The sequence below is a fragment of the Hesperophylax consimilis genome, chromosome 23 (assembly GCF_061612785.1).
Source record: "Hesperophylax consimilis isolate HC1 chromosome 23, BYU_Hcon_1.0, whole genome shotgun sequence".
In the NCBI taxonomy this organism is placed as follows: Eukaryota; Metazoa; Arthropoda; class Insecta; order Trichoptera; family Limnephilidae; genus Hesperophylax; species Hesperophylax consimilis.
In genome coordinates, this window is record NC_142858.1 from 25,488,299 (window position 1) to 25,632,477 (window position 144,179).

General features: G+C 34.4%; 1 protein-coding gene across 1 annotated transcript; it reads left to right on the forward strand.

Moving 5' to 3' along the window:
* Positions 1-490: 490 nt before the first annotated feature.
* Positions 491-79,836, forward strand: sowah (ankyrin repeat domain family member sosondowah). The gene is made up of 5 exons (XM_089645715.1): positions 491-627; positions 731-1,512; positions 64,872-64,898; positions 74,613-74,714; positions 79,828-79,836. The coding sequence occupies exons 1-5, from the start codon at positions 501-503 to the stop codon at positions 79,834-79,836; spliced, it is 1,047 nt and encodes a 348-aa protein (XP_089501841.1). The 5' UTR covers positions 491-500.
* Positions 79,837-144,179: the final 64,343 nt, after the last annotated feature.

Consider the following 144,179-nt stretch of genomic DNA (forward strand, 5'->3'; position numbering starts at 1 on the left):
TGCCTAACTCTAAATAGCTGAAGTGTGGTGGTTGATGAGGTAGTTTTAATATATTTAAAAAAAACCATAATAAAACTGACCTATCCAAATTGGCTAAATTAACCTGAATATTTTCACGTCTTTTAAAACGACAGAATCAAAAATTAATAAAACATGATTATAGTATTAGTTTATATTCCCATCAAAGAAATGACAGGAATTTCATTTTTTTTTAGTAGGATACTTGAAATATGAAATTTTCTAAAAAATTTTACAACACGATTGATTTTTTTGAACTTGATATAATATTAAATACATTAAATGTGATGTAAAATATACTTTAAGTTATGACCTCTACCTGTCATATGTAAATAATTATAATATTATGTATTATTATGAACCAATCATAAAATTATTATTAGTTTGCAACTAGCGGCGTGTGCGTGTCCAAGCAAAACCACCGCCCGATTAGAGTGAAGTTCGCGCGGTAGCTCTCCGCAGTTCACGTGTCAAAAACAGAAATGGCAGCGCCGACTGAGTTAAGTATCGATGAAATTCGTAATTTTATCGTTGCCCGCGGTGGAAAAGTAACAAATCATGACTTAGTTAAACATTTCAAACCATTTCTAACAAACCCTGAAACTCGAGGTACGTATATTCTCTTATTTCGCCCATTTTACAACACTGATCAACAAGTGTCCCACCTGTAAACAATCAAAATAATGTTTGTATTTCTGTTGTTTATTTGCAGACGAAGCTCGCGAGACTTTTAAAAAGTATGTCAACCAATTGGGCAGCATCAAGAATGAAAATGGAGAGAAGTACATCGTTTTGAAGCGGAAAAAAACAATAGTTGGCACTGACAACAATGTGTCAATCGATTCTGTCAGTGAGGACATGAACGCTTCGAAGAATTCGCTGATACCTGAGCCTATTGTGGAGCCACCACCTGTGAGGGAGCCACCACCATACAGGCAACCCCCAGTAATAACCTCTCCAACTTCTGAGAGTTATAGACGAATCGATTCATCTTCTCAATTGAGTTATACACCGCAGGAGCAAACTCCCCGGGTAGAAGCACCCGAAGAAGTAAGACCAGAGGTAGTGAGACCATTTCCAACTCCTGATCCAGAACCAGAAGAGCAAGTCCAACTCCGCAAGGACTTGACAGTAAACCAAGCCGAGCCCCCAGCTCTCCCAGAACGTCGCAAATCAAGTGTCAGTTCCGACCAGCAAGATTCAGTGTCTGACAATGTGTCAACGTCTTCTTATACAGGGGCTATTAAGAAGCAACGTAAAGTGCAGGAAAATATGGTCGACAACTTCAATACCAGCAGTGAAACCGAGCAAGACAACAAGGACAACAGGCTGTCCAGCCGTTCCGACAGTTCACGTTCGTTGAACATGGACAACGACCAACAAGGAGCAGTTAAGGTTCACGACAGAGTGAAAAAATTCAATAAGATTGCAAACACTGAGAAAGATGGTGTGAAGAGTCTGCCGCAGTCCAAAATCAAAAGGAAGAATGAAAATGTAAGTAGATGTTTTTGTTATATGAAATATTTCCCGTTGCTACTGAAGTTGTTGTTTTATTGATTTTATTTCAATAGAAACACCTTTTCGTTCAACGGTTAGGTTTCATTTATTTGATTTCATTCAAATAAGCCCACATTAGTATTCTACGATACCATCCCATTTCTTACTTTATTAATGTTTAATAAAACCTACATATTTTGATGTTACTATTTACCAGTATTGTTTTTTGGTTAGAATGCTGATATATTTATATACATATATATATATATATAGAAGTTCAATTGTGTTACCAACATGAGGATATTTCACAACGTTTGCTGCACATTTATACTTACATTGATGTTTTCATGGATTGATTTCAGCGGCAACTTATTATATCTATGATTTTAGTTGATTCTTATGAAATGTCTCCTTACAATGATAATTCAAGCTTTTCATATTCACTTTTCGATACAAACAATCTAATATGATGAGCGTTCATTACACAAATTGTGTTGACATTGTTGGAATTTGTTGAAAATCTTTAATTCGTTAAGAATGTTGATACAGAATAAAATGTATTTTATGTACATGTTGTAACATAATTCAATTTTCTCATGGGGAAAAGACAAGTATATTATATGTCCATTCTTATAAGTGTTAGCATTTCTTCTATTTCCATAGAAATAATAATAATACGATTCGCTTCATTTTGAAAAATAGAGTATTATTATAGCAATCTGTTGACGTACTGAGATCTAATTGCCCTGATTCGTTGCATGACTCACCTGTATAAATATTTTCTCATTATCTTTATCTTATCTGATATGTACCATGAACAAATTTCACTATGACGTTATCAAATTTATTTCACCATTCTAAGAATTTTTGTTAAAATGTTAATCTAATAGAAGTACTTATATGCATTTATTTTCTCTCTAGTCCAGGTATTTATTTGATCTTTGTTTATCTAAGATTATATATTAAAATAAAACTATAAATTTACAACCATATTTTTATTATTGTTTTAGTCTACTAGTTTTATTACAAATAATGTTGGAACGTTATCATTAACACTAAACTTATGGTAAAGAGTTTTCTTCAAATTATATTATGGTGCTTCCAAATTACAACTCTAAAGTATTGAATACAATATGTATATCCTAAAATCAATATCTTAATCTAATGATACAGGGTGTTTCTTATTAAGTGTTGCATTTTTTTAATTGTGATTTTTTGATAGATTCTACTCAAAGATTCCTTGTCTTATTTCATCAATGATGCTTTTTAGGTACATACAAATTAGGTTTTACAATTTATTAGTTATTTGACATTTGTTTGTGGATGGAAAAGGTGCAAAAATGTTGATAACAGCCTATAATAATAATATATACAAATATATAATACATTTCTACAAATGTACATATGTTGTTATTCTTATTTATTTATATTTTTTACAGACAGATAATATACAGTACTTGAGATTAACACTGTTTATTAGAGACATTTAGATGCGGTTCGAACCCACAGGACATAATTGGATTTTCCGGTATTTATTTTAATAATATGTATTTATTGAGTGTGTTTAGGAAAGGAAAATCAAATTTTATGCTTGGCGGTACTACAGTACAAGGTTTTGATCAGCATTCACCTTCCTACACGTGATTCGTTCCTCGGTATAAGACAGATTTCGAATAATGTAACTTCAATAAGAGAAGTGTGATTAGGATGAATGTACTTAGGTAATAATATTGTTGTATATCCATAATTATTTGAAGTAGTAAGTACATTACGGTATATAGGGTGTTGAGAGACATGCCTTACATTACGGTATATAGGGTGTTGAGAGACATGCCTTACTGACTTTAACCGATGATTCCTGAAATTATTTGGAGTAAAAAATTTAAATGATATAGCTAAGTAACCACCCAACCCTTTAAAAAAAAAATTATGACCCATGCCAAGGGTCAGAGGAGCCTATACAATGTTTTATCAAAGGGACGGGTTAGTGTTTTATGAACAAAAGAGTTGATGGTCAAAAAGAAAAACTACTGTTAGTTTATTGTTAAATTCGGTTTTATTATAATACAGGAGTTTTATACTAAGTAGCGTGTACTATATTTCTTCAATAATAATACTAATAATAGCTGGATGATTTGTATAGTGCTGTTGTGAAAAATCACCTCAAGGGCGCTGTATAAGTTTTTTTTTTAAATCCAAAGGTCTATTTTTCTACAACTATATAAAATTTATTACAACAACTTATAATTGGTAAAAGGCAAACAGATTGCATCCACCGACTCGTCAGTCAATAACATTAAAAAAACTGTATTTACAGTGTTGTCACGTCCTGGTAGATGATAACTATACAGCACCATACTTTCTTTCTGGTACTTTGTTTTGTATAACCATAAAAATTTCTCCCAATTCACCGGCGATAATAATCCCTCTCAATCTCGCCAACCCTTTCGTTTCTCTGCTCCCCTGATACTTTTGCTGCGTGGCGCACATCGCACACGCCCCCAGTCTCACCTATATTATACCGACATCGTGCTATGTCCCGAATAGAAGTTACTGTTCAAGTCAAAAATATATTTAAATTGCTAATTCAGAAGGCAACGTCACACTCCTCCAGGCCCGGGTAGCGCCGGGTACCCAGTACCTACATTCGGGACTTGTAAAAGCAGCGGTTGAGACCTGGAGACAGAAAACATTATACACTTAGATCTAGAATCCAGCCCAAGACATTATACATCGGAGCTAGAATCCGAGACGTTGTACAGTGAACTCAATGTACTCGAGCGTGTTTTAACCGCGATGAAATAACTGCAAATTTCGGATTCGAATGGAGTTATGCCTACTCCAAAGTTTCAAATTGTTTTTAAAATTAGTCGCTAAGTCTTGTCAAGACTTTCTATTAGTCTTCACTGCAGCTGTAGGCACCTAACATACGGTCACTTATGCCTATCGAACATAACTAGATACTTCAAAATACCTAGACTAGGCAGCCCTCACAATATATGTACACATTAAGAAAACGTGATATTTGGCGTTTTGCCGAATTCTAACCCTCAACCTGCACAATTGAACGTGCAGCCCACCATTAATGTTAGATATTATTAATGGTCCACGTTCGTTCGTGGTTCGTTTCAGCTTTTGATCAAATTATGATTATGACTTGATGATCATAAATGTGTTGTGTTCCAAACAACCCAACTTAATTGTAACTAAATTGGGCTTAGCGAAATAATCAACAGAATTTTCACTTTTGTAAATCCTGGTTGACAGTGTTCTTACTGTACCCCGCTAGACTCCGTCCCAGTATATACGTTTGTCACTCCTTCGCGTTTGGTTTTTGCCCAATTTCTTGCCGGATAATCAAGCGCCGTAAATCTCTAGCACTTAGGCCTGTCACCTCATTCGCTTGTTGGATTGGGACATCCACCGAGTCTGAGTACTGTACCCGGTACCTACCCTGTACCTACGTGCTCCAGCCAGGGTACCTAGCATCCGTGGGCCATACCCAGGGCTCTGGGGTATTAATTGTCTTGGTATATCTCTTCATACGCTGCAAATCTAAGCATTCCAAAATCTGAATCACCGCACAAGCGTAGATTCCTATGTACCTGTACTTACAAATCACAGAATTGAATTGTTTTAACTTGAAAACGTCCCGAACAAAACGAAGAGGTTCCCATACTAAGGTCGCGTCAGAGTTAGCGGTGAATCTCTTAATATTTGAATTTGTCACGTGGCCCAAGGGTTGTGGGGCTAAGTGGCATTTATATTCTGAATACAGGCCACTGTCCGTTGCTTGTTATGCGCGACGTTATTCTTTAATCAGTCATAACTCCGCAACGGAAATAATTACATGAGTTATTCGTGCGTCGTCGTGTACACCTTGAGGTCCTCTAAAATATAATCTAAGCAGAAAAACATAAATTATGCCCATCGACGAAAAAAAGACGTTTTCACGCAAAAAATAACAGTAGGGTAGAGATACATACTATCCATCCTTTTTTAGACTTATGCTAGACTTTAGAAAGGAAAGGAAGAATTAGGTTTTGAGTTTCACCCTGAATTATTTCGTGATTTTAATGGATACAATTCAGTAAGGAGCTTAATAATATTGAAAATTATTTTGTTTTTTCATTTAAACCCTTTTTAGGGGATTTATATGTACTATTGTTATACGGGTTACAAGCTCGGGGAATTGCACTCTTACTCTGCACTCAAAGTTGACTTCTGACGATGGCAAAACATCACAGTTTAATACATTTAATATTGATGATATTTCTAGTTAACCTAGTTAGCAGAAGTCGGGGACGCCCGAGGAAGACATGGCACAATCAAGTGAATCAGATACTTGAGTCGGGTCATATCAAGAGTCAGAATAATAGAGAAGTATGAATGAGACGACGTATGAATGTGAATGAGGCAAGAAGTGTGTGCCAAGACCGAGTTATTTGGCGGTCTGTCCTCTCCGCCTACCCCTGCGCAGAAACGTCGTGATGGTTAGTTAGTTAGTTAAGTACCACCATTTGTAAGCCCTTGTTAGAGATTTCAATTATGTGGTTAAAAAATGAAAGAATTGATTGACAAGTGATGCCTATGTCTTTCATTTATGTTAATGTCTCGAGAATTGTTATCAATGATGTAATTAAAGATCATTGGATTTTTCATTCGCAAAAATCTGACTATTTGACATTTTGATATATTTAAGTAAAGTCAGTAAGTTTTCATTGCACCAAAATAACAATTTGTTGAAGACTTGATGATAAATATTTGAATAATTCTTAAAATTTTGAGGTTATCATAAACTAAGATACATACATCGTGAAATATTTTTGTAATATCATTTAAATACACGATTGGACCAAGGTTTGAACCTTGTGGAACTCCACTTGTTGCATTAACTTTTTCTGGCAGGGACGTTTTTTTAACCGTTTGGGTGCCAATCGTCGATTTTCGTCGATTCGTGTTTTAACGAAGATTGCCGATCGTCGATTTCCGTCGATTGCGTCAGTCGTGTTCTGATTCGCGCGTACGTCTGTACGTAAAATTCTCATTTTTTCAAAACGCCTGGACTTCGGGATCCTCCTCCGTGTGATTCTAAACCAATATTCTTTAATAAAACACCGAAAAAATCATCGAAATCCTTGAAAATTTAAAGAATTTATGGGGTTTTAAAAAAATATATAGTTTCATAAAAAATAATTATTTTGGTGGCATTTTACAAGCAACTGTATGAATTTTTTTGGCACTCAAACGGTTAAAATAATTTCTATGACTCTTATACATATAACCAGGTTAATATATTGCCACACGCGCCAAGCTTTTGTAATTTCCAAATAAAAAAATTACGGGAAACTATATCAAAGGATTTTCTAAAATCAGTGTAAACGGAGTCTATCTACTTGATTTTTTTCTTTATCAGCATTGGTTATGAAATTTTCGCCGTTAATTAAGTTGGAAAGAGTACTTCTACCTGACATTTATGAATTTCTTGATAAATTGCTAATGATATCGACTGTTATCGATATGTCAATAGACAGAAGACATAACCATTATCAGACTAATCTAATAATAATGTTTTTAACCAATGAAGATTGCCCCATCTTAAAAAAATAAGCTAGGTAAACGGCTGCCAGTCTTCAACTTATTTTTTTATTCATTTGAAATTGCTGAGAATAATCACAATTGTGTTAGTCACAACATAAAAATTTGTTCATTTTTGTACCCAAGGGAATTTTCCGATTTTTCCCAGTTGAATTAATATTTTACTTAAAGTCTTACGTCTTAAGTCTTAGTCTTACTTGATAAAAAATTTCCCATTTTTAAAAATCTTTTCTCTAATATTTTTCAAATGATTGTGCTTTCCCACCTCCGTGTTGGATTGTACACTTGTTCAGCGAGATACTGTTATGTGGGCACTACCTACAGATATTTGGTTTTTAAAGAATGTTGACGCCGATGTTCAACGAATCGATTTTTGGTTTAACCCCTAATACTCCCGCTGTCCCACCGCGGGGGCCCACTCAACATCCTCACGGGCTGGCCGCTCTACGCTCCCAACGAGGTACCCTCAACTGGGTATAGGTACTGCGCCTTGCTCTATTTAACACGTTGAATGATGGTGCTCTGCTTTACATACCATGCGAGGCCGGGACGTGTCTTCGCCGTTCCTGGTTTAACAAATACGTGGATGGTTCCTGCGGATAGGCAGAGCATGGCAATATATTATATCGATACATATCCCGCTCTACTATTTCTCCGAGATTATTAAATTTATCAACTGCTATTCTACTCGGACTGCTTTATAAATTCCTGAAAGAGCTGTATTAGAGCTCGGTAAGAAACCAACGGCTTGCCTTAGCTGGGGTTCAGAGCTAAATGTTATGGCCATATTATTTGATAATATTTGCATTAGTTTTCATTTGATTTGCACAACGATAGACATTTAAATAAATAATTTATAATTGTCTTGTTTGGTACCATCATTTTTATTTCAATGCATGGTGCCAATAGCTAAATTTTATTATATCGAATTACACAGCAAAAATTGAGATTTTTGGGTTAAACTTTGGTTTTTAAAACTATATATTGTTATATTGGTTAGGGAATCAGGAGATGTTGATAAGGGGATTGGAATCATCGAATAAACTCGTGAAGTCAATTATTATTAAAACAGCTTTGATACATCCATTTAACTTTCAATAAATAAGACAAGACCAAATATTTTCATCCTTGCTTTTGAATTTACTTAATAATTAACACAATAAAACATTATTCATTCCGGATGTCTTGTTACTCTGATTCAATAACCATCGAGAATCCCGTTTGTTCAGCGTGTTCACGCCACACTAAAAGTCTGCAAATAAAATATCATGTTCAAATCTTCGACAAATCCTCGATCTAACATTTTATTTGTCAGTCTGCTGCCCTCCCCGCGCCGGCACGTGGTGTCCCGTGTTCCGGCAGCGTGTATCGTTTGATATCGCGATATATTAATATAATATTATCACTCGCGCTCCCCGCCCGCCCCGGCGCGAAGGGCTGCTAGGGCCAATATTGCTCGTCGCAATCGTGACACAGTCGGCGAATGCTCACAGGAAAACGACGTAAAAAGGCGGGTCTGTCGCCATCTCGGTGACGCTTGCGTTAGTAATGTTGGTGGGCTTGTTTGATCTTGTAGATTAAATATATGCAATAATTTCTCATTCTGTCTTCTTGTCACCGTGGCCAGGTAATATGGTCGATGAGGGGTGCGACGTCCAGCCTTTATTCGTATTTTGTTCTACCCTTTATGGTTGTGCATTTATATGGTATCTAAGCGAATGTTTTAAAAAAAATTTAAATGAAATTATCTAACCGAAGAATGCGGTATTATTTTTGTCGTTTCTTTGGTGAGTATTAAGTTAAATATCGCACGGACGGACAACAACAGTTGTTAATTTGAATGTAACGCGATGGAAAGTTAGTAAATTTATACTTAAATATTGTGTATTTTTTTATTTTTTATTTATTCACGAACAAGAATTCATTGTTAAAGGTAAATTATTCAGGAGTACAATACTAAGGACGGGTTGTTTCGGAGAATTTGAACAATTCATCAAATTTCAACGTTCATTTTCGGGTTCTGTGAAAGACTTATTCAAGTTCTGTTTTTATATCATTGTAGGCTAGTTGCTTGACAAAACTGAAATAAGTACAGAACTTGAAAAAATCTTTCACAGAACTTGAAAATGAACGTTGAAATTTGATGAATTGTTCAGATTCTCCGAAACAACCCGTCCTAAGTGTATACAACATATCATAATAAGCCAAGTATGAACAATATATGCAGATACAATACAAGCTCTCATATAGAGTTCTGTTTTACAAAGGAGTACAATAATTACATATAATAACAGGAGTACAAGATAAGTACTTTTGTACTATGAAAATAGTTACAGAGCAATATGTAGTAACTTTGTTGATATTAGTAAAAATAAATATGAAATGTTTGTTGTAAAACATGTTTGTACGTGTGGGATTGCACTAACCTCCACACATTCTACGCCAGATTAAGTGTTTGATGTAAATCACATTTTTGCGATATGACTAGAAGACTAGATGATCAGAAACTTGTCTCATAATTTCTTTGATCACTAAATACACTCCTGTAATCTTTTTACTAAATCTATCAGGGAGAAAGCTGGGTTAAATAAAACACTGAAAAAATTATCGCAAAATAAATGTTAACTGTGTGTGAATAATTGCATTCAAGCTAGTCTCAACTTTAAAGTTAAATTCTCTTTCTAATGATGGATCCATCAAAATAGCTGATGGGCCGTCTCAAGTCTCAGAGCTCTTGGCGGATTCTCCGCATATTGAGATCTTCCCGAATCCTTACCCTTTCGCACTCCCTCCCCTCCGAATGTTGCCGAATGAAATTGCCAAGTTTGTTTGCCACCCCCGGTAGCTATGTATATAGTACATAATACGTAGGCCCTAACAGTCTGTCACCCTTTCTCTAACCCTTGAGATCTTACCGAAGGTGTAACTACACCCTCTGTTGGCGATATTTGCATTACTGAAATCTTGAATATCATCAAAGCTCTCGGAATATTATTATTTGTCTCGAATTAGCTTCACCCACTTTTGGAAACAATATGAATGATTTTAAATACTTCTGCGGAGTTTTGTGTATTCACGACTTCGCACCGAAGATACTATCGACTTTTCTTTAGTTTGTTTGCTAACTTGATTTGGAAGGGTTCACATTTTAACTTAAGATTTCACGTAGTATACGAATATTTTATGTTAATTTAACATTTTGTGCACCTTAAGGCTCTGTCGTAAAAACATCCTTCTGTATTTCGTCCTTACCACCATAAGATATATAACTCAAATTATTTATATTACATTATAGTGATTTGTACTACCTATACAATTAGTACATAACTACATAACCGCGTTAGGTACTCAACCCATTGATATCCTGCTTAATTACGTAGTTGTGTATCTCACACCAAACTAATTATGTGTGCGTCCCTCCCCCACCCAAAAGGGGAGGGAGGTGTGCCAGTATGTGTGCTGCACAGTGCACACATAGGCAACAACAGTTGCAGTTGCCAAACTTGGAAGGCTCTCGTCTCTCACCGTCGACTGTGCGCCCCCCGCCCGGTTTGAGTAAAGCAGCCACTAATTTACACCCCCATATTACTGCCTCACATTTGAATATTCACGCGATTCCCATGCGATCCCCCCCCCTCCCCCCGCAACAATCCGCTCTCTAATGCTCCCAAGTTTTGTCTGGAATATTTTTGAATATTTGTCGAATATTGCTTTCGAAATTGCAAATTGTCCCGTCATGACGGAGCACGACTGACGTTCGATTCGAGCACTTAAACATTCTGCTTTAATTTTTTTTAACTACTCGTATGTTGGTGAGTTATACACACCGCTCTTAGGGGAAAGTGGCTCCTATCCTACATAGTTATTTGCATTTCATTACGTTGCTTATACGTACTTCATACCTATCTTTTTACACTAAAGTCTCTAGTATAAACAACCACAAATCATTATTACAATTTGTACGCTATACCCTCATAACAAAATTATTAAAAATCATCGTGGAAGAAGATAATACTAATAAACGAAACACGAAACAGAAAAAGACACAGAAAAAATGAGATTTGAACCCAAAATGTCTATCTTACTAATTATCTTATTTTCCCCATATTTTGGCTGCTCTCTTTTTAAATGATTACAAAGTTCTAACGAATTTATTTGTGACCTAGAAAGTGTCTCGGATAAACATATCCGATTTTTATTTATTTAGGACTTTTTCTAAAAGTCTAAATGTATATTCAATTTTATTTGAATATTTTATTAATCAACATTATATTAATCATTAAAGAGGAAAACAATACTGAGAAATCTAAACGAAACATGAAACAGAACAAGAAACATAAAAATAGTATCTTATTATTCAATTTTTTTTTTAAATAAGGTACAGTAGGTACTTATATTTTAATACATTATTTGACGATGTGCGCCTCACTGGGTGCTTTAACCGCGTTGAGGCCCCCATTTTACCATTTAAAAAATAATCAATAAAAGGATGACACGAAATGAAATAATAAATTATAAATAAAATAAAACAGACTTGACATAACACAAAATACAGACATTCAAGGCGGTAATGAACAAATTATCTGGTATCTTCTATGAAGTACGGTTGTACACAATGATGTGTGTATTGGAATGATTAATTAATAACTTTCAATAGTTATTAAAAAATGTTATTCCAATAAAATTAAATAAATTAAAGCTTTTTCTGCAAATGTCTTTGCGATTTCGTAGCTTCGTAAAAGGTGCAGAAAAACCAAACAAGGAAGCTGGAAGGGATCTCATTTTGCCGGGAGGGTCGTGCCATTTTCAGTCGTTACCTTGCTTAGGTCCGGGCAGCACCGGGGCTTTGCCTTCCGCAAGTTTGTTGAAAATGGCCGGTGTTTCAGTAGTGACGAGGTCCACTTACATCTTTGTTGAATAAACAAAATTTTCGGTACTGGGCTGAAAAAAACCCAAGGCAACTTCACGAGAGACTTCTTCACTTCCCAAAATTGGCCGTCATCTTCAGAACTTGATGCATAAAACGGCATGATGTACCGAATAACATCCCTAATTCTGTAAGGCCCTTTAAAATGGCACTGTCTGTTTTGCTGCACCCAGTACATAATAATTTCCCTGTTTTTCCTTCATTGCCTTTCTTCCGAGACACCCGTGACTGCATCAATTTGACACGGCAGAGAGCCCGAACCTGGCCGGTAGCCAGCTCCCTGAAATTAAAACAAAATATAATTATAATGTCTTAATAACGAGTTTATTGTGTTTCCACGATTGTGCGCACGCAGATAATCGTGAGCCCTTTTCCGAGCTGCGCCGTGCGGCACGCGACTGTTAGACGACCAAATGATCCCAGTTTCGGTCAGCCCGGTGGGCAAGTCATGATGGTCGTGACAAATAGATTTGGTAATGTATGCGGTAAACCATTGTCTGCCGCTGCAATCGTGCCTATTAGGCCAATTATTATTATTAGAGTTTCACACTTACGGAATCCTTAACGCGCAGAGTATATTTAATGTACCGACACATTTATTAATAGGTACACCACGTCATAGCTACGTTATTTCCTTTGATGTTTCTCGTATCCGGTATTGTTGATCGGGGTGTCCGTGAGGGATCTGATTTTCAACTTACCTTTGTATCGCCAGCACGTGTTTAAAGTATATTTTGAAGCAAATTTTGCGTTTTCTCGAACTGATCACATCATCGCGTGGGCAATCTTCGTTTCTTCTCGTTTATCAACAACCATTTCAAGGCATATAAAATAATAAAAAATGGATTGTGGTGGCCATCTTCATTCTATAGAAGGGTTTTTCACCAGCTACTCGATTTACGTAAATTGCAATACCTATATGATCCCGCCTACAGCCGCTGTTGAAAGGTTCTAACCTAACCTAACCTAACCTCTCATTCTATTACTTCTACTATTCTCATTCTATGAATCAGCGATGCTATCAGCGATATGCCTTAAATTGTCAAGAAGTATCTACTAGGTAAGAATTAATAATAGTGTGTGCCTGTATTGGTGCACACCCACAAAGGTGCACACCTCAAAAGAGTAGCATATTTTGATATTTTTTTACATTGTCTCCACACAGGAAACCCTAAGGACAAATATTTCCCCTTGGCCTATTTCATCTTTGGGTATGCTGTGTGTAGGGTCTTTTTGAGGAAAATAAGAAGGTCTAGAAGAGAACCAGTTTAGGGAGAAAACACGGAGGTAGGAGGGATCAAACACAAGAACGTATCGCAGAAAAGATCCGTTCCATGTCACAAATGTCAACTGTGTTTCCCCACCGCACCGGTGCGGAACCTGAACCTGTAAAGTCTTTCCAATAAATTTATTTAAGCCCTTTGAAATCTATATATTTACTATAGCCTTTTAATTTCTGCGTATGCTGTTCTTGTTAGCCGTCTCTTCATTATTATTATTTAGTATTTAGTGTGAAGTAGATAACTTGGTTTATTAACAGTTCTTCAATTATTGCACCCTAATATTAATGTCTTAAGGAGCAGGTGCTATTATTGCGAACTGGTATGTAACTTGGATGATGGTCTGGTATAGAAAGAGGCTAGGTGAGATCGCACTACTCTATATGAAGTCTAGCCTTTTATATTCGTCTCACTCTACACGACGTTAATCAACTTTGCGTCTTTCTATCCCTACAATTATGAATATATATATTACATGCAGTTATTCTTGATAATGGAATATCATTGCTACTATGAACCAAACCTTTCCTTTTTTTAAGTAGCCAAGGGATCCCAGCATCCTTTCAACTCCGTACAATATATTATGTATTGCAATTCTAAATAATTTGGGTGTCCCCAAAGCAGTTTACTGTCAACATGGGATCACTGCGGGCGGGGTGGTGTCGCCTAGGCCGGCCACGTGACCAACAACAAGGACATTGTTATTTTGTCGCCTCTCATTACTTACTTTGGAAAGGGGGAGGGTACTGGGTACTAACTGCGACTGTGCATTTTATTGCTTCGACGGGAGACCTCTGTAACCCTTCTTTAAACTTGATTATTGATTTAAAAAATAATATTAATATATATTAAGAAAGGGATGATATATGGTTTGGGGATGTAGAGCGAATGGATGAAAAATAGGTGTCACGTGATAATATTAATATTTTTAATTTTAATTTATTTTTTATTTAATATAGATATAAGTGTGTACGATGGTTTTATATAAATTTCATATCGGTACAAAATATATTTATAATCGCAATCTCACCGAAGAAGAAACTGGTTCTTGTGCTTGGCGAGCGAGTTACACTAATTATAAGGAAAACAGAATAACATTATACAATAGTTACCAATCTCCAGAATTTGGCTGAGTTTAAACGGGCTTTAAAAACAAAATTATTTTAAAAATCTTACCGTTCATAAATCTTAACTTCTTTTCGATATTTTATAATAACTCGTATTCTAAAACTTCCGGTAATTGTTTGGTTTCGGTTGCCTCCTTGTACCTTTTAAAATGTCTGCTCAGAAGATTCTCATTTCTGAGCACAAACTGCCTCCTGTTATAATGTTTTTAGTTTTAATATTCTTGTTTTGTCCTGTCCTACTGTTATTGTTATTCTAAGTTTTGTCATCGCTTTGCATAAACAGTATATTTAGTGTTATAATATTATATATGTATCGAGTAAGGCACACTGTAGGAATAATTTTAAAAACATGACCACTAATACTAAATTACCGTTTTTAAGTTTGTTGTAGTTAAGCGCACTTGAAGTAAAATGACACTAAACTGAGCTTTATAAATGCCATTATTGTAAGTATATATATATGCAATAATTACAATACCATATTATCTAAGGTTGATATGTTCAGTTGCGAACTTACCAAATACAAGATGTCCATAAAATAATATTTCTCTGATGGTTTGTGAATAATGTTTATGTCTATTGTTTACATCTCTATTATGATTTGATTTATATCTACAACCTCTCTCCATGGCTATAAATATATATTTTTTAAATTTTTCGTATTATACAATCTTTTTTTTTGTATACAGTTTTTAATTCATATTCCTTTCTCACAAATTGAAATAACTTATTCCATACTATGCTATCTCAGTTAAAGTCACAAGGAGGAAATCAATAATTGGTTTTATTTTACTAGATAATACTTATGTACAAACTGATTAAATGTAAACTGTCGATTTCCCGAAAATGAATAAATAAATAAATATTTAATAGGAACAATTGAAACATCTTAAAAAAAAAACTGAACGCGACTTAGACATGTTTTTCTATGCTAAAAACTAAATACGTCTTTTGCACAACATCATTATACTTACCAAGGAAGAACTTTTTTCAATCGTCTACCAGAAGAAATCAGAAGCATTAATGATAAAACCCGAATACTGCTCTCTATCAAGAGACACTAATATTAAATATTCTGAAAAAAAAACTACTGTCACTTAATTAATCTCACAAATATCCTTAGTTTTCCATAACTTCCTTTCTTTTAAAAAAAAAAAATATATTTATATATTATCCTTCACTACTATCAAAAAAATACTACAGCAAACATACATTTATGTACAATGAATTATTTAAATACTAACTAACAACAACATTTATGTACACTCCCCCTCCATACACAAGCAAATGCTTTCAATGGAAGAGTAGTAAAAAGACCCAAGATGTAAAATGAATTATGTACCATGTAAGCATATTATTAAAAATAAAAAATAATTACAAAAAAAAAAAAAAAATCTGCATCATCTATATGTGTATGTGTACATATGTAGGATTCTGTTATTATTATAATTATTTTCAATAAATATTCGTTCTTGGTAGCACCCAAACCTATTTTAAATTTTGTGTGATTTTTTTTTGTATATTTAGGAAACATACAGTTATTATGTTTGAATTAATATTGCATTTTAGATGTTGAGTATAAAACAAACCAGTTAAGTTCCATTTACAATATTTTGTCTTACAGTTATATAAAATAATAATGTTTGAATTGTGTGTAGGTTCTCGTTCCAAACCTGATGTATGATAGTATTGTATGACAACGTGAACTGCATGCACGGAGAAAAATGAGTATTGCTAATATATTTAAAATCTCTTCAAAGTCTTCTGTTAGTTAATTCCTCTTATATCGGTACTCGTACCTTCAAAGTTTTCTTTTAGTTAATTCCTCATATATCGGAACACGTATACATACACCCGCATTTGCCTCGATAATTTATAATGGCGAAATTTGAAAATATTATGATTTTTATGAACACGTGTTCCGACATCGTTTTAATACATTCCTCTTTTACTGAAAGTTTAATAGGAAACCTATCAATTCATTCGTTAAGTGCCTACAATCCCATTGTTAATCGGATTTCGAATAATTTCAAAAGATTCTTAATAAATTAGCAATTTAAATTTTTCACAGTGTTGCAAAGAGATTCGTTCTCTCAGGGGTGTGTATTGTAAAACCATGTACCTCCCTATGACTATACTACGATTGAGAAATTGAAATATATACCCAGGCTGATATAAGCGCAAGAAAAAGATTAAAAAAGGGAGGCTTAGATTATTTTTATAAGAATATCAAGAAAACATATAATTTATTACACTCATGTGAATGGAAGAAGAAATCAAGAACGAACAATGAACACTTGGAACGGTCAAGCGGAATGTAATTGAAGCTAGGAGACTAGGCCAAAGCAGTTCTGTGGCGTCTCTCCTTTGGAGAAATGAGTTAGTTCGTTACTAAAAAATGATACAAAAAATCATCCACTCGTCGCAACGCTGAAGAACTTTTGAATTTGAAACAGCCGTGTTGTGGAATTAAACAATCCGCCGCTAACAAGAACCCCCCACCTCTTACTCCCCCTCCCGGCGCACAGAAAAATGAGAGTTGAACAGGAAAACCGACAAAGAGCATTGGAAAAAGCGCCGCGCGTTTCCCATCAAAGCGCTCGCGGACGGCGACAGATCCGGTGAACAAACGCTCTCATATTAAAAATGATATGTTTACAGGATTACAAGAGTATGGCGTCGTGTCCACACATACAAGCAGGGGAGTATGCCGTGGATGGGACTTCCTCTGCATATGTCGGCGCTGTATGTGCATACGACAAATGACAAGGCTTGTCAAATCGTTAGCGAACGCCCCCGTCATGCACTTTGGCCGCACTTTTGTTGTGGGACTGCTTTTGTTTGTGACTTCTGCACATCTACACTGTCTTTAGGAGACTCGCCAGTCGCCACTGGGTAAAAATGTACCTTGGATAGGTAGAATCTTTAATTTTAAAACATATGTTTATAAGGTTAGTACGTAGAATATTTTCGCGCCTAAAGCTCATTTGTCGGTAGATGGGTGTTAAATTACGGAGTAAGCATTGGAAAAAAGGAGATGCTAATAATCAACGATTTCACGGTGGTAGGTACGTCACATATTACTGGGTGTCACTTCTTCGCAGCTCTAAGGAGAAATGTTCAAGTTAAGATATTTTTTAACTAATAAGTAAGATAAACAAATAAATTAATGGAAGGCCCGAATACCCCGTTAAAATTATATTTGATTTCATACACGTTAGTTTGCTCTTTCGATTGTTAATTATTTATTTGCTTGTTGGAAGCGGCTCATACGTGTCGAAATAGCTACACCATTTGATAAGTTAATAAATGAACATGTTTTGTTTCCGTCGTTCTTTTTGGTTTATTAAAATTTATGAAATTGTTTTTATTTCGTTAATTTCTACTGAAATATCACTATAATCCAATGATCCGGTAGATCACATTTTCCATTTCCCGTTTCGTTTCCGTGTATCTCATAATCATAATGATAGTTTTATAAAACACCCCTTTCAAAAGGGTATGACTCTCGACTACCAATCTAGAGATCGCGAGTTCAAATACCGCATGTAAATTTTATTTGTATTAATTTCAGTTATTTCACAAGTTATTGATTAAAAATAATAAATAGTATATTTGCAGCACATTCCAGAGTGGAAGATATTCTCAGTATCGCTCTGGCGTAAGACCACCATTTCGAATTAAAACGGCTTGAAATGGCTTAAGCCGTGTTTGTTAACCAGATCAGAATAGCCAGGTACTTCCCCACCTTACTCTCCCCAACTACTTCCCCTCCCCATTACCTTCAGTTTCATAACATGCCCCAATTGGGGATGCCATAGTCTCACTGGCTCCAGATGGTTGGGAACAGTTGACATTCTTGCGTGTAAAAATATAATCATAATAAAGATAAGTGTTTATTATCTTTTTTTTGTAACAAATATATATAATGATATCCTCACTGGGATCTTAATAAAATGGGAAAATTTAGCAGTATGGATAATATGAAGTAGTTATCAATAAATAATGATAAATGCTTACTTTTTTTTAAATGAAGCAAACATATTGTGACTTCACATTTTATATAAATTAAATGAAAATACTTGGAATTAAGTCGCTTTATTGATAAATTTTATTGTCTACCATAATTCATAAATCATAATTTCTATAACTGTCATGATGTTTGTAAAATTGTACTGTAACTGGAACGAATGTTCTGTTGTACAATAAAAAAAAAAAAAAAATGATGGTACGGGTACGGAGGTACCGTAACCGGTAGACAATAAAATTCAGCAATAAAGTGACTTAAAACCAAGTATTTTCATTTCATTTATTATAAATACTTACGCTTAACCATCATAAAATTCAGCACCCTATAATATGAAATCTCACCCTTGTATTTAAATATTTATTTTTTCCGACTTTATGTCCGGGTTAAATCTTCCCCACAGGAAAAACTAAACCCTTCCACACACTTTTCCACAAATCACATTATGCTAGTGCATTATATAAGCATAATAAATACAAAACAATACAAGAACAACACGTCAACTCACCAGAGATTAAATGGGAAAAAAATCACCGACTCCAAATATTTTCACATCGAGAGTGTTCGGCTCGGTAGAACTCCTAACTGGACCTATAAATCCTACCGATCCCTCAATATACATCTATATATTTTTTAAATATTTCTTCCGACTTTATGTCCGGGTTAAATCTTCCCCACAGCAAAAACTAAACCCTTCCACACACTTTTCCACAAATGATCATCTAATCAATCCAAATTATGCAAGTGCATTATGTAAACATAATAAATACTTTATTATTATTATTATCAAAGTATTAATCATTTTCCTTTTTTTATATTTCGTGGACACTATTGACGAAAATCAGTACTTTGCAGAAACTGACAAACTATTGGTCCCTTTTACACATGTTGTTTACACCCGTAATAATATACCTATGTAAAATAAAGTTTAAAAGTAGAATAATACAGTAGCATTGATGTTTTCCTGTGTAGATGATAATTGACAGCGTTCAATTGAAGTGTCCTCATTGCTCCGCGGGCGATATTAATCAGCCTCGCCAGTGGACAGGTTGCTAATTTGCTCTTTTGTCCACTTCCATAATTGGACATGAATATGCATGGCGGAATGGTGGAAATGGCGATTGTTGGTTATTTATTGATTTATTGACTAAATTTATCTGGGTGATACTGTTTCACTAGCTGAATAAATTCATTCATTTACAATATATTATTGAAAATTAATTTATAACTTTTGTTCTTTCTTTTGGCAAGACGGGACGACGGACATGCTTCATTCGGCCAGCCTATTGACTCCTCGGCTCTCTGACCGCCCGGCCGCCATAACTCTGTGCGCTATATTTGCTTCTATTCTCACTGAAAATGGAAACGAATCAATGTTGATGACTTTTTAATTTTTAATATATTTTAAGATTTTTTAAATTGAATATATAAACATATTAAAATAATTTACAAATGTAGATATTTCGAGGCCGATTGCGGAAAAACGATATTTTTTTTGAAAATGCCCAACTCAATTGAGAAATTATTTCTCGTGTTTGAATTGGAAGTGACGTTATTACGTTTTATAAGGTGTAAAATGTCGTTAATTTAGGTACATAATAGTTATAAACCTAGATTATAAATTTAAATAATATAATTAAGAAAATTATAAAGATAATTACAAATAAAAAAATATATATATATAACTCAAATAATATAATAGTTATTAAACTTAGATAACCTAAAAAAATAGGAATAAAAATACATTTTTTGTATTTCTTTGGCATTCACTATGTAACAATTTCTAGACATTTTTTTGTTTTTAATGAGTTTTTATTATTCACAATGTACATTTGTTACGTATAATTTTTTTTATATAAAATTAGCGACCGGTTTCGACACGTCCGTGTCATTAACTAGCTATTTAAAAAAAAAAAAAAATTATATTTATACGTAACAAATTTATACGTAACAAATGTACATTGTGAATAATAAAAACTCATTAAAAACAAAAAAAATAAAAATAAAAATACATGTTAATTTTTAGGTAGGTAATATTAGAAGGTTGTAAATTGTTTAAAGACGGAGCTGGCAATATTGTAAGAAAATGCGTAGTAAAATTCAACAACAATAAACTCATACTAATAAAATCAAGCATACCCCGGGACACAAAAGATATATTTAAATTATTGCTCGTTTCCTTACATTTTAACTTACTTTAATAAAAATAAAAACAATATATCTGCCAGGCGCCCCGTGCCATATATAGTTTTTTATTCTTAACGCTGCATTATTGGAACAATATGCAAACAATATGTATTAGAAAATATGCAGATGAGAAAGATTTCAGTTGGACCAAGCATAGAACTCTGATTCTCCCGATTCAAAAGAAACCTACCTAATCTCGTTTTTATCAACCACGTAATTATTGATGTTTTTGATTACATGGTGCTCGGAAAATAGTGGTACGAGACAGAAACTGGTTAATCTACTATCGTTTGTTTGTCATGTCATAACTTTTTGATTTGAGCTTTCGTGTTAGAGTAAATCGATTCCGAAAATGGAATTTTAAGGTCAAACTTGTAAAAAAAATATCTATGGGTTAATATCAGCTGTTGGATGTATTTAAAAATGCTTCAAAGCACTGACCCCGTTCCAAAAGTTTTTTTTTTAACCCTATTGTTGCCGAAAAAAAACCTTTTTGTGTTCTCTGTGTGATGTAGATTCAACAGTATCCCGTTTTACTACGAGTTAAACTAGTAGAGAATGCTATACGTTTCATGTTATTATTTTTAAAAAAAATCAACGATAGTTTTCATCTATTAAAAAATCGTCTTTTACAATATAAATATTTTCCAACGTTTAAACTTTACGATTGTTTTTTTTCCATCTATATTTATTTGTTTATTTATTTATTTTGTAAGAAACAAACAGCTTTTATATAATATAAGAGATAAATATACAAGTTAACTGAAGTCAAGCCACAGAAGTTTCTTATGTTAAAGTGCATTAGAAATGAAGTTTTATTATCTTAAAATTAATTTGGTGTTAAAGGAAGGGGAGAGGAAGAGGATAGGAGATGCTGCCGATACATTCCATACTCTCATATTAATAATCGATCGTACACATTACTTCATATCGATATTTCTTTAGGTAATTACCAAAAATGTCAATGCTGTAAAATTTTGTATTATATTGTGCACATATACGAGGAATTGGGGAATTTTTTCGAATGTTTGTTCTACACAAGGGTAGATAAAATAAATCAGATTGTCGGGTTGATCTAGACGGAATATGAAGATTTATTAAATTGATTTATTAAATTTAAAAGATGTCTCGAGTTTAATCCGACCCAACGCTAAAATTGGTCATGTTAAAGAAGTGGCACTCAATTCCAAAACTTTCGCACGCCAATATTCGAAACATCAAGGGTGCCTTATTAATTTCAGCGTCCACAAATAACGCGACTACCACCATCCCCCGTTGAAATTGAGGCAGTGTTTCGGATGAGGCATGAGCTCATTGTTGTTTTTTTACCCACCTACCTATCGGGCGTACCGTTGATAGTTCCATTGTGACCTCTCACTCTTTCTAATGAAAAACGCATGTAACAGAAAGGGACAGGACCATACCTATTTACATGCGTACTCCGTCGTAACATCTCCCTCTTTCTCATAAACGTTGCGCGTAATGTAGAGAGGGTTCAACGGAGCTCTCGGCGGTAGTATCATACCTACTCCTACCCCCTTGTCACGTGCTGTGGGCCCCCGCCGCTGATGGTGGGTGAACCACTCGAAGTTTGACATTGTTTTGGCTTTTTAATACCGAGCGGGACGGCGCGGCGCGGTCCGACCGCCGACAAAGCTCTCAAAAGTTCAAAGCCAAAGGGGTGGCGAAAGGGCGCATCAGCTTTGGTGGATCGTACATTGAGTAATAATCATGCTGGCAATATCTTATAACACAGTGTAATAATGTTCTTAATATAGGAGGTCGTACGTTGGATTTGGCACTGTCAAATGTGTCTGACATCTGTGTTGTGAGAAGTACCGAAATTCTATTACCTGTCGATGTTTACCATCCACCACTAGAAATATGCATGTCCAATCTTAAACCAATTCCTATCGTAAAAAAGGTAGTAGAAACTCGAAATTTCAAAAAAGCTGACTATGTTAAAATTTCAAATTTCCTTAAACAGACTGACTGGTCATTCTTTGATAGCGACGATGATATTAATGTACACCTTAAAAAATTTTACTTCATCGTTAATTCTGCAATTGAACAATTTGTTCCTTTAACGACTTACAGAGAAACTCTATACCCAAAATGGTTCTCAAAAGACCTGATAGACTTAATTTACCTCAAAAAATTATCTCATAAGAGATTCAAACAAAGTCGCCTGGCCATCGATTATACTGCGTTTCAAAAATTGAGGGCAGAGTGCAATAAGCTCTCCGCAAAATGTTACAAAAATTACATTAGTGATGTCGAAGGCTCTATCATGGACGACTCAAATTTCTTTTGGAAATATGTTAAATCCCAAAAAGAAAATGGTACTTACATACCTAGTAGTGTGTCATTCGATTCTAAATTATCCCAAAATCTTCAGGAAACTGTTAATCTTTTTGCTGATTTTTTTAGCGGCGTTTACATTAATGCAAGTGAAGACAGCAATATTTCGTGCTTTGATTTGGTTGAAACTCTTGATATATCTGACTGTAATGTAACCATAGACGATATTATATCTAAGCTGAAGAGTCTTGATTCCCGAAAATCCGCAGGACCTGATAATGTTCCGCCCAGGTTTTTAGTAAATTGTATGCATACATTGTCATATCCTATTCATAAGTTATTTACAAAGTCACTCTCATTAGGTGTATTCCCGGACCTTTGGAAGTTTAGTCTTTTAACGCCCATTTTCAAAAAAGGTAATAAGAGCGAAGTAACAAATTATAGGCCAATATGTATAATGTCTACTTTACCCAAACTTTTTGAAAGCCTAGTACTAGATAAGTTGATATCCCGAATCAATCGAACCATCTCTCCCCTTCAACATGGATTCATTAAAGGTAGATCTACTCTTACCAATTTGATATTGTACACGAATGATATTGTTAATGCCCTTAATGCATCACATCAAACTGATTCCATATATACTGACTTCAGTAAGGCATTTGATAAAGTAAACCACAAAATATTATTACGTAAACTAAAATTGTTGGGAATAAGAGGGAGCATGTTGGAATGGTTTAAGAGTTATCTATTAGGAAGGTACTTAGCAGTCAAGATAGATTCGTTTACTTCTTATACATTTGCTGCCTCGAGCGGAGTACCACAGGGATCTCACTTGGGCCCAATATTATTTTGTTTGTTTATCAATGATATTGTTAATATTTTTACTAATGTTAAAGTCCTGTTATTTGCCGACGATCTGAAGATATACAGAATAATCAAAGACGATGACGATCGCGCAATTTTGCAGTTGAACCTTAATAAACTATGTGCGTGGTGTTCTGTCAATGATTTGCAACTAAATTTAGGTAAATGCCAGATTATCAGTTTTTACAAAGGCAAAAATCCACTTAATTTTTCCTATTTTATGAATGGTGCTAATCTTCTTCGTGTATCACAGATTCGTGATCTTGGTGTTATATTCCACGAGAGTCTACAGTTTAACGAACACATCGATGAAATAACAAGCGATGCGATGAGAATACTAGGTTTTATTTTGAGAATGGGAGCAAATTTTAAAAGTATGTCAACATTAAAACATCTGTATTGCTCGTTAGTACGAAGCAAATTAGAATACAATTCCACCGTATGGTCACCGTACTACAAGGTCCATTCTCAATCATTAGAAAAGGTACAAAATAAATTCCTTCGGTACATTAATTTTAAAATGAAAATTCCAATCGAATTTATAAATTACAATAACTTGCTTGCTGAAACTAAACTTCTTAAATTATCTGATAGAAGAGTGTTAATTGATTTGCTATTTTTATTCAAAATTATTAAATCTTTAATTGACAGCCCTAATTTGTTGGAACTTATTTGCATTAATGTTCCTGCTAGGCAAACTCGCAGTAAAGATACTTTTAAATTTAACAAGAACCTCAACACTAATTATTCTATTTTTTCACCAATTCCTAGAATTCACAACCTTGCGAATAAATACTGTGAACTTATAGATATGTTTGGTTTTGACAATTTTGTGAGCTTTAAAAGGCAACTTATTTCGATTCTATCGGCTAATAATTAACTTTTATAGCTTTAATAATTTTATTACATCTTCTCCCATTCGAAACCTTTCAAGTAAATTATATCCATATTTGTTTGTTTTTTATTTGCTCTACTATACACTTATAATTGTATGCATATACCTACTAACTACTTTTTATACATAACACTATGTTCCATCTCAGATCTTATTATTTCTTATTCATGTCGATATTGCTAAATTCTATTAGTTTTTGCTTTTTACAGGTGCAACTCTTATTTTGTTATTTTTTTTTTTTTTTTTTTAAATCTCTGTTATAATGTTCTTTACCTCACGAGTAAGTTACACTCTAATTTATATTGGTTTATCGATTTGTTAAACTCACAATTAATACTGTGTTTAAACACACCCACTTACTTACTTTTTATGTTGAACTTTCTTTTACTTACTATTTCATGCTTGGGTATATTTTATATTGAATCCATCTTATTAGTGTTTTGCTAATTTGCACAAAATTTTATTATATGTGTTGCTTTCTTACAATTAACTCCATTTATCTTCTTATGTTCAATTATTGTAATCAATGTAAATGTATATTTTCATGTAAAAGCCCATTAGGGCGTAAATAAAAATAATAAATAAATAATAAATAATATTATTTCTCGAATCTTACCAATAACACAATAAGAATAACATACACATCTACAGTTTTATTCCAAGATTGATGAAATTTTGCTCACAAAACCAAAACGAATGTCGCTTTCTACACGAGAAAAACCACCCCACCCCTTAAATCAGATTTTTTTTGCTTCTTGATGAAAATTTGCATATTTAAAATCCAAAATTAGAGGAAAATGACTGTCTACGTCTGATTTCTAAAACTCTATATATAGCCAGTGCAACGACGGGGAGCTTGTTAATCATACAACAATAACACATAGATACGTCATTCTGACAGAAAAAAAACCTCAGTACGTACTCCTTCTCGCTGTGAGGGTTTCAAGAAACATGCCTACGTATTTCATCAATACCCGATTTCGGTAATTCATTCGCATGCTAATCTTATACTAAAAACCTCAGTACGTACTCCTTCTCGCTGTGAGGGTTTCAAGAAACATGACTACGTATTTCATCAATACTCGATTTCGGTAATTCATTCGCATGCTAACCTTATACTAAACACCACGGTAGGTACTCCTTCTCGCTGTGAGGGTTTCAAGAAACATGCCTACGTATTTCATCAATACCCGATTTCGGTAATTCATTCGCATGCTTACCTTATATTAATAACCCATCAATGATTTTTTCAAAACTTCAGGTTATAAAATTCATTTCTTCCTCAGTCGTATTAAATATTTTTTTAAATTCTTGTAAGTTTTTAAGTATATATCTCGCAAATGGATAAATGTGATTAGATTAGGGTTAGGTTGTGTCCTATCGGGCCGCCCCAGCTGACCGGGCGCCCAGTGCGCGCAATGAATGCACTTTCCACTCGAGGGTGCATGTGGCATGCAAAAATAATGGTCGCTCACTTAGCGCGCCCGGCGCACTCTCTGTCTTTTGATTTACGACTTTTTACAATGTTTTTACTGTTAAAATTTTGTATGCAATTCCAGTAATTATTTATCATGTGAAGTATCGGTATTGTTCGCGTTAAAAACTCTAATGGCGCGTTGAATTTTGATGAACCCTGTTAGTGAGGCGTGTGTTTTATGGCGGCGCGGGATTATACGGCGTATTATACACCGTGTATGCGCTTCATTGTACCGGCCGTAAGGGCTCACTTGGATGTCTTTTATTACTCGGAAAACATCCGGAATTTGTCGATTTAGACTGAGAATTAAACGGGAGAAAATTTCCCGAGAAGAAAGATCAAAACCGTTAATATCTTCACAACAATGCGACAACCTTTTTAAGATTTCCGTTTTTACTTAGAATCGTGTTTGCTTTTCGGGCTTTTCGCTACTTGGGGATCTGTGCTCCTGAATCCCTCCAGGCACTCTGCGATATTATTTGTCCTTAGGATTTCCCTCTAATTTTCCCTATCGTATTCCCTTCATTATAATGTAATAAATAATGAAGACGCTATGCGCCGGCAGAATCGTACAACTCCGTGAAGAATGTTTATAACCGACTACATAATTATACGTTATACACATTTAATGCAATAGGTTAGTACAGTAGAATTATTTTTAAAAGATTATTGCTTGTGTAGTGGTGTACTTTATCGTAGGATTGGTGCGGGGTAAGAGGGGCTGCGGGGGTTGCCAAATTATTTAGAACACTGAATAGATAGATTTATAACCAGCTTGATCCTCTATCGGTGTGCACAAATACATTAAAACGTGCGCTCTTTAAAATTATATATATTATAAATCACACTATCACGGTGTTTGGTGTAAATACAAATAATAGACAGTTATTTTTCATTGTTAGATCGATTTATACTTTTTATTTTGGTTTTAGGCTTGCATAAAATATCGGATCGTACCAATTAACCTTAGCTTTTCATCTCTGTTTTGTAGCTTCTTTTTTTTAATAATAATAATAATAAATTTATTTCACATTAAAATCATAAAATAAAACATGCGGAAACTTTGACTAGCCAACTAGGAATGGATCCTGTTTTAGGCCAGTCAAATTGACAAGTTTAGTTCATATCATAATTTAGCACTTAATATAAAACAAAACCGGTAAAGTAAATAACAGCCAGATAGTAGCAATAAAAAGACAGATCACCACAGGAGTTGTAAGGTAGAAAAAATGGGAAGGGTAGTTTATAAGTTTATAATATAGATGGGTGATTAGAAAATAATCGATGGCATTGATAAATAATGTATAGATTAATACAGAAAAGACAATTGTGTTCAGAGGTGATAAATATGTGTTTTTGTATTCTATGGACTTTAAAAAATAATGTATCAGTGTTTTGACAATAATGTACATTTTATTTTTTTATATTTTTTTATAATGAGATTATCTATTGATTAACATATCTTCACTTTTTTCTAAGTACATGAATTTATGTATGTTTATAAATGTCAGCGAAATCAGTCTAGTAGTTTTTGAGTCTATACGGGACGAACAAAGAACCATTCATTTATATATATAAATAAATGGTTCTTTGTTAGTCCCGTGTATAACGTCTTTGTTAGTTTATATATTTAAATGAATGGTTCTTTGTTAGTCCCGTATAGACTCAAAAACCATTGGACTGATTTCGCTGACACTTTCAAAGAGTGTTAGTATTAGTAGAAGAAGATATGATATCTTAATGATATATTAATACTAACAATATGCTTTACGATGGCGAATAGTAGAAAAAGTCGGCGACACCCGAGGAAGACTTAACGCATTATCTCTGCACTGGACTCATTCCGTATCATTCGTAGTCAATTTAAAATCGATATAATGTAGTTTTTATATGGTGAGAAACAATATGGTGTACAGTAGTGGACGTTAGAAAGAGTCGGGGACGCCCGAAGAATACATAAATTAAATATTTTTTGTGGTAAAATGAGACGTAAGTTATGCACGAAGAAAGATGTACAATACATTAATGTTATTTCCACATTAAAAATGCCCCCTGTTTTCAGATGCACTAGAATTCACAACCTCAAAATCAAATGTTCAGTTTTCATTTCCCACTGTTCACGGTTTTCACACGTCTATCATGAGTTCACATATTGCGCGCCATATTATGTTATGTATACAAACGCGAGCCGAACTGCCGAACTGAACCTCAACTTATGGAAAAGGAACGAAGCACTTGCAAATGGCGCGAAACGCCGCTTACAGTTGCTTCGTTGCTTTCTCGTAATTCGTGGCTCGGTTCGCGTTTCGGTTTGCAAATGTATAGTACCATTAACGATTTCGGGGCCTAATCCCTTGTAGCCAATACGAGTTTCCCCGTCAGGGAGCGACTGAAAACGCCGAAAGTAAATTAACCCGAAAAACACCCACCGAACGGGGCTCGTATGTAAATGCTCTCATTTAGCCAATTAGTTAGGTAGGCGCGTACCCACGTACCTTCCCCTCGAGGTGGGGTGGCCAATATTTATCCATCTATATCTTTCCGAGTTGAAAATATGACCGCGGGGACTAATGAAGTGCTTGTTTATTCCCCAATATTAATACGACCCCCGCACACACCGGCACCGGTTGTATTCATTACGGGCCGGGGTCCGCCTCCGCGCGGTTGCCCGACCCCGCGGTCGCAGTGGCGTATTGCGCCCTGCCCTGTGCCCCCCGGTTATTTACCTTGTTTCAATTCAATTCGTATCATTCTATGCGGCTTGCGTTTAGGGAATATTGGTATAATTTTCATTGTTATATGATCTGCCCGATACACCGATGCTTATCTTTTGTTACCTTCCACTTTATATCTTTTCCAGAAGGCTGGCAGAGTTACAACAAGAAAAATCTAGATTTACCTAGCGTATTTTTGTATTTGTTTGTTACACGTTTGAATTACTACATCTCTTTTTCAATTCCTATTATACTAGTAGGTATTTCAAATGCGGCTTTCTATTGTCAATGGACAACTTGGAATACTGTGTAACTGAGCGATACTAATTTATTTATTTTTATTAAACGCCCCGAATTCTTTTACATGTAATGCAGTACATGTTATTTGAAGAATTACAATAAAACATACAGGTAGCAAATTGTTTAACATAAACTATAAATGAGTGACATTAAATTAAATTACCTGATCTGTCAATTACCTCCAAACCAACGATATTAAATATAGGTGTGTACGGGGTGTCCGGGTTAACGTGCACTAACTTCGGAAGTGGCTTATTAGGTTTGCCGTGCATACTGCCGTGGTAAGTAAAAATACAGTGTCTTCTTTGAGGTTCTCCGATTAAACTTCAACCTCCTTCCAATCCTAAGAGCAATCCTTATTCCAAGTCCTAGCAAAACAGTACCCCTGTGTACCGGTCTCTCCGGGACAGGAGTGCTCCTGGTTTGTGTGGTATAATCTTATCGTATCGTTTGTGTGGTATAATAATAGATGTATATATTTCTAAATCTTCTTACTGACTATCTTAAATGCATTTTGCATAATTCCATTTCCTAATAATAATCATGTAATAATATTGTAAATTCCTAATATCTTCATTATATCGATAGCAACGCACTTCAGGTAGGTATTCGATTTCATTTTGTTAATAATTGTCTTGTATTTATATATATTATTCGCCGATATGGGCTTTTTCAAACACGTACATAATATTTCATTGGAAAAATAATCAAAATTAAAATTTTCTTTTATAATTATATACAACCCATGCAGAAAAAAAGTATTATGCTAACCGTAATTCTAATTATTGCTGAGGTATGTTATTATAGCCTTCTTCTAACTATATTCCATGCAGTTGAACACATCTACAATTTATGCGAAAGTGTTGAAAGTTTTATGAAATGTATCGCATTGCCTGCGTACCGTCTGTGATAATATAAATATATATATATATATATATAAATATATATATATATATATATATATATATATATAACCACAATTAGATTGCCTCCCCGCTGTGTGGCGGGCACGCCCCTTACGCCACTGCTACTCGCGGAAAAGTTTGCGGGGTTCGTGTGAGAGATGAAATTGTATTGCGCTAGGAGAGAATTGTGCATACGCGCGGTGTTTTTCCACGTTATTACAAGTAACAAGATGCGCTGTATTACACTTCCCCGGGAAAAGGCGCACTCAATGATGATAATTGTGAGAGGCGTAATCACAATGGCGATGTGGATGATGCTAGAAGTTGGAGGGGCCTTTTATTAATCGCCTTATTGCTCTTGCAGACCGAATTTAAGTGAAACTTTTCCTGGCGTCCATTTCCTGGCTTTTAATTGTGGCATAGGATTTGTAACTTTCTTATGGTCACATTTTTTCATTAGGTCATTATTTTACCCGTCAGTAGTTAAATTGCCGGTACAGAGTATACGGAGAAAAAGGAGTATTGCTAATTTATTAAGAATCCCTACAAATTATTGGTAATCAGGTTAAAAACAGGATTGCAGGCCATAAAAAGTAAAGATAATGTTTTATTATATTCCTAATATATCGAAACACGTGTTTATTCGTGAAACCTCGTGATAATACCAATGACTTAATTCGAAAATATTAAGATTTTTAAAGTTTATCAGGAATAACATCAATTCATTCGTTAAGGGCCTGCAATCCCGTTTTTAACCGGATTACGAATAATTCGATGAATTTTACCTGTAAGTCCCAACAACGTTACGGTGAAATTTCATGGAATTTCGGAACGCTCCCGAGGTATCATATTTTTGCCAATGAAAAACAATTTGTAATCATGATTTTTTTTTATTTCATCCTTTAAATCATGTATAAATATTTGAGACAAACTGAAAAGTATAATTATTTATCTTTCCAACGTCGAACAAATCAAATGAAGGATAAAAATACGAATCGGGGTATACTTAATGAAAAAAATTATATGTACTAAAAGGGAATGTAATATCTTAAATTGAGCCGCAATCAATAACAATCCTTACGTAGATGGCGATAAGGTTTAAATTCTCGCTTAACACCATCCGCCTGTTTTGATTTATGCATGAAAAAAACATGGCCAAAAAGTGCCTTTTATTTTATTTTGTGGATGTTCAGGCATAAATATTTTTTTTTCGATCATTTTATAAATAACTTAATTTTCCACATTATACAATAAAATCATAACCGAAAATGGGTTCGTAAGTAGGAGATTTTGAACTTTAAAGCAGTTTTCATAGGCATTATACATTATTTTTTTCTGGGCTTATAAAAAGACTTATCTAAAAAATACTGGATTATTTCAAAGGTCAAGATGTATTCTACTCGCTGTGTTGAATTAAAGCATCTGAAACATTTCTAGGCGACCAAATTTTAAAACCAAAAACACATGATTTTGCATTACTACGTATTGAATCGCCTTAACCTTCAGCTATATATTTAAAAATATAAACACAATATTTCAAGCACACGAAATTATTCACGTTAAGTTTTGGCATTTTTAATCAATCAATTTTAATCAACAATCCCTTAAGAAAGTTTACAATCTCTACTGTTATTTAAATTATAGACTTTATGTTCCAAAACACATGTTTAGTTGTAAAGTGAGCACCAAACCTTAGTTAGTGGTTAATATCTAATCTAGTCTAGTAGGAATACGCAGGCCAGTTTAATAAACCGCAAATTTATGTTTGTTTTTCTTGCGTTCTTAATTATGGTTGCCTCCGTTAAATATTTTGCTTGTTACCCGTTACGTTTATCTTTATTCTCCGAGGGTCGGGCTACTAGCGCTGTTAAAGAGGAGTATTATGGGATACAATGTACAATGTTTTGAAGTTCATAATGGCCACGTAAACGGTGCTACAGCCATCCTAACAATCATTATTCGAGAGGCACTTCTTGTTCTGGCTCTCCCTAACAACGTCAAAGAAAACTGAAAAATGGAATGGGCCATGATAGTTGGCGCTATTGTCAAGTGCTTACTTACTACTGTGTTTGGTTTATTGGAGTGCCGGCGCGTGACTATCCTAGAGCATTGTCTGGAAAAGGCACGTGTTCATACAATAAACTTATTATTATTTATTTATTATGGTTCATCAAGTTTTAATATTGATTTCAGTGTTAATTTTAACAAGGTGGGGGACCGTGTACATAATGTATCAAAGCTCCGACAGTGGTTTTTACATTTTTTTCTATTTTGATACAAAATTGTTATTTGCAAACATTTTATTTAAGGCGTTGCATTTATGTAGTAATACAAAATAGTGTGTTTTTGATTAGAAATATTTCTATTTCGCCTAGATATATTTTAGATGATTTAATTAAATACTGCGAGCAGAACACATCCTCGGCTTTTAAAATGTTCTGAAGTTTTTTTCACAAGTCTTTTTATAAGCCTAGTAAAAATAAAGTATCAGGCCTCTAAGAACTGCTTTAAAATTTAAAATCACAAACCAATTTTGGTTATGATTTTGCTGTATAATATGGCAAATTAAGTTCTTTAGAAAATGATCGTAAAACATTTAAATATTTCTGCTTGAAATTCGCAAAATAAAATAAAACACACTTTTTGTTTCTTGCATGAATCAAAACAGGAGGCTATTTTTAAGAGAAAGTTACAAGCCAAAATTGTGAATATTCTTGGTATACCTTATATTGTAGGTAATGGGCATTAAAAACGCTTGTCAAACGGAGTCTAGAAACGTTCGATTTCAAGCACAAAACTGGTTTTTATTTATTTTGTAAATAATTTTATAAGAAAGAAAAAAAGTTAATCAAGTGAAACTGTCACATATAATCTCAGCTATAATACTATATTTTTAAAAAGTTGTTTCCTTTAGGCGTTCATAAATTTTATTAAAAATATATTTTTTTAGTAGTTTACATTTATATTTTTTATTGAGTAGTTTATTTTTCTATTTGTATTCTACTCAAGCGAAACGATAGGAAGACCTTCAATTTATCTAAAGCATATTTTTTGGAATTCATAATGTACACCAATTCTTTATAAAGATTAATCAAAATAGTGATATGGCATTTAAACTCAAACGGGAATTTAAAGCTTATCGCCATCTGCATAAGGAATATTATTATTAGCGGACCGATTCCATACGAAATGCTATTTAAAAATAGATCATCAAGAGTTCTTGTTTTTAAAATTTCACTTCTTCTGTTTATTTTTCACCAACCTTCAACGGTAATTTTACAAAATAATGCAGGTTTTTAAAAGAGAAAATAAAATATAGTCTTCATATTCTGTTACTGGTAGCTATTTATAGGTAGTTTATTTGTAGTTTCACACATAAACATGAGTCAAGTCAATTTTATTTAGTTATAATTTTTAATATTTTAGTTATAGTGTATATCTATTCTACAACTACTATAAAATATTGTTAATAATAATATATTACCGATGCACAATAATTTGACCTTCACAAAATAGTGACACAACCCACAAAAATTGCAAAATTTTTAGTTTCCTTTACATTTAAGGAGTTCATTGAACATTTTCAAACGTTTAAAATTAACATTATTTTGTGCTCCCGAATAATTTGTCTGCTACGTATACATCCGCGAGCCGAACTGCCGAACTGAAACTCAACTTATGAGAAAGAAACGAAGCAACCGCAAATGATGCGAAACGCCGCTTGTAGTTGATTCGTTCATTTCCCTTAATTCGTGTCACGGTTCGCGTTTCGGTTCGCAAATGTATACGTACCCTTAGGAAGCCTTTAATCTTCGCAGCTTATCGTGGGTTGGCGTGGGAAGGGATGGGTGGGTGGGATTGGACAGCGCCCTTGAGGTGATTTTGCACAAAAAATGGCGCATTTCAAATCAATCAGATTATTATTATTATTACTGCCTATTATTGCTTCTCACCTATATATTATGCACCTCTCACCTCTTGTTTTGACGGTCAAGTGTGCCAAATTTCATCGGTCTCAGAATAAAAATGTATATTTGTATGCAAATCAAATCCACCCAATCCCACCGCTTACCGCCACATACACTCTTCTTCATATATATATATATATATATGAAGAATATGTATATATATTTGTATTTTTTTTATTTTTTCATTGGTATATTGTTATTTTATCTGTATAAACATTGTAATTTTTTATTTATTTATTTTTTTTTAAAAAGAAAGACAAACATTCCCAGGTTACGAATAACCTAACATTGTTTGAAAATCTCCTACTACCACCACAGAAAGCCGAAAATGTTGCTTGTGTTGTGATGGAGGACTTAGCCAGCCGAGGAATCTAACACGCGACGCTCGGGTGAGACCCAAGCGTTATGCCCACTCAACCACTGACCGGTCATAAAACAAATAATATTATATAAAATTGTAATTAAATAAATGTGGTTAGCTGGAAGAAATGGGGTCTACCCATAAGCTACACCTTTTGTAATTTTTATTTTACAATAAATAATTTTTGATTTGATTTGATATAAATATATTTATATACGTATTTTATTTACTCGTTTATGACGTCTCTGCTAATAACTTTTTTCTTCATTTTTCTTGTATTTCCATTAATTTATGGATACTAAAGTAAACATTTATTAAGTATAACCTAATTGTACATTTTCGGCGAAATTCCCAATATCCACCATGCGTTCAGTGATCCAGTATGCCAGTCAGCCAGTCTATCTCGCGGCCGCCCCCGCTTGGCCGTGTTCGCCGGCCGCCCGCGGGAATACACGCCACGTGAACAATGACTCCCGCCGCTAATTCACCCGCTGCATACTAAAGCGGAAGATATTATTAGCAAGTGAGGTAATGGGCTTTTACTCCAAAAATGGACGAGAGTACCCCACCACCCCCTAGTACCTAGTACCATGCGAAACATCTGATAATTAACTCCGGGCGGCTTAATCCGGCCTCGCGCGCCGTAGACTCTCCTTGTTTTATGTCTAGTACTTAAATATATGCATATACTATACATACAACTTGTGAAATTACAGGATATTGTAATGTAAGATTTCTGAAGCATTTAACTTTCAAAAACAAATATTGTCAATTTTGAATCATGTTTTTACCTTGCGAATGAACGCCTTTAGCAGACTTGAAATATGACTAAAAAAATACCCTTACGTATAAAATTATTTCTTTTAAAAATCTGTTTTTCATGAGTAACTAACTACTTTGACCAATCTGTACCAATGACACTTAAATACAAAACAAATTCGAGTTAATTGAAATTAAAATATAAATCACGCAGGAATACATATAAATAATAAATAGACTACTATAATACGGACATGTGTTTACCTTGCGAATGAACACCGTTAGCAGACTTGAAAAATGTCTAAAATAATACCCTTACGAATAAAATTATTTCTTTTAAAAATCTGTTTTTCATGGGTAACTAACTACTTTGACCAATTTGAACCAATGACATTTAAATACAAAACAAATTTGAGTTAATTGAAATTAAAATATAAATCACGCAGGAATACATATAAATAATAAATAGACTACTATAATACGGACATGTGTTTACCTTGCGAATGAACGCCGTTAGCAGACTTGAAAAATGTCTAAAATAATACCCTTACGAATAAAATTATTTCTTTTAAAACTCTGTTTTTCATGGGTAACTAACTACTTTGACCAATTTGAACCAATGACACTTAAATACCAAACAAATTTGAGTTAATTGAAATTAAAATATAAATCACGCAGGAATACATATATATAATAAATAGACTACCTTAATACGGACATGTAGTCGAAAAGCATGTAAAAAACTGTATTCAAATATATTTTATGAATAAAGAAAAAAAAAACTAACATTTCAAGCGCAGAATACCGGATTTATATTTTTGCGACTTGTTGCAGATGCAGGACTGTTTTATTTTTATTTTTTGAGTCTCGTCGAAGATTATTTAATTCTTTCCACAATCCTGCTTCCTTTCCAGCTTTTTCTTAGTAGTGTTTATGCGTAGGTCTCCTTATAAGTAGGTATAGTTTTCTCTCTATTATTTGCGGTCCTTACCGATTTGAAGCCTAACCTAACTTAACCTAACATTATCTACAAAAAGGTCTTCGTCTTCACAAAACTTTTGACGTCCAGAAAAAATAGTATTGCTAATTTATGCTCTTCAAATTATTGGTAATCCGGTTAAAAAGGGGATTGCCGGCTATTTTCTGATAAACTTTTAGTAAATTCCTAACGCGCCAGAACACGTGTTCACGTACCTGCATTTGCCTTGATAATATACAATAACGAAATGTTATGATTTTTATGAGCACTTGTTCCGACATCGTGATACGTTCGTGTTTTACTAAAAAAATATTAAGAAATACATTCCTTATGGGCCTGCGATCCCGTATTTAAATGGATTACGAAAAATTAGAAGAGATTCTTAATAAATTAGCAATAGTTTTTCCGCGTGCATCTTTGGTCATAGATATACATAATACTTCTAATATATTTTGTAATAAGATAGATGGTCGTATTATAAAGTGTGTGTAAAATGAATTTAGAACATGGAATTTATGGAATCAGTTTTTTTTAAATATTTTAAGTTTTGATTTTATAATTCTTTATTATGATTTCTATAATAAGAAAGCACGATGCACGTCACCGTGGTTATCGTCCACATTCGACGGAACACGGCCGGGAACAAGGCCTCCACCATTGTGATACGGCCGAATCATTTAAAAAACACACACAATATAAGAATATATATATCTTGATTATTAAATCAAACACATCACATTACGGACGCTTATCTTGTCAATATCAAATTCCCCGGCGAAAGGTCAGTATGCATGACAGGTTGTTGGAGCGCGCGGGGGGCGCCGCAGTACCAGGGGAGTGCCCGGCCAGGGCGCCATGAGCTTAGGAGAAATCTTTTAAAAATAACCAATATATTATTGTATTCTGGTAAGAATGGATGAAAAGCTATTTTTTATGGTACCTACCTATATTTTGTGATACCGTTCTCTTTCTGGTACCTTATACGTTATATAGTTAATTTTCTTCAAGAATACTTCCAGTTTTACGTTGGAAAATTTATGGAGTGCTTATTTTAGGGATTGTTGCGAAGTCCTGTTGTAAGTCGAGCGCTTTGAATTTCGTCTGTCGGAACACATAAAATTGTTTACGTGTTCCGTGTCCGATCAATTTTGTCAAGATGGTAGCCGTGTTGGATACTACCTTTTTACTCCGCCAGAGTTCGCATGAGCGTTACGAGCAGTCAAATCGAAATGTTAAATATTACGCGAGGTAAGATATATCTACTAGACATAAGACAGAATACAAGGGAAAAAATGAGCATAGCTAATTTATTAAAAATCTCTTAAAATTTTTGGAAATACGGGATTGCAGGGCAATTCCTGATATATTTTTAGTAAATTACTAATATATCGGAACAAGTGTTCAAGCACCTGCATTTGACTTGATAATATACAACGAAAAAACGCTAAAATATTAAAAAATTTATGTTTTAATAACATTTATGGATATATAATTTTTTTAAGGGATTATTAATAAATTATTAAATATTAGTAATTTTTCTACATTTAATGAGAGGGTTGTAGGAAAAAAAATAAAAGATGTAGGTTGCTTTTGAAACATAGTCTTAATTCTGAAAGGTTATCTCTCACCAAGGTGATATCCTCTTCGAAATGAGGTGAAATAATTTGCAAAATTTTTCGTGCAAATTTGGCATACGAAAACCTCTGAAATGTCTTTCCGGCTTTATTGTTTCTATCTTACTAAAACGTTGTTTCATATACGATCCAGGTTCACTTCTTCATCTTCTTTAAATTTACTTTTACTCTTGTTTGTCGGCTTATTTAACCTTTTTTAATCTCCTGTGTATATATTTAGGTTTGTATATATTATATAAATCAGGGAATATAACCTAAACGACGTTTATAGTCAATATTAAAAAAATGTAGATGTCATTTTGGTCACCGGTGCTTTTTTGTTATGTTTTTTCATATAAAAAAGATTAAAAATAGAGTAGTTATTGAACAGTTTACTCGGCTCAGCAAAGTAGTTATTGGACAGTTAGGCCGGTTACTTGGCTGAGCAAAGTAGTTATTGGACAGTTAAGCCGGTTACTCGGCTGAGCAAAGTAGTTATTGGTCAGTTAGGCCGGTTACTCGGCCGAGCAAATTAGTAATTGGACAGTTAGGCCGGTTACTCGGCTGAGCAAAGTAGTGATTGGACAGTTAGGCCGGTTACTCGGCTGAACAAAGTAGTTATTGATAAAAAAACAGTTTTCAAAACATTTACTAGAGATCCAACACTTCATTAACACTTTTCCCTTCGTATATTAAAGTTTGTCGGATACATGCTGATACACCCTGTAAATAACAACATGCGGTAATTAGTTATTATTCGTCACAGTTTTGCACAGTAATTTTTTTACTTCATATCCTAAAATGGTTTGTAAATAATTTGTATAATTACTATCTAGTTTTTTTCTTCTTCTTTTTGATTGTAATGGTAGTCTTAATAGCAGAACATTAACAAGTAGACGCATATTAAATTTGGTTTTTTAACCTCGTTCGTCAATAATTACGTCACATTGTCAATAAATAAACGTTTTAAAATCGATCTTTTTTAATCGCGAGTAAATTGGCCGCCGATGTCGCGTTTTTGCCGTTGACGACAATTAAATGCGAATCTACGTTAAGTCTTCTCCCTCTTTCGCATTAACGATGATGTGAAAGAAGGAGAGGTTTCAACGGAATGGATAATGAAGGGCTACCGTGCGTGGTGCGTTGGGGTGCGTGGCGCACCTGCGGCCCCCGATGTGACAAACCAAGGTTTACATCCCGCCTTTATTTTGACGTATCGCCGCTCTTCATTATCATATATGTTTTATAAATTGTAATACATTGAGAGGCCACCAGCGCAAAAGTGGTCTAAGTCAAAATTTGCGAAAACCATGGTTTGCATCTCACCTTTTTACCGATGTATCACTGCACTTCATTGTCATACATGTATTATTGTGAATAATACATTATGAGGCCACTAGCGCAAAAGTGGTCTAACTCCAAAATTTTTAAATCTTTGCCTCATATCTCGCCTTTATTCTGATGTTTAGCCACTTTTCAATTTTTCAATTAGTTTTATATGGTGCTTAATATATGAGGCCACTAGACCAAGAACATTTTAACCCTAAATTAACAGTTTAATTAAAATTTTAGCCATGAAAATATTGCTATAATTAGGGTCTTATTTTCTTGTCAACGTCGTTTGTTGTGTTAAACAATTATTTTTAACATATTTTTATGGTTATTCAACTATTGTGTTGCATTATTAATGGCTATATCTTTTTAATGAAATAAGGGTTTATAATTTTTTCTCTTACTTACAGAATGTCACAAATAGGTGTCACAACTCAAAGCATCAGAAGGTGAGGGTTAGGTGAGGCTCGTATACGTACGTCGTACGTAGCATTAATGTCGCCGGGTGTTGTTGATGATAAGACATCTCCGGCTAATTGCTGGCCACTCTCCGACATTGTCGTTTCAGTAATTTTCCCGGTATTTGCGCTATACTTTAATGATATGCCGATGAAGTTGGCACTCTTGACAGCTTTCCATTCGTCACCAGAAGGGCAACCGTTCGCACTCCTCGTGGCTGATTCTATTGCAATATGCTATTAGCAGTAGACAATTATTATTCACGCTACTAATTTGTTGTGACACGAAAGCTGTATGTCAGAAAATAGCTTTAATTCTATGTAATGTAGACAGACACGCACTGTGAATGCATATAATTTCTTTATTTGATTGCAAAATATAAACTAGTAGTTCTGTGAACAGTAGACCTTGACAAAAAAAAACTTTTCTAATTTTTCCAATCTTATTTAATATATGAAAACCAAAATTATTCAGAAATCGTAAGTGGGAACTTAAATAATCAAAAAGGAATCATACAATTTTTCGAAAGAAACATTACTATCTCAACAATGGTTCCATGATAACTCAACACAGTGACAATTAAACACACTTTTAAAAAGTGATATAAAATCATTAGAAACGATGAATTTTTTTTAACATAAACTAACCTAACCCAGTTAATAAAGTTTTTGTTTCATCACTTAACATGACTTTATATAACTTTTTAAAGATGTGATGAATTATCATTGTGATGACTTATCCTGTCACCCTCAACAATTATTCTTTTGTCAAATTTCTCCAGGCTTCTTTCTTATATATATCATAGACAAATAATGTGATTAAGAATGTCCAATTAAATACTACGATTTCACATTTGAAAAAATAATTTTTACTGAGGCGTAGTCAAAGTAAGGCGTGTTTGACCAATGAAGTGGATGCAGGAGTTTTTCGAAAACCGAAACGGAATACATGAACAAATTTGCAGACATGTAAAATGTCATGCGTTGGAGGAAAACGGGACTAAGCTAAGCTTAGTAAAAAATAAAAAGTTTTTTATTTTAAAATTAAACAATAACTTTGTAAACATCACTTATAGGTAAATACTTAATGCCGACCGGGTTTCGCTACAACCGTAGCTTCATCAGGACAGTATAATACTAAACATCTAAAATATAAATTAACATGTGTTGATATCACGGTAAGTAGACAGTCTGAGCTACAGTGGAAGAGGTAGGGATAGGTGGGAGATTGAGAGGCGAGTGCTCTTTGTCAATAGGGAACCATCTGAGTATAGGGCTTTTATTTAGGTTTATTTGGTTGTTGATGACTTTGCTATTGACGTTTTTGGCTTTCCTTAACTCTAGCGCCTCTAAGTTATCCAACCTAATATTTTTGATGTTTAGTATTATACTGTCCTGATGAAGCTACGGTTGTAGCGAAACCCGGTCGGCATTAAGTATTTACCTATAAGTGATGTTTACAAAGTTATTGTTTAATTTTAAATTATAATGTCACATCACAAAGTAACCGCTTCATATGAAGAAAAAAAAAAGTTTTTTTATCTTCAGTTCAAATAATATGTTTAACGTATAATGTCTTACATTTGAGGGCTAGGACAATTGCTATTCCCATAGCATTTAGTGGAAATTATGGTTCTAGGTAAAAAGAGTTGCGCTATTTTAGGACGAGTTGTTTCCCAAAATGAAAACCATTCATCAAATTTCATAGTTGATTTTCTAGTTCTGTGAAAGTTCTATTAAGAGGAAGCTATAAGCCGAAAATGTGTATATTCTTGGTATACCTTATATTGTAGGTAATAGGCATTAAAATCGCTTGACAAACGGAGTCTTGAAACGTTCGATTTCAAGCACAAAACTGGTTTTTATTTATTTTGTAAATAATTTTATAAGAAAGCAAAATGTATCAAGTGAAACTGTCACAGATAATGATAGCTATAATCCTGTATTTTTTAAAGTTGTTTCCTTTACGCGTTCATACATTTCTATTGAAAAAAAAATTGTAGTTTACATTTATATTTTTTATTAAGTAATCTATTTTTTTATTTGTATTCTACTCAAGCAAAGCGATAGGAAAACCTTTAATTTATCTAAAGACACTCTTTTTACTCTTTTTTGGTATTCATACTGTACAACAATTCGTTATAATGATTAATCATAATAGTGATTTAGCATTAAGCTTCGCATTAATGTTCTGTTATTATTGGCTAGTTCTTTCAACAAGCTTAAATAGTAACAGTACTCTTAGGACGAGTTGTTTCGGAGAATTTGAACAATTCTTCAAATTTCAAAGTTAATTTTCAAGTTCTGTGAAAGATTTTTTGAAGTTCTGTTTTTATTTCAGTTTTGTAAAGCAACTAGCCTACAATGATATGGAGCAGAACATGAATAGGACTTTCACAGAACCCGAAAATGAACGTTGAAATTTGATTAATTGTTCAAATTCTCCGAAACAACCTATCCTTACAGTAGAACTTGAAAATCACTTTTGAAATTTGATGAATTGTTCAAATTCTGTGAAACAACCCGTCGTTAGAAATTCCTGAAATATAAAGCTGTGCATTTATCACGATGTCGGAGTTCAACTTCACGATTTTTTTTGCTGCTTTTACCCACTAATTGGAATGATTAAATGAAAATTATATTTTATTTATTTGACTAGTCCGTCCGTCACTCCTGAAGCCACTGATCCCTAGATTCCTACACATTCCTTTCCTTAAAAAAATGCTCTATACAGCATCCCCAAAGATAACATAGGCCCTGAAGGGAAATTAATTTCCCCAGGGTCATGGTGATTATTTATTGAATTGTTTGGATAAAATAAAGCCTAAATGCCATGTTTTCGGGTCGCCGTTCGCTGAACGAGACGAGGCATTCGAGACGGTATTGGGGACTCTAGGCTCAACCCTGTCGCCGGACAAAACACCGAATCATCCGCGAGTGTTTACGTTTGTCCGTTCTCATCATCCGGGCTCAGCTTATCAAGAGTTCTCGTGGTTGGACCCCATGGGGCCGACCCCGATGTGATTGTGTATTATTATTATAAGGTAACTTTACAAATTGCCCTGCCTCGATGGGTTATCGGGACGTTGCCCAAATTGTTTATTGTCTATTTTTATTCTATTATAAATTTCACTACTATTTGATATTCAAATTGGTCCCCGTAATCATTGCCCGTTCTCGCGGGTCACATTCCTCAACGTTATGTAAACAGATTGCTTTAATTTATTTATTGAATGGGAAATAAGTTAAATATACACTTATGGAATAAATTGCTCTGTTAAACACATCCTTCTGGCGAGCAGATCAGAAGCAGAAAAAAACAATTTTCGAGGTATTAATAAATAAGTGGTCCACGTTTTTTACCTGTCTCAAATCTTGATTATGTTTATTTTTAAATGGATGTTTTCCCCTCGGATAATTATTTCTAATATTTTCGTATCCACAATCTATGTAATTTTATTCAAAGTGAATGCGTAAGGCTTTCGTAAAATGTATTATGTTTCGTTTTTTAAGCAAATAATCTAAGTATGTTTTATGTAATCTTTTTTATGAGGTAATTAAATTGTACCAAATTACAGTTCGCTATTGTTCCTGTGAGGCCGGCATACGTCGGTTGTCGTGCTTAACAACAATATCTATTAACAACCCGCTTGAACTTTCGATCATTAAACCAAATAATTACACCATTTTGGTATCGAAATTTTCTAGAGTATACAAAGAAAAACAGTTTCCGCTAATTACAGCGCTGACTTCCATATTATATAGTAATGGTAAATACCTACAAACATTTATACGGAGACCAGTTTTTAATAACTACGCTAATATACTTCCATGGTATATAATTTTCGTGAATAAATATGTATAATGATCCTCGTTCCATGTTACACATGTGCGTAGGGAAGGAGTGAGAAGGCTGAACGCGCCTAGAGAGTAGTATGTCCGCTTGAAGCTAGTAGCTGGTGGCCAACACAAGTGGAAGAAACCCTCTCCGTTGGTACCTAGAATTCATTGAATCATCCAGCTCTGGTAATCTGATACCGTAATCTCCATCTCGGTATGTCGGTTAACACTTTTATGTGAAATTAATTCCGGCGCGTTGTCCGTATACTTATCACGTTAGTTTTTATGTCAGTACACAAATTATCCGAAGAGACGAGTGTCGTTTACATTTTTGACGCTCCGAAGCGTTTAACGTCGGAGGAGCATTTAAATATCGTCAAATAGACTCTTAACAGCCGGACTTTTAATGTCTCTATTTGATTAAGTGAAATTCGTGGCGCGAGTTTGATTATAATGTTCCTCCTCGGCCGTTTATATCTTAATATTATTAACGACGGAATTTATCAAATAAATAATAAGTTTTTGATGTAAAGTGGGTTCTTTTATTTGATGTCTCCCGCTGTTCGGCCGACGCGCGACGGTCGGACAGTCCCCCACGGCTCCGACTCGCATTGCCCTGCGCGCGCTATGTGCCGTACCCGCTCGGCTGTACCAACAAAATCTACCTTCACCTCTACCGCAAAACATCGCTCCGTACACTTCCTTCATTCGACCATTGACTATCCACTACCGACGCAGAATATTCACACAGATTTGTCGTATGCTTCCCCATTAACTAACTAATAAAACATCCTTTCCATCCTTCCAAATCAGACTTCGTTCAATTCTGTTCGGCGTTTTCTTCGTCACCGCTTTGCACGTTACGAGGTTTTGAAATAACCACGAGAATAAGCGGTTATATTAGTGACGGCATAAGAATACATCAACACGAATTCGCAGAAATGTAAGGAACAACTTCGATGAAATTTTGAGTTATATTTCCCATACTAATGTCATGCTATCGCCGGTTCGCAGCGACAGACCCCATTAATTAACTTTGTATTATTTTTTGACGGTGCCAAATTAATTAAGGGACCCACCAAGTTTTTATATTATGCCTCCCGTGAATCAATACATTACCGAAAGGTTTGTTCGTGTATATTTAATAATAGAAGATTTTTTAACAAAGACGTTTCTAAAGTTTTGTCATCCAAACATTTTGCTTTTAACGGAAATTGGTGTTTCGATTATGTCTCATCACTACCCGAATCACTGAATCCGAAAAAATCTTAACTATAACTTGACTATCGTCTTCGTCTTCAGCCTATGCCCTCTCTCATATCGGAGGTTGGCTATCATAAGGTCAATCTTTAGCCTCTATAATGAATTCCATTATTCCTCCCCCAGATTAACAGTGGCTCATTGTTCTGTTTTACGATCGTCGTGATGACGTGTCCAACATAATTTTCTTATTTTTATATCTTATAATATTTTGATAAATTTTTTAATTTGCTGAAGAACTGCTAAATACTCGTAGTTACCTAACCTGCCCAGGTAGTTCGAAGAGGCGCATATACCTATAAACGATGTCCGAAAAATCATAAGTATAAGCGGAAAGCTGTTGAATCAACATCATAAGGAGAACCCAAAATTTTTATTTTATATTTTATATCTGAGCCTTTATGTTTAAAAAAACTGTTGGAACCGGGACTATGCCTCGACACATTTTAAAAGATATTGAATAGCTAATATTAACACGCTAGCGTCCGATTTTTAAATTTTTTTTCCTATAATGGACCCAATTTACTAGAATAAGAAAGCTAAAAGTCTATTATTTCTGTAAATATATAATAGTCTTCATCGAACTAATGTAGTGAAGTTTTATGAGTTTCCTGATTGTACCACTAGTTTCTGGACGTCAAGTATAAATAAAGGCTCCTTTTGTTAGTGTTTCCACTATTCACTTAGGGCAATTTATATAGATACTCCGAATTGCTTACTCTTTTCAGTCATATTTGATTTCTACCTCGACTTTTATCTGAATTTCATTTCCACCTGTCATCCCATCATGCCATTTTCTCGATGTGTCAAAAATTACTAGATAAGGCGCCAGTCATACATTTTTTACTCGTGAATGTTGCTCGTGAAAAAATATCATAAGCTACCACTGAATAGATACACCGATAGACGTGTGATCAATACAGATTTTAAAGAAGCTAAGTAATAAGTTTTACACCAATTTGCTCCAAGATCTCTGACTTCTAGACTCCAGTCTCACTCTAATCATATCTTCATCGGTGTGCTTCTTGCTCACTTGCACTGGGGAACCTACTTGGTCAACATTTTTGGTGTCCTGTTTTGCCTCATCTGGAATTCTTTCAACATGGCCAGCCCATCTCATTTTTACGTTTGATTTTATTTTGCTGTTATTATTTCGAGTTCGATCTATTTATTTACTACTAGATGAAGTCCCCGGTGATGCCCGAGATCTCTGCAGAAGTTTTCTAAATCAGACTTAGACGGTGACCTTCCTTGTGTTTTGAATGCCAATTTTGTTTCTTCAGTTTTGTTTTGATCTGGAACTGCGCCGTTGAAAAAATAACAGGAAAAAATTCCACTGTCCTGAATAAGGTTGAGTGCAACCTGGTTGAACAAGTCTGGGACGCCCGTGGAAGTCATGGCACGATCAAATACTTGTGACATTTGTGAAAAAAATAATCAGTCTTACGGGCACAAATGCAAGATTCGGGTTCTCTCAGCCTTGCCGGGCTTTGCTATAATTCGACCAAATCCTCTCAGGTCATATTTAACTGTATCATAGTTGAGTAGAGCAATGAAAAGAAAAAATATACATTAGACATATAATTTCAAGTCGAGGTTTCGAAAAGGTCCAAAAATTGATTCTTATTAATAGGAAATATTTATTTGCCTAACAGCTGACGAAAATCATTTAGACTTGGGAACACCAAAACATTTTTTTTACTTGGGTTGATTAATCTCGACGTTCTGGATCAAGGAGAATTCTATCTGTAATTATTAGAGTATTGATTGAGGAACATCAATTTATTATTTCAGAGTCTACGGGATGGGATGTTTAGTTGTAACAAAGAAAGTGAGTCAATAATACTGTTGATAATTTAAAAAACGAAAATTGGATCAAGGAAGTGTTTATTGGAAGGAAGTGTTAAGGTTTTTATCTAGGCAAATGCCCGTATTATGGTGGTAACATAAATAAGAACCTATAAAAACAATAATACAATGTTGTACATATATCGATATATCGTGATACAAAAACTAAAATTATAAATATATGTACGATGATAGGGATAAATTCGGAATGATTTCACTTAAGGGTCTTTCTTCAGTCATACAATAATTTCAGTCAAGAAGCTTTCCGATTTCGTTCTGCCACTTTCTATCAGCCATACAGTAATTTGCTTTTGAAGAGGGCCTATTTTAACCTTACTGCATAGCTGCTTGAACCCATTATGCGCCTTAGGAGTCAGGAATACATGGAAACGTTGTCAATACGATGTATTCATTTTTGGTACTATCGTCATTTGTTCTGATCTTAGTCTTGTTATATAAGTGTGATCTACAAGACTATGAAGCTTGGAATTGTTCGTATAGTACATTTTATATAAATCTGTCTTTACGTCTAATAATTTTGTTTCCTTAAATTTTTCTATCACTCTTATTACAGCTTTTTGTGCCTTGGTTAACGGATATAGTATAGCTTTGGCTGCACCGCCCCAGCTTAGTATGCCATACCTGATAATCGAATGGCACAAAGCATAGTACACAATTTTCATGGTTTTCTTATCAACAATGTTGCTTATATCAATTATTATCTAGCTGCGGTCCCCAGCATTGCTTTGGCTTTGCACAGATACGTTTTTCGAAATCAGATGTGCACAGAAATTATTACAGACACAGAAAAGCGAGAGAGAGAGGAAGTAAAGACAGTTGACATGGATCATATCGAGATAGCCAGTGTAGATAATAATATGGAGATTGACCACACACAGAGAACTTAGTTTATTTAATAAACAATGTAACTGGAAGGTAAAGTTTGTTACATTTTCTCGCCTCTTTCAATTCCTAGCCTTTAGGCATTTCCTAGTGATTAGCGAATTTTTACGGATTCAAAATGATGTGAATAGAGAAAGGAGACAAAATGGCGTTAGCATTATTTTAGATGATGTTTTGATTGTGTATAATCCACTTTCCAGTCCAGGCTCTATTTTATATCTTCAAGAAAGATTTGCGATATTTTAATATGTTTTGCTTTTAATCGATTTTAATAGAAGAAGATAAAATTGAGCTGACTTCAAGCATGCAGACACGCCTACAATCCACTTCTATCGGTGTATACCTCTCCAGTGGCAAGCCACCATCAATACAATCGTAATATTATTTCGGCTGTTCCTTTTTATCGTGGTGTTGTTCCTGGCCGTGTTTATTGCCCTAAACTCATGACAAGAATATTATTGTTGATATAAGTTGATTGATGGAGCAGTAAACGCACACTCATCGTGTCGGGCGGGTATCGAACCGGCGCCTCGCGGGTTCGGGCCCGGGCGGCTTGCGTCACCCTACCTTGCCGGGTCCGCCGGACAAATTGATTTCTTATTAACTATTCAGCGTGTTCACCGTGAATAGTTAAGAATTCGAGGTACCTACTTACCTGAACATATGCAAATAGAACGGTATTTTTTATCGAATTTAATGCACGAAATGTACAAATATGGTTCGATTAATCTTGAATTTTGCGTGTTTGTCGATTTTAAATACGTCTATGTATTTGGATTTCGATTTTGTTTTTATGAATGAATGAATACAAATCTTAACCCACTTTCAAATAAAAACTTTCAGCACTTTTCTAAATTAACCACTTACCGATATCCGATCAAGCTGAAACTCAGCTGATAGACTCGTTGTCTATGACAATGAATTCTATCAACGAAGTGGCAATCACGTATATAGACGAGGACATATTCACATTTCTCTGAAATCTATTGACATCAAAAAGAAATAATCGTTGATCCTACCCAATCGATTGTTCATCAATCCTCAGTTGTTGTTGATTCCAGTCCCTGGATAGGAAGGTTCAATCCCCAATTAAAAAAAGTTATTTTATAACTTCATTGCAGTTCAGAAGCCACTCCCTGGGAGGAAGACTCTATCCTAAGCCAAAAAAAATGTTTTCATATTTTATTTTTAATTAATAAAAAAATATGTTTTATAGAAAAAAACTCAATTATTTATGGGTTGATTTCTTAAATCTTTTTTTAAAACTTTATTAATTAGTGACCTTAGTGTGCCAAGACATCCACCATCGATTTCCTAGTTGCTTACCTCAACCGCCTCGATTTTGTGGTATTATAAACCTCAAAAAATTACACTTACATTTTTTTATTCGCTTGCCAAGGAAATAACTTAGTTGAACACTATTCTAGCTTTTCGTTTAGTCACTTGCAGATGTGTATATTTTATTGGTGAAAAAAAACGCTTATTCATCTGGAAAATTTTGGGCAAATTCTACCACCATTTTACATTTTAGTTATTTGGATACATCTTCGAATTTGCTTGTATTATGAATCCAAGCGCCCAAGTGAGGTGATATCCCACAAAAGCGACGCTATACAAATTGTCCAATAAATAACATCATTACACATACTCAGCAATAAAATGCTTTAACGAACTCCCTATAGAAATACAATCCGAGAGGAATTATGAAATTTTTAAACAAAAACTCAAAAAACATTTTACTATTAAATAATTTTTAAGTATGTGTTACGATGTGCCAACCAAGATGTGTCCATTATGTACAAAATAAATGCCATCTTATAATTTTCATTATGTATAAAAATAATTTTTCATTATGTACAAAAAAAAAAACAATTGCTACTTATATTTTTATTATATATAAAAAAGTAATTCTTCATGCATCCAAATTGTAACAACTGATAAGTATGTATAGTACTGTCAATTTGATAGTGCTCCCTCCCTAAACACGAGAATTTCTCAATTAGGGAGGTATTGTTACCACTAATATTATATATTATATATATTGTTTAATTATGTATTATATGTATATTGGTTAATAAATAAAAAAAAAAAATAAATAAATAAAACAAATCATTCTGCTTACAATAATAATAAAATGTATTTGGATTATTTGTATAGCGCCGTTTTTGTGCGAAATCAACATAAGGGCGGTATACGAATATATAATATAAATCTACAATTATATGATTTTTTTACTAACTACAGACTACTCAAACTATTATCAACTTATAACGGCTAACAGATTGCACCGGTTCTTCTATCACTAATACAAAACTATATGTACATTATGTACAATGCATTTGATGAATGAAAACATCCCCAAAGATGACGTCGCTCAAGGAAATGATTTCCCGCAGGACCTCCTGTAATTAAAAAAACAACTGATGCAGTGGTTGCCTAGTTATATTAATGAAATAAAACAATAATAACTTTGTTTATTTTATTTATTAGTTTAATGTAGTACCCTGATGATGCTTGTGTTGTGTTTTAACCTCAGCGTAAAGACTCTTTTTGTCGAAATCCTTTTTGTGTCACTATCATGAGGAATGCATTTAATCTTCAATAAATTAATTAGCCGACCTCCGTTTCTACCTTGTGTTGGCTAATGTTGGATCAACATCTGTTAGTCCTTTAATTAGGTTTAGGGTGATATTGTGTTAAGACGGTGTACCTATTATTATAAAGTGATAATTTACGTCACATGTTTAAACCATCGTATTAGGCTGGCGTTTTTCTATTTCGTTTCGCACTGCTGAAGACCATTCGTGACGGTTTACTATGTAGGTACCTATGTAAGTTGACAGTGCAGAGCGCTTGGAAGAAATGGTCTGCCTGCAAAGACAAAGAAGAAGGAGAAATATATATATATATATAGTATCGGAAGAGAATTCAAAAAACAATGTTTTTTTACATATTTTTTTTTATCGATTGGGGATTAAACCTTCCTCCCCGGTGACTGGAGTCAACCGCGCTAACAAATGAGCCAAACCACAATCGGGTAAGAACGACATTTATTTCGTATATTAACTGCTGTAATGTCATCCAATTTCAGAAAAATGAGTATAAGTCCGTGTCTGTATTCGTGGTTGCCACCAAAAGTTGATAGAATTAATTGTCATCGACAACGAGTCCGTCTTCAGAGTTTATTAAAATCCTGTTAAAAACAGGATTGCAGGCCGTTTTCTAATAAACTTTTAGTATGCTAATAACGTATCGGAACACATGTTTATGCACCTGCTCTTTACCTGATAATATACAATGACGCTATGCAAAAATATTAGAATGTCCGATATATAAAAAATCCTTTTTTGAAACCTGTCAATTGATTCAATAAATGCCTGCAATCCCGATTTTAACCGTATTACGAATAATTTGAAGAGAATAGATCAGCAATATTTTTAAAGTTTTCTCATTGTAAGTTAATTATCATTTCAAAAATTTGCATTCAATCAGGAAAACAAAAGGGTTATTCAAATAGAAGTAGGTATTTATAAATAGATAGATGAGCTTGGTGAAAGCATCAAAATATCCCGATTGGTGAGTTCGGCTGGTATGAAATTTTCACAGTGTTTGAAGTCGACGCAGATTTTTTGTTTTTTTCTGATCGTAACATCATTTCCATTGTGAGTTGTCGATCCTCGAAAAATTTAACTACCTTATAAATTAGACTAGACGTCACATTGTTTATTCCATATTAAAGTTATTTTTCTCTTTGCGAAGCGCCCTTGAATGTAGATTTTTTTAACGTCAATATCAGTTCCAATTTTGATTATCACAATAGAAATAATTTTACGTTAAAAATTAGTTCTGATTTTGAAAATGACAATTAAAATATTTTCATTTAACAACATTATTCGTACAATCAGTTCCAATTTTCAAAATGACACTTAAATTCAAACCAAATTTTTGGTATTGTTCACTCTCGCGGCTTGGTGCTTTAACCCTTTACGGCGCCGAATTGCAGATCTGCATCATACCATTCGAAATCCTTCAATTGTTCAAAGAAACAAAAAAATACCATTTGGCGCAGCGTTGCATATCCACAGCAAAGCTATCTTACGAATTGGTTAGTTTTATTTTTACTAAATGGCACTACTTTACATTTTGTGGTCATTTGAATATAAAAACTTGTCATAACCGGTTCGTGTAGTTCGCACGCGTGTTCAATTGTTTGTTTTTATTACTGATATTGAAAATATTGCCGTGAAATTGTGCTGAAGTAACAGTAAGTCCTTCTTTTTCATAAATTTAATGTAATTTCAATGAATTTTACTATATTTACAGGGATACGCTACACTTTTGTTATGATGCAGTAATGCATCATTGCGCTAAACGATCATAATCCATTAGTTTGTTTCTAGAAATAATGTTTTTTTCTTTCAGTTTCATTATGAGTTTGAGGCTTCCACGTTTAGGTGCCAAAGTTCCATCTTTGACGACTCAAGATTTGGAAGTCATTCTGGGCTATTGGCAAGATGGTGATGATGGCTTAGACTACTCAGATGACGAAGACATACTGATCATCGTACATATTGGAACGAAATGGGCAGAATTTACGCGAAGATTCGGATGAAGAACCAGAAATACCAGATCCAGAAGAACAGGACAACAACATCTAGTCACCAAACTTGGAGGACAATATCAACACTACAGTCGCGCAATATGAGACACCGCCTGGTATTCCAATACCAAGTACCAGTTCAACTACTACTTCAAGAAGTTCACGTGCTCCTAAGACAAATATTTCATGGAAAAATAAAAACTTAGGGCTAAGCGAAGACCAGATGAAGTTTCGGAGATCTTCTATCTTACCCAACGAAATATTAGAGCTGCAGACACCTCATCAGGTATTTTCATATTTATTTACTGACGACTTTATCGATCTTATTAGAGAGGAAACAAACCTGTATAGAGTGCAAGAAGATACCAGTAAGTCTATAAATGTTACAAGCCAGGAAATAAAACAGTTCATAGGAATTATATTCTTCATGTCCATAATTCATATGCCTAATGTGCAAATGTACTGGTCAGAGAAATATCGTTACGCCCACATACGCGAGACCATGACGGTAAAACGGTTCGAGTTTTTGAGACAGTCGCTACATTCCAATGATAACGCCAAAATGACACCATATGGCTAGCCAAATTCTGATCGATTGTAAAAAATCAGACCTATGATTGAGAAATTAAACCATAATTTTGCTAGAGTGCCTTTTGAACAACATTTGTCTGTTGATGAACAAATGTGTTCCACCAAAGCGCGAAGTGCCCTAAAGCAATATTTGCCAGATAAACCTCACAAATGGGGCTTCAAGCTGTTTGTGATTTGTGGTGTATCTGGATATGGCTACAAGTTCGAAGTCTACAGTGGCCAAGAGAACATATGCCTCAGTTAGGTGCATCATCTAACGTAGTGGTCCGACTTGCCAGAGACATATCTGACAACCAAAACTATCAATTGTTTTTTGACAACTAGTAAAGACGAGAGGTTAGTAAAATATAAAAAACGAGCTGGCTCAAACGTACCAGTGATGTGGAATCACTGATTCAGGAAAAAAGAAGAAAGGACCATGCCAGTACGTACCACCAAAAGAGGTCAGATTGGACCAGTTAGGGCACTGGCTTATATGAACTGAAAAGAGGCCGAGATGCAAACTTCCAGGATGTAAAGGAACAGACCAAACAGATTGTCAAAAATGTGGTGTGGCCTTTTGTTTTAACAAGAATAATAACTGTTTTCAAATGTTTCATACTTACTAACTTTTGGTATGTTTTGACACCATGATGCACTTCTGCATCACAATGTTTTTTTAAAAAAAATATATATATTTTTACATAGGATTTTTTTTTATTATTTTTCCCGTTATGTATAGTTGTTGTTTTACCTGGAGGTATTAAAATAAATATAAAAAAAGTTCTTGCGCCGTAAAAAAGTTCTTGGACGACACCAAAGATGCCAACAAAACAAACAAACAATGCTTTCAATTATATAATTATTTTTAACTAGCTGTACCCCGCCACGTGTTGCGGTGTCTCAGAATGTCTGTGCAGATATAAAAAAAAAACAATAGCGCGTGTTGCTTTGGCGTCCCACAGATGGCGCTCTTTAAAAAACAGCATGTTTGTCTTACAGATTACGCTGTTTTTTTAAATAAACATGTTTTCCTGTCACAGGCGACACGTATATAATAAAGGTATATGAGGAAACTAATAAAACAAATCGAATGTAACTTTGTGCCAAAATTTCAAATCAAACAATGAAGAACTTTCGGTGATTTAAGCTTTTGAACATTTACATTTTTTTAAATTATATGTCAAGTTTTAGTTTCAAGTAGGTAGTTATGGAGAAATAAATTATTAAAAATTGTGTTACTTATAAACCACACTTTTCAACCCTTTGAGAAGTATCCATCCAGAAGATACCATCATTCGACGCTTGAATTACTGGCAGATTTATTAAACCATAGATTAACGCATCAGTCTCCAGTAGTAAACAGTCCTGGGTCACCTGTTTACCAGACGTGTCGCGCGAGGTTTCTAGGAAATAGTTCTTGTGAAAAGTAAACCCTGATCTTGAAATAATTCTATACTACCCTTGATTACTTATAAAATAATTATTGATTACTTGTAAGGGTATGCAATTAAATTGTTAGGAAAATTATGAGTTAATGTTAGAAATGTTAACACCCTCACCCAAACGCCCTTTCATGGGAAGTATTAGGTATTGTTTGGTAAATTAAAATAATGTATAATTGTGTAGGAACTTTTATGATATATTTATCGATAATTTTGAACACATTCTTCCTCAGTACGCCTAGTGAGGTGAGGCAGGTCCAAATTCAAATAAACAATATGGTATTTCCTTATGCCTGAATTACACCTGCCGAGTGGCTCAGCTGATGTGATCAGTATAGTCAGTACTCGGTATAATAGCGGGCGAGTGATTCAAGAGAAACAGTGGATGGAGGCAAAGCCCAATGACTTGGTCGAGTAATCTCTGCACCTGCATACTCAACTCGGCGCTTCACTAGCTTTCCACTCAGTCGATCAGGCGAGTCAGTAAGTTTTATAACAATAAGATTTTTTTTATAAAACGCTCATATTTTTTCTATTTTTCATACTTGGCCTAACCATGTCAACACCAGTTTAAAATCTTCTCAACGAACTGACTCATCCACTGTCTCTTCTACGTGTGATCAACTCTACTCTCCAATAAGTTGTTCGATCGAGTAACAAAGCGAGTGACTCGGTCGAGATCTCACCAGGTGTAATTCAGTCTTTAGGTATTACTGTTCGCATATATTTTTTTCTATTACTGTTCTTATTTTAACTTGACATAAATTTACTATTGTAATAAAACAGTAAACAAAAATTGGACTATTATCAAGATAACAAGGATTAACAACTTAAAGGTTAATGCAAACCTTTTTGTGTGGTAAAGCTACCAAAGTATTCTTCAAACGTTGTACCTAATGGATTCATAGCATTTTCCATATAACAAAAGTTGATCATAGAGATATAAAATACTTCCAAATTTGGTTTTCCGGAAAAAGAAAGAAAAATCTCGGCTTAAAAAAAACTCAACAAGATCAACAAAAATTCATATGCCAATAGTTTTATTAGAAAAAAAGAGTTAATATTCTTTTGGATACATACAAGATGTTAATGGAAAACAATTTTGAAATATTACAACATTGTGTTGGTTTGCAGTAGGTACCTAATAGATCCTCGATTGTCAGTTGTGTAATTTCATTTTGTCTATTTTGGTCGATGTTAACAACATAATATAAGCACTGAAAAATAGGGCAAATATCCCCCCCATCACAAAACAACCGTTTTCTCTTGGTTTTGCTTCTCTGATGGTGATGCCAGATGAATTAGATTTCCTGTGTTCCTTAACCCTCAAATTTTGGAATCTAGTATCGTTTGAATCGCATTAGCTATACACAAGACATTCGACTTATTAAACACCTGCTAGGTGCTTTTTCAGATCAGTGAAAAGAAAATAAATAGACTCGCATTGAGGGTCTGTTGAGGACCGTCTCGGTTGGTGAGGGCTCCCCGCAATCTGCCCGCATCTCTCCCGGTCGCATCATTCGCCTCGCGCGTGTCGTATTTCATAACGAATTATTGTTATTTTCTTTTCAGCGACGATTCTCAATTCTCCGTTTATCCTTTTCTCTTGTTGGAAGACCTTTCATCTGCAGGTTGAATGGGGACAGGGTTGCCAGTGAAAAAACTGTGTTTTTTTATTAACACTCTCGATAACATTTAACTATTTAGCAGTCTTGCGTCTAAAAAAGTCAGAAATAGGTACCTATAACCTACCTACTTAATATTATAAACTATAAATATTTTTACGTTATTTGTTTTAAATTTTCAAATAAAGAATTGTATGCTATCATCTCAATGACAATTTTTTTTACTTTCTTCAGGCTGTTAGGTTCCTAAAGAAACATTGATTTCTAAACGAAAATCTGAAACTAAACCAGAATCAGATTTTCGTTTAGAAATCGCTAATATTGTCTTCAATAATTAAATATTACAATTTGAGGTTTTACTCAATAAATTTATTCCGAAAAATAAAAAATATTCATTCTAGACTTGCAGAAAAGTCAATAGATGTCACAAATTAAAAATATAAAAAAATAAGATAGGTTTATCTAAAAAGACGCTGTCTAGATTGCATTTAGTTCGGGTTGAATCTTGCGATCATACATAAAGATAGTTGCCAATAAAAATGTGCGGTAAAAAAATGAAGACAATGTTGGTAGTTCTTATTCGAAGTATGATACAGTTAAAAGTGACCGAGGGGGATAGGGTCCCATTAGCTCAGTTGGTAGAGCGGTGTCCCGTAAAGAAAAGGGTCCTGGGTTCGAGTCCTAGATGTGACCGTATCCTTTTCTTTTTGTCTGTTTCAGATTTTCGTTTAGAAATCGCTAATATTGTCTTCAATAATTAAACATTGATTATTCCTATTTGAAACCACTACCATCGGTAGAAACCTCGATCACGTGAAGCCCGGTGGGATAAAAAGGTAGTATCTAACACAACCGCCATCTTGAACCGGAACAGATGAAATGCAAAATCACTACACACAGTCGATTATTTTTCTTTCACCAAAATATTATCATTTACTTATGGAAAAAAGTGTCAACTATCCGGAATAGCCATTCCTAAAAGTTAGAAAAATGGTACGAATCTGGTACAAACTAGCGAATCGTTTAGGTAGGTACCTATGTCTTAATTTCAGTATTTTCAAGATGCCTTAATTTTCTTGAGGAAAAGTACGTACTAGATAATATCAGTATCTGAAGAAATGTCTCTTGGTCGTACAGATGATTGCATGGTGTGTTATGTTGGTTTTCGCGTAGTGCTGATTGGTTCCGGGCAATTACGGGTTTTAGGGTTATGTCAACACTACGTCTTGTACCTTCATTGAGCAGTCGCTTCGTAACACCTGACCATTGACGAATACAAGGTCTAATCGTGATGTTTCCGAGTAAAGCAATACTCTGCGAAATGTTACTGGAGAGGAAAGGGAAAAGGGATGTACGTGCGTCCTCCTCGCACGATGCCGGCCCTGGCCGCAGCATGATTTACATCTCCGCAGATCTGTGCAGAGTTTATGGATGGTGTTTAATAAATAACATCCCGGATGAGTGGCGGCGGGGAGGGTGCCTCTGGCCGCAGAATCCTTCCCGCCGGGGCCGCCATCTTGAGATTCAATGGCGCAGATTGCGGCCATGGACGTGATCTGGAAATGGATGGGACTGAATGCTGCCATTCAGTATTTCCTTTATTAAATCCCCGCAAAAGTGCTACCACCAAAACTTAAATTCGATTGGTTCCTCCTTTTTTGGCAAACTCTTAGCTATTCTCGTCCAAATCTAAGCTTTGCAGAATGTTCACCAAAATTCACCGTGTTCACCTAGCCCAGATACCCACGTTAAATGAGTACCTAGTTAGCTAATTTTTAGACCTTTACCTGAGTTTAATAGATATTCAGCTACCAATGTACGCAAGATTTCTCACTGTCCGACCAGCGTTGACAGTTTGGCAGGAATCGGAAGAGATATTTGTTGTAGGTAAGGTATGGTGCCTACCTTTTCAGATACGATCCCTAAGTACCTATGCCTACCTCAATCAATCTCAATCACGGTTTCATATCTAACTTGATTTTTCACCTCCAATGTTTTTGTCACATCATGAAGGCCAAAGATAAAATTCTACGCTTCTGATCATCCAGGAAAATATTGAGGGAATACGTGGTAGAGGAAGACGCCATATATATTAACTTAACAAAAATTGCAAAATTTCAAATCAAGTCGCTCGTTGCCGCGAACTTCCCTGTTGATAGAGAACCTCCGATTGGTGAGGGTACCACAAGGCGCCAACTAATAGTGTCCTTCACTCTCACCTAACTTTTGAATATGACATTATGATATGAGAAGGAAGGAAGGTACCTACAAAAGCCTCCAATATTGTGTACCTACTGTGTAAATAAAAGTACCTACATTTTTCTAACACTTATGACTCGACTAGTTTTAAGTCTCCCTTGGGATAAGTCATGTCAGTGTTGTAATACTTGGGCTGACTTCCAATGCTTGTATGCCATAATGGTGTTGTATTAATAATTTCGGTCGTTCTGCTTATTTTTAATATATTTATCTTATATACCTATCCAATAATAAATTTATCAAATTATGAACGCTGCTGTTGGAAAAGGCCCCGACTCGAAAAAAGCACACATTTCAATGTACCTATATTTTAGTAAATTTTTCCGGTTTTAGTTATACTATATTCTTCGCCATCGAAAATGAGACCTGCTTTACCATTTTTTCTAGAAAAAGGCTTCGATTTAATCGATTTTTATGAGAAACGCGCCCTTTAAGACCTAATGTTCTTTAAAATCAAATTAGCAATAACTTCTAAACTAAAGAAAAGAAAACACCGAAAATTTTCAAGTAACTCTACCAATTATTATCAAGCATCAAATATGTTCTACTATTTCCAATTTTAATTCAGGTCTGACAGGGTTCAATTCTAAGCCCTAAGTTGTGCATTTTCCATAACCGAAACTTTATAATCGAGATACCAACATTCACATGGCTCTCCGAGAGTGCTGATTATGATCACCGTTCCTATTCAATAAATAATTAGCTGTCATCAAAAGTTCAGAGGTTGGGCCCCGGTATATTAACTGCAAGAAACAGGCATGTGAACAATGCCTTAAGTCCATTTATTAAGTGTGCATCATATGCCATAAAGTGGTTATAAATTTTCACGCCTTGCAGCAAATGTCTACATAATAAAAAGGAATATAACAATGAAAGTGTTTACATAGCTCCGCTTGATTCATGTACTGTCTACTTCCTAGGGAACAGGCCGGACATTGACCAATTGAAACTTTAAATTCACGTGGCACTCAGTCAAAAAGCAAAAGCTGCGAAGTTTCATGTTTATTTTAATCCCCTTAGAAGGATTTAGTTGCCAAAATATTTATTTTTATTTATGAATAACACAACATTTTATTTATCGCATTTGCAGTGTTGCAAGTTTCTACCGTCTAACATTATTTGTTAACAGAAAGAAAACCATGTTTAATCCATCGGTGATATGTACAGTAATGCTATCCCTGTATTTCTATTATCGGGCATTGCTATCATATGATATAACATAATACAATGGAGCGAGTGGTGTGATATGTATACATTTACCATATTATTTAATTATTACTATTCCTCAAAATATTAATATGAAACTGCTTACTGCAAATTAAAGCCAATGAATTCACCTAGATTTCACCTTTTATGCCATATTTTTAGGTTCTTTAAATTTGTTACATTATGACAAGCGATTGCTCAAAACTTTTTTTGCAAACTTGGCATAATATGCCAAAAATCACTCGAGTGGGTAAAATAAAAGGAAGGATCTTTGGAATTGTATCATGAAAGTTAATTAAGTTCAACACACAACATGAGTTGGAAGTGTACCTACCTTGCATTGTCACATATGTGTGTCTTCGATTTTTCAAGATCCGTTTTAAAGATGGAAAAATTTTGTTGTCTGTTTTTGTTCAGTCTTGGGATAGTAGTTTGACTATTGGAGGTGGGGTAGTTGTAGTTATAAGTGTATGTAACTGATATTTAATCTGATTATAAAGATACTGCATAATTGTATGAGTAGCACAGATACGTGAAAAATCACGGGATATTAAGGTAGAATTTGTGTAGCTATGAGTATTTATAAAAAAAAATATTTGCCTTGGGATCATTGACTTTCAAGAGAAGAAATTTACCTGCCGATTGTTGGTAAACTTGAAAAATTACTATATCTAATGGCAACATATAAATACAGGACACTTTATATTCATACTAATCGAAAAAAAATCACCATTTTAAATATGATATATATGATACGATATATATATAGTGGAACTATGCGCTTTGTCTCAGTAACGTATTTTCACCTAAATTAATTCATACAAACATCTGTCAAACATTTAAACAAAAGAAATACACATTTCAAATCAACAATTATTACAATTTAAAGACACGCATCCATGTAACCGATAGTAAGTAGTATGTTTAATAATGCCAAAAAATTTTAATGTATAATTGTTTCCAACTCATTGTTCATGTATTTATTCGTTTGATTGTATTTTAAAGTGCCAGACTACTTGCTCGAAAACTGTGCTGGACATTGAGTTTGCACTTTCAGTCAGCTGTAATTTTTCGAATATTTGCCCGAACGTAACGGTTCCTTAGCGTTAACTTACAATTAAGAGGAAGCTACAAGCCAAACATGTATACACATTCTTGGTATACCTTATATTGTAGGTAATAGGCATTAAAATCGTTTGTCAAACAGAGTCTAGAAACGTTCGATTTCATGCACAAAACTGGTTTTGTGCATTTTATTTATTTTGTAAATAATTTTATAAGAAAGCAAAAAAATTAATCAAGTAAAACTGTCTCAGATAATCTTAGCTATAATACTGTATTTTTTATAAGTTGTTTCCTTTACGCGTTCGTACATTTCTATTGAAAAAAAAATTATAGTAGTTTAAATTAATATTTTTTACTGAGTAATTTTTTAAAATTTTATTTGTATTCTACTCAAGCGAAACGATAGGAAAACCTTCAATTTATCAAAAGAATATTTTTTTGTATTCATAATGTCCACGAATTCGTTATAAAGATTAATCAAAATAGTGATTTAGCACTAAGCGTCGCCTTAATTTGAAGGTTAAGTCCCCGGAGTTGCGAGTGATTTATGTAGAGTTTTTCGAAATCAGATCAAGATTGAAATTTTACTCTTATTTTGTTTGTCAAGTGTGAAAAATTTCATCAAGCAGTATCAAAATTCTGCTTTAAGATTTGTGGAAAAGGGATATGGATGGTTTTTAGAAATCTCGTGTAGGCAGTCACCTTTGTAGTTAAAGATGTAAGTATATATTTAAATATACGATATTATAGATAGTAATTATCTTTAAAGTACTTTATAAACTTAATTCTTCACACATTTCTTCTTGGTGCCAAAGCTGGGTTTCGGTTCTGAAAGTTAGTTTGAACCTGTTTGTACATACATCCATATATCGACTCGACGGCTTGCTCCCCGCCGGCACCCCTCGAAGCCAGTTCCCGGTTCAGATCTAATCTAGGGCCATTTCATTATTAAAATAATAATGAGGAAATAGATTTATTTAGGTACCTACCTACCCGGCTGGCTGGCGTGCGTCGGTTGCCATTTTTTATTAATATTAAAACCGAATGACGTTTGTCTTCGCTTTTGTTATTTTTTATTTGTGTTCTTTTAACATAATGAATACTTTAAAAGTTTTTGTTTCAATGTGTTTTCTGATCAAGAGTCCCAACTGCTTCCAACAGTCTGGAACTAGTGAGACTATGGCATCCCTAATTGGGGTATGTTGTGACGCTGAAGGTAGCGAGGAGATAAAAAGATGAGGAAGAGGATGGGGAGGAATCTGGGTATTCAGATCTGTTCACCAAATACGGCTTAAGCCATTTGAAGCAGATATTGAAGGTATTTTCCAATCTGGATCGTACAACAAGTATATTATTTTTAATGAATAAATTGTGGAATAACACAAAATCTTTAAATAAATTTTACTTGCGCATCTCGGGATTTGAACCCGCGTTGCTAGTTGAAAGCCTTACCCCTCGACCACGGAGGCCGTTGACTTGTTAGTTATAATTTTGCTGTTTATTTTTGATAATTTGTTACTATCGAATTTCTTACTTATAAAATTTTAACGTAGCCATATATTTAAAACTAGCTGAACTCCCCGGCGTTGCCCGGACTTTCGCAGAGTTTTTTTTTTAAATCAGATGTGGGCATTTAATCAAAAACTGTAAATTTGTATAAAAAGACCAATAGGCAAAGATAGAAAAAATAAAGTCCGTTACGCCGCCGAGCCTCTCGCCCGCCAGATACACGCTTCTTCGTGTCTTTTTTATGTCAAGAAAGACATAGTACGTTGCTTGAGCCTATACATTTGCGATCTCTGGGTCAGATCCACACAAAGTATCATGAACAGTGAACAAGCTCCGAGTTTAGTATAATCATCCATACTCATTCATACTACAGAATACTCTGTTCGGCCTCCCTTGGCGAAGCAGCGCCTCGAAGATGTTTACAGAGGGAAAAGTCTGTGGGTTCGCTGCTTTGATGCGCCCAAGAGGTAGAACGATTCAGAGCTTTTGGATATCTACTCTCGTCCAGGCTGTATTCCAGTAGCCCTACACCTTAGATACAGAGTTTCCCTCAACCACAGTAATACAAGTTCTAAATGTACACGTGTGTGCCATTTCCTTTTTTTATACTTCTGTTTTAAGTTTTGTTATTTTGTACCGTATATATTATATTATTTGGTGAAAATAGTGCTACAAGCGGGAAGCTGGGGAAACTAGTTGTAGCCGTGACTACGCAAAGACGCAATTCAAAAGCCATAACAGAACTACATCTATTTGAATTTCACTTTTGTTTTCGGTAATGTATGAATGTATCTTGGAAGCGAAAATTAACCTATTTCCCGACATTCGATCGAGCTTAAACTCGTCAGATATACTCGTTGTCGATGATAGTGCAACTATATCAGCTTTTGTTAGCACTCACGCACACACAAGCATTTGTTTGAAAAAGGATGACATTATAAAAAAATACATCAGTTAATATACGAATTAAATCTCGGTACCATATAATTAGGTTTTGGTGGCTACACGCATACAAACGAGGTCATATACGCATTTCTCGAAAATTTCATGACATTACAGCAGTTAATATACGAAATAAATGTCGGTTCTTTCGAATCGGAATTTGGTGCGGTTGATAGATTTATTGATTTCAGTTCCTGGGTAGGAGGGTTCAGTCCTCAGTCCTAACCATTTTTTAATACATTTTAAAATGAATGTATTTATATTAAAAGCATTATTTTTTACGGGTTCATTTTTTTTAAAATATCTTGATAATTCCACCTTTCGACTCGATTTTCTATAAAACGAAAGCTCAAATCAAAAAAGTTAAACCAAATAATCGACTCGAAATGTGAATTTCCGGACTTCATTTATGATATCAAAGTAAATTTTCACATGTACCAAAAACTTTGTGAATATATATATATAATTAGAACAAAATAACTTTTTATTTATTTTTTGGAATAACATAATGAGTAAAACCTCCAAATGTAATATTTAATTACTAAACACAATATTCAAAAAAAGAAAAATCAGAAAAAGATAAGGTCACATCTAGAACATGAACCAAGATGTGACCTTATCTTTTTCTGTTTCAAATTTTCGTTTCAGAATCGCTAATATTGTCTTCAATAATGAAAATCACTTTGTTTTTAATACCAAAAATAAAGTAATTATATTCTAATTATTGCAATAAATAAATTTGTGATATTTGTCTGCAATGTGACACGTATTTACGCCCAGTGGGCTTTTACATGAAATTAATATAATTCTGTTGTTTTAAATATTTGTTGTAATAATAATGAATGGTATTAACTTATGTAATAAGTTAATACTATTCATTATTATCATACATTTATACTCATAAGATCCATAAGCTCATTAACAAATTGTGTTTATTTAATAGAAAATGTACAAGTAGATACAGGCAACCACAATTCACTAGTATTAAGAAAAGTTCTAACTAATATTAATATGTCAATGAGACAACACATATGAAGAATATATCCTTCTATAAAGAATTTTATTTTTATTTTACTAAAAAAATAGAAATGTAATTCTCATTACGAAGGCCCTTCCCATCGTTGTTTGCAAGCTTATTCGCAGAGTGATTGGAATCCGATGAATCATTTTCTGCATTTATCTGTGTATCTTGTCCATTGTTTTTTTGTAATGTATTTCCCTGTTCATTTGATAACTCATTTATTCTGTTCTCACCATCAATGATTCCTTATGCGCGGAATTAATTGATATTTTCATTAAACCCAATTAAATAATAATTATTCCTGATGTGTATTTGAAACTGGGCGGTGGGAATATACAGACAATTATATTTATTGAAGAGTTCTTCTGAATACAGGCATATGTACCTATATAGTTTTCTGATTTTTATCTATTTAAAAATAAATTAGTATTTTGATTTAGTCAAACAATATAGAGTAGGTACGTGGAAGGAAAAGCCAAAATAATATAATGGACTGTAGAGCAAATGAGCGAAGAAAGGAGTGTAAGGAGGGTATATGATGCAAATGCGAATGATAGCAGAAGTCAGAGACGAGGAAGACATGGCACGATCAAGTTAATCAGATACTCGAGACGGGCCATTTCAAGAGTCAGAATAATAGAAGAGTATACATGAGACGATGTATGAATGTGAATGAGGCAAGAAGTGTGTGCCAAGACCGATTTGTTTGGCGGTCCGTCCTCTCTGCCTACCCCTGCAGGGAAACAGCGTGATGGTTAGTTAGTTAGTTATTTATATAATGTACCTTAATTTTGTCTTGAATTAGACCGACTAAGAACACAAGACAAAATGTTTCCAAAACACATCCGCCAACCAAAAAGAACATAATCTAGGAGACAAGTTTTAGGGGACTATTATTTATATATTTGAATCCTGCCAATTATTTTTATTTTTATTTTATGTTACGGTTGCATGGTTTACATATATTGTTTCATATTTGTTTTATCAGTTTAATGTTACTTGGTGCTTTAAAAACTTTGTATATAATTTTCGATAGCTCACTAGGTACATTCTGTTCCTATAATCCACGTAAAAGCCCAGCTGAGCGTTAAACAAATACAAAAATATTTGAAACCTAAATGTGCGTACCTATGCTTTGTTTTGCTATATATATGTTTCGCTAATAATTTTTTTTATTTTTGTTCGCAGGACGAATGCAGTGGATCTAACGCTTCGGTAAGTTAACAATGTTTTTATTTGGTATTTGTTTTTATTCAATGATCTGCCTGAAAATATTTATTAGAATCTCGATTTCTTAAAATATATAGGTAAATGTAGCAAAAGGGAGAGAATGGCAACCATTATGGTACAATTCCCCAAATTTCATTTGTTGGACAATTCCATTTATTCCTTAAGTCATTCCCCTTTGCCTTACAATTAAGTTAAAGAGACGATATTCTTAATTTCTGAGAAAGTGTTCATTATGTGTTGTTATTTTTGTCTTATTAATGATAACAGTTTATTCTTCCTACAACATTATATTCTTCTTAACCCTTCAGGTTTTTAAATATTTTTACCAACAAGTCCCAACGACATGGTGAATTTTCTTGGAATTTCAGAATGCTTTGAAGGTATCTAAAATGTGCTACATATTACTTATTTTGAAGTCGTTGTTAAAAAAAATACTATTTTAGAAACTACATAAAATAATATTTGCATTTGAAATAAAACATTGTTTTTTTCTAAAAAAAATCATTTTTAATATCAAACATGAAAATGTTAACAAAAAACTTACCTGGACATTTTGAATCGGAAGGTCCATACTTTTAAAATAATTCGATACGTATAATACATATTCCTTTTGTGTAGGTAATTAGTAATAAAACTGTCACTTTACTTTTTATGCCGTTTATACAATAAAAAAATATTAATATTTTTTAAACTTTCAACTGTCAAAGAAAAACTGCCGCCAGTTCGTAATCGTGCAGTTTGACCATTTTTTTCAATCATGTCCACGTAATAATGTATAAACTAGCAGTTAAAAACCCGCTTTGCGGGTTTTTTTCTACTAGGCCCTGCGGGCGGCTCTTAGTTCGGCTTCGCCCATTTTAAGTGATATTAACAACAGTTACATTTAAAAGATAGATATACGGACATTCACAGAGAAAGGGTGAGTATATATATATTGTTAAAACACGGAACAGGAAGGAGTTACTTAATAATAACATTTTAAATTTACGCATAATAAAAATGACAGTTGTTTGAATAAATGAAATTTTACGTATTTGTGATGGATTATTTCAAATGAAACACTATTATTAACTACATGTCTACAACTGATATTAACTGTTATCGTACCTAATATAATTAGCTCATAGGAGACTTGCAGTGCTTAAATATGTGTTAACAACCGTCAATGTCTATAAGTTGAATCAATATCTATTAGTTTGTCACAATTAAAGATAGTTATAACAAAGTTGACTTAAATAATAGATTATTACATATTGATTAATTGTACCCGTATTTATGAATAAAAGGAGGGTAATTGTGCGATGAGATTAGCAGTCGGTTTAATTAAAAGGTGTTAATTTTACTCCAACTGATGGTAATTCTTTATCTACAACTGTTACTGTATCTAATAAAGTTTAAAGTTAGATTATATATACAACATCATCAGGAGAGTAAAAATCTATATATAAAGGAAGATTATTATAATATAGCGCCCCTGATGTGATATCTCACAAAAGCGGCGGTATGCAAATTGTCCAATAAATAAATAAATTTAATGTTTACATTTTATTGTGTATACACCGAAGTCAAAAATTAAATATAGATTACAATTGTGAAAGAAGAAGTGGAAGGAGGGGGGAGGGGTAAGAGTAGGCTGGGTTTATAATAATTAGGAATTACAATATCGTTAGACGGGAATGACCAGTTGAGTGGGAAAATATTTAAAAGAGAGTTTATAAAAAAAAATCTTGTTAATTATATCTGCTTTTATATTAACATGTTTCCTAATTTCTAAAATTTCAAAATTATTTATAGTGAAGTATTTTAGACCTGAAACAAACAAAAAGCATATAACCATAAAACAATATATTCATAAGACAAATAGCATTTAATAACGGTTATTCTAATAAATTTATAGTTGAAATACTAAATAAAAAAATTAAACATATTATCTTCAAACGGTCTTTCTAAAATAGAAAATAAACAATGGCGTAGAATTCTCTTTGTGGATAACGATAATTCTAAAATTATATATAAAAACAATCCTGGTAGTATTCAACTGGCGTTTTACACTAATAACAATGAAGAAATATATTCTTAATAATAAAGATAGCAAAATTCAAACAAAAAATCAGGAGTTTAAAAACTCAATTGGGATGATTGTAATTTCTTTTACAAAGGTAGAACCAATAGAAACTTTGAAGTCCGAACTAAAGAATATCGCAGGGCTCTAAATGGAAATAGTGAATCTGAGTTTGCAAATCATCTTTTGAATAATGATCACACTTTCGATAAAGAAAATCAGGTCTTAAAATACTTCACTCATAAAGGATATAAAGCATCGCAAATAAATAATTTTGAAATTTTAGAAATTAGAAAACATGTCAATATAAAATCAGATATAATTAATAAACAAAAAAAATATAAATAATAATGAAAAATGCCATTACAAAGTGATAAGCTTCCAGGAGAAATCTTATTATTAAACACTTGTTAATCGTAAGTAGTCAAATATTGTGAGCTGCATTTTTAAATATTCGCGCCATTCATTTGGTTCGTTTTTAAAGCGCCAGAGGTGCGCTCTGTCGGCCATCTATAGCTGTGCGTATCGGCCATTGAAGGAACGCGTGATTTTTTTATAAACGTCAAACATAATCACGTAACTGTGGATAATTTTCATTGTAATGTAATTAATCCAATAGATTATGAACTTTCTAAAACATATTTTCTTCGATATTATCCAAAAATTATATGATCAGAAACGATGCTTCTGAAGAAATCTCGTATTATTATGAGGCGATCCTATTTTAGTATGAAATCGTGTCTTAATTTTCAAGTTAGCTGAATTTACCCGAAACAGACAATTTTTATTTGACCAATCAGAGGGCCTACATCGTCCAGACGCTAGGACATTAATACTATCAGATATTTGATACAAACTGAGAAGAATAATTATTTAACTTTCCAATGACGAACATATCACATGTCTTTAAAACAACTCAAATGCAAAACCATTATATTTACCAAGCCATAAAAAAACTGCAATAATCTCCCTTCCGAATTGCGCTGTATTACGAACCAACAAGAACAAATAAATAAAATCAAACTTTTTTTCCAAAAAAAATTATATTTAAAAAAAAAATATATATATATATATATTATTATATATAGTTTACACATAACATAATATTATAACATAGAATCTTGAATCAGCGCCCTTGAGGTGATTTCTCACGAAAACGGCGCTATATAAATTAGCCAAATATTAATCTAAGTAAGAATCGTGGCTCCCTTATCAGGCACAAGAGCTCCTCTTTTCTGATAAGATATACATGACAAATTATGAACCTAAATATTATATTTTGCAAAATATGTATGTATTAATGTAACCCATATGATCTATATTTAAATAATAAAAAATAAATCTACGCATTATAGGAAAAAAAAACTTTTATAATGTATTGACGTCCCGGTCAGATCTGTCCTTCAGTGGCCATAATGGAATATGATGTTTGTGGCTAGTATTGTCCTTCCGAGGTCTGAAGGGTTAAGTCGTATGTTTCGTCCAGAATATTTTAATCATTCTAATACAAAACGATGACATTATTATGTTTTTAGTTTTTCACTGCAGAAAGTATGATGATTTTCTCTCCGTTTTCGTTTCCTCCCCCTTATCCAACTTTTCGGATAGACCCACAGTGCCCATCTGCCCCGCTGATGGACGCTGCAAGGCTTTCCGAACCGTTGACTAAAAGAGGACGATAATAACACGACTTATTATCTCAAAAATCAAACCTATTGTTTTAAAGTTGTTTACACGTAATAACCTTGCACCAGATCAGCATTGTATCAGCTTGATGTGTTCAGAATTCTTGATCTGAAAATCACACAGTATTGCTAATTTAATTAAGAATCTCGTCAAATTATTGATATTCCGGTTGAAAACGGCATTGCAGGCCCTTAACGAATGATTAACAGGTTCCTGATATACTTTTAGCTATATCAGTTTATAATATTATTTCAATATCGAAACATGTGTTCATGAAAATCCTAATATTTTCGCATTTCGTCATTACATATTTTCAAGATCTTCATGCAGGTGCATTAAAACGTTTTCCGGTATATTAGTTATTTACTAAAGGTTTATCAGGAGACTGCCTGCAATCCCGTTTTTAATCGGATTACCAATAATTTGAGGAGATTTTTTAAAAATAATTTAGCAGTAGGTACTCATTTTTCTCCGTGCATCATCGATACGGTATCGCCTCGTCTCGGGACAAGCTAGTTAAATGATCCGATGCCGAGCTGATATGTGTGCAATAACATATGCAAATGATGCTTTGTATAATTAATAAATGTATTTTTGTAATTTTTCTGAAAAGTATCCACCTGAATGTACTATTCTTACCTACTACGTCTGGATTACTGCAACGGCATTTATGCCAGCCTACCAAAATATCAAATTGACAAACTTCAATCAGTGTTTAATGCAGCAGCAAGGCTCATAACCGGGGTTTCAAAATATTCGCACATTTCAGAACACCTTCGTAACCTTCACTGGCTCAAGTGCCCTGAAAGAATCTGGTACAAATTGTGCTGGGTGGTGTTTAATTCCATCAATGAAATGGCCCCACCCTACATTCTTGAACTATGCGTTCCGGAAACATTGGTCTGAGGCAGTCAACTATTAGATCAGCAACATCATCAGCTGTAGGCAGACTGATGGAACCTAAGCGCAAGCCAAATACTAAGTAAGTTTGGTGATCGCACTTTCGGAGTATCAGGGCCGAAGGCTTGGAATAAACTCGCTCCGAAACTCAGATCCATAACAAGTCCAACAGAATTCAGGTCTATATTAAAAACTTACCTTTTTAAGCTGACATACCCGTAAATTAAATATACCATTCCTGAGAGAAATTCCAATTATATCCAATTTTCCAATTATGTCCAAAATCCTGTATCTAAATTTCTCTAATAAACAATTAGTTAATGTTAATAATCAAGTGACCTACCAGGTAAGTATGGTATTGTATATTATCTCCATATAGTAATATTTAATATTATGATAATAACTTAATATTGTGATGCTTGGTTTAATATTATAATACTCAACTAAATGTTTTTCTATTAGACTTTTTGTCGATTCTTATCCTAATCTTGCGTAATAGAGATTGTTAATTAAAGTTACATAGTTTATAGGCTAATGTGAACAACAATTTCATCCTTTTTTATTCAATTGATTTGGAGGATATTGGCAGATCATATATTTTTATTTCATTTACTTAAACTTCATGTTACCTACGTTTCGTAAACTCTTGTTTCATGTTACCTATATTTTGTTAACCTATGCATTGTTAAATCTTATATTTTATGTAATCTGTATATTCTCATATATTATGTAAACTCTTTATTGTTATTGTATTTAAAAAAACATAACTGCATTGTATGTAAAAGCCCTATGGGCGTTTAAATGAAATAAATATAGTAGATCATTGTAAAAGTGTATTATATATTTTTACAGCGCCCTTGAGGTGATTTTTCACAAAAACGGCGCTGTATAAATTATTATTATTATTATAGATTTTTAAATTTTCTTTCGGTCCTTGCCAATTTAAACGAAATCTCATTTATATTCATGTCACCGGTTAATTTTTCGCACTGATCAACAACATTCCGCACATACTATCGGTGATAATGTCTCATCATAATTATGCGGTTTATTCGCATAATTTGTCGCTGTGATGCTATGTTAATTAACATCGACACACCTTTCCTCCCTGGTACCTTGCTAACTAGTCATTCGTACGTCCATCATTATTTTAATTGCCGCCGATAACAACATATGACCTAGGAATTACGTTTTAAATTAATTATACCTAGGAGATGCATTAAATGCCTTCGTTTGCTTCCGAGTCAACGCAGCAGTTCAGAAACACCTGGCAATGTTAATTTTACAAGGAACATTTAAGACCTCCACTTTATTATTATTTGTCCGTCCAAATCCGAATACATATCAACTGAATTGAAAAGTTTCGATTTGTTTTATTTTAATAATTCCACCTGTTTTGTACCAGCCGCATACATCAGGTGTTGTTTAGTTTTTCCTATCCATTAGGTAGGCATAATATCAGGGGCGTGGTGGCTTTAATGTTTTTTTAGGCATTTGATAAGAAATCTGACACACTCTATGATTTTAATCATTAGCTTTCACTAAACTGAGTCGAGCAATCAGTCCACAGTGGTGTTCTAATGCCAATCCTGTTAAATACCTAGTAAATACTTTTCGAAAATTAAGATGAATCAGTTTTAGGTTTGTAGGCGTATGCATGATCATGAGTAGTTATTTTAGTCCTATGTCTAGAATGTTTCGATCATACAACAATATTGCCAAAACACATGCTTGCATAGATATTTTCGTAAATAATATAACTTGTTTCATGAAATATCTCCACGATTTCTGTACCTAAAAAAAAATAAATATACATATTGTTTATTGATTTTTGATGGTTTGATATTTTCTATTATATACCTAATTTAAACATATTTAAAAAATGATTATGTCTTGTAATTTTTGTAATTTTAAGATTTGTATAAAAAAATAATGATATTGTTTTGATAGTGAATGTGCAAATGTGATTGCTCCAGACACATTAGTCTAAGGACATTTATATTTGTATGTAAATTTATTTTATACTTTACAAGAATGAACTTTAAATGTCCTGTTTGTGTCTCAAATAAAAAAAATAAAAATAAAAGTAAAAATGAGAGAAACAAATATTGCAAGGCTAGATGGTTTTGGTACATATAGCGAAAGAACGAAGAAAGGTAAGAAGAATATTTTACTATAATTCTCGTAATATATTCTTTTACGTTTACTGACTCTTCAGTGTGACTGAAGAGTCAGTAAACGTAACGTAACGCACTGACCCTATTGAAGTTTTTTTCATCAAGTAGTGGAATATTTTAATAAAGGTATTTAATTTGACACATAATAATTTTGTCAACTGAAACAGAAAAAAATATTTTGATTTTTTTTTTATGTTTTGAGCCTGCATGCTGTGTAGATCAAGTTCAGTGATATTTTGACTTTATATTTATTTTTCTGCAATTGTTTTAAATAGTCGTTTCCTGCACTATTTTCTTGTATAATTTCGTAATTATTTTTTATAAATATGTATGTGAAATAGGCGTGAAATAAATAAATAAAGAACGATAAACGTGTATGAATGAGACGATGTATGAATAAAGCAAGGAATGTGTGCCAAGACCGATTTGTTTGGCGTTCCATTCTCTCTGCCTACCGCTGCGAGGAAATGACGCGATGGATAGTTATTTAGGGTGGGTTGTTTCATAGAATTTAAACAATTCATCAAACTTCAACAACCATTTTCGGGTTCCGTGAAAGTCCCATTCAAGTTCTGTTACAATATCATTTTAGGCCATTTACTCGACAGAACTGACATAATAACAGAACTTGAAAATTAACTTTGAGATTTGAAGAAACACCCGTCCTAAATAAAGGTATGTTTGTATTATGATCGAATGAGGAAAACTTCGAATATTGAACAAGATTACGAGAGGGACAAAAACAAAATCTCGTTGTTCAAAAATATTGTTTTCAACAAAAAATTGTACGTAATTATCTGCGAAGTTAGTTACAATTAAGATAAGGTTTTAAAGATTTGAAAGGCGTAAGAATTTTGATGCAAACAGTAAATTTTGATCAAATTTCAGATGCAATTTTTTTATTCCAAGGACATAGTCTCAGAAAACTAATTCGCTTTTCACAATCAATATCAACCCAACCCTTCCACAAAAGATTATATCATCTCATACCTATTTCCTTTTCACAGGGTACCCTTAAAAATACAAACCGAAACCTTCCCAACGTTTACACTGCCCTCGCCCTTGCTCCGAAAGCGCTCCCATACTGTATTGCCGTGTATCACCCGCCTACTTTGGCGTATAACCTTTTTTAAATATGTTTTAATTATGCAAATGGGAAGGCAATACCAAACTTACCAATTTACATGAATAGAGATCGTTATCCGCTGCTTTGGATGAAATTATTATTTCCTTATTTGATCTGCAATTATAAACCTGTCAACCGACTACCGTATCATATTTTATGTTCGTTCTCCTTTCCTTGCGTTTTTATTTACTGCCGTTGTTTAATTATGTTGGAACTTTTATGTTTACTGATATATTTTTGATTGTGTGAACCTTTTATTTATTGCAGTTTTTGATAATAACACCCCATTAAACACTCTTCTAATTGTAAACTAAAACTAAACTCAAAACTAATCATTAATTAATAATGGAGTAGGTATTACTATAATACGAGAATGTCTTTTTACGTTCTTAAATAATCGGATCTTCTGTGTCTTTTTATTGTTTTTCATTATTTCCAGAGTCTTAGGACGGGTTGCTTAACAGAATTTTAACCATTCATAAAATTCCAAAAGTTCTATTCTAGTTCTGTGAAAGATCTATTCTGGTTCTGTTATTATTTCATCATGGGTCGGCTGTTTCAAAGTACGTGGATAATAACAGAAATTGAATAGGAGGTTTGATTTTTAGATGTTTTTATTATCCAAAAGAGATTTTCAAGAAAAATCACAAATTCCAGTTATCTGGATTCATGACGACCCGTTTAATTATTTTTTTACTTCTGATTATATGATAGAGTTTTGCCTATTAGTTCGGTTATGTCCAAACGAGCTCCCACTAAACCGAAAACTTATAATATTACTTACTTACAAGCAAACTAAACAATATTTCCAAAAGGACCTTACCTTACTATATGGCTATTTAAGTATATAACAACCTTCCACATAACATTTTTTTATTTTTTATTGTTGATACATTTTTTTTTACAATATTTTATATTTCAATTCAGTAATGTTGGCCTCACTGGGTTGTTTACCCGTGCTGAGGCCCCCATTTTATAATTTAAGAATTTATACATTTAAAAAAAAAAGAAAAGAAAAACAACATTAAAATAAAGATAAATTTAAAATTTTTTTTTTTTTTTTTAAAAAACAGACATACGATATACTCCTGTCTAAATCATTAGTACGGTCATATCAAGACATGTTCCCATTAAACCGAAAACTAATTAATACTACAAGCAAACTAAACAATATTTCCAAAGGGACCTAACTTTACTACATGGCTATTAAAGTATATCACAACCTTCACATTTATAAGCAAATTTCACTACACCTTATTTGCGTATTTGTATGTATCAGTAATATTATGATATATATATATATATATATATATATATATATTCTACTTCTTGTGAACAGAGTTAGCTGTAAGAAATAGGATGTACCTATAAGCTATACCCTTAATACTCTATGTATATTTGTTCAACAAATGTTTGATTAAATTGATTTTTAATTTAAACTTTGATGAATTTTTCAAATTTTGTGAAACATCCCGTCTTTATTCTGAACCTTTTCACAGCCCGCGAATCTATCAAAATATTATTGCCGATTTTTATAAATGCAACTTTTCCTTACTCTGAAAAATAAATCGTTCATACATTCGTCCTATTATGCCTGGATGATGGTCACAAATGACTATCCGAAACGTTGGCCCAAGAATGAGGAGTAGGAGGAACAAGGCTCAACCCCAAAAGTCAAACAACACTAAACATAGTTTATTTTAAATACTTTATTAATTTGATTATGGATATTTATTTTTTGTTTTCAGCTCAACCAAGAAAGCCACACTTGGATCATGAAGTCGGCCATGGGGGATTATCAAGCTCTAGCCAAGATGGCGAATGAAGATCCCAAGTTGCTGAAAGTCAAGGTAGGACCGCTTCTCCTTCTTTACCAAAAAACTGTTTTGTAATGACATAAGCACCATTATTTATTAACTAGCGCGGACCCGTGAAAATGGCAGGATATTATAATTGCAGGATTTGTGAAGCTAATATATATTACTTAGGATCAGCCTTTCTAAAGAAAAAAAATAGCTATCAAATGTAAGGAAATTAAAATACAACACGTTATGTTCACACTGAGTGAATAAAAAATGTAGCACCGCTTCTGCAAAGGATAGGCATTCGAAGAATATGTATGTACCGCTAAAGTATGTCCACTGGACCTAGTGAAACCACGCACGTTGTCTCAATAATGTATCTCCACTCTATTAATCCATCTAAGCCTTTGAGAAAAACAAATACACTTTTCGATTCAATAATTGTTGATTTTTAAAATAATTTCGTACCCACTTTATCGCTTGTCTGATATGATAAGTAGATCCAATTTTGAAAATTAAATTTTCATTGAACTCAATAATGTTACGCGTTGCGTAGAAATATTTCACATTAATTACTTGCGCATGCACCAATAACCGAAATTAATATGCTTAATTAATTACGCTTGCGCTTGTTTATTTTAAACCTATGTATCTGAATAGTGTTTTTATACGTGGGGCGCACACCCACCGTGGGCAATGCGCAAATAATTCATTATTAATATTTGTAGATTTTTTTATTATTTTGTAACTCCGTCTTTCCGGGAAAACAACGATTGCAACACTAACGCAAATGTCATCACGATGCGTATTGAGGTTATACACGGCGAAAAATTAGTAATGCTGATTTATTAAAATCATGTTAAAAACGGGATAGGAGGCCGCGACTTAGTACAATGTTAGTACTTCCCAAATGTATCGGAACACGTGTTCATGCAGGTGTGTTTGCCCTGTTAATATACAATGAATAAATGCGAAAATATAATGATATTTATGAACATGTGTTCTGACGTTAATTTTTTATTATTTTAATATTACATTTAGTTACAGAAATCACTTATTGCCCATCTCACTAGGTGTGAAACGTCTGTGTTGAGATGGCAATTCACAAGGTGGTTGTTAGCTAGGTTTTTGTTTACATGATATAACTAACTAACTAACTAACCATCACGCCGTTTCCCCGCAGGGGTAGGCAGAGAGGACGGACCGCCAAACAACTCGGTCTTGGCACACACTCCTTGCCTCATTCACATTCATACATCGTCTCATACATACTCTTCTATTATTCTGACTCTTGACATGGCCCGACTCGAGTATCTGATTCACTTGATCGTGCCATGTCTTCCTCGGGCGTCCCCGACTTCTGCTACCATTCACATTTGCATCATATATCCTCCTTACACTCCTATCTTCGCTCATTCGCTCTACATGCCCAAACCATCTAAGCGTCCCTTTCTTAATCTTACTCATTACGCTTACATCAGCCTTGCACTCTTTGCGGATCTCCACATTCCTCACACGATCAAACATGGTTTTACCACACATACGCCTCAGGGATCTCATTTCAACAGCATTTAATCTACTTTCATCCTTTCTTTGCCAGTTCCATGCCTCACTTCCATACATCAAGGTAGGTACCAGCACTCCGTTGTGGACTGCTAACTTCGCTTCTTTGGACAATTTTTTGTTAGCGCCTACGGCGTTTAGTCCTCCATTAACGGAATTACCTGCATTTACCCTTCTTTCGATATCTCTGTCAGCCTTCCCATCTCTCGTAAACATACTTCCTAAATACACAAACTCATCCACCTGCTCCAAGTATTCCCCATTCACAATTATATTGCACACTGTTTTCGTACTCTCTCTTTCAAACACCATTACTTTAGACTTACTTACATTCATCATTAACTCATTCTTCATGCATACTTCGTTCATCCTAGACACGAGAGACTGTAGATCATCTATACTATTAGCAATCAGCACCGCATCATCAGCATACAACAGGCAACATACTTTCAAATTATTCAAATTCGCGCCCAATCCCACCTCTTTCAATTCTTGCATACAATTATCCATGTATAGATTGAATAACCACGGTGACATTACGCAGCCTTGTTTAACACCTTTTGTGATATCAAACCACCCCGTAAAACCACCGTTTACCCTAACACATGCAACGCTTCCCTCATACAGAGACGCAATTGCCTGAATAAGATTCGTATTCACTCCATACTTGGATAACACCTTCCATAGCTTTTTCCTGTCGACTCGGTCGTATGCTTTTTGTAAATCTACAAAGGCACAGAAAAGTTTCTGGTTTTTTGCCAGAAACTTCTCAGTGAGCATACGCAATGAGAAGATCTGGTCCATGCACCCCCTTCCACTCATGAAAGCACCTTGCACATCCCATATTTTATCCTTTGTTTCCTTTCTTACTCTTTCAATCAAAATTCTACCATACAGCTTGCCAACTGAACTAAGCAGGCTAATAGCCCTATGATTCTCACATTCCATACGTGACCCTTTACCTTTGTATAATGGCATGATCACAGCCCTTCTCCAGTCTAAAGGCGTGTAACCTTCCTTTAAACATTGGTTAAAAAGATTGCACAACCATGTGAGAATTACACGGCTACCTCCTTTAAAATATTCAGCAGCAATATTGTCAAACCCAACAGCCTTACCATTTTTCATACATTTAATCGAGCTTTCTATCTCATCCATGCTAATTTCGGTAACATTCACTCCATCGTCATTCATATCTGATTCGCCACTGGAATCACTGTCATTCACTTCGCTTTCGAAGACTTCCTCGAAATAATTAATCCATCTCTCTTTTATTTTTTCCTCATTCGTCAACATTTTTCCATCTTTTGATTTTATCACTTTCATGCTTCCGTTTTCTGGGCCACTCCGGGACCTTTTGACTTCTTTCCAAAACAACTTAATGTTTTCTTGGAAATGGTTTGTCATTTTCATTCCTTCTTCCTCTTCCAGGCGTTTCTTTCGTTCTTTCACTCCAACTCTTACTTTTTTCTTACATTCCTTATATACTTCTTTCGCTCGATACTTCTCTTCGCTGGAAGCACTGCCAGCCGCAATCAGACACAACCATGCTTTCTTCTTTTCTGAGACCAGTGCTTTAATCTCATCATCCCACCATGCATCACCTTTCTTCCTACCTTGCGTACTTATTCCACAAACCTCCCTAGCAGATTCACAAAGACACACTTTTATGTGGTTCCATGTTTCGTCTATGCTTAGACCATCCATTTCCTTCGCATTCAATCTTATCTCTGCACAATTCACATACTCACTTCTCACATTATCGTTTTGCAGTTTTTCTTTTTTGACTCTTGTCGGAGCTGGTACCGTTTTCACTTTAGAGCGCCAACCGCGAAAGAGGTTTACTCTCGACACTACAAGAAAGTGGTCAGTTTCGACCTCAGCCCCTCTGAAAACTCTTGTGTCCTCGGTAACAGCTCTCAACCTAGAGTCAATTACTACAAAATCAATAATTGACCTCTCATTTCCTCTTTCCCACGTATATTGGTGGATACCTTTATGATCGAAGAAAGTATTCGACACAAACAAGTTCCACTCTAAACATACTTCAAGCATTCTGTTCCCGTTGTCATTCGTTCTTTTATCCCCAAACATACCTAAGACCGAATCAAATCCGTCACGTCTAATTCCCACCCACCCATTCAAATCGCCTGCCATTATAATCCTTTCGTTCATATTTTTTAGTCTCATTACAACATTCACACCAGTCCAAAAATCATCTTTCACTTCATCGCTTTCAGAATTAACAGGGGCGTAGCAAATAACAAGAAACACCCTTGTCAAACCGATTTTAAATCTGATCCACATTATTCTCGGACTTACACATTCATACTGCAACATACATTCAATCATTCTGGGAGACAGTAGCGCTGCAACACCTTGACAAGCCCTCTCCGTATCTGGTCTCCCAGACCAAATGACGAGCCTATCATTATGCTGCATTGTACCGCTACCTTTTCTCATACTCTCTGTTATACAAAGTACGTCCAAACATTTGCTCACCATAGTATCACACAGTTCGTTCATCTTTCTTTCCATTCCTCCTCTAATGTTCCATGTACCAATTCGACATTGATCACGTTCCGTCCTCCTCTTTGCGCCACCGAAGGGTTGGCGATGTGATGGATAGCGAACCTCATCGACATGATATTGTTTTATTTATTTAAAGATAGATACAAAAGAAAGTACAAAATACATATTAGGAAGCTTTGTCTGTCCAACTAGGAAAATAACCCGTTCCAGGCAACTCCTGTTAAAATGACAGAATTTTTTTTTTTTTTTAGTTTATACAATTCAAGTATGAACATATACACAGTAGGCATAAATATAATTATGGTAAAAAATACTTCTGATGGATATGTTCATTGGAGGTAATCAATGATTTTACTTTTAAAGGGGGTTTTGGTTTACGCGTTTCTAATGTTAGTAGGTAGATAATTGAATAGCTTAATAGCATTGTATTTAAAACTTTTTTGTCCATAGGAGGTTTGACAAACTAGGATGTTAAAAGATTTTACGTGTAACTGTCTCAAGACACTGATTATTCGTTTAATACATTATTTTTTTACGTAACTTATAAATTCATTCGTATAGGGATTTATTCGTCCCGTTTTTAAAAGGATTACGAATAATTTGAAGAGATTTTTCAGTAAGTTTTAATTGGAAACATATCTCTGTCTCAGAAGTCAAAGGTCGGTTGTCCAGTTTTTGTGAAAATGAGTTATGCATGAGACCTATTTAGTTTTTTTTCAGTATCTACACAGAGGTATAAAGACGGTTGTCCTACGACAATGTGAAACTAAGTTAGGTCAACATAAAAGGTCTGATATGCTTACAATGTTCAAAAGAAAGAAAAAATACTATTTCCTCTCTCCCGCACAATTTAAAAAATGTGACAACAGACGTTTGATTTCTGAGGTACAGAAATATATTTCATTATTATTTGAGATTTTGGTACAGATGCAATTTTTTTCTTTTTGCGTTAGTAATAGCATCTGATGTGGGGAGGGGGGTACGTTGAAGTTGAGCCTTTATAATATAAGGTTGAGAAACACTGAAATACGCTATTGATTTTCGTCAAAAACACGGTTGTTTTCAGGTCAACTAGTTCGAGTTCATTGATTTTTTTTAAACACAGTGATGATCTTTCATAATATTTTTTTTACGTAGCTAAGCTTTAAATTCACCCAACACCGTAAAACCACACCTTATTAATTGATCGCCTCCTGACTGACGTTGGTGGTGGCGGATTATGACGTGTGATTGGGGAATTGAAAGAAACCATAGCACTGGCCCTTAATCTTCCCAAATTACCCCGGATTCGTGTTACGTTCCTCGCCCCGGGCTTTGGGCCTACTAATATTATTATGCCACAAAAAATATTAGTGAAACCTAACGCCATGTTGCCCTCCTCCCTTAGTTTTGCCCCTCGTGCGAAATCACTCCGATGCTGGTTGCTGCTGGTTGCTGCTGGCGTCTGCGTTTTTCGGTTCATTTGCTACCTGATTTATGTAAAAATAACTTAACACGAATAATAATTTATTTATTTTGTGTCAGAGCTGTCGATTCTGGAAACATGATGAACAACGATCACGAACAAACATTTTGTAATTTGAACAACAATGGGTATCGTCTGGAAACGGTTTTTTTTATACATATCTCCAATAAATTTGTATTGTAAAGCAGCCAGTAATGGAGCAACGAGGTCTATCGAATAGTGTCACGGATTTTCTGCATCTTTTTCTTTTTGAGTTCTCAGATTCTTCAAGTATTACTTTCTTTATATGAATTCGTGTAGTTAATATAATGATATTGTTGACATTTTAAACGTATCAATCACCAAAAATAAACAAGTTCATATTAGAATTTATGACGAAAAGAACAAAACTCTAATTAAATAAACTGCCCATCTCTGCTTTGCCTTTCTATGTATATTGCCAGTTTGCATGGAGGCATATTTTTTTTCGTGACGTTATGCTAATTTAGATGTACTTTGTGTTAAAAAAAAAACATGTAAAAGCTCAGTCGGGCGTGAAATTCTGAATAGTTAAAATATGCAAACCGGTTTCTGCATTATCGGTACCATCGTCAAGTCAATTATAATACTTACCTACCATGGTACTGTATAATATCTCCATATATAGTTAGTTATAAAATAGATCATTGTAGAAATGTTTTATATATTGTTACAGCGCCTTTTAGGTGATTTTGCCCCAAAACGGCGCTATACAAATCATCCAAATATTATTATTATTAAAAACTAAACGTTCTATTTTAAAAGCTTATCTTAGGATTTAGTGACCCATGAATAATCACGGGATAGTGTCAAATCAGTTATAATTTTTAAAAACGCTAGTTAAAACAAATATTTATAAAAAATATTATATTACAATATGTAGGTAAGTACCTTGTCTGAATTCTTCATACAGTTTTTGAAACTGACAAATAAATTCAAGTCAAATTTGAGTTCATTGAGCCACCTTTGAGCCAAATTTCACGCAGGACTAACGCATATACAATCGAAATTAGTATGTTTGATGATTCTAAATAGGTACATACCACCTACATACTTACCCGATTTTAGTAAAATTTTATTCCATCTAAAATTCTGCTAATAAAACTTGGCTTCCTCTGAATACACATCTATCTGGCGATCGCTCGTAAACTCCTCCAGTCAAATCTAAGACAGGAAGTGTCGATGGTGCAATAAATCATTGCAGCCTCGTCTGTCGGAGAAGGCTGTGTAAGCGGTCGGGGGAGCGGGTGAGGGGGGACGCACCTCTGTCTAATTGGGACCCCCGTCTGACCCGGGGTCACCCCGGCGCCAGGCGGACAAAAAAAGGACCCAAAAGCCTTAAACCTAATAGGTGCCCACCCCTCGCACCTCGCGCTGTTATTGGCCCTGGTGGAGGCACGAGGATACGCTACAGGTCGCCTGCCTTCAGCGCTTCGGTCAGGGCAGAACGGGGCACCACTTTTATTTTAAGTCACCGAATTTCTATTACAGTTGAGGTATTTCAAAATCCATCTAATCGACGATCAGCGTCATTGTTGCCTACACTGAGAAATATGAGTACCGTTTTTATATCAAGATAAAAGTGTCTGACCATTTCCTAATAAAATATTAGTCACTTAGAATATATCTGTACACGTGTTCACGCAGGTGGCCTTGTACGAATAAATATAATTATTCGGGCAAGGACTAACTAACTAACCATCACGCCGTTTTACCGCAGGGGTAGGCAGACAGGATGGACCGCCAAACAACTCGGTCTTGGCACACACTTCTTGCCTCATTCACATTCATTATTCTTCTATTATTACGACTCTTGACATGGCTCGACTCTTCCTCGGGCGTCCCCGACTTCTGCTACCATTCACATTTGCATCGTTTATTCTCCTTACACTCCTCTCTTCGCTCATTCGCTCTACATGCCCAAACCATCTAAGTGTCCCTTTCTTGATCTTACTCATTACGCTTACATCAGCCTTGCACTCTTTACGGATCTCCACATTTCTCACACGATCATCCATGGTTTTACCGCACATACGCCTCAGAGATTTCTACAGCATTCAGTTTACTTTCATCCTTTCTCTGCCAGTTCCAATGAAATGTTATTATTTTGATGAATACGTTTTCCGACTTAACATATTCATGCTTTACTGATAGTTTGTTATGAAATTAACGGGTACCGTTCAAATACCGCTTTACTGATAGTTTGTTATGAAATTAACGGGTACCGTTCAAATACCGAAATTTCAATGTGGGAGATCGTCGATTTTGTCATCATTAATTTTGATTGAGTTATTTTATTTTACTGTATTTGATGTTGATTCTTTTATTTTATTTGTTAATATTTAATTTAAATTCGTTTAATTAACACATTTTTATTTACCATCATAATTTGTAACATAAAATTGTAAAATGTGAGCCTCACTGGTCCTTAGCACCAGTGAGGCTCACATTACCAAATCTTATTTTATTAAAAAATAATCTAATGAATCATTAAAAAAAATACGTATGCTATCTGAAGTTGTTTCCAGAAATAGAACAATTCTTAAAATTTCAAAGTTCCTAATAGACGTTATTTAAGGAGTCATAAAACATTTCGTCTTACGTTATTTAATAACAATATTGCCTACTTAAATCTAGTGTTTCGAATGTGTATATTGCATAATGCCCTGGAATGTGACGATGTAGACATCTTTATAAACAACCTCGTATATTAAAAAAATCTATTTTTATTAGCTATAATCTGATATGACGTCATGGTAAATAGAGGTATTTGAACTCAACATTATGTAATTGTTTGATTATTATTTATTTTCTTTCGCTGTACTATATTGGAACTTAGTATGTTTTATACAGGGTTTTCCAATAAGAGGTGTTATTTTGATATTCAATCGTAAAAGATCAATGGTTTCGTTGCTTCTGTGGCACGTAGCGCCGTCTTGTTGAAAGTAAACGTTGTCCAGATCAATACCATCCGATTCCGGCCATAAAAAATCATTAATCATCTGTCGATAGCGAAATCCATTCACCGTTACTGTTGCTCCAGCCTCATTTTCGAAAAAGTAAGGTCCAATGACTCCGCTGGACCATAAACCGCACCAAAGAGTCACACGTTGAGGATAGAGAGGCTTTGCAACAACAACTCTTGGGTTTTCCGAGCCCCAGATGCGACAATTTTGCTTGTTGACGAAGCCACCGAGGTGGAAATGGGCCTCATCACTCAAGATGATTTGCATTTGATTCACTCAAGTGAATTTTAATAATTTCAATGCATTGTTGAAGCGTATATCGTTCCATTTTTATTAATGGCGTAGTTTCTACTTGTCAAATGTCAAAAAATGACAGCTTCAAAAGTAACATCTACCGAAATAGCGGGCTTTTCAAAATAACACCTCTTATTGGATAACCCTGTATTTTATTTTGCTTTTTATCTTATCAGTATTTTACTAGTAGCTTTTCCACCTAGTAACAACTAAACTTTTATTTACGCGTGTTTAATTTTTTTATTTGGAGTGTCAATATCTACGCACATCCCAATGGCAAATTCCTTAATGCAATATTTGTTACGGGGTGTAAATGTTTCAAACAATAATTAGATAAATCTGACAACTCCATTAAAAGTAACCTTGTAAAGCGCCCTTGTTGTGTCCACGATAGTAATAATAAGTGACGTCATATTGTTATTTCACTTCTATCGGGATATTTAAATAAAAACTCATCACCCAAAACACCTCTGTTAACCAGACCGCTAGGTTCCCGCCTCAACCGCCTGTACGCACTTTTCGGTGTGTTTTATTTAAGTTTATCTCTTTTTTATATTTTATATCGGGACTTGTCTCCCTTACTTAGCTCGTTGTCGGATTTAAATTGATTGTTTGATTGAGCAATTAATTTGGTCAGGGCAGGATGTGTTTGCGTCGAGATCTTCGTTTTGTAGACTGAGAAATGCTCCGTGGGTTAGGGTAGGGCCCGGACCTCTGCTGGTTTATTTTTCGGACCTCGCTGAAGGCTCCACGATACCGCGTTTGGTATTTACCCAAAAGGAGGACAGCACCGGGCCATTGTGCTCGTAAATTTAATTAGACCGTGATGATCCTTAGGTATTTTACAGGTCCGTAGGCACTTACAAATAGTTGATATCAGTCGCGAGTTATTCATGCCAATAATAACGAGATCCGTATTAAACACCTGCGTCTGAGATATACATGTATCGAATGTGTAGTGCGAAAGTCCAAAAAATCATTATTTAGAGTACTTATGGTTTAACTTTTTCAAATTGTTATCAATTGTCAAAATGACTGCATTTTACAATTTAATTGGGATGATACCATTACACTCAGAAAACTTAAGAACCATTATTATTAACCTCTTCAAATTATTCATATTATAATTAATATAATGTAATATTATAATCAAATTACTCATAAAATTTCTAATATTTTCGAATTTCGTCATTGCGTATTATCAGGACAAACGCAGGTGCATGAACACGTGTTCCGATTTATTATGAATGTACTAAAAGTTTATTAGGAAATGTCATGCTATCCCGTTATTAACAGTATTTCAATAAATCAGCAGTACTTATTTTTCTCCCTGTACAATAAGACAAATACGTAAACCTTCGTGTAAAAATCGAGTTTTTAATTTATAGGGAGTACCTATCTAAGAAACATCCGCAAAACATCTATTTTTGCGGCAAAGCTATTTTGCCATTTATATTCCCTTTTATACTTTTTGAAGTCATCCTTGTTATTTTGTTCTGCATGATCTTTCTATATGTGTATAGCTAAATACGGTTTATTTACAAGAGCTCGTTAGCTCATGTTATTCATTGAGAGATATGTAGCTATAATAGCTACAATAATACCCTTACCTGTTGATTGCGCAACGTCTATTGCCCAATATCCTTTAACAACCAACCACACATGGGCATTGAGTTTTATGTCATGTTTATCTAAATACTTTTATTTGCGTATTTCCTCGTGTTCCCCATAAAACGGTTATATACCAATCTGTTAAGGCGATGCACTACGTCGTGTGATATTTTAAATCGAGCCGTTATCAATAACACCCCTTACGTAGATGGCGATAATGTTTAAATTCCCGCTTAACACCATCCGTCTGTTTTGATTTATGCAAGAAAAAAACATGGCCAAAAAATGCCTTTTATTTTATTTTGTGGATGTTCAGGCATAAATATTTAATTTTTTTCCGATTATTTTATAAATAACTTAATTTGCCACATCATACAATAAAATGATAACCGAAAATGGGTTCGTAACTAGGAGATTTTGAAGTTTAAAGCAGTTTTCATAGGCCTTATACATTATTATTTTCTGGGCTTATAAAAAGACTTATCTAAAAAATACTCTATTATTTCAAAGGCCAAGATGTATTCTACTCGCAGTATTTAATTAAAGCATCTGAAACATTTCTAGGCAACCAAATTTTCGAACCAAAAACACATGATTTTACATTACTACTTAGTGCATCGCCAAGGAGAAGGTTACAAATTTGAGGATCGTGTTAGTACAAAAATCATTTTGTGACATGCGTGAAATGATAGTTGCTGAAATGTCAACAAGTGACGTTGAAAATGTTGATGGTCTGTTGATTTGCGAGTTCTGATCATGCAAAGGTCAATGGAACTCCCACGAGGATACCTGTTGGGCAAATATTAGCTAACCTCTTTCAAAATAGGTTGCTTTAATTTATTGTGAATTAAGTACAGTTCCAGAGATGATTAACTTTACACAAATCTTTTTAGGTGGGCTTCTAATTGTTGAAATCAAGTTTTCTTGGGACGGGGATGGATACAGGAACTGATAGTATGCATATTCCATCATATTCAAGTAACGCCCAAACCTCTTTTGTACTCTTTCTATTTCTAGGTTATGGGTTTGTTCAGAAGAAGTCCACATATTGTAGCTTTATAAAAAAAAAGATCATGATAAATAAAGAAAAATACGTCGATTATGCCATACCTCGATACGGTATTCACTAAATGAAAATAGAGCTGAAAACCTTATGCGCACGGTGAGCCCACAGCGCCTCCAAATCTACCCAAATTCATTGCCATAGCATTGTATAAATATATACCTAATTATCATTTTGCACTATTGTGCCAATTTTGATTTGCAGTGTTTTTTTCTTCTATTTTTCACAACTGTAACACTTCGTGAACATAACATTAGGCTTCGTTAAACATTAATTTAATAATTTGTCAATATTTTTATGTATTTACTATTTTTTTTACCTTTTGTAAAACACCCTTGACGTGCTTAGTAACATTAAAAACGTCGATAAAGAATAATAAAGAAGTTAGTAGCTATTATTATTATATTATGCTATTATATTCTTCCAGCAACAGTACCAACACAGCCGCATTGGATTAAACGTACCACACCGATTATTGAGTTTAATGTCATGTTTATTTAAATGCTTTTTAAAACAATGAATGAACTCCCAAAGAAAAAGGCGTTCGACTGAAAGCCGATGTATTACCGTGATACATCCAAAGAATCATTGGACATGATAAACGTAAGCACTTATATCCAATATCCTTATTAAATCATCTGTAAAGTGTGTTCTCGGACTCGGTTCTTATAAATCCACGCTCGGCTTTGATCGGCGTTTCTTTCCCGAACGCAGCCTGAAGATTTATCGTCTTGGCGGTCATGTTTCCTCGGCGGAATCCACCTTATTTCTTCTTCCGCTGTGGGCACCGACCCCGCTACGTGTATCTACATGACTGAATAAATCAATTTTCTAGGATAGCCTAAATTAATCAAATTGGCATTCAATAATCATTCTTTCGGGCGAGTGTTTTTTGTTTTTGTTTTTTTCTCCTGGCTTGTGTCTGCTGTCTGCATACCACAAGAACGCACATGCATTATTGTTTAATTTTTGCTTTATACTTGCCGATGTATCTTGCAGTGTTCCGAGGTAAAATTGAATTTATTATGAAAATGACAATAATAGTTAATTTTTGTAAAATATCACATCAATAATGATTTGCAGAGTTAGAAGATAACTTTAAACTATTGATGAATTGCATAAAATAAAATGTCTTTCACGGCTCGGGAAAAGGTTCCTGCTTAAGTATGTATAAACTGTGATGTGGGTTAAGTAATTAATAATAGGACATTCTAAAAGTGTATAACAGAATTAATATAACTTTTTATAGAATCCGTAAGAATCATACGTAGGGCATTTAAATGAACATAAAAATAATAATATTTTTATTCCCAGCTACACGAATAGGATTTACGATTCAATTTATACGTTTTGGCAGTTTGTATAGCAACAAAATAATAAAATAGGAACAAAATGATTTGACATCATACAAATACATAACAAATACAAAAAAAGAAAGGAAAAGGTATCAATACCCGCCAGGAGTAAATAACAAAAATCAACATAAAAGAAACAGTAAGTTACAGATTATATAATATAATTGTTAGCGAAACAAAATTTTAGGAATTTCTGATTTAAATTTTAGTATCGAATAAATGAAAATATCAACGGAATTGAATTTATTATTTATTTTAGCCTTTGTAACCTTTGGACTGGGGAATTAATAAAATAGTTTGTTTTGGGTATGAACAAAGAACAACTCAGGAAGTCTCGTGTTACGATTTGGTTCTCGGAACGATATCAGCTTTGTAAAGTAAGGTGCATCCATTAAGCCATTAACTAAGAATAAAAGTACCGAATTGCTCATGGTTCTTATGCAAGATAAGTCGGTTAAATCAAGTAATTTCATTGAATTAACATAATTAATTTTGTCAATAGGTATTCTCATAGGTTTTCGCCTCAGAACAGAAATCTTCTAGTGAGGCGGGTTACTTTCATATTTTGTATATTTATCTGTTATTGAAATAAACGCCCGGATTTCCGGCAATTAATAATAAAAAAAAGATAGTTTGAAATTGTTTTGATTTGTCTCGTCCTATTTTCGAACAGTTAACGGCATATTAGAAAAGCTTCATTGCTCGTCACGGATTTGACATTCTGAGCTTTGCATTTATTTTACCAGACTACTATTTAGATTTTTTGTCTTTATTTCAGTGTTGCTAATTGAATAACTGAAAATCGATAAAAGACGTCTAGTCTTTCCCCATTTTGGATTATTTATCATTATTTGTGTCGGTTACGTCCGCGGTCTGCTTGCCGGATGGTGATGGTGACGAGTGATTTCTTCTAATGATCGGCTCGGAATACGACGAGGAGTGAGCGATGATGAGTCGACGCCCGGCATAATTAGCTGCAACTTTAGTTGTTTAGTTTGATTGACACCCTTATTAAGTGAAAATAGGATTAATTGGGTTGTCGACGGATTGGCTGGATAATTTAAACATATGTATCTCAATGGGAAGTGGATAATGCATGTTTTTATCACTGTCACTAGCGGGATCTCTGCAAAAAGTCATGCTTTCAAAATTCTGTCTGTCTTTGGCATACCTTTTTGTTATTTGTTATTGTCTTATCTTTCAATTGAATGTGATGATTATTTTTATCAATGTCATCAGTGTGTCTTTTGTAAGACAATTAAGTTTTGTAAACTATTTTCTACGTCTTCTTCGACTAACGATTTTTTTTGTATATTATTGTCTCTCAACTGAATGTAATGCTCATTAAAGCGTTGTCATCAATGTGATCTTCACAAATTGTCAATAGAATGCATCCAAAGTGTGCGTATCTCTCTTTATTTATATACAATGCAATTCAAATTATTAACGCTCTGAACAATGTAACTTCTGCTATTTGACAATGCTCTAACTAATCGGTTCTGACGATCTGACGCATTGATTCAAAATTATGTCTGGCAATCATACTTTTAAATTCGAGTTTTTTTTATTATATTTTGACGCTGAATTTATCTCTTGATCATTTTCACTCTCGTAAGTTTTGTATGAGATTAATGAGATTTTTTTTATCTTCCCCCCGATCGATTGGCCGGATCTTCCCTTATTTATGTTTTCAGCATCCGTCTTCGCACGCTCGTACTTTGTCGTGTTTTGTCTACATGTGTTTACTTAATTGGAAGGTCGGAGGTTTTGGACACCTTTTCGTGCACATATCTGGCAATTAGTCACGTTAAAATGTGCGTAATGCCACCACCGGGTAAAAAAGGTTCCAGGCATTTCCTGTAGTTAATTTTTCAACGGTTTGAATGAATTGTATATTTTTACTTTGTGTATTGTCGCTTATCTGATGTCTTGCCTTGTTGTGTTCGGCCCATTATGGCGCCTCCCATAGAGCCACGCACAATGCTAGGATCCATAAATTTTATTTAACATTTCCTATACTTCGTTCAAAGGAAGGAGATATCTGACCCTGTTTTGGTCCTTAATTTCATTTCAGGTTTTCTACTGTGTTTGATAGGTTTTATTTTTTATTTAAATTAAGGCACTTACTTTATTTTAATTTTATGTGACACCTCATGAGAATATTATCTCGTTGTTCTGTGTACGGGCAGTGGAACTATATCGCCAAGCGATAAGGAGAATCAATCGTTAAATAATATTCACCGGTTTTTTTTTTTAAATATTTCCATATCAATAATGTCCTGAAAGAATTCAGTTCAAGCTTCGCTGGATTGTATTTAAGTCAATTAACCCTTTCACAACAGCATTATTGTTTCCACATATATAAAATATGTAATGCTTGATAATACCTCAGAAAATTATTTGAAAATTTTTGGTATTTAATTTTTTTTTTTTTTTGAATTTTTTATATGTCAATTTGGATTAACATTGGGCGTCAGAGGGTATTTTTTAAATAGAAAGGTAAAATAAACATAACCCTAAAGTAATACAAACAACTGTTTCATGTCAAAAATGCACATTTACAATGAAGTGATAATCTCTAAGGTATAAACAAATAACATTTAAACTAAAATTCATTCAGAAATAAAGAAATAATCAAGGATAATAAATCTTTAAAAATTCGCCATACTAGTGGAAAACATGTCCGTCACTACCAGTGTTAATTTGAATGAACATTGAAATTCATTTACAATATTCTGAGAAATGACTGTGATCAGTGAATTGAACTGATGTTATTATTATAGAACACATCTTAATGCGTTAAAATATTTGTAATTCTAGTATAAAATATTGATATCTCACCTTAAATTAAGTAATCAATGCCGGCAGAAATTCGATGAAACTCACAATCAGCAGATGTCAAAATATTTATCGTTGTTGTGGCGGGAATAAGGATTTCAACCGAGCGGAAAAAATAGACGACACAGAAAAGACTACAAGCTATAAGAAAACTAAAACATGGTTTTTCTAAATCGCTACCGTTACGGTAAAAAAAATCACAAAGTTCATGTTAATTTGAATTAACACTGGGGATGAAAGGGTTAACGGGATGGCTCCGGTTTACTTGTGTCAGATATCTGTATTCCTGAAATTTTCCATTCAAAATTCAATTCCTGAAGTCTTGAAAGTCAACTCTTAGATCAGCGACGTCATCAGCTATCGGAAGGATACTAAGTTCGGTGAACGCGCTTCGGAGTGCCAGGACCTAAAGCCTGGAATAAACTGCCACGTGATTCAAGAATGATTGAAGACTCAGCATTAAGAGTAAAGTTTAAAACTCATCTCTTTGGAAAATTATATAAAAAATGGTCGCAATCCTAATTTACATATCTAAGTCAGCCGATTCGCATCTACCTAGTAATTTACGGAATATATTATTTCATGTATGGACTTGCGCTCTAATTTGTCGATCTACTGCTATGCTCGTACAAATAATCTGACAAAACTGTTCGCGCCATTGTAAATAACTGTTTAGTTATTTACAACCGGAGAAAAATCGATATTTGCTAATTTATGCATAATTTCTTCAAATTATTGATAATCCGGTTAAAAGGGAGATTTGCAGGCCTTAACGAATGAAGTAACAAGTTTCAGAAAATAGTAAGAAATTCTTAATAAATTGGAAATACTCGTTTATCTCCGTGCATATTTATGTGTCTCTGTTTATAACTTTCTTCTCTTGGAAAGACTTTTTTTTGCATGTCAAATTACTTTCACTATAATACACTTCTAGTATAAATTAAAATACTTATGATCATGCGTAAATATTTTCACATAAAAATATCTAACCATTCATAAATCTTAACTTCTTTTCTATATTTTATAATAATTATATTCTAAAACTTCCGGTAATTGTTTGGTTTCGGTTGCCTCCTTGTACCTTTTAAAATGTCTGCTCAGAACATTACCATTTCTAAGCGCAAACTGTCGCATGTTTTATGTTATGTTTTTAATTTTAATATTCTTGTTTTGTCCTGTCCTGCTGTTATTGTTATTCTTAGTTTTGTCATCACTTTGTATAAACAGTATATTTAGTGTTATAATATTAGATCTGTATTGGGCAAGGCACACTATTGGAATAATTTTATGAACACGACCACTAATACTAAATTACCGTTTTTAAGTTTGTTATAGTTAAGCGCACTTGAATTGTGATGACACTAAACTGCGCTATTTAAATGCCATGTTATTATTATTAAAACAATGTGATTCATCTATTACGTTCAGAGGTCTCCCTCTGTCAAGCGCGTATAGTGAGGTATCCCCTTAAATGTTCTCTTCTTGTTGCATGCTTATTTTTACATATGTCATGCCAACAAACTGAAATATTACTGAATAGTTTCACAAGAATTATGTTCCCGGATATACGTTTGGTAAATCTTTTTTTTATAAAATGTTAAAATAAAGCGCGTATGCGCGTGGCCAACTTAGTTTGTTTATTATTTATATAGCCTTCACCCACATGAGATCGGAACAATGTTATTGTAATTATTATAGTTAATTAAAAATATATATATAAATATATTGCATTGCATACGGGGTGTCAAAGTTTTAATCAGTGATTTCGGACGATATTTGGAGTAAAAAATGCAAATGAAATTTTGATCTCCGGTGACTTTTTGTTTTTTTATTTCTTCAAAAACTAACAATAAATTCTTCCATGTGTCACTAAATCTCATCACTAGTGACTCAGCTAGGTAACCGTCCAATAAATACTGCTTTTTATGTTTTAAGTTAATAATAATATTTGGTTGATTTGTATACCGCCGTTTTTTTGCAAAACCTCACCCCAAGGGCGCTGTACAAATATGTAATACATTTCTACAATGATCTATCTTATTATTTTATCTTAAGTTGTTTGGAGAAAGGAAAATTGAGAAAAACTGGCATTTCTGATTTGAGTCCTCAACCAGAACGCAGGACACTTACAGGTACTGGAAGTGTCCTGTTTTCTGTAATTATGCTGTCCGTTTTTTTATTAATTCATGATTTACCCTGCGTCAACATGATTCAATAACAATATTTGATTTTTTTGGTACAAAACTTTATTAAACTTTTTTTAGGGAATGTAGTTTTTACAGTTTTTAGATTTTCAGCTTTTTTTAGTTGCTATTCGATTTTATGTTACTTTTAAGAGAAGTGTTATTTATTTTTCTTTTTTTATTGAGGTGTTTTTTGCATTAATAGGAATTTGTAAAAAAAATGCATTTGCAAGAATGAACGTCCTAGTTCTGATAAAGAAAAGTATGACACTATTCAGCAACAAGTCTACTATAGTATTCAGTTTGTAAGATTAATAGGTTTGTTGCCTGTGAATTATTACTCTCCAGTTGACGTCATTTGGGAGTGACTCGAGTTCCAGATTCCATAGAGTCCTCATGCGTAGATATATATTTTTTTAATAAATGTATTTATTAATAAGTACTAATTATATCTGCAGTCTTTGTTGTCAAACTCCACGAGCTAATAACTCGTAGTTCTGTAAACAGTGAATACCGCACAAGAGTCCCAACTGCTGCCAACCGTTTGGAGCCAGTGAGACTATGGCATCCCCAATATGTTTGTTGTGAGGCTTAAGGTAGTGGGAGGGGAAGTAGATGGGAAAAAAAGAAGGTGGGATAGTACCTCGCTATTCAGATCTGGTCACCATTTCAAGCAACGTTTCAATCGTGAATTGTGGTCTTACACCAGGGCGATACTTAGAGTATCTTCCATATTTTAAAATCACAGTTGTTGAATATCAAACTTTTAGTTAGTGTTGCGCAAATTTGGATTCAAAATAAAATATAATCATAAAATGTAATCAATTTAAACGTATTTTTAGCATCTTTGAAAGCATTAATTTAATATAAAGCGCCAAGTCTTCCATTAAAAGTATTTCGATATTAAAAAGTATTACATCCAGTGCTCTCACAGTGTTGTCTGTTTTTTTTTTCATGCTCGTCTTCGTAGAAAAAAACTTGAGCCGCACAACACATGCGCTCAAAGCCCGCGTACAAATTGGAGTCGCCAGATCTGCGCGCGGAGAACGGTTGACAGTTCAATTTTTCAGAGATGTCAGCGTGGCTGTAACGAAATCGCCCAAACTATTTATTGTCTACGCACGAGGATTTGTCACCCTCAATCCGGATTTTAGAAATGGTAAATTGTAAATTTCCCAACGTAATACACTGTCGATTTATTGTCATTGGTGATGTCTTACGGTTGATGGAGGATCCGCATCTTCCTTGAATGGAAGTGTCCATTATATATTTGTATAATATTGTGTTACAGATTAATATTAGAGCACAAGTGAGAGAAAACAATCCATTTATACAAAAAACACACTTAATTATATTTAAGTAATTTTATTTACATTAACCCATTGGCATCCGAATTGTTTGGCTAAAAAATTGTCCTTCACATCCGAATTAATTTTGTACCAAATTTTTTAAGTGCAGTGGTGTACTAAATCTTGCATAACTTTTAAACTAAACATGCAAACGAAACAATCTTTTTTAATTTACTTGTACATTGAAACAAGGTATGTAAAAAACATATGCATTGTAAAAAAAAAAAAATTAATATGATTAAACGAGGATATGAAAATTATTTTTTTTCAAAAACCATTTTTTTTTAAAAATTGGATTTAGAAAAGTTGTACATTAATCATACTTATTTCCATAATATATATTTTTTGCCATTTAGGCTCTTGTTAGCAGCCCACCATGCGATTTACGAAAAAGCTTGTCAATTCCCGAACCACACGCCATTTTGAAAAAATTCAATGAAGCTGAAATATAACAAAATTTCAATCGTAAATATCAGGAAAAAATTATACCAACGGAGTCCTGCCAATTACTACGAAATAAATGCTTAATTATCTACAGAGCGATTGGCATTTAAAATTTTAAACACAGATGTCAATAATGTATCCCTTTTTCGTTTTTAAGCCGACAGACATCAGACCCGCCGGGACGGCGTCGTTAGATTTTAAGACACATCGCCGTACACACGCCAGGAATGCGTCGTTTGAGGCCAATGGGTTAACCAAATGCATTATACATATAGTTTTGTATTAGTGGGATAGGCGACACATTACGCTATACTCATCATGGCTTGGTCCATTTTAGCACATCGCTAGCGATACGCTAAAATATGCTAAGCCACGAAAATAGCGTGGTCTGTCACATTCTTGATCGACAAACCGGTTGATGCAATTAATAGTTTTAACTATTCTATAGCTAGTAATAAGAGAGATCATTGTAGAAATGTATTATATATTTGTACTGCGCCCTTGAGGTGATTTTACACAAAAACAGCGCTATACAAATAATCGAAATACATATTATTTTTATTATAAGCAGAACGATGAAGGATTCATAATACAAGAAGATACGAAGATGTATCCAAATAACGAAAATGTAAAATGGTGGTAGAATTAGCCTAATAGAAATGTTTTTTTTTTTCGTAAGAAGCAATTATTTTGTGGTTAGGCATTATATTTTTAAATTAAACGAACACTTTGTATTTAACCACGAACTTTTATAATGTTATTATTATAAATAATAATATTTAAATGATTTGTATAGCGCCGTTTTTGTGCAAAATCACCTCTAGAGCGCTGTACAAATATATATTACATTTCTACAATGATCTATGTTATTACTAACTATATATAGAGATAATATACAGTACAATACTTACCTGGTAGGTAACTTGAGATTAACACTTAATTAACATTATCTAATTGTTTATTAGCGAAATTTAGATACAGGATTTAGGACATAATTGGATATAACTGGATTTTCTCTCAGGAATGGTATATTTAATTTAAGCGTATGACAGCTTAAAAATGTAAGTTTTTAATTTAGACCTGAATTCTGTTGGATTTGTTAGGAAGGTTTCGCAGGGAGTTTATTCCAAGACTTCGGCCCAGATACTCCGAAAGCGCGATCACCAAACTTAGTATTTGGCTTGCGCTTAGGTTCCATCAGTCTGCTGATGATGTTGCTGATCTAAGAGTTGACTGCGTGATGAAGTTTGGCTGTAGCGAAATCGGTCGATACGTTAAATAATAAAAGTTCGTGCTTATACTCGTATACAAAGTGTTTGTTTCTCGATTGAAGGGTACTACAGGCGTGTCTGTGTGCCATGTGTAAGATCAATCTTCTGTTGAAATTGATCAAAAATGTTAAATTTTCAACTATCGATATTCTTTTTTTCTTTATTTTATCATTTCGCTGCATATAACTATAGTACAATGGTAACCTGACTTTTTATTCCCCGACGGTTGTTCTCCTGAACAATTATTATTTCTGTTGTACTACCTCCCTGATGACTATTACGGCCGTACAACATAGAGTTGTTGTAGATACAGGAGCCTTGAGTGGTAATCCCGTATACAAATATTTTTCCAAACAATAACGCCATATCCCTGGAGGTACTATAACGCACTGCCGGAAAACCTTAAGTCTGCCCCAATTGAAAAGTTCAAGATGTTGTGTAGGAGCCACATCAAGCAAGAAAAAAAAACATAGTATATTTGTATGTAATAATTAATTAGTCATTTGTAAACTTAAATGTACAAATTACTAAAATAAAAACAATAAATAATAATAAATATGGAGAGGCTATATACCTCCGAGTAACTAAAGACGACATCGTAGGAAGTACAACAGACATAATCCTTTGGGGGGGTCAAGTGTCCGAGGGATCTACTGGAAGAGGAATCAACTTAAAATCCATTTGTAAGAAACATTAATGGAACAATATTATTTTTCAATATATTTTGTTATTACAAAACGATATTAAAGGTAATACTCAAAAAACATAAACTAACCGACACAGACCAAATATTTAAAGGCTGTGACATACTTGATATACGCCAATTATATATTATAAAACTCTACTAAACTACATTTTCGACCAAAAAAACAATCCCCAACAAACACAAAATATCACTAATAGACCGGTCAGAAAAGCGTATAAAAAAAACATAAAAACTCCGACGGTAAACACTACCTTTGGACAAAGACACCATAAATACCACGCTATTAAAGCATTCAACAGTCTTCCACTTGAAACAAAAATTGAGGAAAATAAAAATAAATTCAAACACAAAATAAAAAAATGGATTAAAGAACAAAAAAGACAATATTTCCAAAATTATATAACATAAGAGAATAAAACATATACACGCAACACAAACAAATGTATAAGGCAAGCGGCACGCACAAGCACATAGATCACTGTAAGTGCCGATTTCCATTCCCTTCTAATGTTTTTATTTTGGTGTGAGAATTGGATTTTGATTTCTAATCTTTATTTTTGGTGTAAATTTATCTTTATTTTAATGTTGTTTTTTGTTTAAATGTATAAATTCGTATATTTTAAAATGGGGGCCTCAGCGCGGGTGAACAACCCAGTGAGGCCAACGTTGCTGAATTGAAATGTGAAGTACTGTAGAGTAATGTATCAATAAATAAATAATTTAATAAAATTATGAATCTTAAGACAGGCTAGTCCTAGTAAGGTAAATAATTGGAAAAATATAAACGATAATATCATGTGAAGAAACAATAAATAAATAAATTTATGTTGAATTCACACATACTTGTACTATTTGTTTTTTTTTTAATATTCAAATATTCTTTTAATTTTTATAATTGATAAACTGACCTAAACGCTGTGTTGTTATATTATTATTTAAAAACTACATAAATATGTTAGTTCATAATGCATTCGCTGAGCGGTACATAACTTCAAAATTGGTACAGTGCTTGCTTGTTTAATTTAGAGCAAATCGAGCCTTGCTAGGGGTTGGGGACGGGGTGAACGGAAGCTGGAATCCGTGTAGACATACTGGCAGACTATGTAAAGAATGCAAATATAATAAAAGTTGTAATACATATTCCGTCCTCGTAGGAGGCGCCGCGCCGGGACGCCGGTTGCGCATGCCCGGGCCATTTTCCGGATTTAATAGGCCAAGACTGGCGCCACCGTAGCGCGCCAGGACCCGCATAAAGCCTCCAATAATTCCCGTGGCCGTCCTTGGGTGCATTAAGCCCACCAATAATCCAGCAAGCCAAATTTTCCGTCTGGCGGAGCTCCGAGGCGACCCCCTCGAGCCTTCCCCATTGCTCCATTGGCGGAAAACTAAACTAATCTAGTGATTACAAAATAATGTCATATGTAACCCCTTTCCTAGATAATATCATGTTCTTGTTTATTCAATATTTACAATTTACCTAGATCACGGTTAGAAACATCTTTTCCGCGTTTTATTTTTTTCTCGTTCCTATAAATCTATATCTACCCCGTTGCTCTAATCGACACGCCAACAAAGGTTTGTTTAAGAACATTAATACTTATGTAAGTGTTAATACGATTACCTAAATAGGTATGCCATAAAAAATACTGCTTTGTAGACCTTTGTGCGTTTATCCGTTTTCCTCTTGATAACGCTTCTGTCGTTCACTTTATTACAAAGCAATTTTGAGGAATTCCACTTTCCATTTCTCTTGACTTCATTAGGAATGCGATATATCCATAAAACTTAAAAAAATGTTTGTTTTAGCAAGAATCATCTGCGAAGAACATGAACGTATGAATTTTACTCAAACGAAACCTACCTACCTACCCCCAAAACCTTATCATCTTCAAGTGTCGCCACACTGTTACTTCGGTTCCATGTTTTTGACAATAAACATAAAGCACTCTACCCATTTCTAACAACCAACCGTGTAAATAGGTTATTTAGAAACTCATAAAAAAACCCAAGTTGTGCTCCAGTTTTTTGTGTTTTGAATTATTAGTAGCACACCACGACACTACTACTTCGTATCGTAAATCTGCAGTTTCGTCTCATATTTTAACACTTAAAATCCGGTTTTTTTCCTGCATCATTAACACTGCAAAGTGGGTAGTGTGGCGTAACCGGAGCATTAAATCTCGTAAATTCCTCGGGCGTTTTTCTCTCCTAATGCAATTCTTGGGATGTAGTAATATTTTAGTCCGTCAATAAGGCGAGCGGCGTGAGTTGACTCCGCGACGCTGCGACACGCGTAATTAACTAAATGGCTCGGGAAATATGACCGGCGCTACATTCATCAAGCACCAATCTACTAAAATATGTCCCATTTATCTTCTTATGATTTGAGCCATCCTAACTAATTTACAAAGCGTTTCCTTAGCGCGGGGATTGGGGGAGCGCCTTATCTCCCGTTAATTGTGCGTAGAGCTTTACTTATGGGGCCTACCTACAGATAAATTAAAATGTCTCTTGATTAATAATGTTTTCTTGGGGTACTTTATTATTGTTTTATATTGCCACTCCTAGTGTAAAAACTTTTTTTTTAGGTTTTTATTCTTCACAACATTATTCTCAATGTTTTCACAGCGTTCAACTTGAATTTATAAAAAAAATATTGAAATCCTGCGTCCGTATACCAATACCTTGCACAAATGTCGATATAAATAATAGTCTATAACAAGGCTGCCCAACCTTTTTAACAGTTGGGCGAAATTGACGATTTAAAAATCACTGGCGGGCCACTGAATACTTACTGTTAGAGAATTTCTATAAAACATAATTCCCCACAAAAAAAAATCAAAATGAGTGCTCCCCACAAAATATTTGAAATCCATGGGGGGGGGGGGGTTTGTCACATATGATCCAAGAACATCATATGTGATTCCCCACAACAATTTTTCGAATTCCATGGGGGGGCGGCGGTGGCTACAAGATTCCGTTTCGGACGCAAATAATATTATATCAAAAACCGGTGTATTTTTGTTTAAAAGGTAAGTTCAAGAGGTTAGATTTTTTCGTCGCTGATTCTCGTTCTGAGTAGCCAAATTAGCGATAAATGGCCTTCGTTGGTAACACTGGTGACCGCGCGCAAGCTGCATTGTTTATTTTACCGCGGGCCCGCGACACTTTTTCAAATTGGCGGGTTTTTTGAAAATGGTTCACGCGGGCCACTTATAATTCGTTCGCGGGCCACAATGTGGCCTTCGGGCCTGGGGTTGGGCAGCCTTGGTCTATAAGTATTAGTCACTATACAAGTAGTCATCAAATATGAAAAAATCATGCAAATATTATTATTATTAAAAACAGTATTAACAGTAGTAACAGTAACATAAATATAACAACAGTAACTTAAACTTAACAAAAAGTAACTTAAACTTAACAACAGTAACTTAAACTTAACAACAGTAACTTAAACTTACCAACAGTAACTTAAACTTAACAACAGTAACTTAAACTTAACAACAGTAACTTAAACATAACAACAGTAAATTAAAAACAACGACAGTACTAAATAAAAAAGATTTTTTAAATAAAGCATGAAACACAATATTCTTGTTAAGTTGATAATACGTTAACTGAAGAACACTTTAGATAAAAGAAATATTATGAATATTAAGCTGCTTAAGGTATTCTATCAATCCATTCGTTAAAGGCCTGCAATCCGGTTTTTAACAGAAATACGTATAATTTTTAGAGATTTTCTAATCAATTAGCAATATTTTATCAGCAAGTTGTAATACTCCGTGTATTGTACTGATTAAAGTAGGAGGGATTCAAATATTGTCAGGTTATTCGCGAGTTCGGAATGTTGGCTTTTATTTTAAACAAATCTGGAAAAGGAATACAAATGATATGCAAATAATAAAAAATAGGATTTAACGTACTTATAGGTCACCATTTGAGTGACATATCACCCCGAGCGCGATCTACACAATAAAATAAATAAAATATACCGAGTCACAACAATCGCTCGACCCCTTATCTTAATCCAAAGCTCACAGATTTAATTTTCGTGTGTTCCCATTAAAATCGTTGTGTTTAAAATTATAAACAAAGTTATTTCATTAACGCCGTTAACACGAACGTAACCGGCGTACAAACCCGATGTGAAAAGCGCCTAATTTCTTTTACCAGCCTTCTAACACAGTCAGACTCGTAATAATACAATCGATATGGAAACTTGCCGCATGATTTGCCCCGGGAATTGAACCAATACAATGTTAACGCGTGAATACCTCCGACGTAACGCGATATTTCCACCGCGTTGCATTGGAGTATTGGAGCTATTGTTTTAGCCAAAATTCGTATCTCTCCAACGACCAACCCGGCTCTCGTGTTCGTAAGTACATAAGTAAATGTAACACATTTCTATTGTTATTTTATTTTATATGAACACCGCACACGAGTCCCAACTGCGAATAAAATTTACTTGCGCACGCAGGGATTTGACCCGCGACCTTCGGCTTGATAGTCAAGAGCTTTACACTGCTACCACGAAGGCCGTTGATTAATCTGTCTTCATAATTCTAATCTATGTTAATAATAATAATAATTGGATGACTTGTATAGCGCCGTTCTTGTGCAAAATCACCTCGAGGGCGCTGTACAAACTTATAATACATTTCTACAGTGATCTATGTTATTAATTAACTATTTATGGAGATAATATACAGTACAATACTTACCTGGTAGGTCACTTGAGATTAATACTTAATTAACATTATTTAATTGTTTATTAGCGAAATTTAGATACAGGATTTAGGACATAATTACGTAGCAACGTAGCTATTCTACATCAACGTCCCAATATCACACTCCTATGCGACGGATTCAACAGCTAGGAAACAAATACTCCGACGTTGTTGATATATTTAGTACATCAATTTCAATATATAAGCATACCCTATTGAAGTTTTTTTCATCAAGTAGTGGAATATTTTAATAAAGGTATTTAATTTGATTTGACTAACACGTAATAATTTTATCAACTGAAACAGATAAAAATATTTTGGGTTTTTAATGTTTTGTGCCTACATGCTGTGTAGATCAAGTTCAGTGATATTTTGACTTTATAGTTATTTTTCTGCAATTGTTTTAAATAGTCGCCTGCACTATTTTCATGTATAAAATCGTAAATATTTTTTTTATATATATGTATGTAAAAGCCTTAATAGGCGTGAAATAAATAATTGGAAAATTGAATATAACTGGACTTTTTCTTAGGATTGGTATATTTAATTTAAGGATACGACAGCTTAAAAAGGTAAGTTTTTAGTTTAGACCTAAATTCTGTTGGACTTGTTATGGATCTTAGTTCCGGAGGGAGTTTATTCCAAGCCTTCGGCCCAGATACTCAGATAACTGGATTTTCTCTCAGGAATGGTATATTTAATTTAAGCGTATGACAGCTTAAAAATGTAAGTTTTTAATTTAGACCTGAATTCTGTTGGATTTGTTAGGAAGGTTTCGCAGGGAGTTTATTCCAAGACTTCGGCCCAGATACTCCGAAAGCGCGATCACCAAACTTAGTATTTGGCTTGCGCTTAGGTTCCATCAGTCTGCCTACAGCTGATGATGTTGCTGATCTAAGAGTTGACTGCCTCAGACCAGTGTTTTCCGGGACGCATAGTTCAGAGATGTAGGGTGGGGCCATTTCATTGATGGATTTAAACACCATCCAGCACAGTTTGTACTGGATTCTTTCAGGGCCAGTGAAGGTTACGAAGGTGTTCTGAAATGTGCGAATATTTTGAACAAACACTGATTGAAGTTTGTCAATTTGATATTTTGGAAGGCTGGCATAAATGCCGTTGCAGTAATCGAGACGTGAGACTACGTAAGAGTTGATAAATAATTTTGTTGCTTCTGTAGGAAGGTTTCTTCAAACAGACTTGAGTTGTCTTAGGTGAAAAAAACCGGTGCTTACAGTCCTATTTATTTGACTTTTAAACGTTAGTTTATATTGTTATTTATACATTTTCAACCTTGGCTTTAAATTTAATTTTTTTTAATATTCCTACAGTATTATATTCTATTATTACTGTGTATTGAATGTGTTTTCAATTTACAACCCCACATAAACAAATCCCAGTTTTTTTTGTAGGTGTTCGTCTATAAATCAAAGTGTCGATACAAAGTACGTACATTGTTTTATAAGAGTTAAATTTTACTATCTACACTTGAATTTTTCTGTAGCAATTATGTTGTTTTTTTATTAAATAATAAAATAGGTAATTTAAGCTATAGGTAAGATCAAAACGCACTCACGGTAAAAAAATTACATAATTTTGGTAGACCGCCTTTTATCTAGTGGCGCTGTTTTCGGATATTTTATGCATTTGACATACATAGAATACATGCGCATTGCGCAAGTGACGTGCATAATTTTCGAACTCGACACCAGCGGCAAAACTATGCTATCTTTCATGTTGGAACCAACCATACACATTCACAAAATTTCATTAAAATCGGTTGGGCGGTTTCGGAGATTAGCGTGTATGAACACATGACTTTTTATGTATTAAGATAAGCACTAGAATTTTAGGTAAAACGTTTGAAATTGCCTTCACTAGTTTCAAACTGCATCTCTTAGTAGATTTGTAGATGAGTATTTCTAATTATGTATTTTGCAGAATTTAAAACATTAGCCGTCTTACTAAGTAGACACTTACAAGCCCGTTCAACGTAGGTGAGGTAAAGCCGGCCTTGAGCATGGTTTAAGACAGTTTGTAATCAAACAAACGCTATGTTATTAAGTAAATTTTTTCACTGTTCTGTCCTTATGCGCCGCGTAATTTTTACACCTGGTTTATAAGTAAGGGGGTAAATATTAACAGTTTGAGGATTATATATACTACACATTTTTTATCTACCCGTGTAGAATTTACAGGAGACTACAAATTGTTTAAGCCGTATAGAACTATTTTGAGTGCTGGCCCTACGCCCTACATATTTACATATAGCACCGTTTTGTGATGAAATCACCCCAAGGGTGCTTTACTAAATGAGACGATTGACATTTCAATTTTACTGGATGTTTTAAGGTTATCCCCATTTGTTTATCGTCTTTAATGATTACATTTCGTTTATTCTAGTTTTATGTTAACGTGATGGCTTACGTTTTTAATTATAATTAATTTAAAGCTCATTATTTGAAAAAAGAAATCATATCAATTAAGTTCAAGTAATTTGGAATCTTGTGAAGATGCAAAATATGCTGCTAAAATCTCCCCCATTACCGAAATTAAATAGCACCGTGTCTCGCAGCATTCTCCGTGATTAATCTGCCGTGACGCGTGATTGCGAAATAGCTGCGTGCAATAAATAACCAGTTATTAATTTTCAGATCACTTTCACCGAATGTTTCGCTTCTTGCGCCTTTCGCGAATTATTATTATCATGCCCGAGTCTGCTAACAGCTAACGGCCAACGACAGACAGCTCGGAATCTTTTGCGGATTATGGGATGGGAAAACAAAACTCTTGCAAAATACGGTAAAGTCGGACCAGTCAGAGGATGCTCGTTATTCGTAACAATGGAGTGCTTTCTACATACGCCACACAATGCTTTATTTGAGAAATCGACAAGCCTCACTTAAACTAACAAAGGAAGATGATACACGGGTATACAATTTTAATAAATGGCATTGAATGAAATATTGCTTAATCTTCTTCTTAAAAAACGTTGATGTATTATGTATGCCCTGCTTTGCGATAATTATTGATTCCATTCAATATTTTTTTAAATAATTTAAACGCATTTTTTCACAATGAATCGCTTCACTTTGGTTTTCAACCTGTTCATATCGAAATTGCATGTTTGCTTGTCATATTTACAGTGATCTTCGTCATCCCTTACAATAAAACTTTTGTATCTTTATTCATGGAATTTACCGAAATCCGTTGCAAATGAACAACAGTGAGAGATTTGTATCTATCTACACGGAGAAAATGAGTATTACTGATTTATTAAAAAACTCTACAAATTATTCGTAATAGGTTAAAAACAGGATTGCATGCAATTTCCTGATAAACTTTAAGTAAAATCTTAATATATCGGAACATTTTATATATATATCTACACCTTCATTTACGTTGATAATATGTATTATAATGAAATGCGATGATTTTTTGATTTTTATGAACACGTGTTCTAACATGGTTATAACATATTCCTCTAGTACTAAAAGTTTAACAGGAAACCTAATAATTCATTCGTTAAGGGCCTGCAATCCCGTTTTTAACCAGATTGTGAATACTTTGAAGAGAATCTTAACAAATTAGCTGTACTCGTTTTTCTCCGTGTAATATCTGTTTACCTTTTTGCGTAAACAGAAACACTCCTGAGAGAAATGATGAACTGTGTACTAAAGATTTATATCAGTTTCCGAAAAACGTTTTGTGATATTCCTCGGAAAAACGATATTACACTGAAAAGCTTCTCTATCGCTCGAAGTTGACGAAGACGCTGAAATACCGGTATGTGGAGTACCTACATACGCGTAAAATGTCTACTTTGTATGCTAATATGTGGGTTCTACATTTCCACATTTAACGGTCGCGACAGCTAGCAACAAAATGGCGACAACGCGAAGGTGGCGCTGAACCCTGCCTGTAATATGTGTTCTGGTGAAATGATCACAAGCAAATATGTAAGACAGAATGTAGAACACGAAAATTCGTGGCGTCGTACAATTTTTCAACACCCAGGCCATTTGTAAATAGGACGCGGGCACTGTGTGGGCCGCCGTTTTGTGCGAAGGAGTTGAGAGATGATTTTATGGAGTTCACGACAAACCTATGCACATTATGTTTAATGTTTTTATATTTGCGTGATAACGTTATGAAATAAATTGGATGATCTGAGATGCGTGTTTTCCTGAAGTTAGATGAAATGAATCTAGGTGAATTATTTTTCATTCTAGACAACGAGGAAGATCAACCGCACCTCTCACAAACTATTGCTTTTTTTTGCGCATTTTTATATTTTCATACACTAGCTTATGTACTTATTTTTATATTTTCATATATCAGCTTAAGCACTTATTTTCATATACTAGCTTATGCACTTATTTTCATATACTAGCATATGCACTCATTTTTATATTTTCATATACTAGCTTATACACTTATTTTTATATTTTCATATCCCAGCTAAAGCACTTATTTTCATGTACTGGCTTATGCACTTATTTTCATATACTAGCATATGCACTTATTTTCATATACTAGCATATGCACTTATTTTTATATTTTCATTTGTAATATCTTATGCACTTACTTTTATATTTTCATATACCTACTATCTTTTAATGAAGTTATAATTCGGATAGTCTATATAAAATTATTAATTTGATTCTCAATCAAATTGTACACAGTAAAACATCCGTTCATTTTGATGTTGTCGTTTGTTTTTATTATTATTTTTTTTATTTTTTATTTAACAATTTTTTATATAAGATAATGTGTCCTTACTGGGGTACCCCGTTCGAAGGTCACATTTTACATGGTTATATGTTTGAAATAGTATAAGTACATATGTTAAAATACTGCATAGAAAATTAAAAAACAATATTTAGTGGAAAAATAAAACATAATACGAGCTTTAGTCTTTGTTGGGTTATATTTATGCACTTGTTATTTATATTATAATACCTACGGTGTACATTAACTGTTTACTATTTAATCAGAATGTTCTTATTTCTGAACATAAACTGCCTCCTGTTTTACATTGCATTTTAGTTTTAATATTAGTTTTGTGGCAGTACACGCTATATTCTCGTTACTTGGCCTAATTCAGCATATCGCTCGCCATACATTCCATCGGTAGTGTATGACGAGCAATATGCTGAAATAGGCGAAGCCATTATGCTAATGTGTCTCCACCCATATTTTTAATTATTAGTTATCTTATCATCGTTTTGTATGTACTTAATATTTTTATGTTATGTTAGTTATTATTATTGTCTGTGCTATAATAGCACAGTTATTGTTATTTTTTTTCTCTTGTCATTGCTTTGAATATACTGTACATTTTTTGCGTTATCAATATTATGTAAGTAGCAGTAATTTTGAGAATATGACCACCGAATACTAAATTATTATGGTAAAGCGCAATTGAAGTGAAATAACACAAACTACGATATATAAATGTTATTTTATAATAATATTTGGATTATTATATAGCGCCGTTTTTGTGCAAAATCGCCTCAAGGGCGCTGTACAAATATATAATACACTTCTACAATGATCTAATAACTATATATTGAGATAATATACAGTACCATACTTAATTAAATTTAACTAATTGTTTATTAGCGAAGTTTATATACAGGATTTAAGACATAATTGGAAAATTGGATTTTCTCTCAGGAATGGTATATTTAATTTAAGGGTATTGGAGCTTAAAAAGTTGTTATTATTATTACGGTAGATTGACTACAAAAACTTAAACATTTTCACGTTGGCCATTTTTTAACACTAATTTTACTTCCGAAGGTGTGTAATATTTCGTATGCTGTTTCGGACCAACCAGAGTAGTAGGTACACTCATTATCACCCTGTTGAAAGGGTACCGAAAATTGAAAAGTTCATTGATGTGGCTTTATCCATAATAATAATAATAATATTTGGATAATTTATATAGCGCCGTTTTCGTGAGAAATCACCTCAAGGGCGCTGTACAAATATATTTCTTAAATAGTTAACACTAGAACTACTGACTTAAAACTAGAGACTTACGACTAAGGCCTAAAACTACTATCTTAATAAAATATATATTTACATATGTAGAAACATATAACTAAAATTTACATTAACAATCTAATTTTACAAGCGCCAGAAGAAGGAGGAAGTTCTATTATATTAGTGTGTTTATAAAATTAGTTTTTATAGTTTTCATAATGTTTAGTTACCAGATCTGACCTCGGTCTTCTCCTTGTTCTCCCCGTGTCGGCTTCAGAACATAGTCTGGGCAGTTGGGACTCCCTTAAAAATTAAAAATAAATTGTTCAAGCATCTTATTCAATTTACTTTGTTGCGAAAACGTGTTGTTTTATCGGAGCTTTTTATTAATTTCCTCGCAGCACAAAAGACTCTGCTCCGCTGATGGGGATAGATGTCCCTACTGCTCTGGAAATCTTTCTTCAATGTACATGTTTATATGCGGCGGAGGGATTAGTTTGTCACATCTCGCTGGTCCCTCGTCCCGCTCGGCCGTGATTGGCGGCAGCGGGTGCGTCTGTCTCCCTGTTCTCGGAGCGCAAGAGTGCCGTGTCAAGGTGCTCACGAATTCAGGAGTAATTAATTAGGTGGATATTTGTAACGGGACTCACACCCTCAGGGTGCCGGGCGGGCACACGGAACTAGACGAAAGGTGGTCAAAACATTTTAAAATTTATTTATTTAGAAGGAAGTTGGCTTAAGTGTGATTATTTCGAGTTACACGGAGAAAACTCACTGATAATAATAATAATAATATTTGGCTAATTTGTATAGCGCCGTTTTCGTGAGAAATCACCTCAAGAGCGCTGTACAAATATATATCTTAAATAGTTAATACTAGAACTACTGACTTATCTCTAAGGGCGACTTGCACCAACTATCGCAAATTTTATCTTAAATTGTATTTAACTAAACGTATTTAAGACCCTAAATACATTTAACTTAAATGCGTTTAGTTGCTTCCTGCACCACGCAGTTCGGTGGCAATTTTAGTTAAACGTGTTTAACGCGTCGGTAAAACAGTTACCGCGTGTTTACCGCCATTAACGCGTAAATAAAACAGCTACGATGTTTCATTTTACTTGAAGTGTCAAAATATTTTGTGATTGTGTGTGTGGTTTAATAGTGTTTTCATTTATTTTATGAAGAAAAAGTTGAATCAAATAGACATAATGATGAAATAAGACAAAAAGAGCTTCTGTTGTTGGAATTAAAAATAAAACAATTATCCGAGTAATTTTGTTTTTTATTTCTTTTAAATATTATATTGTTTTAAAGTATTATAAGAATGCTGTAGGTATGATTAGAAGTTTACAACCTTGCAAAGTACTCCTCGATAAGGATTGTTAGCTCCAGGTGACGAGCACCTCGCTGATGTTTTTATTGGTGTTGAATTTTAACTGAGGTTCAATTTCTTGCACTAATAATGATGTCATTTCTTTACTGAGACGAAATCTTCTTTGAAACTTCTTGAGTGTTTCAAATAAATTTGTTCTTGTGTTTACTTCTCTGACTATATTATAATTTCTATAATATAATTTCTTCATGGTCGTCAGAATACAAATCCCAAATGTTCATTGTGAATACAAATTAAAATGAGATAGATTTTAACCACAATCAGAAATCGAAGAGATAACCTAAAAAAAATTTGACAGTACTGCTTAGAGTGGGGCTAAACACGTTTAACTCGGTTAAACGGCCGCTTTTGGGTATTTAACTTTGACAGTTCTTTAACCGCATTTAACGACTTAAATTTTATGGTGCAAGACGCCAAGTCGACTTAAATCAAATAATGTGTTTAAAATTGTATTTAAATCAAATTTAACTTATGGTGCAAGCCGCCCTAAGACTTATATCTAGTGACTTACGACTAAGGCCTATAACTACTATCTTAACATGAAATATTGTTAATTTATTAAAAATCTCGTCAAATTGTTCGTTTTCCTGCTAAAAACGGTAGGTACTAGAGGCCTATAACGAATGATTTGAATAATTTCATAACAAACTATCAGTAAACTGGAAATTGGGACACGTGTTATGAGAAATAATTTTATTTTTTTTCGGACAAGGTCACCTGCTTTGAACACGTATTCAGATATATTCTGAATGATGTTAACATTTTCCTGATGAAAAAGCCGTACTAATTTTTATCCGTTTATGGAAAATTACCAATAACTGGCTGAAGTGAAGTACAGTAGTGACGTATGATTGCCTTCGTAGTCCTCTTTGTAAACCATTCATACTTGATCTCTGGTAAACATCATCTGTAAAAGCACTCCGGGCTTTTAAATAAAATAAATTTAAAAAATATATCAAATATTTAGATACGCATTGCAACTTTTCCCAGATCATCAGTGCTTGTCGCTTGCGCTAATAACAACTTTAAGGGCGCTGTATTACGTGTTAAGAATTATCAGCACCGTGGTTCCTTAGCTCCTTAGCAAGTTGGCGCCCGTAGCGAACTGTCAAAATTGCGCCTGCACAGGGCCGGGCCAAATATATAAGGATTCCATTCAATACTTACCACGAGACCGTGTATTCTTTCTAGGACTGCGCTGCAAACCATAGAGGTATCATCAATGTTGCAAACATCTGCACTCACGGCGTTCCGATTAAGATCCTGTGTTAACTTAACAAGAGTTGTACTCGACCCTCCCATGACTGGGAGTGCATTGCAAACATCTTCACTCACAACATTATAAGTTCACGAAGTTCTGCAGTAACGCCACCAATACAAAGTTCCGTTCAACCCTTACCTGAAGACGGTGCCAACCTATACAATGACTGGGAGAGCGAATCACTCAAAGCACTTCACTCCATAAGTTTCCGCTGTAACTCCCACCACACAAGAGTTGATGCATGATGGCTGACTGGCAGTCTGCTCACAGCGTACTTACCGCTTCATTCCACAGAATAGACGTCAGTTTAATACCGCCCCGTAAATGTCCCCACTTCTCGCTAAATGACCGGCGCGCGGTTTGATTTGCGGCCGGCGCGTTATTTATGGACTGAGCCGGCCGTACCGCGGATCAGAGTACGCGGAACCGCTACAAGGAAATCTCTCGGCTTGTCTTATTGGGAAATATGTCTCGAAAAAGGAAAACGCTGTGATGGAAATGTTCCTTCGGTCGGTTACCGTTAGTTACCTGATGCCTTTCTTCGGTATACGAAGTTCTTACGTCGACATTGTAAGGTGTAATTTTACTTATAAGAAGGAACCTATACATTTCGCATTATTTTTCTTAATTGGCGTTTTTTTTTTAAATAAATTCGCGTTAATTTTTGCAAAGATCGAGGCCATTTTTCGACAAAAGTTGTGGCATTTTGTAACAAATGTGATGTTATGTTAACTTTTCGGTACTTTATTGCATAAATATTGAATTTTTTATATTTTTTTTATTCAAAATACTTCTATGTTATTACTTTTTTTTAAATACTAGGAAATCGCGTGAAAAATACTAAAACTCGCGTTATTTGAACTGCGAATTTCACGATGTTTATTTAAAGACATTCGAAGAATCGTATTTTTCTTTCCCAATAAAAACTTAATGATTGGTTTGGCATGGGGTCTGTAGAACTAATTGACAAAAATACCTGATTTATAACCTTTTAATCCTTCTATTTATTAGGCCTTAGAATGATCATTTGTGCAAGTCCCCTATCATTTATATAGTGCCGTTTCTTCTGAAGAATTACTTCGAGTGTGCTCTACAAATATTATCTATAATATTATTCCAATTCTTATTACTAACTGTAGATAATCTATAATAAATTTCTGCATCCACCAGCTCACCGATCCATAATTCAAAACTATGGACTTTTTACAATGCATTTGACTGAGTGTGATGCCACGTGGAGTACATGTATGTATTAACATTTAAAGCGCCCTTGAGGGGGCGTAATTTCACAAAATGCGGCACTATACAAATTATCCCATTCTTATTTTCAACTATGAGAAAAATGTTCACAACAAAAATTCACAATCATATTTCTAATGGTAACACTGAAAAAACTAATGTTCTCTTTATTTACACCTTGTCAATGAAGTTCTCGTCACAGAAATAATAAAAATAAGCAGTTATATTAATAAATCTATGTTAATATCATCAATGTGCATGCTAAACATCACGGGTTTTGCCAACAGGACGCACAAATCACAACCAAACAATGTATCGCAACTTCCCTATCAGGAATTCATCATCAAGTCCGTGGGTTGTGAATTCCTTTTAAATACTGTTTTTATGAGTTGTCCCTCGAATTCGGGCTGAGAAATGGCTGGCGCTAATCTGTCCGGGCCTCTACAAGGCCTCTACCTACTCCGTAACGTGATATCTTTTTTTCTCCGCTATTACTGTCAAATCCTCGCCTCATAAAGGCCAGACACTCAATACGATTTTTTTCCCATTTAGTTTCTTGAGTAGTTTAGTTTGTGCAATGGCATCTCTGCAGTCTGCCTTCAATAGTGCCCACTTACTTGTATCGATTTACCTCATAATAGGTTCGTATTTTATCCTTTTTTATGTGCCACTTGACACATTTTATTTGGCCCTGTTTTTGGCGTTTTTTTCTTCCGTACCCTGCACAGGTATAATACTTATCTATGTTTTTGTCTGTTGGTACGTTGATATTGTTTGTTCATTTTGAATGCATCGTTTATTTTAACAAATTCTTTATTTTAATGTATTTTGTTAACACAAAATAATATGCTATTAAAACCATAGTCTAACCATGTCGGGACTGCTAGACATGTACCCTAGCAAATTAATGTAAAAACAAATTTATCTGGTCGTGCTAGTAATACTCTGGGGAGAATGACTAACGCTTTTAAAACAACTTTCTTCAATGATATATATATGTTTCAGTCAAACCTCAATGAATTCAAGATTAGAATAAGTATTTTTTTAACGCGATGATGCATCGCAACTGATTTAATAAATGTATATAATCATTGATAATAGATTAACTCATAGGCATATGATTAATTGTAATTGGAAATGTTATTGGATTCACCGTTTTTCACAAGTAAACAATAAATAAATATCTACTTTTTCGATGATATGTATTTCGCCGTTATTTTATGAAAATCGTCTCAAGGGCGGTGTAGAATGATTTGTTTTTTTTTTGTTTTTTCAAAGCTCTAACTTACCTACTTGAGTTTTGTTAAAACATTACCTAAATAGTATGAAAGTAAAGAATAACACATAGGTATCTAATAATTTCCTCAGCCGTCTAACGGATGTTTTTACTCGATAACTTAATAATACTATTACTTAGCTACTTTTTACAAGGTCCTTTCACGAATGACATTCTACTTTCGCTTTTTATGTAGGTTGGTACCAGAAAATCGCGTAAATAATACGAAAAATCGCCTTATTTACCTGAATATCTCGAATTTTAAAGATGCAAATTTCAGGTCTAACGAAAAAACATTATTATTGGCAACTGATATACCTAAGTCACCATATGAATTCGTACTTATCGGTTGTATTAATATTTTAGTTTTAAGTTAATGTTGATAATCTGTTAACTAGTCGTAATTACAAAGCAGTTTTTTTGGTGACTTTTCACTTGTAATTATTATTATTGTTTCTACCTATTGAAGTAAATTTCGTTTGCCCTTTAAATTCCTTGAGGAATAACGATAAGTTTCTTGTAGACCTAATTTTGTAGCTGCTATCTCATTTCTAAAATAAATGCCGAGAATATATTTCCAAAATATATTTTGTACAAAACCGTTTTTCGTTAGCTAGTTTGTAAAGATGTCCTACATAATGGTCGAGCAGATAACGAGGTATTGTGGTACCGATTACTTATCTGCTATCTATGTTAGGATCCGCTCGTGTCAGAGAATCTCCCCCGGGAGACACCTCTGGAACTCCAGACGTCTCCACCAACAGATGGACTTCGGAATAGCAACAGTCTGTCAGTTATTACTTAGAGTGTTCTGTTCTTCTTCCCAGTGTTATTGATATTGTTTACAAACCTGCTTGAGTGGTAAACCCTACATTCCTACATTTCATTTTAGCACCAATTTTTAATACCGAGTAATAATGTTCGTGTTTGGTTTTTTAAAATTATTTTTAAAACTAAGTAACCATCACACCATTTCCAAGTGGTAGGCAGAGAGGACAGACCGCTAAACATCTCGGTCTTGGCACACACACCTTGTCTCATTCACATCCTCTGTCCCTCTTTATTGTCAGTTATTTTTTACATTAACTTCACAAGGGAGGCCTTGTGGAAAATGATTTCTCTTAGGGCATATGTTATCTCTAGGGATGGAGTGTCTTGAGGATAGGATTGAGGGATAAAACACTGAGGCTGGTAAATCGTTCCACTGCCGAGCTGTTGAACCCAATAACGTATCGTAGAAACGACCCGTTCACGTGTGACTAATATCAACCGTGTACCAAAGTATGGTCATCCTATGATTGTGACCGATAAGCCTACACTGGACTTTGTAATACTCGTACTTATTTAGTCAGTAGAATGTTATTGTTGCCAACATTAAACGTATTGCCCAGCTGTAATTTTAGTTCATGTGTATTTTTTAAAATTATTTACTTAATTGTGTTGCTGCACATCTCGACTTATGATTTTATTGAAATATTTAATTTTTTAATTAAATAAACACACACTCTTATGTTATTCTGACTCCTGACAAAGCCCGACTATTCGGTTCACTCGATCGTGCCATGTCTTTCTCGGGCGTCCTCGGAATGTTTCTGCATTTCAAATTCGCGCATTTTTAAATACATATTATTATTACCACTGAAACTGGACGTCTTTTCACTCTGTATATCTTTGAAACTCCGTGAGTATTTTGGTATGTGAAAAGCCGCAAAATAGCGATGAATCAATTTAGGTATTTGTTATTATGTGAGTGATTTGCTGCCAAATGACTCCTGTATTTTGTTCATTTTCTTTTATTGAGACTTTGTTTGTCAATTTCAACTGCCAACTTACTTCGTTTATACTAATCACTCATTACAACAGTTCTATTTGTTTTTTTTTTTATGTTTTTCCATATTGTTCAATTCAACTATTATAACTATGAGTGCCAAAGCATTTCCTAGAAATTTACAGTTGTTTGGGAATTTATATTATATTTTTACAAAAATTGTCCCAGCGCTCCACTAAAATGTCGTTTTTTTCTTCTTTTCTAAAATTATTTTCCCATCATGTTTCTCATCTAAAATAGTCAATATATCATTTTATTCTTAGACAAGCTAATATGAATTGATTACAGCCCAAAATGCTTTATTTATTAGTTTGACGTGTAAAATTTAAAACCTCATAAAGCACGACAAAACTCCTCGTAATTGGTCGTACACATCCAAGCCTCGTAGCAGCACATGTTTTAAATTTCGACTGTGGGGAGAGAGGCATGAAAAATAGTGTCATTCGAACAACACAGCCCAGTTTTAAGTGTTGAACCATTCGGGAAGGCAAGCCACATCTCTGGTATAATATAAGTAAGGGCTGTTGGTAGTCAGTGCTACTCATCGTTTCCTGGAACTGTTTTAATTTCTAGTTTCCAGTTGCCTATATCGGTATCCGATCCATCGGGGGACACTCGTGTCATGTTTGCATTAGTTTCGGTGATATATTACCCTGGCGCCTGAGTATTTACAATGCTAATATAAATTTCTCGTGACGCTATTGACAGCATGTCAACTTTTTTTGTAACGTGACCCCTAGACGCTGGTTCATCTCTAATATTTTGTCTGCAACATCGCTGTGAAGATTTAGATTTTATAATATAAGATTGATAACTACTATTGCACAATGAAGATTTGAATAGTCATATTTTTATAATTTATCGAGGTTCGAAGCCTTTTGTCCATAGGATGCAATTGGTTATAAAGAACAGTGTTATTTTAAGCTGGAGGTCGCGGGTTCAAATCCCGCCGTGCGCAAATAAATTTTATTTGATTAATTTCTTTTATTTCACGATTTACTTATTTAAAATAATATACAGTATATTTGCGATACGTTCCAGTGTGGAAGATACTCTCAGTATGAAATGGTCTTGGCCGTGTTTGATGACCAGATCTGAATAGCCAGGTACTTCCCCACCTTCCTCTTCCCTATCTTCTTCCCCTCCCCACTACTTTCAGCCCCACAACATCAGCTCAATTGGGGATGCTATAGTACTTCTGGCTCCAGACGGTTGGGAGCAGTTGGGACCAGTCGGGACTTGAATTAGCCAAGTAGTAGAGTTTGACAAACGACATGCATAGGTAATGCGCTTTGCTATTCGTGTACTACCCAGCTTTGCCGAAGCTTTTCGGAAATATTTAAGAATCCGCCCATTGATCATACAGTTATTCAAATAAATTTGCTTAAGGGCAAGTTTTTTTGGAGAATTTCAACAATTCTTCATATTTAAAACTTAATTTTCAAGTTATGTTATTATTTCAGTTCTGTAAAGCAACTAGCCTATAATAATATAATAACAGAACTTGAATAGGACTTTCACAGAACCCGAAAACCCGTCCTTAGTGTTTTTTAATTGACTAGCGCAGACCCGTGAAAAATCACGGGATATTATAATTGTAGGGTTTGTAAATCTGAAAGTACTTTAAATTTACCATTCGAATGATCATCGTTATAAATTACCGTTAAAGATCATTATTCGGATTTAGATCTGTCAAAAATGTAAACCAACGAAATACACATTTTAAATGTATCCATCGACTGCTTTATTCAAGAAAACAAAATTATTGGATGTAAGGCAGATCTATATACATGCACTTATAATTATTGGATGTAAGGGAAATCTATATACATGCACTTATAATGTACAACACGAACAAACCCCAAGCTTCACAGTCTTGTAGATCACAATTACATGACAAGACTAAGAACAGAACAAAGAGTGATAGTGCAAAAAATGAATACATCATTTTGGAAAACGATTATTATATAATGGTTTCAAACAGCAAAAGCAATATATAATGGATCCTTTTAAAAAGCGAATTACAGTATGGCTGATAGAAAGTGGCAGAACAGAACAGGAAAATTTGTGAATAAAATAATGGTCTGATTGAATTGAAAACTGGACTGGACTTTGTTTTTTTTTTTAATATGATTATTATTAATATAGATTTTTTTACAACATAAATGCATATCATTGTATACGTTCTTATTTGTTATAAACATGTTCTTATTTGGTAACACACTATTAAAATAAAATCATTTTGGTGGATTCAGTTATCCCTTGTCTGATATGATTTAAAATTTATCAGTTCCAATTTCGAAAGTTAAAAGTTCATATAATTTGAATAATTTTACGCATTAAAGAGGAATACGTGAGAATATTTTACATCACATATCTATTAAACAGTTATGATCATGAATATATATTTAAAGTAGAACTGTGTCTCTGCAAGGAAAAACAGTGAAACATGTATTATATTAAACAATTAAATCCTTCTGCTACGTTTACATTCATTCAATTATATTTTTTGTTCTAATCTACACTCTTCGAATAATTTATTTATCTCTAGCTGAATCTGTTATAAGGTATGGAATAACAGCTTGGTGATTTTCCTGTAAAATTAATATCGACCATGTTCAAATCCGTGCAAAATTCATTGGTTAAATGATTAGCTGAAAAAAAATAAACAAAGAAAGTTATAATATTCCTTACTTCTATCAGAGTCTCAAAATTCTTTCAGTGAGAGCAATTCTATAGTACAAAATTATATTTCAGCATATAAATAACCCCTTATATATAAACAGGTCAGAACACAATCATAATACTCGTTTTAACTTTAATGAAGGACTTATTGTACCTAAGCATACAAATAAATATGGACAAAGAACGTTAAACCATATGATTACCAGTTGTTTTAATATGTTACCTGCTGAAATAAAAAAAAACTGTGCCCAAAACAAACAATTGGTGAACTTACTGAAGACTTAGCTTACTGAAAGAATTAATTTGTATTGGCTTACAATGATATATTATTCTAAAGACGTTTAAATATTGTTATTTATGTTTTTCATAAAAAAAATTGCTATATTTGTGTAAAAAAATTTTTTTTTGTCTAATTCATATAATTGTAAGAATGTTACTTTAAACTCACTATAATAAGATTTATAATGTAAATAACCCGTTAGACACACTGCTAAAATGTAGTTTATCGTGACTTTTTTAGCCTTATATTTGTAAAGTGTGTAATATAGATATATATTTTTTTTAAATGCAAAATTTCCTAATGATTTTCTCTTTTTCTGACTCTTGACATGACTCCACTTTTAAAGTAGATCCACTTATATATAATACAAATATTTTGATGGTTTGTACAGCGCAGTTTTAGTGCAAAATCACCTCATGGGCGCACTACAAATATATAATGTATTTCTACAATGAAATATCTTATTACTAACTATAGACTAGTCAAACTATTATGAATTTATGGCAGATCGCATCCACCGGTTCGTGAATTACTGATACTAAACTATACGTACAAGCATTTGATTAATGAACGTGATGCTAGAATGTACATACATAATTTATTTAAATTTTGTACGGGCAGATAATATACAGGACCATAGGTAGGTCTCTTGAGATTAACACTGTTTATTGTTTATTAGAGAAATTATGATAATGTACAAGTCATATATTTTCATCCTATTCCTACTCCTTATTTTAAAAACCTTCATAGTATTATAGTAGTATATTTTCCTGACATGAACAGACTATATTTATGTCATGCACTATAAGTATATTATATATTTAACCTAACACCTATATTGATGATAATGTTCCTCTTCTATAAGTACTTTACTAAAACAGTTTCATTTCTTTAGAATAAATTGAATTTAGTTTGGAACGAAGCAATTTAGATTTAAGTTGATAAAAGTCGCGCTGAGCCACATTTTATTTCAGTGGACCCATATTAAAGACGCACTTGGTTAGTTTATACGATTTCCGGAAACATTAGGGCTTCAGTTCAGTTTCTATGCCACTTCCCACACGGCGCGGGCTCGGTGGAGACGCGCCATTAAAATATTCTTTATTCGTCATATAAACGCGACGCACACGGTACCTACTTTTCAACACTGAAACACAATTAGTTTATTTTTTGCCGTTCAATTTAATCGAGGATTTAGATTTATTTTAATCACACTATGAACACCGCACTAGAGCCCAAACATCCCGGAGTCAATGGGACTATGGCAACCCTAGTGGGGTATGTTGTGAGGCTAAAGGGAGTGTGGATGGGACTGAGAAAGGGAAGAGAAATGTTCAAAAGTACCTAACTATTCAGATATGGTTTACCAAACAAGCAAAAGTAATTTCAAGCAACGTTTTATCTCTGGATACTGGTCTTTAACCAGGGCAATAATGAGTGTATCCACCAATCTAGATTTACCACTGATTAACTAGATATTACGCTGTTCATTTCATTCCAGAAATGTGCAGAGAGAATATACCAAAACACAACCGTTTCTTAGCACTATGCATTTTTTTGAAATTTGTTTCTCCCCATTGAGCTTCCGCTTTTCTTCACCACAAGCGCGTCATAAAGGTACTTAATATTATTTCCTTTACATTCCTTTCTACGTCCATCCGCTATAAGAGTTTAAACCATACAGGCATCCATTTCTTGATGACATTGAACGCGATGATATTTATACATAAAATAATAAATAACCTAAAAAATTATTTTAAAAAAATGACCTAATATTCAATGCAATCAATATATATGTAATTGTAATGCAATATATATGCTCGTATAATTTAATTTTAAACTGTTATGGCGCTGTTCCCTAACCCAAACACGATAATTGATTTCTCTACTTCGATAGTTCATATTGACAAAACAAATACTTTGTGATTTTCCTTGCATATATTGTTAAGGCGATGCCATACGTAGTAATGCGAAATCATGTGTTTTTGATTTGAAAATTTGGTCGCCTAGAAATGTTTCAGATGCTTTAATTAAATACTGTTAGTAGAATACATCTTGGCCGTTGAAATAATCGAGTATTTTTGAGATAATTCTTTTTATAAGCCCAGAAAAAAATGATGTATAGGCCTATGAAAACTGCTTTAAAGTTCAAAATCTCCTACTTGCGAACCCATTTTCGGTTATGATTTTAGTGTATAATGTGGCAAATTAAGCTATTTATAAAATGATCGGAAAAAAATTAAATATTTATTCCTGAACATCCACAAAATAAAATAAAAGGCACTTTTTGGCCATGTTTTTTACTTGCATTAATCAAAACAGGCGGATGGTGTTAAGCGGGAATTTAAGCCTTATCGCCATCTACGTAAGTGTTGTTATTGATAGCGGCTCAATTAAAAATATTACCCGACGTAGTGCATCGCCTTAACGTAATTGTACAAATAACTCTTAAAAAATGTAGTATTGCAAAAAAAAACTTGTTTATTACGATTAAAACAGCCTTGCGTAAATTTCGGATCTCCGTTTTCCCATTTGGATATTCATACATAGTTATACCAAAAGAAGCATCAGTAATTTTACACAATTTCATCATGAATTTGTTCTACTAAGAAGAAGGCCAAATATAACAAATCTATGTAGCCATTGTGTATCTCGATTGTTATGATTTTAGATTATTGGGGTCACCGACAAAGTAGAGCAGAAAAGGATAGGGTGCTGTAAGACAAGGTCACACATACTAGCAAGCTTCAACCAGTATTACTTTCAATTTGGGGGGGCGGGTTTGGGTAACGTTTATTGGATAACCAACACCTCTGCCATAGGCCACGTCAAGTTGTTCGCTATATTTGGTGATTTAGCAGGGGTGCCCGGGTTCATCAGGTAAGGTGTGTTCAGGATGAGCCTACCCACCAGCTGCGTGGAGTACCAGATCGAGAGAGGTTGGTTTGGTGAAACGCTTTGACTTCTCCAACTGGTCTCTCGACCCATCGTTTAGCGCCGCAGTGGGAGGAATATATTCATTTTTCCGTCACTCCTAAACACACTGATCTCTAGATTCTAAACAAACCCTCATACCATGTACCTTCCCAGAACTTCCTTTCCTTCGTTTCCTTAAAAAAAGACGCTCCACACAGCATCCCAAAAGTTTACATACGCCCTGAGGTAAATTTTTTTACTCAGGGCCTTCTGAGAGAGGTTCATGTTAAAAAAATTCATCAATTCGAGGCTCGGTGAAATCTGGAAATCCGATACTGAACAATATCGAACAGCACCCGTGAACCCGCGCTCAATCTTGTCATTTAACCTTGTAGCCTTTATCAAAATTTCATCGTTTTGGGTTAAAAAGTGTAAAGCACAGAGTGCCAAAAGCCATGGTCCAATCAACAAGTCGGCCAGCAATTCGTGGCCAGATGACATCTCGCACATCTCTTCTCTTCCGGGGGAATTTTCATTCACTTGTATACTTTGTAACCATTATGTATATTGTATTTTAGGTTAGTAAGGTCATGGCTTAATAATAGTAGCGGAGAATAAAGCGTCGCAAGCCACGGATCCTTCTGCAAGTCGGTTAGTATTGCATGGATTGGTGACATCCGGCACAAGGGTCCTGCGGACAAATTCTGAACGGCACCCGCGAACCCCGCAGTCAATCTTGTCATTTTACTTTTTTACTTCCTATCGCAGTTCTTATGGGAACCAAAAACAAAGGGGGCTCGGAAAAAACGGCGAGGTGCGTCTCACAATGCATTTTTTCTCCGGCATGGTCCCGTAAACGTGCGGCGATGCAACAAATCCGTCCGCAGGCCGCTCCACGTACAGAATCCGAGCATTTTTGTGATTTTTGTCCGGTACAAAAAACCCCCCGACGGGCGGTAAAATTCCGATCCCCCAACGACAATCGATGCGCATGAACGCGCCACATAAAGAACGGCTCTACTGTGCTATGTACTGCCCTACTCGAGGTTTTGGGCCTTTATGCTTTTACGACGCCAATCTTAAATACCCACCCAATAAGAAGACGCCTTTTGTTTTCCGAAGCCATTGTTATTTTTGTGTTTCTGTGTTGGTACAAATTTAGATATTCCCAGACCTCCTAGACAAGATTTATATCCGAGCGAGGATTTTATTTTATTATGGTAGGTGCGCGTGCTCCAGACTGCAGACACGACGAATGTGGGTTCTAATAAATATTATGGCCTAATATATGCGATATAACATCGAATGTGGTAGGCATCATTTGCTAAAATAAGGTAGAATCACAGCGGGGACTCGAGATATTTAACAGGAAAAAGATTTTTTTAACTCTAATTTAAAAATTAAGCTTGGTGTGCTATGTGGACTGGTTATGAGAATTGCTTTAATCCATTCCGATAATGATTCCCATCAATGCAGTCCACAGTTAAGTTCAGAAACCAACCCTGTTGGAGGTGGAACTTGCAGTGAAAGAACTACACTTTACTTAGTTCTGGTTGAAAGATTAAACATTAATCTGTAGTCTAATGTAAAATGAAGGTAATTTTTAAAAAAAATCACGTAGAAAATTTCCATCCATATTTAAAAAACATCCCTCTCTTCGATGTTTTCATTCATTCGACAAATGAAGGTTGTTGTTTTTTTTCCATTGTCTAATAAGAAATCTCTAACATCATGTCCACTGAAGAGAAAATCCAATGGACGTGCGTTGTGGGCGTGTCATTGTGTCAGGATGAAATTGAGTTAAAACATGTAGAACAAATATCAATCATGTTCAATAGCTCATAAAAGCTTATACGAACAAAGGCATAATATTCTAAATTAACAGTCTCAAATTTCTCTCAGTATGAACAATTCTATGGTATTAAATTGTATTTCAACTTATAAATAACCCTACATAAGTCGACTGAAGCCCACTTACAATTCAAATTCAAATTCAAAAATTCATTCGTGTCTAAGAATATAAATAAATATGGGCAGAAAAGAGGCTAAATGATAAAAGGGCTAGATGATACCCACATAATTTCTTAATGCGATGCCATACGTAGTAATGCAAAATCATGTGTTTTTGGTTTGAAAATTTGGTCGCCTAGAAATGTTTCAGATGCTTTAATTAAATATTGCGAGTAGAATACATCTTGGCCTTTGAAATAATCGAGTATTTTTTAGATAAGTCTTTTTATAAGCCCAGAAATAATTATGTATAATTCCTATGAAAACTGCTTTAAAATTAAAAATCTCCTACTTACGAACCCATTTTCGGTTATGGTTGTATTGTATAAGGTGGAAATTAAGTTATTTATAAAATGATCAAAAAAATTAAATATTTATGCTTGAAAATTCACAAAATAAAATAAAAGCACTTTTGGCCAAGTTTTTTTCTTGCATAAATCAAACAGGCGGATGGTGTTAAGCAGGAATTTAAACCTTATCGCCATCTACGTAGGGGTTGTTATTGATAGCGGCTCAATTTAAAATATTATACGACGTAGTGCATCGCTTTAACCTATTAACTGTGGATGGGACATCGGTGTCCTCCATACAAAAATCGATGATTTTTTTAAAGTGGATTTTAATGCTTACGTACAAAGGAACTACAGGAATGATAAGTTCAAAATCCCTTGCGCTAAATATTACTTTAGAAAATACTTTTTATTTGATGTATGGAACTTCTCTGACGGCTTTGGAATAAATTATCTGCGATTTTTCGGCGTGTCTTTTTCTCTCAAGGTCGCCGACGTCACCACAGTCAACATATGTTATTGCAAAAATTAAAAAAAAAAGTACAAATATGTCGTCGACTTGCGAAACCCGCTCTGGAAATTTCTGCTGGTTCTGATACGTTCACAAAAGTGCTTAAAATAAATTGAAAATAATAAATTATTGTAATAGAAATATTTTCTTTTAAATTATTATCACTAATACAAACTATTTCTAAATGCAAATATATTTTAAGAGTTTTTATATTATGTTTGCTCTCTTTAGGTTGAACCTCTTATGCATAAATTATTCGAGATCGCAGGTCTTTAACGAACGAAGTGAAAGGTTTCCTAATAAACTTTCAGTAATACACGAATTTGTTATCGCAATGGCGGAACACATGTTCACTAAAATTCAAATATTTTCTCATTTCGTCATTGTATATCATCAGGACAATTATATAAAGAATGTTTAAACATTAATGAAACATGAAACGGCCCGCAATCCCCTTTTAATCGAGTTTTAATAAAATAGCACTACTCATTTTTCTCCGTATACTTGTAAAATTCACCAAACATTTTCAAATGGGTATCGAAATTCTTTCTGGAGCAAAATATTGATTTTGTCTGAGGAGTCGAACTGTCTTACGTAAATCGTTCACATTTACTTTCAAATCGGTATTGATCACACTTCTAGGGATTGGCTGTTCAGCGATCCTGTCCATGTAACTACAATGAGGTGTAGAACTGACTGTAAAACACTGTCCCAAAACACCGTGGCCACTCATTTTCATTATATCTCATCAGATCCTTCAGTCATCCCACCATCTTTACCTGGTGACGATGACGGTTCCCGAACCCATTGTTCGGTGATTGGGACTGGACAGCCATGATGCAGCGTCTTCGCAGTTCAACATATAGTGAGCTTAAGGCCTCGGTCACACGGTGCGATTTCGACGCTGCTATTTGAATAGTAGCGTGTGACTAGGTATTTACTACGAGTAATTGATCGATCGAGTAAGTCATAAGCGAGCGATTATAGCGGAGTCGAAATCTTGTGACCGAGGCTTTTTGAAGCCAACGCATGGAAAAGTGTGCGCCAAAACAGTTAAGTTGCTCGACTTAGTTCTAACTAGGATTGCAACTTTTGTTATTGTTCTACGTCTCCATTAATGTAGCAATATACACTATTCGAATTCGAAAGTAGATAAAGTAAAAATTTTACTGAAATACACCAGAAAACTGCCAAACTTAATCCTCCATACAATCAATATAACACGGTTGCATTGGTAACCGAACCTTTTTGACATAATAATAAAGTATTTCTAGTTTTTAATTGATATTTTGTTTTATTTAGTAGTTTATTATAACTATAAAATAAATAAATTTTATGTTGCAGCAAATGCTTTAAGATGTTTTAGCTCTGTCGTCAAGAATTTAGTCTTTGTTTTGAAGTTCTAGGTTCTCTGAAAACTATTTTCAGTTCGCAACATCGTTTTCCCTCAATATCATTTTTTTTTAAATTAATCCAAGGCGGCTCTCTCTTAGGTCGGTAAGAAATCGACATAAACTGAGTGTGGTAAGACCCTATACAGAAAAGGTCCTCAATGGACTGCGCCGTTACCTTACTTTACTTTTCTGCGCAGTTTTACTGTACTTGGTTTATGTAGATTCCTTACCGGCCCATGAGGGAGCCGCATAGCTGTCAAAAACGGCAGGAAGCCGTGTTGTTAGCCAACTAAAGCGCATAACTCTCATAAGTTATCAAATTTTAAAGGTTTTTATTGTAAGAAATGTCCATCCATAACGACGCTATTAGCTAAATTGCCATGCAGTAATTATTTTTTTATTAAATTAAAAAACATATCGACATCACGCCTTAAACGTGCGAGAACTATTAAAACAAATATACGGTTTAATTATGTGTAAATAATCCATCAAAGAAAATTTTGGTCACATTATGGAACTCCGATGAAAATACGATGTGATGCCTCATCAAGCCCAAATCTTAGACGCGCCAACTGTTTGTTGCGGGGAATGGATCATGAGTCTGATCCGAGTGGGGGTGCGGGGTTGGCGCCGCCGGCAGTAAAGCCCCGGGGGGCCCAGACGGGCGCGCGCCCCCGGACCATCTTATCGCCTATCGAGTGTAATCTGTCGTGCGGAGCGGCGCCCCGCTCGCCAACACATTCCTTTGTTTCTAAATTAGGCAGGTAAATGCTCGTCCAGGGGAGAGGAACTTTACCCGGCTTACACCGAGCCTCGGTGACCGTCAGGTTGCCTTCTTCTGCAGCAGTTTGGTGGAGTTTTATATCTTCGAAGGGTGGGCGCTGTAGGTAGATCTGTCGAAGTGAAGAAGTTCATTTTACTGTATCATTTGTACTGGTCGCATTTCCATCGTACGAGGGCGAAGAGAACGACGATCGTCTGTAATAAAGTCCAGATAGCTTTTACTTATATACACTGATGATAATTTTGAACATCAGAAAAATAACAACGAAATTTCAATAAATAAAAGAATACGTATTATAAAAATTTAAAAAAAAATCACGTTAAAGATGAACGGACTAATCCTTTTTTATACAAAACTTAATAATAATAATATTTGGATGATTTATGTAACGCTATTTTTGTGCAAAATCACCTCAAGGGCGCTGTCCAAATATACAATACACCTGCACAATTATTTATGTTATTACTAACTATATATGGAGATAATATACAGTACCATAGTTTGGATTTGAGGCAAAAATACTCGACCCAGCCGAACATTTTTTTTTTCAATCAAAAGGTGTAGCCAATATCGAGTACACGCAGATGTGTATCTGTAAAATAATTTTATCCTACCTACTATGTATATATAAATTGAAAGAAAAGCATTTTGATGAGCTTAATTAAATTTAAATCACCCAAATAAATAAAATTTTGTCAAAGTTGCCTCTAAAATCACGAAAAATTGCATTTTTCTATGGCCTATATTTTAAAACACAAATAAAAAAGTAGAACATATATGCCTACTAGAAATTTGCCATATCTTTTGATTAAATACAATAACCAATATAATTCATGCTTTTTGACAGTTTTTGATACCTCGTGTTATATTTAATAATAATAATAATTGGATGACTTGTATAGCGCCGTTTTTGTGCAAAATCACCTCAAGGGCGTTGTACAAATTTATAATAGATTTCTACAGTAATCTATGTTATTACTAACTATTTATGGAGATAATATACAGTACAATATTTACCTGTTTAAGAAGTAAGTATACATAATATGTTGTTGCTCTGTGTGAATTCACTAATATATCATATTATGTCAGCTATATTGTGTGTCCTCGGTATTAAAAAGTTAACTATTTTTGTTACTAAAAATTTATGATTATTATTTTGTTGTTTGCGAAACCATACAACGAAACGTATCAAATTTTCTTCGTGATGTTTGTTTATTTGCTACAAATATCGTCAATACACAAAGAAAATAACGAACAAAGGATGAAGAAAGTTTACAAAAAACTAAAATTAAATTGATGGCTTCATCTTTATTTATGTGCCTCTTTTTTACGGTTGACTGTTTCCCAAAACATAATAGGCTCGTAAATAATTAGCAAAAATAATCTTTTGTCTGCTAATCACAACAGCGAGTGTTGTAGAGATGTGTCAGAGATGATCAGCTGTGGGGCTAACGCGCTATCGGCAGACGATCTCAAGAATGTCGGTCACCGGAAATACGACTGGAATTAAAACCACTGACTTTAATCAAATAATACTCTATAGAATAATAATGCCTCCAGTTTGTCACATTATCCGTGCATTGAGATGTCAGCATGCTACACTGCTACACGCTTGCCTCTAGTGGCGCTTGTTCTTGCATGTTACCAATCTTTTGTCAATGCTGTTCGTATGATGTTGTAGTTTATATATTTTGATGGTATTTGCTATTATGAAAGCACAAGAGCAAGCACTTCACAGAATTATGGATATTTCATTCGCACCACATATTTCCTCACATATGAAAATGTAATGACTGGAATATTTTATCATTATGTTAACTTTTTCGTTTTTCGCCCGCGCTTTTACCCTTTTAACAGAACGACTCGTGTTAAATGTGTCCTCGGGGTGTTTTTGGATATTTTTTTCGTGTTTAAAAATACCTATAGCGAGATGTACTGCTGCCCACGTACTTTTTCCTCACACTGTTTTTATAGGGATGTGGAAATTTTCAACACGACATCCAACGAAACGAAAAACCTACCTAATTTTTGTTGCCTAATGAACATACCATTCCACTTATCATATAGGTTGTAGGTAAACATCTCATTTTAGCTATTGTGAAAAAATGGGAGCCAAATTGTTGCTACCATTTTTTATTTACATAATTTATGGTCCTTACAAATTGGGTGAAACGCGTCCTTTAGGCTCTCTCACTGATTCATAACTTGCGGTGGGTTTTTTTTGTTGTTGTTTTGTTTTCTACGGTAAGAATCCTGCCGCAAGACGTTCCCCGTCCTACACATCACCCCAACCTAAACAATATATCAGTCGACCTAATATACATTTTTTGTCCGTCGAGAAAGTTGAACATTGTTGGGATTTTTTGGCAAATTTCTCGGGTAACGAATTACTTTGTGGATTCTTTTGACAACATTTTTTTTGCCTGTCAGACATAATGAATCACGTTACGCGTACAATGGCCCGTCTCTATTTACTGCATCGCCCGTGTTGTGGCTAACAAACAAAGTGTCTAATCCGAGAGTGTTGTGAGGCCTTGTTAACAACGAATACAAATTATTCACTTTTTATAACTTCATGATTTATAAGTGCCGCCGCCGATTCGGCCGCCCTCGCACTCTAGCCACAAATTTTTACTTATTTTCTTATTCATTGTTGAAAGAATTAGTGCGTATTTTGTTAAAATAACTTGTTGCTAATAACTAGTAATCTCTTCAACATAACACCACTTCTTTTAACGTTTATTATTTGTTCAAAAGTGCGTTTGTAATATTGGAGGAAGCATTATTTAATCTTACCATCTTATCTCAAACATAAATTCCAACGTATTTGAAATGTGTCGCCGGACCATGTTTCCTGATGATTATTATCAATTTATGTGTGATCATGATCATTAATTGGGATTCATAAATTATAAATATTATGATAGAGTTGAAGAATGTGAATTATTTGTGTCAACTAAAGTTATAAACACGCTGTTAAACACCTAAAATTAGAAAACATACAATATTTTTCAAAAGCTTAAAAATCAATAAAAATAATAAAAACCGTATCATTGAGAACATTTTTTTATGTAACTGCCTCCGTGGTTGAGTGGTAACAATTCTTGGCTACGAATTTGCGGGTTCAATTCCCGGCGTAAACAAATATATATTTGATTATTATTTATTATTTCACAATTTATTTATTAAAAATAATATATGGGCATTTTTGCGAAACGCTCCAGAGTGGTATATACTATCAGTATCGCCCTGGTGAAAGAACGCCTTTCAGAATCGAAACGTTGCTTTAAATGGCTTTAGTCGTGTTTGGTGGTCACATGTGAATAAGTTGGTGCTTCCCCACCTAAATTAAAAATATTTCATTTCAGTAAGTTTTCTCCATGTAAGTTCTTATAGATATTGTTCAAAAATTTTAATACCTAAATTGAATATGCTTCCATAAAATGATTACTTCATATCATATTTTAAATAATTCTACTTGAATTTTGTGAATTTATGATTGCAAATCTTGGATGTGGAAATAAACCAATTTTTCAAAATCCGATCGAGCTGAAACAGGTCAGATAGAGGCGTTGTCGATGACAATGTTTCCATAAACCTTTGAGGGCAATCATGTACACTCATGAGGAAATATACGCATTACAGTAGTGAATACTAATAATTTTTATTCCAGGATGTGGGGAGGTTAGTGCAATCCCACACGTTCCATATATATATACATATTTTTTGTACAATAGGTATGTGAAAAATGAAAACATATATGAAGAAAAATAAATTAACAACAGAGTAATCAACAAATTATACGCAATAAATGTCGGTCTTATCCACTCGGGATTTGGCTCAGTTGGTAGAGTTTTCGACTCCAGTTCCTGGGGAGGAAGGTTGAATCCTCATTTAAACCAAAAATAGAGATATTATATTAAAAATACTTTGTTTTTTGCAGGTCATTTTTTTTGCTTTATAATTTATTTTATTTTTACTACTATTTTTTATTTGCCCACTGATAATTTCCCATTCGACAAATTGTTGAAGATCCTTCGGAATGAGTATTACTCAGACTCCACCGAGTTATGGTTTACTTATGCAGATGGTTATTTGTTTTCCGTGACACAGTTTCCCCGTGGCCCCCTGCTAGTACCTTCCCATTGATCCCGTGACGAACCTCCGCCAGATCTTATAATCAATCTTGCCTCATTATCCCTCCACTGCTGAATTTCAATTAACAAGGGCCCGGCCGCATGTTGGCCCTTCCTGCCTGGTCCTAGGGATTGCGAATCTCGAGCTGTTTTGGAAGTTCCGGATATTCAGATTTATTTTATTCCGAATTCTGGATATCCGGATTAAATCAAATAACCAGTATAGCTACTCCTAAAATAACTTAATGAAAAAAAAATCGGTTCCATATTAACTTAACACAGTGACAAAATAACTAACCTACGTAACGTTTTTATCTAGTTTTTTTTTACCTAACCTAACCTAACCTACGTAACGTTTTTATCTAGTTTTTGTTTCATCACTTTTCATGACTTTATATCACTTTGTGTGTTTAATTGTCATTGTTATGAGTTATCCGGTCACCGAAAAAAATTTCGCATAAGTAATTATCATATAAAATCATACTTTTAACAATTTTCGGGCCATTTCTTGTGCCGGCTAGTAGCCAATTTCATAGAAATGCGTGTGTGCGCGATTGACACCAGCAATTGATATAATGCATTGTCATCGACCAACACAGTAAACTTTCCTTTTTTCTCATTCATACCATGTTGGACAAGTGGAGCTCTACTCGCAAAATTTCGGTCAATCTAAATGTTAAATGTATGGATAAAGTCGTCCATGGTCTGTGTTTTCTGAAAGTCATTTGTTTATTTATTTGACAATTTGTATAACGCCGCTTTTGTGAGATATCACCTCAGGGGCGCTTTACAGTTGATGAAGGTATTACAAAAAAATATAAATATTACCAAAATAAATTGAAATTAAGTTAAATAAAATTAAGTAAAGGAACAGGTGATGAAATACAGAAACAGGTGACACGAAGATGGAGACTCTGCAGCAAGAATCCTAGGTGGTGAGGAAACTGGACCAGCTGCTGCATCGAGAGAGTGCACCGCGTCCACCAACAGTGCCAGCACGAGGTTCGTCGTCCGTCCAGGTATGTGTCTGCTGCTAATTAAGCGCTGACACAGTATCCTCACATAGATAACAGACCTTGGCAGCACCGCTGCGTCGGCAAGTCCATCATTCATCTCCATGTAATCTTGTTCCTGGTGATTGTGTTAGTGGTGCAATGTGCCCGCAATAAAAGGCGACAGTCGGGATAATAAATTAGCCTGGGCACTTGTTAGGGCCTTCAGAGTTTCCAAGAATTCCATTGAAAACATCTGGCGTACCTACAGTTATCCATTCTCGTCCCGAGTTCAACTTCAGCGAATTTCGAATATTTTTTAGCACAATTTTCGATTATTCATTTTTTATTTATAAGTTGATTGACTGATTTTAAAAATAATTTCAAAGGGATGTTGCCCCATTTAAAGAGTGTGTAGATATTGGTTCGGTTGGTAGTTTTCGACATCGACAGGGAGTTTATCTGCTGAATTTCAGCTCGATTGGATATCGGGAAGTGGATTAATTTCCACTTCCAAGATTCTATTTCATTCATCCACTAAAACAAGGTCAAAATTCATATAAACGTATTTAAAATCATAAAAACCGGTTCTTTTTCTCGGTTCCATGACAATGACAAATCAACACTGTTCTTTCTTTCGCATTGCAAATAACTGTATTTCAAATAAAAAAATTCTTATTAATTTCATAAAAACCGTATTTTTCTGTTGATATTTCCAATATCCGGATTTTTCATAATCTGAATTATTCGGCTTGCAATCTCTACCGGGACCGGGACCGGGGCCTAGTAGCTGCGGCGAGCGCGGGACCGAGGAAGTTCCGCTTGCCGTAGGTACGGTGTACCTACATACGGCCAGTGAGTACCCGGTCTAACCCCGCCGCGGGTCGGGGGTTGCGCAAATTTGCATGGATAGTCGCCTTTGCCTTTGTAGGCCGAGTTTTAGATCCAAGATTGTGATGGATAATTGTAAAGCAGCTCTACTAGTAAGAAACAGCCTCTATATCTCACACTCAAAAACCTCAACACTTTAACATTTAAATCTGAAATAAAAAGGTGGATACTTAACATAGGGGGATCTGAAATAGAAAATTTACTGAAATCAAACACAGACTAAAACAGAATCAACTGAACTATACCAAAAAACATATCATATATATAACTATACCAAAAAACACTTCATATATATATATATATATATATATATATATATATATATATATATATATATATATATATATATCAAAAAACATCTTACATATTTTAAAATTAGTAAAAAAAAATAAAAATTATATTGCATGATATTTGTTCATAATTAAATTTATTTGTAACTTTGATGTAATATTAATTTCCTTATAATTAAATTATACATAATATGTAAATGAATGAATGAATCAGCACGGGATATCCCAGTGAGGATATCATTATATCTATACACAAACAAAAAGATAATAAAACACTTATTTTGTTTTTTAATGCTTCCGATTTTGTTGTCCGGGTTAAATCTTCCCCATAGGAAAAACTAAACCCTTCCACTCACTTTTCCACAAATGATCAGCTAGTCAATCAACACTATGCAAGTGCATTATATAAGTTAAATAAATACAAAACAATACAAGAACAACAACACGTCAACTCACCAGAGATCAAATGGGAAAAAAATTCACCGACTCCAGATATTTTCATATCAGAGGGTTCGGCTCTGTAGAACTTCTAACAGGGCCTATAAATCCTACTGATCCCTCAACATAAATATTTAAAAAATCTTTCGTTATCCTACATGTATTCAAAATGACCGACTTTTGCATCTTTATATATAAATTTTTTGATAGATCTAATACGCCTAAATTTTTAATTAGAGAGCTAGGTATAATGCCAGTAGCCGAAATAACGAATGGTAATATTTTTATAGTCTGAGAATGCCAAATTCTTTTTATTTAATTTCCTAAATCTATGTATTTTTTATTTATTTTTTTTAATGCTAAATTAAATTAAAATAATAATAATAATTAAATTTAATTTTTAATTTTTTTTTTTTTTTTTTTTTTAACTTCCGATTTAGTTGTCCGGGTTAAATCTTCCCCAAAGGAAAAACTTAACCCTTCCACTCACTTTTCCACAAATGATCATCTAGTCAATCAACATTATGTAAGTGCATTATATAAGCAAAATAAATACAAAACAATACAAGAACAACACGTCAACTATTTATTTTATTTTAATTATTATTATTATTATTATCTTAAATCTCGGAGATAATAACATTTAAGAAATTTGTAACTCTGCGATGGAATGGAGTTATCCCTGGTGATGATGCCGAACCTCCTATGAAGAATGCGCCACAAAATGATTAAGGAAGTAGGCAGAGAGAATGGACCGCCAATTAACTCTGTATTGGCACACACTCCTTGCTTTATTCACATTCATACTCGCACGTAACCTTCTGTTATTCTGAATTATGAAGTGCCTGTCTCAAGTATTTGGTTCACTTGATCGTGTTACATATTCCCCTTTCACTTCTTTCTTCGTTCATTCGTTCAATACGCCCAAATCATCTAGGCGTCCCTTTCTTTATCTTAGTCATTGCGCTTTCGTCAGCCTTGCATAGAAGTCTTTAAAAGTTTGAAAAAATCATTGTAACAAAGACACGATGTGGTTACTGTGTTTTGTTTAATAATAGTACTAATCACATTGAATATTAACCTTTTTGGTGAAATTTATGCTCAAAGACATTTTCAAAGCAAGAAAACCAGCCTTCACTTCAGACAAGACATTACATGGAGAAAAAAAAAAGTATTAGTATTGCTAATATATTAAGAATCTCTTCAAATTATTCGTAAAAAACGGGATTGCAGGCCCACGAATGAATTGATAGGTTTCCTAGTAAAGTTTTAGTTAAATACAAATGTATTATCACGATGTCGAAACACGTGTTCATAAAAATTCTGATATTTCCGCATTTCGTCATTATCATTATTATCAAGGCAATTGCAGGGCATGTACACGTGTATTCTGATATATTAGGAGTTGACTAAAATTTTATCAGGAGACGGCCTGAAATCCCGTTTCTAACTGTATTACCAATAGTTTATAATAGCACCTACTCATTTTTTCAATAAATATATATTTTTTAAATAAATTAGCAATAATATTTAACTCTGTGTGCAGACTAAAGTGTTTTGTTTTGCAAATTTCATCATTTAAATAAAATGTTGTGTTTTTTTTTAAATCCACAATTCCATGTAATATAATAATACGTAGCTACCTGTGTTCTTCTCTGCTTTAAACAGACGAATTACCTCATTAAACTCATTAGCGCATACTGTATTGTTTAATTGTACATCGATTGTTCTTCCGAACAATAAATACATGTTTTGTTGATTTTTTTATATTTATTTTAATCTGATTATCACAGTGGGTCCTATTATTTATTACTGTGTACGTCGGGGTATATTTTGTACAATTACTCCGTAATATTGTCCAGTTGGGCCCTCGGTGCATGGGTAATAAAGGCCACGTTTGCTTGCTACCTCTACGGATCGTCACTCGTCATGTGTGTTATGATGTAGCAATATTCCGTTTGACAAGGATGTCCGTTTATCTGAAATCATAGACACGTATTCTGAAAACACCGGGGCGCAGTTTTGTAAATGAAGTTTGTAAGTTACTTAATCAATTAGTAATAATATTTAAATCTGTACTAACTACGGAGACCCGTTAAAACAATGGGATTGTCGGAATTCTAGACAAATCAATCCGATTTTTAAAATGACTAAAAATTTAGGTTTACATTTACTTTTATTTTAAAATCACGGGATATTATTATTGTAAGATTTGTGAAGCCAAAATAATTTATTTTAAAAAATATAGACTTCAGGAATGGCCTTTCTAAAGAATAAATTTAGTTACATTTCGAGTGTTAGTAAACGTGAAAAATTACAACGTCTGCCAAACATTTAAATGGAAGAAATACACCTTTCAAATAACGAATTGTAATATCTACTATATTATCTGATATCATTTATACTTATCAGTTCCGATTTTAAAAATTAAAAGTCATTGAAATTGAATAATTTTACTCATTGCGCAGGAGTACACATCTTTTCCTAATCGTTCGCTCGTATTTATTTATTTTGAAAAGATACATTACATTATATGGAAGGAAGCTTTTGACTGTCCAACTGGGAAGGTTTCCCGTATTAGGACAGTAAAATTAACAGGTTTCAAATTATCATACATGTATTCAATTACAATTACATAACAGTAACATTACAAAATACATAATAGTAACACTATTATCTTATTGAATAATTATTATCTTGTTGAATAATATGACAAGCAAATTGAGTAGGTAATACACTAATGACGAATATAAGAAAAAAAAAATTTTTTAAAGAAAATAAGTTTGTAAAAGCGAAGATACAACTAAGCATTCTTGATAAATAATTATCAGATTACGTTTTTTAGTCATATTTCGGAATAATCCTGCCTAGATTAGTATGTCTTACAGTCTTACTAGTCTGCCTTACAGTATGTTTGATAATAATAATAATTGATACTAAAGCGTGACAGAAAACAACCACCGTTCTTAGTGTACTTTCCAAAATTTTGCTAAGGGAATAACCGTTGTGTACGTACCAAGATATCGCTCACTCAAGAGATGCCTATATTATATGTATGCTATATTCCATTGTTATTTTTGTTTAAAAGTTAAAAAATATTGCCAGGTTACGAATAATCTAACAATATTAAAATTCCTCCCACTTCCATCATCATGAGCGGAAAACGTCGCTCTTGCAATGATTATAGCATAGGTACCTTCCTTCTAAGGATTGATTAATGCAATCAGAAGAAAATTACCTATATTTTAGTATCAGCGGACAGAGCGTTGACAGACGTTCCGCCTTACGTTTTCATTACTGTGTGTTCATACTACGGGTCGTTCAAGTCCTATTCAATAACGGAATTCGAATCTGACTTTCGCAGAATTTTAATGTTAGTTAATGGTCTTTGAAAGAGAGAGTACGACAACAGTGTGCAATATAGTTGTGAATAATGAATACTTGGAGCAGATGGATGAGCTTGTGTATTTGGGAAGTATCCACGAGAGTTGGTAAGGCTGATAGAGATATTGAAAGAAGGATAAATGCGGATAACTCCATTAATGGCGGTCTGAACGCGGTTGGCGCTAACAAAAAAACTGTCCAAAGAAGCGAAGCTAGCAGTTCACAATTGAGTGCTGGTACCTACCCTGGCGGACTACCTACAGTAGTGTTGGTCTTGCATCACGATTCCCTCATGTTCATGTTTGCTGACAGTTGATTTTTCTGGTGTTACTTGATTTTTTTATGATTTTCCTCATCTTCATGTTTGTTGACTGTTGGTTTTTCTGGGGACTAAAGAAGAGCGTTAAATTATTTTGTAGCATTGATTGATTGGTTTTGTGGCTAAAATATTTATTTATTTAAGATGTATTTATTCTTGATTTGTTGTTTTTGTCTTTCCTTAGTTTCTTCCTTTATCTTAACCATCAGGCTGTTTCCCCGGCGGAGTAAACAATAGAACGCTACACATCTCTTTTTGGCACACATTTCTCTTTTCATTCACATTCATGCATCGTCTCAAATGAATAAGTAATTAACTTTTGAAATTATCAATACTTGAACAATATTGTTCTTTGAAGCTCCACAAAGTCTGCCAATATACACTGAACGTTTAGGTGAATGGTGCTCATTGATGCTAAAAAATCATAGGTGCAATTGAAGCGATGACCATTAAAGGTGAATAATGAAATTTTTATTGCTCTATTGAAAATATTATATATTGATTCGACCGTCTCCGGGGCGATTAAGATTTGTAATGATTTTTCTGTAAAAATCACAATGGTAGCCGTGTTTTATAATACCTTTTTATTCCATCAGAGCGCATGAGTTGTTGCGAGCTGTGAATTTGGAGTAATCAACATTAAGCGAAGTCTACTGTTTACAGAACTACTAATTAAATCATTATTGAAAACTTGGCCCCACGTACAATGATAATAATAATTATTGGCGTGCTCCGGCTTGGCATCAACTTGCTGATCGGTCGTATTGTTTGGTGCTATTATGGTTCGTATTACAGCGGCCATTGTCGAAACAATAGCATCGCCGTGCTTTGAGTAATACACAAGCGCAGTTTCCATTTTGAAAATTAATTCATTGTATTGCCTTCTGTGATACTATTAGATGCGAATTATAAGATCCAGTTAGATGTTAGATTGAGTAATGAGTTTTAATTTTCTTCTTCTTGTGAAGGCGAGACTCAATGCTAAATCACTTTTTTCATAGCCATAATATTAATTATAATAATAACATAACATTTATATAGTGCAGTTTAGTGTAATTTCTCTTCGAGTGCGCTTAATATATAATTACACAAATGGCGACCCAAAAAACTGTTCGATGATTAGTCGTTATAAGAAATACACGGAGAAAACTTACTGATATGAAATATTATTAATTTATTAAAAAATCTGGTCAAATGATTCGTTTTGAGAAATGATTTGACAAATTTCATAACAAACTATCAGTAAAGCACGAATACGTTTTGAGGAAGTCGCAACACGTTTTCTTCAAAATAATAATATTTTCGCATCTTGTCCATTGTATTTATTCAGGCAAGACCATCTGCTTTGAATACTTGTTCAGATATATTCTGAATGACTGATGTTTTATTAGGAAGTGGTCACGGAGTCACTTTTTTAACAGTATCTTGATAAAAAAAGCCGTACTAACTTATCTCCGTGTACCTACATGCCTTTAAGTCATAAAACCTGTTACTCAACAAAGCATCACTCAATTTCCCAATCCCAGGGAATTGAATTGCCACACAACGTTATCTTTGCACACACTCCTTGCTTTATTGACATTCATACATCATATCACAATATTCCTCTGTTTTTCCAACGCTGTACACCCTAAAAAGTTTTTCAAACATGTTTTTCTGGGTCGTCCCGAAGATCTTTTTCCATGCACTTGCTTACCATAATAATTCAACATTCTAAATAATCAACGAAAAAAGTTAAGCGATTTCTTATATACAAGTTTCAATAGTCGCTTCGTATGTCATAAGGTTTAATTTAGCTTATTTTAATATAGCAGGTATATTATATTATGTGTTGGGATAAGATTTATTAAGTTAGTGTTTTTTACTGTATTTGACTAATTGTACAGCAACCATTGTGTTATTGTTGATTATTATGATTGGCCCGAATGTAAAATGATAATCTTTCCCAGTTGGAATATGTTAGCATTTTATAGGATCTGTCAAACCATATCCGGGTCGAAGGACAGTGATGTGTGTGATGTACACTATCAGAACCGTTTATATATTCTGTGACTCTAGAGTGATTGTACAGTGTCAAAGAGATAGGTGCAGTAAATTTCCCTTATCCGTTGAAGTTTTCAGTTCTCGTTAACGGAATACTTATACAAGTCAGATGTTTTATCCGTGTCGAATCCATTAGCAAAGCAAAGCAATCAGATAAATGCGTACCGCATAAGGCCAGATCCAGATCCAATTAATCCTGTTTATAACTCGATTAAGCGAGAAATGGCTACTAATCATCGCGCTAGGCAGAATTCTGCTGCATCATCAGCCTGCTTGACATTTTGATGATCAGACCATTGGCTTGCTAGTGCCGAATCATTATCATATTTCAGTATGTATTTTATGCGTTCCGACCTATTTGGTTTCGATTAGTCCTCTGGGCATATGTGATATATGATCAATTTACCACGCCAGTTTGCCAAATTCGATCGATCTCCAATTTTCTCTCTGCCTTGATTCCTCTTTGTGCGCGTAATTTCACAGAGCCAAAGCAATAATAATTAATGTGCCGTTTTATTGGCGACCCGCGGATACCGTTGATCACTCCGGCCGTAAGGTTTACTGGGCAGTGTAGTGTACCAATGTTGGCTGTGTAGTGTAGTTTGTCGGGAGGGTGGGGTGGTTGGTAGCGGGGAGGATCGGACGGAGGGAGAATTATGCTGATCGCCGATGACAGTAATGGTATTGTACGCCGGGGGCTGGCAGACCAACCCTGATGCAAATTAACCCACAGCCCGACGCTTTGGATTGCCTAATGGGCCCGTGGCACGAAGCCGCGATTACGCGAATATTCACGTAGTTCTGTTCAAAAATATTTTTCTACGAGTTGTGTATTTTCCCGCACTAACCGCAATTTGATTATTAACACAGTTACCTTGAGTGTTAATGCTAATTCACATTTCTCTTCGAACCTCCCTAGTTAATCCATAAAAGTCCGTGTTATTTAGGTAATAGGATGAATGAGCCTGCCCGTGTCCGGCGGGCCAGGGCCCATGCTCGGTTAATCCGGCAGGAGCGCAAGACACCCCAACAACTCTGGGCGGACGATGTTCAATTAAAAGTGCCGTTTTACATCCCCGCGGCAGTCCTTTTCCCGCTCTTTAATATTTCCCGAGGGGGCCGTATAATATATCCGGATTAACACACAGACACACAGACAAGCTACATAATTCCTTCGCCACTGTGATCTTTGCGATGACTTGGAACGAGCCGAACTTTTGACCGTAAATTGTGACGAACTGCAACAGGTGACTGTTACTGGTCTCGCTGACAAGTCATAACTTCTCTATAAAACGGATAATTTATAGCCAGGATCTGAGTTCCACCCGCTGCCTAATTATCAGTCTATTACGGGATTCACGTGGAAGTGACTCCTGAAGAGCGGGAACCGTTGCGAGTCGTATGGGAATGTCTGCGAGCGAGCGTTTAAGTGAATAGTCCGTGTAAATATCGTTGTTTTACACGGCCCGGAATCGTCCGTGGAATTCTGGGACATTCATCTTAGAGACAGCGAGGCCAGATTAGCTTATTTTCATTTCAACAACCCGAAGATTATCTCGGTTCGTAATTAATAGTTGAACATTTATTTACACCGTGTAAATAATGCCTGCAGCGAGTTCTCTGATATTTTGTCATTTATTTTACTCCTATTTCTGGCACGCTCCTGCCCGTGAGATATTTGCAACACTTATTTTTAAAGATTGCATATTGTTGATTTAACCCGCGCGGAAACGTGTTTCTAATTCGTATCTTGTAAATACATCTAATTAGAAACTACAATATTTATTCTTTCGATGTGAAATCTCATCAGAAATCAATCGATAAAAGTAGTCGAAATGTCTTACTAAATTAAATACCAATTAATTTTTATTGTGTCTCGTTGTAAGTAAAGATTTGTATCGCTGTATAAATCATTCTATTCTGTCCATAGCCTTTTAGCTTATATTTGAGTAATGATAAATGATGAAGTAGTTATCGCCCATAGCCAAGGAGCTCCGCGTCTCTCTCAGCTCCACTCCCAGTTCCCAGTTCTCTTACTAACTAACTCCACCAACGGAAGCCGTTCCAACTTGTTTATTTTAATTAAACATTCCAATTTGCTCCGTCTAAATTATTCATCGTACCCTCAACGGATATTTTATTTTCTTGTTTGCTTTTTCTTTTCTGGGTCCATTTATTGACCTCACTAAGCATGCTTGTTAATTTCAAAACAAGTAACTCAGAAGACACTTTATACATTTTGATTGAATTTTATTTAATTCCGGAAAACTCACAGTTTAGTTGTTCTATGGGTAGGTAGGTATACATTTTGAGATAGAAACGTATAGATTATTCATCATTACGAAACTTGTTTTATCCGCATTTTCGAAGCAAAATGAAATTTTCCTGGATTATCTTAAATAAATCTTAAATAATTAGAAACAGATTTCATTGAAATCTACTAATCTCTGCAGGGTTGCGATAAATTTCATTGAAAGATCTGCAAGTAAATCGATAATGCTTCTCTTTTTAGAGCGTTGGATTAACTAGCCTCTCCAGCCATCCTGTCTTATCCGCCGCTTAGACATCAAGACACCGAGGAAAGCTTGCCATGAAATGAATTACATCTGACTAATAGCCAGATACTGTTACCGGGCGATGGTCGTGTACAGTGTACGGGATGACTTTAAAAGAGCCTTCTTTCATTCTGTCTCTCGATTCGCCGTCCAATTAATTGACATATCCTGCATCATTCAATCCCGAGTCGAGTTGCGTCTGCGGCTGCCAGTCGTCGTGATGCAAATTTCTATCGCGGTCCTGATCGCGTGCGGGGATGGATGCGGGAGGATCGTCCACCGGGAAGACGAGTATGGTAATCGAGGGTTCTCTGTGATTGGTAAGTGGCGTGTCGGGGGCATGTTAGACGCGCGTAACTTAACTCCTCCACTCGGCTAATGGATTATTCATCTCGGGCATTAAAAAATTAACTGTCGCCTTCAATTATCCGTGTTCCCGCGTTCCTAATTTTCAGATGCCCGCGCTATATTCGGGCCGGGTGGGGCTGTGCGTCGTAACGGCAGCCCAACGCAACGGTATATCTCGCCTAGCGTTATTCCGGGAAACAGCCCACACATTTGCCGAGTAAACCAATACTTATTTTTGCCATTTGAATTTCCTTTACATTAACGATTACTATGTCAAATTACATCGTCTCTCCGAAGTAGTAACTATCAGGATAGTAGTAGAATTTTTTAGGAAAATTTATAATATTTATAGAAGTTTCCATTTTTTTTCGGGAGTTTGTTGTTTCGATTAAAAAATGTCGTTAACATATTGTAACATCAATTAATTGACGCTGAAAGGGTCTGGGTGTTGTGATTTCAATAACTAAACTTTACTGGAAAGTTGATGAATTTAAAAAAATATATCTATATACATACTAAACAAACTAACCGAGACATTGTGGTTGGTTGGTAAAGCATTCTTTCTTCAAACAAATTATTTTCCATTACCGTTAATAACGGTATAACGCGGCTATCCCCAGCCCTTAACCAGAAGTGGGGACGTAACTTTTCTTAATGTTTGTTTGCGGACGTGAATGAATAAGTTAGTTTAATCCTCGCTGATGATCGAGTATTTTTCACTCTGTCTTTTGATGCCTTGAGTTATGTTTGATGGGAATAAATCACTTTATTTATTTTGATGCCGCGCTCGCTACTTATAAACGTCTTAGTTTTTTTCTTGTTTTTTCTTATTTACTGCTTGGGAGTTAACATTAGTTTATCTATGTCTTAAGCATGCACCGTTTATATTATTTGGGGACACGACTTTACTGTTTCAAATCCCCCCCATCTTCAAATCAACTCAGTTTAATACAACCGTCGTACATCCTCCTGCCTAAATTAAGATATCTTCTGGAATCTGATTTTGGATCCCATCACTTTATTTGTATTTTCATTGTACATTTATTTACGCCCCTACGGCTTTTACTTAAAATAAGTCTTAATTACATTAGTATTTTTATTATTGTCTATTAATAATAATGCATATTGACATTCTAATTTTTTTAAGTAACTGTAAATCCGCGAGTGTGGAAAATTACCTACTATTTTATGCAATAGATTCATTACATAAAGTAAAATCCTCACGTCCATAAAAATACAAAAACTTTTTTTTGAAAATTACTAAAACCTGACAAAAAGTGACACGTCATTGTCCTCCATCTCTCAAAACCTGAGTTTGCTCTTGACTATTTTAATACATCTTGAAGAGTTGTTTAAATTTCGGTTTTTGGTTCGCAAGTTACAACCCACTTGATTTTACTAGTACCTACCTATATTTAGACATTCTGTATCGGTACTAAATCACCTTTGACATATTGGGGCTAGAAATAATTATTGATTATCTTGATAAATAAAAATGAACCTAAATAAGCATAAGTACAATTTTTCACATTAGTTATTATTGTCCTGTTCTATAATAGCACTGTAATTTTTTGTTCTTTTGTCATCGCTGTTTATATGGTGTACATTTTAGTGTTATATTATTTGATCTGTATTGTGTAAGGCGCACGCACTGTAGGAGTAATTTTAAGAACATGACCATTAATAAAAAAATATTAATTTTCAGTTTGTTATAATAAAGAGCACTTGAAGTGAAATAACACAAGACTGCGCTATATAAATGTTGTGTTATTATTATTATATACTCTTCTGGTCACCAAAGCGTGCTAGAAAAAAAATGTTTTATCAAATGTTGTTTTATTTTATCTACTTTTTCAATTCACAAATACATACCTATGTAGTTTCATGCCTACAAAGTTTCTTGCGGCAATTCATTCTAACCCTGATGAATATCTTTAAGCACTGTCAAATACAAAACATTCAGCCGACTTGTTTACAAGTCACATTGCCAATGCGAACTGTGTACGCTCAGTCTTCCGCAAAAATCTCTTGAAGATTCTTGTTGCGGGCTGATGGATGTCGCGACCCGTGAATAATTGGCGGAATCTAATGCAGTTTTCCGCGTGTGTCACGTGGGTTGTCACACGGCGCGCGATAATGACCGTATTGAGCCGGGGCCGGGGTCTGGAGGGGGGCGGGGCGGTGGGCGGGCGGTGTCAGTCGCAGTGAGTGATGCCCGCCGGCGGTACATAAATCCTCCGCAGACGGGAGCGGCCCCTCCCGTTCCCGGCGCTCACATATTTTACCCCGTGTCGGGTGGCCACGGGAATTGTGCGCGCGGGGAATCGAGTAAGATGTTCTAATGCAGGGATTTGTGACTTTCTATCCTCTCTGCCTATCGCGTGGAGAGTCTGAGTGACACAACCCTCGAATTCCAGATGGCACCAAAGTTGACTATGCAAGTCTTCGGGGTGCTGTCGGAAATCTTTCTAATCGGTTAAGACAACCAGTAATCGTAAGACTGGTGGAATTGCAGAAATCATATCATCTGGATGCTGTCCGTGTTAGGTGAGGACTTCTACCTTAGATGTTATGTGCCTAAACCTTACCTTTTTATAAGTTCTTCTTCCAATCTCACTTTTGGAAAGGCAGGGTGGTAGGTATGTGCAACAAACCCATGGATTCCAGAAAGCTTATAAAGATACTCTAAAATGTGCAACTAATTATAGTGATTTATTTCCTCCGTCTTTAGCCAACGTACAGTGACCATCACCAGGGCAGCTGTGTAATGATGTATGGATGTCTGAAACGTTGGCTAAAGAAAGAGGTAGCGCAACTCGGCATGATACCCCGAAAATAAATCACCATACTTTTGGCGGTGAAAATCTCAATCGTATATGTGTTCAACTAAGTTTATGTATTAGTTGCGTACAAGGACTTTTTTTCGTATTTTTCTCTAAAGTGAAAGTGCATTCAAATGTTGCCACAGGGTAGGTTCCAAATTACTGTCTTTTGATTGAAACTATATTCAGACTTTATGGTGTGACTGTGTCAATCGTGTGGTTACCCTTTAGTTATGTGGTAACACCTCCCTAACTTTACTTTAATGCCACCAATTCAATTATTCTTATAATCGCTAATGGTAGAAAATAGTAATTAGTTCAGACTTACGTATTTTATTTAGATGAAATACACGTTATTCGGTATATAATGTAAGCGAGAAACCGTTCAAACAAAAAAATCTTATTGGTAAATATTTAAAAAAGAATACTACACATATTTACATAGTTTAAGCTGACAAAAAAGATAAGATAATAATAATAATAATAATGTTTATTTCAGCTGGACAGAGCGGTGTGTGCAATGCTCTGCCTGCCATAAAAGTTTACATTTAAGTTAATACATAAAAATAAAATGAATAAAGATATAAATAAAAATGATAAATAAAAAATCAATACATTGATGTGCACATTAGGACTTTATGGTGGCTTGAGTGAAATTCTCCATCTCCGGTGTAGAGGCGCTCCCTGCCACTGGGCAACGGCCTGGACAAGAGTGTTGTCCGATCTCTGGTAGCGCTGACTCGTCCCGGCTATTCTGTGGCGCATCAAAGCAGCGAACCCATGCACCCTTCCTTCGGTGAACATCTGTGAAGCGCTGCATCGCCAGGGGAGGCCAAATAGGGCTCTGTATGCGTGGTTGTACTGTACTCGGAGTGTGTTCATGACGCCTTGTGTGTATGTCGTCCATAGCTCGCTAGTGTAGAAGCTCATTCAATATGTTTGGAAAAGTTGCTTCTTCACCGGAGGACTGCATTTGTTGAATCTCCTGGCAAGCATGTTAGCTCTCACACTCAGTACTCTTCTTTGACGTTCTATGTCTTTTT

What these genes read in the sequence shown, in the direction of transcription:
- sowah (XM_089645715.1), top strand. Translation starts at nt 501, where the DNA reads ATGGCAGCGCCGACTGAGTTAAGTATCGATGAAATTCGTAATTTTATC. An exon ending in AACAAACCCTGAAACTCGAG is followed by an intron (nt 628 to 730) that starts GTACGTATATTC and finishes GTTTATTTGCAG; the next exon opens with ACGAAGCTCGCGAGACTTTT. An exon ending in GCAGTGGATCTAACGCTTCG is followed by an intron (nt 64,899 to 74,612) that starts GTAAGTTAACAA and finishes TTTTGTTTTCAG; the next exon opens with CTCAACCAAGAAAGCCACAC.